At 39.0% G+C, this 144179-nt stretch overlaps 1 protein-coding gene across 2 annotated transcripts; it reads left to right on the top strand.

Annotated features, from left to right (window-relative positions):
• Positions 1-79666: 79666 nt before the first annotated feature.
• LOC136875085 (zinc finger protein 567) lies at positions 79667-141046 on the top strand. Of its 2 annotated transcripts, none has more exons than XM_067148818.2 (6): positions 79667-79754; positions 82853-82979; positions 111297-111377; positions 128944-129024; positions 130170-130252; positions 138748-141046. In XM_067148818.2, the coding sequence occupies exons 2-6, from the start codon at positions 82914-82916 to the stop codon at positions 139610-139612; spliced, it is 1176 nt and encodes a 391-aa protein (XP_067004919.2). In that variant the 5' UTR covers positions 79667-79754; positions 82853-82913; the 3' UTR covers positions 139613-141046. The 2 variants fall into 2 exon arrangements, with proteins under 2 accessions (XP_067004919.2, XP_067004920.2); XM_067148819.2 differs by lacking the exon at positions 79667-79754 and adding an exon at positions 80266-80628.
• The last annotated feature ends 3133 nt before the right edge of the window (positions 141047-144179 follow it).

Genomic DNA, 144179 nt, shown 5'->3' with positions numbered 1-144179 from the left:
ACGTTACTTACACTTACATTATTCTTTATTTTTTCATTTCATTTCAGATAAAATTATATCCATTACCACACAGAACTTTACCATCACGGCCCGGATCTGCCTTTAAATTCTGAAGCATTTAAATTTTATTATACCGTCTAAGGAATGCTTATTAAGTTTCAACAAAACTTTTACCAAGAGATACACATCAAGTGTGCTATTTACAACAAATGATATTTTAAGATTTCATAAGCAAAACTGGTATTTTCCAAGAACATCAACAAGAGAAATATGGACAATTTAACTGTTTTATCTGTCTTAAGACTTGCAATTTTAACAAAATTTCGAAGATCTTATTTTAAATGTCAAAAAATTTGAATGTGTCTTTCCAATCTTAATAATATTTATTTCTGATATATTAATCTTAATTTATTATTAGCTGATGATGTCCCTTAGGGGATGAAATATGTACTAGATATAATAAATGATATATTGTATTGACTAGGCGGACCACTTAATTATAATATTTAAGTTTATCTTGAATATTCATTGATCAATTTCGTTTTCGAGGGGCTAATTTTCATACCATACTCATTGCACCTATTTTCAAGTTCCAAGATATTAGACTGCAGGCTTTCGGCACAATCTGCCATTAAGACCAAGTTGTCAGCATAGGCCAGACTGCTTACTACATTTCCAACTAACTGAATCCCTACCTGCCATTTTATACCTTTAAGCAGATGATCCATGTAAACAACAAACAGCAAAGGTGCAAGATTACAGCCTTGTCTAACCCCTGTAAGTACCCGGAACCAAGAACTCATTCTATCATCAATTTGCACTGAAGCCCAACTGTCAACATAAATGCATTTGATTGATTTCAATAATCTACCCTTAATTCCATAGTCCCCCAGTATAGCGAGCATGTCGTCCCTCGGTACTCTGTCATATGCTTTCTCTAGATCTACGAAACATAAACACAACTGCCTATTCCTCTCGTAGAATTATTCAATTACCTGGCGCATACTGAAAATCTGATCCTGACAGCCTCTCTGTAGTCTGAAACCACACTGGTTTTCATCCAACTTCCTCTCAACGACTGATCGCACCCTCCCTTCCAAGATGCTAGTGAATACTTTGCCAGGTATACTAATTAATGAGACACCTCGATAGTTGTTGCAATCCTTCCCGTTCCCTTGCTTATAGAGGTGCAGTTACTGCTTTTGTCCAATCTGAAGGTAACTTACCAAATCTCCATGCTAATCTTACTACTCTATGAAACGATTTCATCCCTGCCTTCCCACTACACTTCACGATTTCAGGTCTAATTTCATCTATTCCTGCTGCTTTATGGCAACGGAGTTTATTTACCATCCTCTCCAATTCCTCAAGCATAATTTCATCAACATCATTTTCCACCTCCCCATGAGCTTGGCTGTTCACAACACCACCAGGATGATTTCCTTTTACATTGAGAAGATGTTCAAAATATTCCCTCCACCTCTCCAGTGATTCCCTGGGATCCAATATGAGTTCACCCGAATCACTCAAAACAATGTTCATTTCCTTTTTCCCTCCCTTCCTAAGATTTTTATTACTGTCCAGAAAGGTTTCCCTGCTGCATGACCTAGCCTTTTCAGGCTATTGCCAAAATCTTTCCAAGACTTCATTTTGGATTCAACAACTATTTTTTCACTCTGTTTCTTTCTTCTACATACAAATCCCTGTGTGCCTCAGCCCTTGTTTGCAGCCATTTCTGATAAGCCTTCTTTTTACGTTTACAAAGCTGCTCTCACTTCATCATTCCACCAAGATGTTCACCTTCCCCCATCTTTTCATACAGTCGTTCCTAGGCATTCCCTTGCTGTTTCTACTACAGCATTCCTGTATGCAACCCATTCACTTTCTATATCCTGAGCCTGCTTACTGTCCACTGTTCAAAACTTCTCACTAATCATATCCATGTACTTCTGTCTAATTTCCTCATCCTGGAGATTTTCTACCCTTATTTGTTTTCAGACAGATTTCACTTTCTCTACCCTACGCCTAGAGATACTTAGTTCACTACAGATCAGATAGTGGTCTGTATCATCGAAAAATCCGGAGAAAACTCATACATTCCTAACAGATTTCCTGAATTCAAGTCAGTTAAGATATAGTTTATTATGGATCTGGTACTCCTAGCCTCCCATGTGTAGTGATAAATAGCCTTATGATTGAAGAATGTATTCATAACTGCTAAACCCATGGTAGCACAGAAGTCCAGCAAACGCTTCCCATTCCCATTAGCTTCCATATCTTCCCCACATTTACCAATCACCCTTTCGTATCCTTCAGTTCTATCTCCAACTCTCGCATTGAAATCACCCATTAGCACAATTCTATCCTTGCTGTTGACCGTGACCACAATGTCACTCAATGCTTCATAAAACTTGTCAACTACATCCTCATCTGCACCCTCACATGGTGAATACACGGAGGCAATTCTAATCCTAATTCCTCCAATTGACAAATCTACCCACATCATTCATTCATTTACATGCCTAACAGAAACTATGTTGTGTGCAATGGTATTCCTGATAAAGAGCCCTACCCCAAACTCTGCCCTTCCCTTTCTAACACCCGTCAAGTACACTTTATAATCTCCTATCTCTTCCACGTTACCTCCCCTTACCCGAATATCACTTACTCCTAGCACATCCAGATGAATCCTCTTTGCTGACTCAGCCAGTTCTATTTTCTTTCTTCCATAAACCCTATTAATATTGATAACTCCCCATCGATTTCAATTTTGTTCGCCAAGTTGTTTCCAAGGAGTCCCTCGCCTGTCAAATGGGAGTGGGACTCCGTTACTCCCATAGGTCCGGGGCATGCTTAAAATGTTCTGAGCTTGATAAATTCATGAAGCAGGATGCTACCCTACTTGTACATAGTCCAAGTGAGGATCTCTCCTCTAACGTGTTATGGACCACCGGTGAATTGTGTAGTCCCACCCGCCTGAGCACAAGGAGGGCCAAGACCCAGAATATGTCCGAGATGACCACTCCCATTCCATAGCAACTGGTATCCCGACTCTCAGGACCACTTACTAGGCCACTCAGCCGTTGCCCTTGGTTCACGAACTAGGACATGATGACAGTAACCCACACCATGAATGATTATGTCAATGAATTAATTAATCACTCACTATTTTTTTGGTAAAAGAAACCAGTCATATTAAAAACTGTAAATGCACATACTTCCCTTAAAAGTAATTCATTACAATTGTGGTCCAATAGGAGGTTGTCTAGAGTTCAGAACTTGTGAAATACAGTGAGTGCTAAAACATTAATAAAACATTAATAAAATTAAATACTGAAGGGAAGTGTGTTTTCAATACACACAAGTTGCTTTATGTCGCACCGACTCAGATAGGTCTTATGGTGACGATGGGACAGGAAAAGGCTAGGAGTGCAAAGGAATTGGCCATGGCCTTTTCCTTGTGTGAAAATGAGAACTGCGGGAAAACCATCTTCGGGGCTGCCGACAGTGGGGTTTGAACATGCTATCTCCTGAATACTGGATACTGGCTGCACTTAAGCGACTGCAGCTATCGAGCTTGGTTGTTTCAATAATGAACTACAGAAGGAATATACACAATTAAAAATACATCTGAGTTGGACGTTAAATGCAGTAACTATTTATTTAATTTCCATATAGCCAAGGGGGCAATGGGATACATCATGTGAACAGAAGAGAATGGTACATGAAATTGCAACCAGCACAATACTGACAAGTGGTTCCTCAAAGTGGAAGTTTTAGTGTTTAAGATATGAAATTCGCAGCTGCTGAAGAAATGTTTGCTTAACATAGTGTCCATCTCAATCAATCTTCTGAATCTTGTACTACTAAACTTATCCATTGCGCTATTAGACAAACATTTATATGGCCCTACAGTAAAGCTGAGGCAATTTTACTACGTGTTTTAACCACATTTGCAATTTTTGAACTAGAAACGGATTAATAATAAGACAATTCTCTTCAATAATAGCACATGTATAAAAAATCATTGTCCTTCAGGTACTCTGACTCTGATGAGGGAATTCAAGTTACAATCTTTACCTTCAGAAACTTCAGAAACCATCACCACATTTTTGAGTGAATGGAAAATGCTTACTTGAAAGAAAACATCACTCTTTAATCAGATAATACTGACTGCCATTTTCAAGAAGAAACCGCAATAATGTCTTCAGAAAATTCACATGATATTGAAGACATAACATACTTGATGTTGGGTAGAATCCTCATATAATTCATATAATATGTTTTCTGATTCTTGCTGATGTCCTTTTTATTCATACTTAAGGCCCCATTTTACAAATATAATCATTTATGTATGTGTATACTCTGGAACATTTCTTTGATAAGTTATTCCTAACCCTAATTCATCAGCCCAAAAGTGTCCTTTTGAATTCCAACAGTATCTGTACATAATGAAGGTGTAAACCACACAATCTCATTAAGAATACAAGGACAACAGATCAGGATAATCACACTTTGTGGCCACCCTGTACTTTCATTACAACCACGCACTAAATTTTCAAACTACAGTTCAAAGAATAAAGGGTCAAACAATTATAACTTCAGAGGTTGTTTCAATGTTAATGCATTAAAAAATAATAATAATCCCATTTCCTAGGTTGAGATTATTTCATAACATCAGTGGTTCAGGTCTTGGTAAATTGAAATAGGAGGGTAGAATTTGATGTGAATAATGAGCCAATTACTTATGAAATTGGAATTTCTTCAGTGTATACCTGCAACTAAAGAAGATGTATTCAACAGCAAGACATCAACAAATGCTGCTCCAATATTCAGGAATTGTTTGGATAATAATCTGTTATTTATCAAAATTGCTAATATGTTTTTATGTTCAGTTTTATACAAATCTCCATAATCAACAACTTACATGCAACAATGAATATGAAAAGGCCCAATTTAAGAATTCTTATGTCATTTGTCAGTGAGGTGGTGCTTTGATATTATGACCCTGCCAATGATCATCTCAGTCCTGCACTTTACAGCACCAAAAGGAGCAATAAAATATAGTGAAAGAGAGATAGTGGTCTATGCTCGAATTCTGAAACTGTCCCACAGATGAGTGCTAACAATTACAGGTTAAGGACTGTACCATAATCATGGATAATGAGATATGTCACTATTTTAAATAATAGTTTCCAGGCACTAAGAAAATCAATATTTACTAGGACAATTCACGAAAACAAAGCTACAAAGTTATTTTCCAGTATTATCATTACTAATAAATAAATAAATAAATAAATAAATAATGTGCTCTGCACATCAGTCCATGCAGCTTTCCATACCATCTTACCCTGTCCTAGCCATTTCTTCTCTACATAACAACTGTTCCTTACATTTACTACTATCTGTTTATCATACCAACATCATGGCATTCCATAACACCATTAAACTACAGAATCATCTCCTCAACTAACACATTAAGTCCTGCAGATCATGTGATGAGTTCAATAACGTACAAAATGGTAATTGCAGGATCTCTTCTGTTGCTACAGAATACCAATACAGCTGTTCAGTATTTACAGACGGAAAATCAGGTCAGATGATACTACTGCAGTTATGTAATGTTGGAAGCAGTACAGGTCAATGATTATGACATTATCTGGTTTTCAAATATAATGTGGCTTTTTTATTTCAATGGGACACTGAATCGTCACACTTTCCAGATATGTGTCATGTAAATTCCTCATTCTTAATAGGGAATAAAAATGGAAATCCACAGGAATAAAGTATTTGTTCAGGCTACAAAGTAAAGGTGTATGCATCCTTAGAGTACCTTGACACAAATACAATAGCTTGATGTATTGATGTCCCCAATAAAAAATAATTCTGGTAATTTCATGTTCTTACGTTACCACCTGGAAGAGTAAATCTCAGACCACTGGATTGGATGCAGTAATGAGGATGACTAGTGGTGTTTACATAACCTCTTAGGTCACCTGGCATTGCTGACTGTGGGTATTTATTAAAGACATCCTGTAATTAACACCACCAGGAATTATTGTTGTAAGAACACTGACATCGCACGATACTCCAACTCCTCCATTCAGGAATACAGTTAGGGCTCATGACAAGTGCTGCAAGCCATAGTTTGCTCTGGTAGATGAGTATAATTAACCATTATCCCCCCATTGCTCTCTACCTAACATTGGTTTTTAGCAATTCCCACAATTTCTGGATGTTCTGGGTATGTTCTCCAGGATCTTCAAGTCACATAAACTTAACAAAATGGTTCAGAATAAGGTGAATGTATCCCTCCCTTTGGAGCTGGCTGTATATCATCCACATGCAAGTAAAAACATTCACTGTCAAGAAATAAACAAATTGGTTACTGATATCAATAGAAAAGACAAAACTAAAAAGAGAAAAAGCAGAGAAATAAAAAAAACTACAACTTGCAAAAATCACACTGAAAATGTCCATGTTCCACCACACAGCCCCATAATGTAATGACTGCTGGAAGACACACCTATCAACATTGATCATCAAACCTAGTCAATCAGTTGACAAAAATAATTGAATAATCAGCAATTTCCCTGTCACTTTTACCAAATGAAGAAGATGAAGTCCATAGTACTGAATAGATGTCAAACCAGCCCTCAGTTTCAGGCAAAAAAACCTCAATTTGCTCGGATTCAAACCTGAGCTGATGATCAGTGTTGATAGATGTGTCTTCCAGCAGTCATTACATTCTGGGGCTGTGTACATGGACATGGAGGTACCCACACTTCAACCTCTCCCTGTCATTTACACTAGCCCCCAGAGGTCATTAGGAGCCTAGATCTCCTCTGGGGGTGTTGTACAATTCGTCCACATCCACATCCCCCACATTGTCAGCCAGATCTAATTATTTTACAAGTTGCTTTACGCATCACATCAACACAGACAGGTCTTTATGTGACGACGAGGGATGAGAGTGGGAAGCAAGTTTGCTCGGGCCACTAGATATCAATGCAATGGGTGAAGAAGAGTACCGTGAATAGAGTGTGCAAGGCAGAAATTGCACTCAATATTCCAATGTCAACAACTACCCATCATTTCAAATATAAATGAATCGCATCCCAGCTGATCTCATGGTCACTGACAGCAATATGCTACAAAAAGGAGGGGCCTAACCAGACTACCACCCAGATGAAAGAATTCCAGATGTACCTTTTAAAATGTGGGAGAGTTTATGTTGTACAATTTCTTTAAAATAGAGCTGTCAATCAAGAATTACATTCCAATAACTACTAAATAATCCAGAATGATACTTACAAATGATGTACTCGATGGCCCTTCAAGCCAGATTGGTTCCTCCTTGATCTCTACTTTCTCCTCCATTTCATACAGCAATGAGGTATTTATATGAGCTGGAGTATAGAATTACTTCCACTGACTTTCCACTGAAGGAAAAAAAATATTATTATACTACTGGTATAGTTGTTAATGCTATTAGTTTTTGCACGATTGTGAGCGGCAGCAGGGGAACTTAAACAATATAGTGAGATGGACAGCAGACAATGGTATGAATGTAAATGGCATGAAAAGTCAAGTTGCAAGTTTCACCAAGATGAAAAGTCCTCTCAGTTTAAATTATTGCATTGATGGGGAACAATCTAAGAACCTAGTGTTAATATAAGGAATGATCTTCATTGGGTTAATCATAATAACAAGGTTGTTAAGAAAGGTTACAAATCTCTTCACATGGCTATGAGTAGGGCTCGTATTGACATGCTCGATAAAATCTCCAGATATGCTTGAAAACCATGTGTTATATGTTCAATAGATATACTCAGAAAACCCATTATATGCTCCATAGATATGCTCTAAAAACATTATATGCATTTAAATATGCAGAATATGCTCAGAAAACACCATTGTAGAAAAGAAAGTGAAACAAAAACCAATAACATATCTTTATATATGAGCTTTATTTTCTAATTGTATGTATGATACACTGCGATATACTTGGATTCAAGTTTCAAGTATATATATGAGAAGTTTCCTTATAAAAATTACAGTTTAAAAGTTCACTTACAAAATGTTCAGAATTAGGCGGGTCAATGAAGTAGATCTGCATTGGTCTCTACAGCAAGAACTTTTTCTATGTTTTCAGTTTTGAAAGATTTTCTTAAATCAATCAACAAAAGTTTCAATGACGATAATGATCCTTCAACGTCAACTGACACGAAAGATAAATACTTGAATGATGCTGCTTCTTGTGCTGAGTAGTTTGGAAAATCCTCTGATGGTGCACACTCGCCGTGCAGCATCATCTCCAAATCCAACGCTGCACTCCAACCGGGATTTCGAGCCAGCACGAAATCCAACTTTTGTTTCATAGGTTTCCCAGTCTCTCCAGGCCACAAGTCAGCTTCTTGGATGATTCCTTGTATTGTAGTGGCCACTTCAAACCAACTCCATCCCTCGCGATTTCAACTTTCGTATGGCCTCTGGAATGCCGCTCATGTAGGCTTTTATGAAAGTCAAGGACGGCATCAAGCCCTTCATTTTAAAGCAGCCTTAGGTTTTGTGATGTACTTGCTGTCCGCCTCTAACACGTACTGATCACCTGGAAAAAATATAATTAAAAACATTAGCCGAGGAGAATAACTGAGAAAAATTACAAAATTATGCGCTGTATGATAGAGTAAACATACAACGTGTGAAAAGAATGATAGAGAAAACATTAAAAATGAGAAGATTTTAAACATTTCAAATAGTCTTACCTCTTCAATTGCCGTATGATTTTCGGTGTAATAAAAGGCAGTCAAGATCCAAGTTCCTTATCACATCAATATGGACTCGGGATGAAATGGGAGCTCTGGATGCATCCTCTTGAAGGCACAGATGTGAGAAGGAGCCTTGATGAAAACTTTCTCCACTGAAGAAATGACGCTGTTGAAGCTGGACAATTTTTTGCGCAGCTCCTCAGCAACTGTGTGGATTGCATGGGCAAGACAAGTAACATGTAACATCTTTGGGGAGAGAAGCTTGAGGCTCTTCCCAGCAGGGAGGGAGCAGCGTCAGTCACCAATGCGAGTACTTTGTTTACCTCCTCATCTGAAAATGTTGGCCACAGCAAGCCTGAAACAGGAATGCATAAAAGAAAGAGTGAACCATTCAGTAAGTGGGATTCTGACATGTCATACGACTGTAAGAGATATTTAACTATCAGAACTATCAGAGTCTTCACTGAGCATATGCAGAATGCATTGAAATTATAGCCAGACTGCACCTATTCTTCTTACATGTTAAAATTACTTTTAAATTGTTTAAACAAGAATGCAGAATAAGGCAATCATGCATAAATTCATACCTTTTCATTCTCTGAAGAAATGTAATTTTTACATAGCATCGACTCACGAGGCAACTCTCTTCCTGCAAAGTCCTTGAAAAGAGCTCTAATCTCAGCATGTTCGCCCTTGTAGAGGGGTATGTTGGTGCTTAAGAACCCCCGACAAACACTGGATGAGAACTCGTCCAAGTGCTGTTGCTGATTGAACAAAGGTCGTATCAGTGCTCGTTTCTTCGATTTTCTTTTTTTAAATTCTTCGACTTTTGCTGAGTGCCCACTTGTGGCTTGTTGGGAAAATTGAAAACCCTTTGAAATCTTGATCTGAAAATAAATAGGTAGGAAGTGAGAAAATGAATGAACAAAAATAAAGCATTGTGGACTATGAAATTATTTTCAAATATTGCAGTAGAAATACAAGCACCCTCTCAATGATCCAATGAAAAACCAGCAATTCCAAATGTCAATTTCTGCCTCGGAAATGTAAAATCTTGGGATCTAATGGCTCTACAATACAAATTCTTAGATTTCTCTCTACTTACCTAGTAGGTAGGTAGGCATCGTATGCTGCACATACGGCTTACTTGAAATTTCAACTGTTTGACCAGTAACATCTTTAAGAATGTAGATGTGAAAATGTCAATAAGAACTTACCTCTTTTTCGCACATTTTGCAGAAAAGAATTTTCCCGTCAGTAGAAAATGAGTCAGGGTCTTCCTCTGCACGATGTCGGAGTAAAAAAATCGGAGAATCCTTAACCTTAGGCATCATATACTTAGAAATCACAGGAACTCGATAGGTAGCCTATGTATGGATATGATTACTAACTGAGAACTGAGAGTAGACTGCAGAAAATTCACTTGACTGGGTAGGATCTTCCACCACTTCATGAGAAAAGCCACCTAAACAATACTGGTTCCCAAAAAGGGCACACCACTCAAATACCTCACATTGGGGCTTCCAAATCTTATCTGACAACTCACATTCTAATCCGGCAGAGGCCAATTAGGGTGTGTGAATGACCTCACTAAAGGTTAAAAACCTGCAGTTCTATTATTTGCACCAGATAGGCTTTTCAATATATATTTCTGTTTTCGAACCTTAATGATTGTCAGGGTCCAAATTCGGGGGAGGGGGAGTTCCAAGAAAAGCAAACTAACTATTTAAAAGAAAACCACAAGAATATGCATTTATGTGCCGTTTTATACATTTATATGCTCAATAAATTTGACGGTGACAAAGATAGCTTGTAACATTATGAGTTAGAAGTATTTGCAACAGTAGACTTCTTGCTACGTGTGTTCATGTCACCGTCAAATGATTCCACTTTTATATGCTTTTTCAACTAGAATATCTACAAACTCACAATTTACAACATTTGAACATCACTTCAAATTTTGAGATGGTCCATAGTGATCCTATTTGAAACTGTTCTTCAACTTCTATTCACCAACTTCATATCCTCAACGTGTTCTACAACTTCACCATATGCATCTGACTTTCGTCTTTTATCTTCAAGATCATGATTAACTTCGGATCTCTCGACCAACTTTGACTTTTATTCTCTCTTCGTTACTTTGATTATACACGATTTTTCGCCATCGTCTAATTATAAACGCCAGACTATCAACTTTACTTTTATGCAATCTTACTACTTGTTGTATAACAATCTGTTGTTTTATCCATGTACTTATTTTAGCAGCCTTCTAATGTTAATTTTGTTAATACTTCCACTATTATATCTCATCACATTGTATTTTCAAACCATCATTGTTATTTTTAATATTATTTTACTTCAAATCTCTTCAAGATTTTAAAATTCATTACTACATGTTATTTAGACGCTTATTTTTAATTTAAGGTTAAGATTATGGCTGATGATGCCTTCAGGGAAGGCGAAACATGCACCACTATTAGCTAACAAATTTATGTAAATCATCCAAGACGATTTTGTATTGATTACGTGGTCTAATAAATAACTTAATGTTATTATTTCAATCACATACCACTTAGTCGAGCAGCTCTTCTTCTTTCTCTCAATTCTTCCCAACCCAAACATTGCAACATTTTTGTAACGCTACTCTTTTGTCGGAAATCGCCCAGAACAAATCGAGCTGCTTTTCTTTGGATTTCTTCCAGTTCTTGAATCGGATAATCCTGGTGAGGGTCCCATACACTGGACCCATACTCTAGTTGGGGTCTTACCAGAGACTTATATGCACTCTCCTTTACATCCTTACTACAACCCCTAAACACCCTCATAACCATGTGTAGAGATCTGTACCCTTTATTTACAATTCCATTTATGTGATTACCCCAGTGAAGATCTTTCCTTATATTAACATCTAGATACTTACAATGATACCCAAAAGGAACTTTCACCCCATCAACGCAGTAATTAAAACTGAGAGGACTTTTCCTATTTGTGAAACTCACAACCTGACTTTTAGCCCCGTTTATCAACATACCATTGCCTGCTGTCCATCTCACGCCATTTTCGAGGTCACGTTGCAGTTGCTCACAATCTTGTAACTTATTTATCACTCTATAGAGAATAACATCATCCGCAAAAGCCTTACTTCCGATTCCACTCCTTTACTCATATCATTTATATATATAAGAAACCATAAAGATCCGATAACACTGCCCTGAGGAACTCCCCTCTCAACTATTACAGGGTCAGGCAAAGCTTCACCTACTCTAACTCTCTGAGATCTATTTTCCAGAAATATAGCAACCCATTCAGTCACTCTTTTGTCTAGTCCAATTGCACTCATTTTTGCCAGTAGTCTCCCATGATCCACCCTATCAAATGCTTTAGATATGTCAATCGCGATACAGTCCATTTGACCTCCAGAATCCAAGATATCTGCTATATCTTGCTGGAATCCTACAAGTTGAGCTTCGGTGGAATAACCTTTCCTAAAACCGAATTGCCTTCTATCGAACCAGTTATTAATTTCACAAACATGTCTAATATAATCAGAAAGAATGCCGTACATACAATGCATGTCAAACTTACTGGCCTGTAATTTTCAGCTTTATGTCTATCACCCTTTCCTTTATACACAGGGGCTACTATAGCAACTCTCCATTCATCTGGTATACCTCCTTCGACCAAACAATTATCAAATAAGTACTTCAGATATGGTACTACATTCCAACCCATTGTCTTTAGTATATCCCCAGAAATCTGATCAATTCCAGCCACTTTTCTAGTTTTCAACTTTTGTATCTTACTGTAAATGTCATTGTTATCATATGTAAATTTTATTACTTCTTTGGCCTTAGTCTCTTCCTCTATCTCGACATTATCCTCATAACCAACAATCTTTACATACTGCTGACTGAATACTTCTGCCTTTTGAAGATCCTCACATACACACTCCCCTTGTTCATTAATTATTCCTGGAATGTCCTTCTTGGAACCTCTTTCTGCCTTAAAATACCTATACATACCCTTCCATTTTTCAATAAAATTTGTATGACTGCCAATTATGCTTGCCATCATGATATCCTTAGCTGCCTTCTTTGCTAGATTCAATTTTCTAGTAAGTTCCTTAAATTTCTCCTTACTTCCACAGCCATTTCTAACTCTATTGCTTTCCAGTCTGCACCTCCTTCTTAGTCTCTTTATTTCTCTATTATAATAAGGTGGGTCTTTACCATTCCTTACCACCCTTAAAGGTACAAACCTGTTTTCGCATTCCTCAACAATTTCTTTAAACCCATCCCAGAGACTGTTTACATTTTTATTTACCGTTTTCCACCGATCATAGTTACTTTTTAGAAACTGCCTCATACCTGCTTTATCAGCCATATAGTACTGCCTAACAGTCCTACTTTTAAGACCTTCCTTTCTACCGCATTTATTTTTAACTACCACAAAAACAGCTTCATGATCACTAATACCATCTATTACTTCAGTTTCCCTATAGAGCTCATCTGGTTTTATCAGCACCACATCCAGGATATTTTTCCCTCTGGTTGGTTCCATCACTTTCTGAATCAGCTGTCCTTCCCATATTAACTTATTTGCCATTTGTTGGTCATGCTTCCTGTCGTTCGCATTTCCTTCCCAGTTTACATCTGGCAAATTCAGATCTCCCGCTACAATCACATTTCTTTCCATGTCGTTTCCCACATAGCTGACTATCCTATCAAATAATTCCAAATCCGCATCAGTGCTACCCTTTCCCAATCTGTACACTCCAAATATATCAAGTTGCCTATTATCTTTAGAAATGAGCCTTACACCTAGAATTTCATGTGTCTCATCTTTAACTTTTATGTAGCTTACAATTTCTTCTTTCACCAGAATGAAATCTCCCCCTCCCACCTTTCCTATCCTATCTCTACGATACACACTCCAGTGCATTGAGAAAATTTCTGCATCCATTATATCATTTCTCAGCCATGATTCAACTCCTATTTCAATATCTGGTAAATATATATATCTATTAAATTACTTAATTCTATTCCTTTCTTTACAATACTTCTACAGTTCAGCACTAACAATTTTATGTCATCCCTACTTGATTTCCAGTTCCCTGTTCCCTTATCACCGCTCCCTAGGCCATTCCGTTTCCCTGAATGTACCTCCCTATTACCCTTCCAAACAAATTTCCTAACTTATACGTACCACTGCGGTTTAAATGAAGGCCATCCGAGCGCAGATCCCTATCTCCTACCCAACCATTAAGATCTAGAAATTTCACTCCCAGTTTCCCACATACCCACTCCATAGTCTCATTTAAATCCCCAATCACCCTCCAGTCAGTATCCCTCCTACACAGTGTTCCACTAATAACAATCTCCGCTTTCTTAAACTTCACCCGTGCTGCATTTACCAGATCCCACACATCTCCAACTATGTTGGTACTTATATCAGCTTGCCTTACGTTGTTGGTACCAATGTGAAACACTACCACCTTCTCCTTCCCCTCCTCCCTCTCTTCTACTTTCCTCAACATAACATGAAGACCAAGCTGAAATTCAAGAGGACAAATTGAGGTAAATAAGATGAGGAGTAAGGGATAGGAATAAATTATCAAGGAAAATGTCAACAAATTTCAAAGCTTTCTGAAAACATTTAAGAAAAGACTATGTAAACAGCCACCTGAGTGACAAGCCTATATGCAGATCATTGATGACTGATTGGTTGATTGTTATCACTCGAATACAAGCTCACAGCTGCGCAAAACTAACCGCATGGCCAACTCGCTCTGTAAGAATAAGTCTACTAATAATTTAACCTATTGGAACACCATACATTCTTACATTGTTAATTCGATAAGTTAGGCTACATTAACTTACATACATTCGCCCAATACTACACATATGTACTAGTTCAATTTCCCAGATATACACTGCTAGAATTACCATACCATCATAGGAATAATAGTTTTCAATTAAAATAAAATGTGAATTCCTAACTATATTTGTAACTGCAATTATTAAGTAACTTCTCAAATACTGGTAGTTGGTTAGTCCAAAGGATGCCATCAACGAATGCTTGAAAGCCGACTGGCTTGAAGAGAGGTAATTAGAATAAAGTTTAAACACCTTTTGATGCACATGACAATTTTTTAAAATGATTATTTCTTATGTACGGTACCTAATATGTCAACGATAATTCTTTCAATAGATTAGATTAGTATAAATGTTCTTCTTTTCCACTATCTTGTTTTTTGAATAACATTTATAAAATATCCAATGTTGATTTCCAGTACAAGAATATGTTCACAGCTCTATTTCTGATGTGGTACGATACTGAACTCCTTCTTGAAACACAGAAACTGTAATATGGGAGCTGAAAATATCTCCAAATTAATCGAGAGACTGTTTTGATCATGGATTAAATTCACATTGAAGAATTCAAGAAACTACAATACCTTAATAAAGCTAATAGAAAGAATGTAATAATCGGAATAAAACTGCACAAAGTATGGCGATACGTTCCACTAACCCAAGTATAACAGTATCAAACTGCAAACCTTCCACTTCGAAACCGAATCTTTCTTGAACATTTATTATCTGCGCACTTTTTAGTGATAGATTTTTGTACTCGTTGGAAAAGTAAGAAGGGTTCCGTTAATACTGCCAACTGAATGGAAATGAAATCAGAATTGAATCGATAATATGATCGATCGATATGAATTGTATAAACCTTTATTATTTTAAGCAAACAACTGTGTCACACACACAGAATATATAATACTATATAACATTTCCCGTTGCGAAACGTGTTCCTAGCATGAATTCTGTAGTTTGGCTTTGCTGTGTAAACAACAACAGTACGAGTACGTAAAGTGTACGCCAGATGGCGCACAGCGATGATAAGCGATTCTTAGTTTGTGTTTCAAAGGTTGCCAATACGAATCTCGAAGATAACCGAAGTCGAACCCTTAAGCACTAGGGTGTAAATCTATTACTAAAAAGTGCGCAGATAATACATCCTTTAGAGCACTCTTTCTTCATACGAATATAATCTCCATACTAAACACTTAAGATGTTAACAGGAAACAGCCAGTCCATATACCGTATATATGAGTATCAAAAGCATCAATTCAGTGCAAATCAAAGCAGAAACAATGTAAACTAGTTGCTCATGGATGAACTTTTGATATAATGTTCTTGGCACTAAGGTGGTTATTGTATAGTTTTAGCTGTAATTAATTTCGTCCCCATAAGTAACCAAATAAGCAACTAAATTATTAGTAACGGTACAGTATGCGGATATCAACTTGTCACAGAGGTCTGCTACATTCTCTCAATAATTATGCAATTGGACTAGTCCGTATATGATAAAGAATGCCTCCTCTGGTAGTCCAGTATGGGCCATTGGAATATCTATCTATCTATCTATCCATCAATCTATCTTGCCTTGATCTGTGCCCTTGATTTCCAACTTACCTTCATATTATGATCTTTCCTAAAATTAAAACCTTCACTCAAGCTTATTATTCTAGTTATGTAATTCCACATCAACTCACCAATGACATCTCAAGACATACCTCATATTACAAGCAAATACAGTCTCTACTGTATTTGTTACAAGTTATAAGAATACCGGTAATTGTGAAATCCGTATTGAAAGTAATTTATATAAAATGGTATAAATTTATTTTTCTTACACATATTCTATACAATCAATCATAAGATCAAGATTTAATCCTCATCAAAATATGAAATGGTACAATTCACCCCTTTTAAACGGTATCATCAGCCACATCATCACGTCGAAACTGAACCAGGTACCTGTTTAAAATTTAACCTATGACTATTAAAAGAATTGTTAGGAACATTTAAGAATTTAACATTAACATGTAGGCATCATGTAAGGAACTAGATTAGATACCAGAAAATTAACATATTGAAGGCCAAGGCCATAGTCAAATGTAAGATATGACTTAATTAAACTAAATAGTAATAAATGACAGTGATGAATAATGCTCCAAGTTAAAATATTTTATGACTCATATTGAGGAAATACATTCAAACGCAACGCAGTTTTGGTGTAATATTTAATCATATACTATATTCTTTCTTTTTTTTTTTTTTTTTTTTTGCTAGTTGCTTTACGTCGCACCGACACAGATAGGTTTTATGGCGACGATGGGACAGGAAAGGGCTAGGAGTGGAAAGGAAGCGGCCGTGGCCTTATACTACATTCTAGTGTTAGTTCTTATTTCGAAGGAATTAATATAAGTTCCAGTGTTTTTAGCTTGCAACTAGTAGAGGGCTACACACTTACAATACGAGAAGCACACGGTGAAATTTCTGTCAAAATATTTTCACCGCCTTGTCAATATTTTAATTTTTTTGTTACATGTACATGTTTCGAGAGCCACCGCTCTCTTCTTCAGCGGTGCTAAACATTAATTGACCCTTGGACTATGGTACAATGGTATAATATAACAAGTATATACGAATTTTGAAAATTGTTACAACAATTTCTCTTAGTTTCACCTTTCCTATTTACTATGTCATTTGTTGCAGATTTTACTAGATTTTTCCTAAATACTGAAATCTATTAATTTAATCTCTATATATTAATTTATGTTCTTATTTACATCTGAAAGAATAAATACTTCTTCTTGTCTAAATTTAACATTTACTTGCCATTTAGTAGAAGTCCTTAAATAAATCAATTTGTAAAATAATAGATAACATCTATAAAATAGTCCTTATCCTAAATCGTAAAATAATAGATAACAAATATCAATTCGTAAAATAATAAACAACATCTATACAATTAGTTATCCTTTGAAATGTTTCTGCTCTCTTCTTTCTTCTTAAAGTCTGCTATCATTTTCTAGACCTCTCATAAATCAGAATATCTTCTCTTAATCTCGTCCAATTCCTTATATAAATAAACCAAACAAACTAACTTTAGAGACCTTTTGCGAAAAAAGGCGACTACTCAGATGTCTGGAGAAATTATTTAGGCCTACTTACTTCATTCCATCTAATTTATCCACAATTTAAAATGATGTGATATTGGTCTGAACCCAAACATTATGTCCTCCTTCCTTGTTGTCAATCTCCTACTCTGCTACTGGTTACGCGATGACCATCCTGGTCGCTTTTTTACAGTCAAACTCCTTTAAATAATAAATCAACAAACTAATCTTTGGCGACGTGTTTATAAAAGGACGATATCTCAGATAATTAGAGAAAATATATTTACTTACTTCAGCTCGACGGGTTGCCAAAATTTAACCTTGACCGAAGTATTCTTGTACTAGTTTGAATAAACAAACGTGTTCTACTCTCTGCTATCAATGACCTTGTTAGGTTCGCTGCTACCTGTCGTTGTGTTGCCGGTTATGTAATGTAGGGTTTGGAGGGGGCGCGTGCTTGTGACCGGAACTATTTCTTTCGCTCTCTCTTTCTCTCCCTTCTTATATGATTGTATGTCAATCGGTATATCGCATTTTCTTCATTCAGTGGTTCGTTTAGGTTATTTTCATTATCGTTTGTCTGATCAAAATACATATATTTATTTTCTCTAGAGCGTCCATTAATTTTCCTTTCGTTGTCGTGTGCAGTATTTCCATATCTTTGTCTATTTCCATAAATTGTGTTTGTATTCTTCCATGTGTTCTCCCATTGCTGAGAATCTCCCGTGTCTCAACGCATTCACGTGCTCCTTGTATCTCGTCCCCAAACTCCTCCCTGATTGTCCAATGTATTTTTTCCCACAATTTTGGCATTTGATGCAATATACTCCTGACTTATTAAACCTGTCGGATCTATTAACCTTATGCAAATTAAATAAAATTCTCTTATTATTGTTGTTTGTCTTAAACGCCACGCCAATGCCCTTTTTATTAAATATCTTTTTATTCCGTATGAGTGTCTATTATGAAATGTTGTTACCACTACATTCTTCCTTTCTATTTTTTTCTTTTTCCAAGGTATTTCTGTTTATTTATTAATTTGTTCTTTATTTTCTCTACATATTTCTTCGTATATCCATTTCTCTTCGCTATCTCATATATGGTGGTCATCTCTTTTTCGAACGCTTGTCTTTTTAAGGGAAATTTAAGTGCCCTGCTGATCATACTATAAAATGTTGCCTTCTTCTGTTGGCCTGGGTGATTGGAGTCTTTCCTAATAATAGTGCTAGTGGTCGTTTCTTTTCTATAAACCTGATACTCTAATTCTCTACAATTTCTCGTTATTTTGACGTCCAAGTAGTTCAGTGATCCTCCTTCCTCTGATTCCATTGTGAATTTGATATCTTTATCTATTTCGTTCACCCTTCTTAATACTTCTACTGGGCTTAATTCTTTCTCATCTACGATAATGAACACGTCGTCCACAAATCTCAATCATTTAATTAATCCTTTAATTTTCTCAATTATTTTACTTGATTCCACATAGTCCATATAAATATTCGCTAGAATACCCGACGCCTGGGAACCCATAGCCAATCCCTTTTCCTGTTTGTATATTTTGTTGTTGAGTCCGAAATAATTGTTCTCTAATACGTATTCTAACAATTTGATAAATTCTTCGATCGCTATTTTACTTAAAGCGATATGTTCTGTTAAGTTCCTTTTGACAGTATTTATTGTTTTAGATATGGGGATGTTGGAATACATGTTTTTAACATCGAGACTATGTATTGTGTAATTTTCTTTCATTTCAATATACCTTGTTCTATTACAAAAATCGCTTGTATTACTGATTACTGCCTCCGATGTGAATTTAAAGTGTTTTCTTAAGAATACTTGTATAAACTTGGCTAATCCGTACGTTGGACTATTTCTGTAGTTTACTATCGGTCTTATGGGAATGTCTTGTTTATGGATCTTGGGCCTTGACAAGGCGGTGAAAATATTTTTACAGAAATTTGAATATAAGTCAATACGGACCAACATGGTGAAAATAATCAAAGCAGACGGTCGGAGACAGCCAGTATTCTAAAAACCCTTCACACAACAATGTAACATTCCAGCAGAGTTAAAAGTAAGTGTTAACACCACAGTTCGTATGTTTTACTCGTTCATCATCACCTCGTTTCCTTTCATTTCTTTAATTTTGTCAACTTTAAACTTCTTCATTTTATAGAGCTTACATATATCTGACAGCATGATATTTGCAACTTGCATCACAGCTTGATTCCCCCTTTTCCAACAAGCGGATGTCAGATTGTTATAACTAGTGCAAGACACACCAACATCATAAGAATAGAGTACAACGTAGGAAGATGGCCCAATCACTCCATAACAATGCCACTAATTTTAAATAATAGCTTTTTACCAAGAACTGCAACAAAGAAGTAACTTTTACCTCTATAATTTGCAGGCTAAAAACACAGGAACTTATATTAATTCCTTTGAAATAAGAACTAACACAAGAACGTATTAAATGATTAAATATAACCCAAAACCTTCATTGTGTTGGAATGTATTTCCTCATTAAGTGTTATAAAATATTTTAACTTGGAGCATTACTCATCATTGTCATTTAGTACCATTTACTTTAATTAAGTCATATCTTACATTTGACTATGGCCTTGGCCATCAATATGTTAATTCTTCTCATATCTAATCTAGTTTCTTACATTACGCCTACATATTAATGTTAAAATTCTTAAATGTTCCTAACAATTCTTTTGATAGTCATCAATAAAAAATTTAAACAGTACCTGGTTCAGATTCGAGGTGATGATATGGCTGATGATGCCATTTAAAAGGGGCGAAACATGTACCATTTCATATTTTGATGAGGATTAAACCTTAATTTTATGATTGATTGTTTTGAATAGGTGGAAGAAAAATAAATTCTATACTATTTCAAATACATACCGGTACCTCATAGTCAAGCATCTCATCTCCTTACACCCACGTTTTCCTAGCCCAATGTTGGCAACATTTTAGTAACACTGCTCTTTTATCGGAAATCACCCAGAACAAATATTGCTGCTCTCCTTCGAATGTCTTCCTGTTCTTGTTTCAAGTAGTCCTGGTGAGGGTCCCATACACTAGAGTCATACTCTATCTGCAGTCTTACCAGAGACTTATATACCCTCTCCTTTACATCCTTATTACTACAACCCCTAAATACTCTCATAACCATGTGAAAAGATCTGTAATATTTCTTAATAACCTTGTTATTATGATTTACCCAAATAAGATAATTCCTTATTAAAAAAACCTAGACACATACATTGTTCCCCTTGGGGTACTTTTATCCCATCAACACAATTACTAAAACTGAGTGGTCTTTTCCACTTAGTGCAACTTACAACTTGAATTTTCCTCCTATTTATGTTAATACCATTGTCTGCTGTCCATCTCACTACATTGTTTAAGTCCCCCTGCAGCCGCTCACAACCCTGCAACTCATTCACTACTCTATACAGTGTAACATCATCTGCAGATATCCTTATCTGTAATTCCAGATATATGCTCATATCATTTACAGATATACGAAAATATAGGGGTCCAATAATACTGGCCTGTAGGACACCTCTATCATTACAGGATCAGATAATGCTTCACGTACTTTTATTCTCTGAGTCCTATTTTGTAGAAACGTAGCCACATATCAACGATTCTATCAAATGACTTTGATAGATCAATAGCGATACAGTCCATTTGACATCCTGAATCTAAGATATCTGCTATATCTTGCTGGAATCATACAAGTGGAGCTTTACGGAATAATCTTACCCAAACCCAAACTGACTTCCATGAAATCAGTTAGTAATTCAAACACAGTCTATAAAGTAATTAGAAAGAGTGCTTTCCCAGATCTTACAAACTACACATGTCAAGCTGACTGGCCTGTAATTTTCTACTTTATATTTGTTACTCTTCCTTTTTTACACTGGGGCTACTACTGCAACTCTCAATTCATTCGGTAAAGCTCATTAATGCAGACAGTAATCAGGTAAGTATTTCAGGTATGGTACTATATCCCGACCCGCAGCCAAGAATACAGTATATCCACAGAAATCTTGTCAACCCGAGCTGCTATTCTAGACTTCTACTGTTGTATCTTTTTTAAATGTCTTTATTATCATAGGTAAATTTCAGTACAGTGTTTTACCATTATTAGTCACCTCCTCTATCAGAACATTATCTTTATATATTCATCTAACGTTACATATTGATGACTGAATATTTCTGCCTTATGTAAGTGCTCATTAAAGTTCATTGATGATCCCAGGAATGCCCTTCCTTCCTGAAACCTGTTTCTGTCTTCAAGTACCTCCACATGTCCTTATATTGCTCCCTAGAATCCATGTGGCTCCTAATTATGTTCGCCATCATGTTATCCTTAGCCGATTTTTTTGCTGATTTCAAGTTTCTAGTGAGTTCGTTCAGTCTCTCCTTATTCCCGCAACTATTCCTAACTCTATTTCTACTGAGCGAGTTGACCATGCGGTTAGAGGCGCGCGGCTGTGAGCTTGCATCCGGGAGATAGTGGGGTCAAATCCCACTGTCGGCAGCCCTGAAGATGGTTTTCTATGGTTTCCCATTTTCACACCAGGCAAATGCTGGGGCTGTACCTTAATTAAGGCCACGGCCACTTCCTTCCAACTCCTAGGCCTTTCCTATCCCATCGTCGCTATAAGACCTCTGTGTCCGTGCGATGTAAATAAAATAGCAAAAATACTCTATTTCTTTCTAATCTGCACTTCCTTCTTAACCATTTTATTTCCCTGTTATAATATAATGGGTCCTTAATATTCCTTACCACTTTTAGAGGTGCATATCTGTTTTTACACTCTACCATATCTCCTTTAAACTCATCCTATACACCATTTATGTTTTCATTTACCATTTTCCATCGATAATAATTGCTTTTCAAAAATTCCCCCATTCACCTCTTATAAGCCATATGTACCGCCTAATTGTCCTACTTTTGAAACATTTCTTTCTAACACATTTATTTTAGTTCTGACAGAGACAGCTTCATGAACGCTTATACCATCTGTCACTTCAGTTTCCGTATAGAGCTCGTCTGGTTTTATCAAAATCATGTCTAGAATATTTTTCTCCCTAATTGGTTCCATCATTTTCTCTTTCAGCTGTCCTTCCCATAATAATTTGTTCATCATTTGTTGGTCATGCTTCTGTCATTTGCATTCCCTTCTCAGCTAATATTTGGCAAACTCAGATCACCCACTACAATAGCATTCCTCTCTGTAACGTTCCCCACATAGCTGATTATCTTATCAAATAATTCTGCATAAGCCTCAGTGTCAGCCTTGCCAGGTCTGTACACCCCAAAAATATTAAGTTGCCTATTCTCTTTAAAGATGAGTCTTACACCTTGAATTTCATGTTCCTCGTCCTTAACATTTTTGCAGCTCACAGATTTTCTTTTTTTACCAGTCTAAATACTCCCCCTCCTATCGTTTCTAACGTATCTCTATGATAAACACTCCAGTTCCGTGAGAAAATTTCTGCATCCATTATATCACTTCTCAACCATGATTCAATTTCTATTAAAATACCTGGTAAATGTATATCTATCAAATTACTTAATTCTATTCCTTTTTTATCTTTTTACAATATTTCTATCATTTAAAACCAAAAATTTTATATGATTCTTACTTGATTTCATGCTTCATATACTGTCATCATCACTCCGTGGTCTACCCCGTTTCCCTGAATTTACATGCCTATAACTCTTCCTAACAAACCTCCTAACTTGTATGTACCAATGTGGTTCAAGTGAATGCCATTTGAGTGCAGATACCTATCCCCTACCCACCCATTAAGATCTGCACATCTCATTCCCAATATCCCACACACCCATTCCGTAGTCTCATTTAAATCCCCAATTACCCTTCATTTAATCTCCCACCTACATAGTATCCCACTGATAACAATCTCTGCTACCTTATACTTCTTCCGTGCTGCCGTAACCAGATACCAAACATCTCCAAATATCGAAACCGACTTTCAACCTATTAAGTCGTGTTATGTACATTTATTAGATCCCACTGGTGTCTGGTTGGCCATTTTTGTTCTGTACTTAACATCTCTTCAACACGTACTAAATGTTCATAACACTACCTAATAAGTTGAAAGTCGGTTTCGATTACAATGCGGTCGTCAATGTTCAGTATTCATTGACTTGGCCCTCAACGGGCAACTTAAACGCACTCTACAGTGTGATGGTAGTAGTGCCAGACCTGTAGCTCAGATCCTTCCCAACAGAACAAAGATGACCTAGGCCACCATAGCTCAATTGGTAGAGCAACCGACGCGAAATCAGGAGGTTGTGGGTTCGGATCCCCCTGGTGTTTGGTTGGCCATTTTTGTTCTGTACTTAACATCTCTTCAACACGTACTAAATGTACATAACACGACCTAATAAGTTGAAAGTCGGTTTCGATTACAATGCGGTCGTGAAAATTCAATATTAATTGACTTGGCCCTCAACGGGCAACTTAAACGCACTCTACATTGTGATGGTAGTAGTACCAGACCTGCAGCTCAGATCCTTCCCAACATAACAAAGATGACCTAGGCCACCATAGCTCAATTGGCAGAACATCCGACGCGAAATCGGGAGGTTGTGGGTTCGGATCCCACTAGTGTCTGATTGGCCATTTTGGTTCTGTACTTAACATCTCTTCAACACGTACTAAATGTTCATAACACGACCTAATAAGTTGAAAGTTGGTTTCGATTACAATGCGGTCGTGAAAATTCAATATTAATTGACTTGGCCCTCAACGGGCAACTTAAACGCACTCTACAGTGTGATGGTAGTAGTACCAGACCTGCAGCTCAGATCCTTCCCAACATAACAAAGATGACCTAGGCCACCATACCTCAATTGGCAGAGCATCCGACGCGAAATCGGGAGGTTGTGGGTTCGGATCCCACTAGTGTCTGATTGACCATTTTGGTTCTGTACTTAACATCTCTTCAACACGTACTAAATGTGGATAACACGACCTAATAAGTTGAAAGTCGATTTCGATTACAATGCGGTCGTGAAAATTAAATATTAATCTCCAAATATGTTAGCTTCAATTCCTGCTTGCCTTACATTGTTGATACCAACATGGAAAATTACAACCTTTACCTTACCCTTCCATTTTCATTAACCCCTTAAGCAGGGAGCTCTGTGCACACCTCCTCACTGTTGATCAGGTGATCACATAATAAACATTTACAACGGCTATAAAAGGAAACAGTATATTACGAAAAATACAATATCACACATTACAGTCCGGCAGCCATCCTCTCTCTTTTTTTCTTTCAAAAGTCGTTATAACAACAGCCAAACACTCAGAGTAAACGTGACATTCCCCCACCTTTTAATACCAATCAAAACACAATCTTCACAGACAGAAGCGAAAAGGTATTTTAACTCTTCTTTCCTTTGGTATCCAGTAGTGCTCCCGCAGTATGGCGAGTAGAATCTGAACACCAGCATGAGAGGCTCTCTAATGATGTTCTCTGATTATCAGCTCAATAAGAGGGTGATTTTATGGCAATAAAACAGGTGTACGGAAGTCGTATTCATCCTTTCTGTTGGTGATTTTTGTCTTAACCCTGACGAGGCCCATCTGGTCTTTGAAAAGGCACAATGTTTTTTGGTTGTCCCTTTTAGTAAATTTCCCTTCTTGAACAATTTTCACCAGTCGTCTCTCCACCATTGACATTTCAAAACAATCCAATTCAGAAGCAACATCCTGCTCCACGTCCTTTGTCGCATTGTTGATGAACCGCTGCATCCAGGCCACCATTCTGACAATTCTTGCATACTGAGAAAAGAATCTCAAATACCACTGCTTTTCCTGGGAGACAAGCATAGTATTGGTAACAAAGCCTTTTCTTCTTTCTTCATCGACCTCCTTCATTAATTTCTACAATGCGCGATGGCAAACTGTTCTCTTCCAACTTTAACCAAGCGGGTCCCTCCCACCAACGAGAAGAAATCAGCTGCGAAGTAGAGCAACCTCTCGAAGGTAGGTCTGCTGGGTTGTCTGTGCCTGGTAGATGAAGCTAACGCTTAGGATTAGATAATAATCTAATTTCTTTCATTCTGTTAGTGACGAACACTCCTCATGCTTTCTCTCTTCTTATCCAACATAGCGCAGAAGAGTCACTCAAATAGTAGGTACTCCGGGAATGTCCGTCGGATTCAAACTTTCTTTCACAGAAAAGGCGAGACGTGAGCCTATAGTGCAGGCTAATAACTCATGTCTCGGTATTGTTATTTTTTTAGTGGGGCTACCCTTGATTTTGCTGTGACCTGTGCACTTCAAACTCTTTTCCATTGAAAGATCTTAAGAAAATAACGGCTGCACAAGCCATTTGACTGGCATCACAAAATACATGCATACTCCATGATGATTTGTCCTCATTTCGATTTAAATGAAGCATCAAACACCGGCCTGACTGCTGTAGTCGATCCTTCCTTAAAAACTCGTCGGGTGCGGTAAAAAGTACCCAGCATTCTGAGAGCTTTCTTGGCCAACTTCTTCAATTATCCCTCCATCTTGCCAGTCACGGAGCACCTGCTGGTACTTCTCAAAATTTTCTTCTTTGATTAAGCGGTGTATTGCAGAAACCAGTCTTTTTAATGCAACATCCTTATTATGTGACAGTAGTTGCCGATCTTCTTTCCATGGAAGTGCGACTTCATGTCGCCCTTCCGCATCTATCTTAAAATTTTCTTGGAAATGTTTCAGTGTTGCCATTTCAGTCTCCTTCTTCGACAGAGTTTCAGTCGGATCACGAATTCCTATGCTTTCCAAGTCCCATAGTTCACCCAAAGAAGCCGTTCTCATAAACAGAGAGTTCACCATAGACACTGTGTTAGAGTTCTCAGTTGTCTTCCAGAGCTGTCCCATCACTGTCCAACCAAATGTGGTCCTAACAGCAACCAAACCTGACCTCAACTTCATTGTTTCCCTGGTCTATAAACTTTCCACGTTGTCTGCACCAATGAGTAACTCAATTTCCGATGGATCTGGACCATAATCAGAGAGCCAAATTTTCTTTTCTCAGATCTCATACATCCAAGGACCCACTTTTAACCGTGGGATTGTACCACAAATTACCTTTTGTCCCAGTACTTTAATGTTTTGAGAAATAGAATGACGTAGGTTGACAATAGCTATCTCATACAGGCTATGATCGTTTGCACCGATTGAAGCACCCCCAAAAAGCTTGTGTTCAACACTTTCAGTCTTTGATGGAATATATCCCATTTCCACGGCAGTTTTCTCCGATAGATAGGATCTCTGCGAGCCTGTATCCAGCAATGCCCGTACAGTTCTTTCTTTCCCTTCATGATTTAACCTAACTACAAGAGTTTGCAACAGAACTTCCGAAACATCATTGGAATTCCCTTTATTTGCATCTAATTTGGGACACATCATAGCCTCATGTTTATCACTCCACACGAGACATTTTAGTTTCGTAATGCAACTAGCAGCCCTATGTCCCACCTTCAGACAAAAACAAGCTTTATTCTCTGACAACCTTTTATGTTTATCTCTTAAGTTCAATTCCTGAGCCAGATGACACTCTTTGCTGTCATGCGGTTTATTACAGAAGACACACTCCAAACTCTTTCCTTTTCCAGCGAAAAGTACACTAGCAGTAGCTAAACCTTGCTCCTCCCGCTCCCGTTCTTTAATCTTAGCACTCCGCCATTTATAGTCCAAAACCAGCTTGAGCGAATGTAATTCTCTCTTCACTCTCTACTTTACCCTTCATAAAACCAAGTAACGCGGTCAGTTTCTCAACATGTCCATTATGCTGATACGTAATATGAACTCATCATCCTGACACGTAATACTTCCTCAGGCAAGCAAGATTCTACTAACGGAAAGAGCATCGAGCCGTACTTATCTCGAGTAACGCCCATTGACTCTAAAGCTCTCAGCCGTGCTTCTAACTTGTCGTATAAACTAGCAAGTATAGGCTTCTCCCTTGCCTGAGAGGCATTTTTACTGCAAGACTTATGAACTCCCTGACATAGAATTCTGTCAAGAAATCTTCTCTTTAAAACCGACATCTAAGGGATTCTACAGCCCTAGAGTAGTTTTCAGCAGTGGGGGGAAACTGGTAACTAAATCTCTAGCTCGGTTATCAACCTTTGTGGACTGGATCAGGTATTGAAATTTACCTTCATCCTCAATTTCAGAGTCCTCATGGATGCGCCGGAATTGTCCCAAAATTCCAACCAATTCCTAACCTCCCCATCGGATATCACGAGGTCTATCTTTGGTAATTTCAATTGCCTTTTGTTTTTATTCTAAGCTGATATAGTTGATCTACCTGACACTACTTCCAACACGTTGGCATTATTAGCTTGTAACCACAGGGCATATTTTTGTCTTGCATCATCTAAAATGTCTCTAAAACTGTCGATAGATTCGTACCAAGGTCATACTCGTTGGCTCCTTCTCTTTCCAGCAACAAACCTAACACATTTTTGTCCAAGGGTGCCAGTTCCTTTCCTAAACTTTCCAATTTATTTATCAAAGATTGCAATGTGTCTTCATGAATGCCGTCTTGTATTTCTTGACTTAAATTTTGCAAGAGCAAATTGTACGTTGCGTGAAAGTCGCTCTTACCGGCCTCCGAACTTTCGTTAACTTTTCCATTTCAACACAATCTACAAGTATGTATCATGTATTTAATTGTTGGAAAATTATATTTTAATTCTACGATACTTTATGCCAGGGCGTGCTGAGTGCTTTCACACTGAGGTACGGTATCGAGCTGGTTTCTTCCTAATAGCATAGCTTTGGTTTCTGTTCATACAGTAATATACCTAAATACTTTAGGCAGTTTACTCACAATCTCTTTGCAGAATATTTTTTTCTGTATGTGTAAATTGTAGATTTATAATGTTTATACGTAACTTATTTAAATTATTTATAATGGAAGAAAATATAATACTCACAATTTTTTTATTTTGTTGGTTATTGTTTTTGAGGATCCAGTTTATATACCTACAATTCATAAGTGACACACACACACGACTACAGGTAATATTTACAGTATTCACACTCTTCACAGTTTTATGCTGTTCAATAAGATTCACACAGAAGCAGATCATGTTTCATTTCCTGTCCCGGGTTCGTATACTTTTTATGATTCCATTTCGAAATGCGATTGTTTTCTTAGTATGTGATCTTTCCACCCAGCCACCCTTTCCATAACAAGAGGTTTACATCGAATTATACTTTGCCATCACGCGTATAAGCTTTCGAAAATTTCGCTACTAGATGGTCAAATACTGGGTTTGTCTTGCATATTTTGGGAGGAATTTGTCCATTATATGCCTCATTGTCAGAGAATGTAAAAAGATGTGGAGGGAAATATAATAATAATAATAATAATAATAATAATAATAATAATAATAATAATAATAATAATAATAATAATAATAATAATAATAATAATAATAATAATAATAATAATGTTTATGCTTTACGTCTCACTAACTACTTTTATTGTTTTCGGAGAGGCCAAGATGCCGGAATTTAGTCCTACAGGAGTTCTTTTGCATGCCAGTAAATCTGCCGATACTAAGCTGACGTATTTGAGCACCTTCAAGTATCATCGAATCTGCCAAGTTGGGGTCAAGCCGGGCAGCACATCAACCGTCTGAGCCACTCAGCCCACTGAGGAAAAACCTCGTCTGTGTCATTCATCAGCTCATAGCAAATAGGCGTGGTCAACAAGCGATTGCGAGAAATATACTGCCCAAATTTAGGTTTCTGTACAATCCCCTTTGGTAAAAGTATGCCCATAAGAAGCTCTATTTGTCCTTATTTGTCCGGACCCGGTCTTGATTTTGACTCCGTTTTATTATTAATCTGTTTTTTTTTTCAGTGCGATTTTCATCTGGGCAACTTTTTGTCTCCTCTCCCTGTACATCATAACGGAATTTTGGATCAAAGCGGGACCTTCTTTATCCATTTTCAGTCTAAGCTGACGAAAAAGTTGCACTGGTTGGAATAATATCTGTATCATTGTCACTACTGTCACTGTCATGATTGCTACTTGAACACGAGTTGCCTTTTTCGCGGCTGGTGAACATTCCATCTGCTGGGCTCGAACCCTGTACATTCGAGCCTGCAGTATTTGTTCCGAGTAAATTCCCCTTCGGCAGAACTTACTCCAACGACCAGATTGGACATGTTAAACCTTGATTGGTTAATTTCCTTGTCTCAGGGACAATGCGACTCACACAGTAACACGCAGTTTCCCATGCAATACCCACATTATATTATTATTTTTATTGACTTGTAGCCTTTCAAATAATTTGCCAGTTACTTTACAGACAAAATAACTGATTCTTAAAATTCTCATCATCCTTTATTCTGCCCCCCCCCCCCCTCTCGTTTCTGCTTCCGTGCGATGTATTTCTTTTACTAGAAAGTAACAATGCTTGGCCGTACTACACTAAGGCCAGGACGAATAAAAATACCTGGTATGATGACGTGTTTACAGGCACGGCGTGAATGTTTTCCGCCACCTGCAGCGCTGCTGTCGCTACAAAGGCAAGCAGGTACACATTTTGTCGGCTTAAAGCCGAACTGTGTAAATATTTTCCGACCTATTTCAGTAGTCGTAACTGCGCGAAGTACGGTATCTGGAATTAACATTTCGTGAACTGAATAGTGGAAATGTTAAGTATTTGAGGAGGAGAACGTATGTTTAAAAATACTTTCGCATGTGGATATGCCTACAACTCATGTTCCCGGTTTCAACTCGGGTTACCATAAATAGACGAATGACAAATGACCCTTCCTTTCAGCCCAAAAAATCCCACTCGATTGTCCAAAATCACTAGTGCCGTTACAGCCCAGAAGAAAGTTCGGAGCAAGCTGACATTTGATCAGCCACCATTATCCAGTTGGCAAGATGAACCAATAGCTTCTTTGAGCAACTCAGAAATTAGTGTACCGGTAATTCATCACTTTGGTGGATATATTATTAAACATGCAAGCAAAGTGACCGACAGTGCAGCATGAGACGGTGATTTTACGAGCCCTAAGTTGGCCAAAGCAGAGGAAATAAATTATTATTATTATTATTATTATTATTATTATTATTATTATTATTATTATTATTATTATTATTATTATTATTATTATTATTATTATTGTACCGGGAGGTACACCTCAACACCAGACATTTAAATGAAGCGCCTTGAAGAACGCTATCTGCTTTATTAAAAGTTGAAACATCTAGTACAAGAAGTTGGGACGTTGATCAAAAGATGTCACTACTAAATGATGGATTAATATGTTATTTTATAGTTTCCTAAACTGACTGGATTTCTTTGTTTTGGTGTATGACAGGAAGTTCGGACTTTTCTCCATAGATGCCTCAATTAAAGAACTGATCTCATGCACTCTGGTGCAAAGTGGAATAACTAGAGATTTAAATAAGTTTTGTGTTTATAGGTTTTCTCAACTGAATTGACTCAATATTTTTGATACTTCGAGGCATGCAACACTTCCTTCTCATCCCGCCAGCTTTGGTTTTTGACCAATCAGAAATTTTGCGTATTTATTTTTCAGCCAATCATAGGCTTCTTGTAACTTCTCGTCTGTCCAATAAAATGAGAGGGTGTGCCGGATTTAATCGAGAACCTTCTCAAACTTCCTCTCGGGTATAAAAGCTGTCGCTTTTTTAGTTAACTTGTCTTTCTGATCGTCGTCTTACTGAGTGTGTGTGAAGAAGGAGGTGAGGGCCTCAATCTTCTGCAGACAGAACATCAGCAAAGGTAAAGGCCAAAAGTTTTTCCATCTAAATAGTTATCTCCGCAATGTTCCAAACTTTAACTATGTAACAGTCAATTTCTTAAAATGTAAACTGTCTTCCTTGTCATGTAAAATTTCGAGTATGTCCTAAGGACTTAAACTGTAAATCGGGGAGAGAGAATGCGTTACCCTCTCGAATTCCCCTTCAGTTAATCTTGAGGTAACTGCGATTTTGTAACTGCTTTTCTCTTGTAAACTGTAAACTAACTTGTCCATCTAGTCAACTCAGTAGTTTGGCATTAGCCTCTGCATCATCGGGCTGCAAGCCCAAGTAGGGTTTTAACCTTGGTTTTCAAGGAGCGCAAGTTGACGCCCCCATACATTTTTGAGTTTGGGCCAGTAATTTAACCTGTTCTTTTTCACGAAGGCCCATTAGAATGGGTACTAGATACCCTGTGTAAACTAAAAGGTAATTAATATGGTATTGTAAATTGTAAGTTGTGCCTAGAGAGGCCTGAAGTTGTAATAGTATTGAGCAGAGGCGCTCTTATCAGTCGGTAACAGTTAATGGCTGCCTTGAGTAGACCGTAAGAGTTCGGGAGCGCTGTCTCCTTGTAGAGCATGTAATAGTTAATGGCTGCCTTGAGTAGGCCGTAAGAGTTCGGGAACGCTGTAGAGCATGTAATAGTTAATGGCTGCCTTGAGTAGATCGTAAGAGTTCGGGAGCGCTGCCTCCTTGTAGAGCATGTAATAGTTAATGGCTGCCTTGAGTAGGCCGTAAGAGTTCGGGAACGCTGTCTCCTTGTAGAGCATGTAATAGTTAATGGCTGCCTTGAGTAGGCCGTAAGAGTTCGGGAACGCTGCAGAGCATGTAATAGTTAATGGCTGCCTTGAGTAGGCCGTAAGAGTTCGGGAGCGCTGTCTCCTTGTAGAGCATGTAATAGTTAATGGCTGCCTTGAGTAGGCCGTAAGAGTTCGGGAGCGCTGTCTCCTTGTAGAGCATGTAATAGTTAATGGCTGCATTGAGTAGGCCGTAAGAGTTCGGGAACGCTGTAGAGCATGTAATAGTTAATGGCTGCCTTGAGTAGGCCGTAAGAGTTCGGGAGCGCTGTCTCCTTGTAGAGTATGTAATAGTTAATGGCTGCCTTGAGTAGGCCGTAAGAGTTCGGGAGCGCTGTAGAGCATGTAATAGTTAATGGCTGCCTTGAGTAGACCGTAAGAGTTCGGGAGCGCTGTCTCCTTGTAGAGCATGTAATAGTTAATGGCTGCCTTGAGTAGGCCGTAAGAGTTCGGGAACGCTGTCTCCTTGTAGAGCATGTAATAGTTAATGGCTGCCTTGAGTAGGCCGTAAGAGTTCGGGAACGCTGTAGAGCATGTAATAGTTAATGGCTGCCTTGAGTAGGCCGTAAGAGTTCGGGAGCGCTGTCTCCTTGTAGAGCATGTAATAGTTAATGGCTGCCTTGAGTAGGCCGTAAGAGTTCGGGAGCGCTGTCTCCTTGTAGAGCATGTAATAGTTAATGGCTGCCTTGAGTAGGCCGTAAGAGTTCGGGAGCGCTGTCTCCTTGTAGAGCATGTAATAGTTAATGGCTGCATTGAGTAGGCCGTAAGAGTTCGGGAGCGCTGTCTCCTTGTAGAGCATGTAATAGTTAATGGCTGCCTTGAGTAGGCCGTAAGAGTTCGGGAGCGCTGTCTCCTTGTAGAGCATGTAATAGTTAATGGCTGCCTTGAGTAGGCCGTAAGAGTTCGGGAGCGCTGTCTCCTTGTAGAGCATGTAATAGTTAATGGCTGCATTGAGTAGGCCGTAAGAGTTCGGGAACGCTGTAGAGCATGTAATAGTTAATGGCTGCCTTGAGTAGGCCGTAAGAGTTCGGGATCGCTGTCTCCTTGTAGAGCATGTAATAGTTAATGGCTGCCTTGAGTAGGCCGTAAGAGTTCGGGAGCGCTGTCTCCTTATAGAGCATGTAATAGTTAATGGCTGCCTTGAGTAGGCCGTAAGAGTTCGGGAACGCTGTAGAGCATGTAATAGTTAATGGCTGCCTTGAGTAGGCCGTAAGAGTTCGGGAGCGCTGTCTCCTTGTAGAGCATGTAATAGTTAATGGCTGCCTTGAGTAGGCCGTAAGAGTTCGGGAACGCTGTAGAGCATGTAATAGTTAATGGCTGCCTTGAGTAGGCCGTAAGAGTTCGGGAGCGCTGTCTCCTTGTAGAGCATGTAATAGTTAATGGCTGCCTTGAGTAGGCCGTAAGAGTTCGGGAGCGCTGTCTCCTTGTAGAGCATGTAATAGTTAATGGCTGCCTTGAGTAGGCCGTAAGAGTTCGGGAGCGCTGTCTCCTTGTAGAGCATGTAATAGTTAATGGCTGCCTTGAATAGGCCGTAAGAGTTCGGGAACGCTGTAGAGCATGTAATAGTTAATGGCTGCCTTGAGTAGGCCGTAAGAGTTCGGGAGCGCTGTCTCCTTGTAGAGCATGTAATAGTTAATGGCTGCCTTGAGTAGGCCGTAAGAGTTCGGGAGCGCTGTCTCCTTGTAGAGCATGTAATAGTTAATGGCTGCATTGAGTAGGCCGTAAGAGTTCGGGAACGCTGTAGAGCATGTAATAGTTAATGGCTGCCTTGAGTAGGCCGTAAGAGTTCGGGAGCGCTGTCTCCTTGTAGAGCATGTAATAGTTAATGGCTGCCTTGAGTAGGCCGTACGAGTTCGGGAGCGCTGTAGAGCGTGTAATAGTTAATGGCTGCCTTGAGTAGGCCGTAAGAGTTCGGGAGCGCTGTCTACTTGTAGAGCATGTAATAGATATTTGTGTACTATTGAGTGGTGCCTTTGGAAGGCCGTACATTGTTACGTTGGAGCAAAGTGCTCTTGAGAATTGTGTTTTGGGAGATATCTCTCCTTGTCTATCTAACTAAATGCAACATTTGCGATGTTGGAACCTTGTAAATTATGAGCTTTAAGCTCAAGATTGTAAATTACCAATTCTTGGTTTCTCTGTTTTGTACCAAAATTGCTCTGTACCTGAAATCTTGTTCTTTCACCAAGTGAACACTTTTGTTGAATGTAAGAACTGAAAAGAAATATAACCTTTATTTAAAGTTTCAAGTTAATATTTGTCTATCATAGATAGACCCATTCCCACCAGCACTTTCTTTTACCTCTGTGATCTACGAAAATTCGGTAACAATTATTATTATTATTATTATTATTATTATTATTATTATTATTATTATTATTATTATTATTATTATTATTATTAATTATAATTATAATTAATTATTAATAATAATATATGTCCGTCATTTTTCGACCAAGCGGGAAATAATACATCTGCAGTGAAACGGAGTTAATAACAGAACAGGACTGTGATTTCAACGACAAACGTTAGCAATGCAGCGGGGTCGGTTCTGTCTGTCTCCTGTAACGCCTTTGAATAATAACACAGTAAGTTTATTGCAACCAAATGGTCATAATATATACACTTGTACATTAATAATAATATAAAACAAATCCGTGCAAAACTCCATCAGTTATTGACACGATTGTGTCAAGCTCACTTTTTACGAGCACATTCGGTGGCATGGTATATATCACATCGCTGGTCGCAGAAGACACATACGCAGCCTGTTCGCGGCTTGTAAAATCCCAAGGTCCTGCATACCTTATGGTTGATCCCGTGTACGGGAAACCTGGTCACTGTATGTCCCAGATCATATCCACCGCGCGTCAATCCCTGTTTATCATCGCATCAGTTGAGTAAACCACATCCCACATCATATGCCTCTTGGATTTCTGTAGCAATTGCGTATAACTCCTTGACGCTGAAAGTTAAGTATTATGTCTTCAATGAAGTACGCCTCCTTTACAAGAACGTATACTACTCTAGATTATGTATATTAAGAAACACAAAACTCTTTTCAAGAATCTTTTCGAGAGATGTTCCCATATTTTCTCTAGACCATATATGGCTGTTGGAACGACTTACGTATGAAACAGAGCCATGGCTGCCCCAAAGATAGCTGTGAAAGTGTTTAAAATCACGACAGCTTCGTGTAGCTGCGATGACTCTCTTCTTTATGTGTTCCCGTTACTTGTATTGTAATCACTAGATATATGTGTTGGATATTAATTCGTAACTTTTGTCCGTTACATAGGATATAATCATCCTTCGATAATTTATCCTCCCCTTCTGAAAACAATCAATTCTGTTTTGTTCAAATTAAGGTCCATTTCATTTTATTCTGCCCATTCCACGATTAAGTCCATGGCAACTTGTACTTCCTCTTGACTCTCGAACGAAGAGGCCATGTCGTACCCATGTATATATGCGCTAACCTTCCCTGTTTGATTCTCGATTTCTTTGATTGCATCCTGTGTGAAGATCTTAAACAGCAGAAGACTTAATGGGTCGTCCTGTAATACCCCATTCGTCTGCCAGATCCACCTTGATGTGCAGAGATCGTCACTTATTTGAATATCGTTCTCCGAAAATATGTTTGTAACTAGCCTTGTGAGCCACGTACGACCAAAGATTTCCTTCTAGTTCTCTAACAAGTTTCAACCTATCTACTGTTTCAAAAGCTTTGGAGTAGTCAATAAATATTACGTACATTTTGCCTTGCTTTTTCTGGTTGTTTCATGAAGATCTTGCAGGAGATATTCTACTGCCATCAGAGTCGATCTCCCGGATTTGTAAATCCGAACTGTCCACAGGGAGAAGCGCATGTACTACTATTTTCATTGCCTGAGTTATCAGTTTGGTGAGAATCTTAAAAACTGCTGATTCAAGGCCAACTCCACGATATGTTTCCGATTTACTTCTCCTTTCCCTTCGTAGAGCAGCTTAACGACTGATTTTCTCCATGCATTTGGAATGTTTTCTGTTTCCAGACACTTGTTTATCACTTCTAACCACACTGTGTTTAGATAAGGTAGAGATGTCATCAGATATTCGTTGTAGAGACCATCTGTGCCTGCTGCCTTGTTAGGTTTTGCACTTAAGGTCACTTTCCTCTTCTTTTTGAGTGAAACGACTGCATGGCGTAACTTCTCGTCCCATTGTATGTGTTAAGTCCCGTTTACATATTACATTTTCCATGTACACCTCCCAGATCACCGTTGCTAAGTCTGTTGGGAATCTTGGTTGACATGAACGCAATGCTTTGTAAAGGTTTTCGTTAATTTCCTTCATTAGCTTCTGGTATTGTACTTCTATGTAACTGGCTTTCTTTTCCTTCAAAAGAGTTTTGTATGCATTTCTAGCAGATTGATATTCTGCTAGCTGGACGAGAGCCATACTTTGTCTAGCTACTCACATTTTCTCCAAAGTTTTCTGTCTTATTTGGAAGCACTCATTATCGAATCACTCTTTAGCTTTACGGTTACCACTCTACGATTCAGTCGCTTCTTTTATGTAGCCCTCTACGAGAAGTGACGCTTCATCGACCTTTCCTGCTTTGATTTCTTATAACACACGCCACACGCTACGTTTTACTTCAGTTTTCCTGTAGTAAAGGTGAGTTTAAAAATCTCTTCAGTTTCGTTACATTTCTAGCTGTACGGCAGCACACGTTTGTGATAACTGAAATGTGCTTTCTCATCACATCGTGTGAGAAGTGTTGGGGACTGCACCTTTATTCCCTTTACTGGAACTGAATCGATTGCACTTCCTTCGTTGTGGCAGATGTATGTTTGTATTACCCGGTCACTCACTAATGTTAGTCCTACTTCAGTTAAGTATTCCAGAACTAAATCAGCTTTTCTGAATGACTTGTCGAAGGGGCAGTTAAAATCTCCTGATAAAATTACATTGGAGTTATTATTAAAACTATCAAATGCTTTCTGTATGTTGTCTATTATATCTATTGAGCTGCAATCAGATCTAAAATATGCGTAGAAAATGACTCCTATTCTTGTTCTTACGACAACTAAGTCCTTGTCCGTCATTAACACATGGAACGGAGATAAATTTGGTTTGATTAGACAATACACTCCCCCTGATGGTCTTCCTCTGGTATCTTGCTTAGCTGGAGGAAGTATGTTGTAAAGGCCTTGTACATCAATATTCTGTTCTCTAGTTGCAAAAGTCTTAGTACTGAAATATCAAAGTCCCTGAATATGTCACTTGCTGAGTTGCTTAATACTCCTCTTAAACCTTCCACATTCCAGGTTAAGATGCGTATTACATTAATCTCTGGAACTCTGTATCTCCACGGAGCACGAAATGGCCGACAGATTATATTAGAAGGTTAGAAGCTATCTGTATACACTTCACTATTTGGTATCCTTATTTTAAATTCTCTACTTGTTGCTGTTTCGGTGACTTTCGTACAGTCGAGTCTTCCTAATATTCCGTTTTCCCTCAAATATTCTTCTGGGTTAAGCCTGCCGATATACAGCCAATAATTCTTCTCAGTTGCTTTTAGTCTATATTGCTCCTCTCTTGAGCTTCTCGCTTTGTCATTCCTCTCTATTTGAGCTGCTTTCATATCTCTAATGTTGGTAGCAATCTTATTTCCACGATTGTGTTTGGCAACATTCCATTCACTTTCTTGTTTTTCTCGCTCGTCCTCTCTTCTGAGACTAAATAGTTATCAATAGCTTGTTGTCGAGTGTCTTCGTTCGATTGAAGTTCCTGTGTACTACATTTTCCATCGGTTTCTGGTATTGTGTTCACCACAGTTGTCAGTTTCGTTGCCTTAGTTGAATGAGAGTTGTGGGTTCGGATCCCACTGGTGTCCGGCTGGCCATTTTTGTTCTGAACTTAACATCTCTTCAACACGTACTACATGTACGTAACACGACCTAATACGTTGAAAGTCTGTTTCGATCAGTCACATCTTTGTTTTCAATATCTTCTCTTGTCGTATGCTGGTGATATTATCCGTTGTCTTCTTTTTCCACACTAATGTCCAACGGCTTGTTTCTCGTTAGTTCTTTAACTGCCTCTGTCAACATCTCTTTAATCATCTGAGGAAAATTTGTGAAATAGAATCCATTATGCAGTTCAACTTTCTACCTATCACCTCTATTATTTGAACCCTTATATTCTTCGACTCTGTTATTTCAGGATTGCATTAATTGCAGAGACACGTTAGCCTGCAGTTCATTTTTTTGATGATGTCACATTCTCCTCTCGTCGTGCCGGTACATTCCTGGAGCTGCCCCTGTCACATTTCTGACACTCTATGGCATGATCCTCGTATCTGAATACCTTCCTACACATCTCATATTGCTGTTCTTGTATGCTCTCTGCCGCACCAGTTTCTGCACGCTCCTTGTTAATCGGCATTTTGCGCTACTCTTCGCTGCCTCTATAATCTCCAAGGAGACCCTAATAATACGCTCGCTGTTGACATCTTTCCGTAGATTGTGTGCTCCTTGCAAGTATGGCCCTTTCTTTTACTTTCACGTATTCAGATAAATCACTGTTATCATCAACACTGCAGAGAATACCTCTGCTTCACAGTCACTTCGGCAGAATTCCTAATCCTGGGAAAATTAATTGTGGCGTGTTTCACTTATATACTCTTACTATTTCTCACACTTTTCTATCACTTTCACATAATTTAACAAACTCACTCTTGGCCCGCCGCCGTGATTTCAAACTATAACCGTCACTATCGATATTTCACTTTATTTACATAATCACAATGGCTCATAAAGGCATATGATTACGATGGGAGAAAAGTTTTCCATTACTGTAATACGTGTATATGAAAGTATTGTGAATAATTGATCGAACTCTTTCATTGAACTATTGCACAGTTCTCATACATCACATCACGAACTTCAATACATTGTCTATCATAAAGTTAAGATTAAATATACTAAAGACGAGAATTTCACACTTGAATCGTAAATGGAAACACGTCAATCCAATATCAATCCAACATTCACACTTCTATATCACTAATATGCTCCTTGTGCTTCTTGAAATTGTGAAGTATTTTACTTCCACGTATTGACACGAATCACTGCTATTGCCTAACTGCAGAGAATACCTCTGCTTCACACTCGCTTCAGCAGAATACTGAATAATGGCAAAATAACATTTGGTGTGTTTCACTCATGTTCTATTTCTATTTCTCTCACTTTTCTATCACCTTCACTGATCTTAACAAACTCACTCCCGCTTAACTCGCTACAGGACATTTCATCATGTTCGTAATAGATAAGGTGATGTTAAACGAAACTTAATTGAAATTCAAATTGAAGGAAGTTCAAGCGTAGTATGTAACATCGTTGAGAATTTCATAGAGATATAAAAGAGTACGCACGATTTAGAATAAACAAACATCCTACCATAAGGAGATCCTGCAAATAGGTTGTTCAGTGCGCATCTATAATTGAGGCAAATAGTGGCGGAGAAGAAGCTCCTGATCCTCCACCATTGGTAGTACGGCGTGAAGAAATTGTACGTATGTAATATGATGCTTCAGTTAACGCACCTCCTGAAGATATTAATCAAGTTCCACAGCCCATTAATTCGAGTGATAACAGTCGTCAACCTACTTCGGCCTCAGTTGACCATGAAGTATATCCTCAATCACACTATGGACCTTATATGACGTTCCTCGAATCAACTAATAATCCAAACCTTGGCCTTAGGACGTATATATTACGAACATAATATTTGTGTAAAATCTATCTAGCGGAAAGATCGTAATCGTTTACAAGTTGAATTCCAATACGCTGTCCAAGCAAATGACTTCTAAAGTCACCCAATCCTTGCGAACATCAAGGCCAGAGCCTATATTCCCAGTCCTAATGTCTTGCGAGCTGGTAAATTTCGCGGAGTAGATAAGGACCTCTCTGATGCTGAAATTCTTCTCAATCTAAAATCAACTGTGTCCGTCAAATTCACACAAAGACTGAATCGTAAAGTTGTGCACAAAAATCGCACTGAATATCTACCCACGGAATCGATCAAGGTTGTATTCCGTACGCAAAATATCCCCAGCAGGTCTCGTTGCATAATGTGTATTTAGAAGTAGAACCTTTCATTTTTGCCCCTAACATTTGTAAAAATGACCGAGGTACGGTCATACGGATAAAAATTGTAAAGCAACAGTGCCTAGATGTGGACACTGTGCGTGGCAACATTCCACAGCTGAGTGCAAGAAAAACTTTCGCAAATGCACTCACTGTCAAGGGGCGCATTCAACTGGGTATCCCGAACGCCCAGCACAAAAATATCAACTATTTGTGAAAAAGATCATGAGTAACGAAAACCTTACGTCTCCAGAAGCCAATTCTAAAATGTCACCCCCAGTTTTTACTCCACTCAAAACCCACACCTTTTCTCACCCTCACTCGAGAACCTCCAATCTCCCTTGCAGAAAATCCTAGAAAACGGAAATTAACTCAAATCATTATGCAAAATCCTAGATCGACTCCACCTCATGGCTTTGATAAAGAGGGATATCTTCATCTACTCAGAACACCATCCATGCCCCCCGCTAATTCCACGTTCTCATAGCCCAATTCAATCCCCCTACTTAGTGCCAACCTTCAACGTCAGGCGCCAGAGAGTTGCCACACAGCCCCCGCTATTCCTAGCGGGTCATCCTGTGTAACGTCAACGAGACCATCTCCAACATGAAATGCATCAAATCTTACTATTATTTATCCATATGCTGGAGCGATAAACCACAATTTTCTATTAGAATCTACCAGTTACGCGATGGTATACATAATAGTCTTGCTTTCTGTGATAAAACTCACTCAGCGGAACGTCAGGAGCGTTCATCAACAGCATGTATTAAAATTACTTATTACAGGAACCAATCCTCATATTGTTGCAATACAGGAAACCTGTTTTTTTTTTCATTATGACTTTAATATAAAAGGGTACACTATCGAGCGAAGTGATGACCAAGGTTATGGTGGAGTTGCCATATTTATACATAGCAACTTGCCCTATCAAACATTTCATATTAATAATGAAATCCCAAACAATTTCCTCCTGGTTATTATTTATCAAGGGATGTATATCACTAATATTTATTGCCCTCCTGACATTTTCATCACTGAACTACAATGGTCCCTATTCTTTCAGCAATTTGATAATACGTCAAAGATCCTACTACTTGGAGACTACAACAGTCATCGTACCATGTAGGAAGCACTTCTGACACGCTTGAAGGCTCCAACTTACTTAATGCAGCACAACGGCATAATCTATCCATCCTCAGTGACGGTTCCCCTACACGCCTAACGCCCCCCTTCCCCAGTGCTGTAGATCTCACTTTGTGTCGCAATACTGTGGTACCAAATACCAAATGGCACACACTGCCTGATACATACTCCAGCGATCACTTTCCGATTGTCGTTTCTTAGGAACTCGGAAGACCCCATCCATCCCCTATTGATCCTGCACGTGTTAGCAATGTGCGATCACTACAAAATTTTGATGAGAACACATACACCAACTTTCTTACTACCCAACTTATTCGACTACCCGGTCATATGTCAATATATTCTTCCCTTCTCAATATTACGTCTGAGTACATCAATACCTTCCTCCCCGCCGCGTCACTCCCACTGTATACGCCGGTGGGACAAGGAATGTCACCAACGGATACAAACACGTGGTAGTTTGTTTCTACTCTATCGTAATAACTCAAAGCAACACCATTACCTGCAATTAAAACATCATACTGCTTGCTCGAAGCTCGTTTTTAATTCTAAAAGACGAGCGGCATTGTAAACATTTATTTCATCACTCAATACGTACATTCCCGTCTCCCACATTTGGAATGTTGTTCGGGCTCTTACACGCGTCTCACAACATTCCACATACCAACCACCATCCAGCTATAATCTATCCTTATTTCATACCTCCATAACTCCCGATTTTGTGGTTCCTCCATTTGTTTCTCCAAACACCCTTTCCAATTCCCAATTCTCAATCCTACTTTAATCCATCTATTCCCATGAATTAGAATCCTTCTTATCCAAAACCCACAATTCTTCGCCTGGCCACGGTTACATCACTTATATAATGCTCCGCTTATTACATTCACGCGCTAAACAAGTACTTATTGTCTTTTGCAACAATATTCTGATAACCTCCTCCACACCTGTACAATGGAATACATCCTTTTTACTACCCATTCTCAAACCCCACAAACTACCGTCTGAACCTAGTACCTATCGTGGGAAAGTTTTGAGTTCCTGCCTCCGTAAATCATTCCTCAAAATCCTGTTGCAGAAATTCATATACACTTCGGAATATTATAATCTTATCCTTAAAAATCAGTATGCCTTTCTGAAAGGCTAAAGCCCGTCTGATGCCATTAATATTCTCATCATTGATATTTTATTAGTGCGACACCGTAAACAAAGCTCCATCGCTATTTTATTAGATATCCAAGGCGAATACGATTCAGTCCCACTACACCTTCTCTGGAATAAAATCGCTTTACGAGATATCCCACTTAATCTTTTACATATCTGGCAACAATTACTCACATATCGTACCCTCACCATTACATCAGCAAAATACCTCATCTCTAAGCGTAAAAACCTTCACCACTGGTTTACCTCAAGGAGATATTTTCTGTGGCATCCAATTGGCACTTTATGAGAGTGACTTTGAGCAGCTAATTACGCAGCCAGCTCGATTAATGCTTATGCAGATGATTTTGTCATATATTCTTCACATGATAGCATAGACATATGTCGAAATCATTTGTCACATGCGATGAGCAAAGTATTACCCTGGTTAGAATCGAATGGTTTACAACTATCCATCGCTAAGTACTTGGCAATAATTTTTACTCATAAGCGCAGCTATGACCACTCCCCTATTTCCTTTAATGGGTACGCAATACCCATTTGCACGCATCATAAATACCTGGGGTTCATATTAGATCATGAACTCAATTGGAAACAGCACATCCTAAACTTACTTAATAAAGCAAATGTATACCTTGACGTTCTCAAAACAGTTACGCGCCGACATAGGGATGCAGACCCAGTGACGGCTAAGACACTATTCAATCGCATATGGATTATACTGCACCCGTTTCTACCTTAATGCAACTAAAATACACTCCTTATTTGTCTCGGGGATCTTAAAACCACCCCCACAAATGCTCTGCTTGTGGAATCCGTCGAACCCCCGTTATTGATTTGCCGACAAATGTTAGCCCAGAAATAGCTCAATAAAAAATTTACTCTCGCGACTAACGAACTCGTCCCGAAAATAGAATTACTTCATGAATATCATCAAACGCATGCCCCTATAAACGCTCGCGCACCTGCCCTACGTAACAATACATATCACCGTGATTCATTATTGCGAATCCCTAAGCTACCTGCGTACTTCTTTCCACAAGCTAGTCATTCTTTTTCGCCACATATAATTATCCCATCGGATAGTACAAAGTCCGTCTGATATTGAGCTGGTTAAGAAAAAATTGCGAATAACTCTTTCTGAACGAGGAATTGACGTATATAGAGATGGTTAATTAACCCCGCACGGAATTGGAACTGCGTTATTTATATACAATGCTAATGTTACTGCACAGCACCACCTACCGAATAATTTCTCGATTTATTCCGCCGAATTATTCGCAATCTAACAAGCACTTTTATACATTGAAAAGCATGCCTTTACTAAAGTCACCATTTATACAGATGCTTTAAGTGTGCTACAATCGTTACCTTCCTTTACCTTCTCTCCCAATCGGTATTTATGTAATGTTAAGCATTTATTCTACAAACTCGAAAAATCCGAGCTTTTTCTTAGTTTAGAATGGGTCCCAGGGCATGCTGGTATATTTGGCATTGGGCAGACAGATTATGCTGCCACGCGTGCAGCTAGATTTATCCCCCTCCCAATTATCGCAGCAATTCTGCCATCTGATTATTATACTCTCATAAAAGATAGCGCATATCATTCCTGGCAAGATGATCGGCGCAAATCTGCCCGGAACAAAGGACGATTATATTATCACATTCAACCTAGCATCCCTCCCAATCCTTGGTACATGTACGGTTCTTATTCTCATCGTCACATAACAATCATTATACGTTTATGTTTTAATCGTGCTCTCATGCCTCAGTACATATACAGATTCCACGTTACCAATCAGCCTCGCTGCATATGCGGCGATTCAGATTGAGATATTGATCATTTAATCTTTCAATGTCCTGTATATTCTTCCCCGCGCAGAATATTTTCATCCCGCCTTCAACGCTTTAAATACCCTTTTCCGACCAGTGTTTCCTGTTCATTGAATAATCTCAGTCCTGTTATTATTGATACAATCAATCACTTCATTGATGACTGTCAACTGGTTCTCCAAACTTTTGTAACTTACCACATTCGCCTAGCTGAAGGCAAATACAGTAGAGATAATACGCGATACTTACGGATTTCGCCTTGCTAAAATGGAAGACAATTCGACGGTGGCGCTCCTAGTGACTTGACCTGAACAAATCGCGCTAAATTCAAATATCAATGGAAGTGGATAAATAAATTACGTCTAGAAAGAAAGTGTTATTGAGATAACATTTAATAGCTGGACAATTTTCCTCTTAACATGAAGTCTACTAACAGAAAGATAATCTATAAAATCTCAGCTTTAATTTGAGAAGAGGGATAAAAGAAAGAAAAGTGTGAAAATGTGGTCGATAGTGGTGCTTTGAGGAATATTTACGTACAATCAGAGTAAAAATGTAACATACCCTTGGCTGTATTGTCGAGGATTTTTAAAGTAGCTGGCCTGGAAATAATCTGAACAGATCTTATAATTCTTATATAAGCATAACGTCCCTTCTTTCTTGTACACCTTATCCAAATCACTTCTGTGACATTTTAAAACCCATAGATCACACCTACAACAACACATCGGTATTGAAGGTTAACTGCTGCACTATACAATAAAATATGTGTATTACATTTTAAGCCAGTTCAAATATGGGTCGAGCAGGTCAGAAGATTATGAAGTACTATAAAAATCTATGTCACTGGAAGAATATATATGCAAACACAATATTACTTACATGTTCTTGTCACGAGTGAAACGGAAGGAAGACCGTGCATTCCTCTCTATCCCATAGTTACTGCAGCCAAACACAGCAGTTTAAAAATTACTGTAGTGTACTGTACAGTAGTATACGAGTAATATCCTATTTGAATTTAGTGTGCTTATTTTATTATTGTAAAATATTTGTGTAGTACTGATGTAGTAGAGGTATCCGTAGTGACTCTTATTAAATATTGTTGAAATTAGGATAGGCTTAATAGCAGTTTGGAATTGTGTAGTTCTTGTGTATTACTTTCGATATTCAGTAATTAACAGCAGTTTTTTTACTGTTAGGGGTTGTAGGATAAAAAAATAGAGCACGACTAAGTAGTATTGTAGTGTAGTCGTATATTAATTACCTTATTGTTGTGTACTATCCCAGAAAATATATATCCCTCAGTTCATTTATTTTTTTGCAAATAAGTTATTTTATTTTTTAATTTAAAATTTTCCCCCCGTAAAGAATGGCTAAGGAGCGCGAGTGTACTTATTGTGGGTGTGGCGAGGCATTGAGGGGTATGAGGGACGAGTTGGAAAGTTTGAGGGAGATAATTAGGATTCTCACAGAAGACAGGAAGATAGGACTCCCTCAAACAATGTACAGGTTACAGTAGGTGTACAAGAGGGAGGGAAAGGAAAGGGAGGAGTTGTAGAAGACAGGTGGTCTAATGTTCTAAGGGGAAGGAGATTGCAGGCCAAGGGCTCTATTCAGGATCAGAATTCAGGACAGGCGACTGTGCGAAATCGGCACGAGTCACTCCAGGTAGAACAACAGAGGAAAGATGACGGACAGGGAACTGTTGCTGAGATGCGTGGAAGTAGGAGGAAGGGAAAAGGTAGGAAAGGGAAATGTAGAGTAGAGGATAGGAAAAGACAGGTGGAACAGGGTCATGGGAAGGAGAAAAGGGAGGAGGAAGTAGCTTTTGCAGCTATCAGGAAAGATAGGGCTGACCAGGAGGGCAGGGGATCAAATGAGGTGGGTAGGGTTGAGGCTCTGGTCATGGGGGATTCCATCGTTAGACACGTGGGAAAAGTGTGTGGAGGAAAGGGAACCAGGGTAGAATGTTATCCAGGAAATGGTTGAGGCAGATGTTGAGGAAAGTAGAAGAGAGGGAGGAGGGGAATGAGAAGGTGGTAGTGTTTCACGTTGGTACTAACAACGTAAGGCAAGCTGATATAAGTACCAACATAGTTGGAGATATGTGGGATCTGGTAAATGCAGCATGGGTGAAGTTTAAGAAAGCGGAGATTGTTATTAGTGGAATACTGCGTAGGAGGGATACTGACTGGAGGGTGACTGGGATTTAAATGAGACTATGGAGTGGGTATGTGGGAAACTGGGAGTGAAATTTCTAGATCCCAATGGTTGGGTAGGAGATAGGGATCTGCGCTCGGATGGCCTTCATTTAAACCGCAGTGGTACGTATAAGTTAGGAAATTTGTTTGGAAGGGTAATAGGGAGGTACATTCAGGGAAACATGATGGCCTAGGGAGCGGTGATAAGGGAATAGGGAACTGGAAATCAAGTAGGGATGACATAAAATTGTTAGTGCTGAACTGTAGAAGTATTGTAAAGAAAGGAATAGAATTAAGTAATTTAATAGATATATATTTACCAGATATTGTAATAGGAGTTGAATTATGGCTGAGAAATGATATAATGGATGTAGAAATTTTCTCACGGCACTGGAGTGTGTATCCTAGAGATAGGAGAGGAAAGGTGGGAGGGGGAGTTTTCATTCTGGTGAAAGAAGAATTTGTAAGCTACGAAAAAGTTAAAGATGAGACACATGAAATTCTAGGTGTAAGGCTCATTTCTAAAGATAATAGGCAACTTGATATATTTGGAGTGTACAGATCGGGAAAGGGTAGCACTGATGCGAATTCGGAATTATTTGATAGGATAGTCAGCTATGTGGGAAACGACATGGAAAGAAATGTGATTGTAGCAGGAGATCTGAATTTGCCAGATGTGAATTGGGAAGGAAATGCGAACGACAGGAAGCATGACCAACAAATGGCAAATAAGTTAATATGGGAAGGACAGCTGATTCAGAAAGTGATGGAACCAGCCAGAGGGAAAAATATCCTGGATGTGGTGCTGATAAAACCAGATGAGCTCTGTAGGGAAACTGAAGTAATAGATGGTATTAGTGATCATGAAGCTGTTTTTGTGGTAGTTAAAAATAAATGTGATAGAAAGGAATGTCTTAAAAGTAGGACTGTTAGGCAGTACCATATGGCTGACAAAGCAGGTATGAGGCAGTTTCTAAAAAGTAACTGTGATCGGTGGAAAACGGTAAATAAAAATGTAAACAGTCTCTGGGATGGGTTTAAAGAAATTGTTGAGGAATGCAAAAACAGGTTTGTACCTTTAAGAGAGGTAAGGAATGGTAAGGACCCACCTTATTATAATAGAGAAATAAAGAGCCTAAGAAGGAGGTGCAGACTGGAAAGAAATATAGTTAGAATTGGCTGTGGAAGTAAGGAGAAATTGAAGGAACTTACTAGAAAATTGAATCTAGCAAAGAAGGCAGCTAAGGATAACATGATGGCAAGCATAATTGGCAGTCATACAAATTTTATTGAAAAATGGAAGGGTATGTATAGGTATTTTAAGGCAGAAAGAGGTTCCAAGGAGGACATTCCAGGAGTAATTAATGAACAAGGGGAGTGTATATGTGAGGATCTTCAAAAGGCAGAAGTACTCAGTCAGCAGTATGTAAAGATTGTTGGTTACAAGGATAATGTCGAGATAGAGGAAGAGACTAAGGCCAAAGAAGTAATAAAATTTACATATGATAACAATGACATTTACAATAAGATACAAAAGTTGAAAACTAGAAAAGCGGCTGGAATTGATCAGATTTCTGGGGATATACTGAAGACAGTGGGTTGGGATATACTACCATATCTGAAGTACTTATTTGATTATTGTTTGGTCGAAGGAGCTATACCAGATGAATGGAGAGTTGCTATAGTAGCCCCTGTGTATAAAGGAAAGGGTGATAGACATAAAGCTGAAAATTACAGGCCAGTAAGTTTGACATGCATTGTATGTAAGCTTTGGGAAGGCATTCTTTCTGATTATATTAGACATGTTTGTGAAATTAATAACTGGTTCGATAGAAGGCAATTCGGTTTTAGGAAAGGTTATTCCACTGAAGCTCAACTTGTAGGATTCCAGCAAGATATAGCAGATATCTTGGATTCTGGAGGTCAACTGGACTGTATCGCGATTGGCATGTCTAAAGCATTTGATAGGGTGGATCATGGGAGACTACTGGCAAAAATGAGTGCAATTGGACTAGACAAAAGAGTGACTGAATGGGTTGCTATATTTCTAGAAAATAGATCTCAGAGAGTTAGAGTAGGTGAAGCTTTGTCTGACCCTGTAACAGTTGAGAGGGGAGTTCCTCAGGGCAGTGTTATCGGACCTTTATGTTTACTTATATATATAAATGATATGAGTAAAGGAGTGGAATCGGAGGTAAGGCTTTTTGCGGATGATGTTATTCTCTATAGAGTGATAAATAAGTTACAAGTTTGTGAGCAACTGCAACGTGACCTCGAAAATGTTGTGAGATGGACAGCAGGCAATGGTATGTTGATAAACGGGGCTAAAAGTCAGGTTGTGAGTTTCACAAATAGGAAAAGTCCTCTCAGTTTTAATTACTGCGTTGATGGGGCGAAAGTTCCTTTTGGGGATCATTGTAAGTATCTAGGTGTTAATATAAGGAAAGATCTTCACTGGGGTAATCACATAAATGGGATTGTAAATAAAGGGTACAGATCTCTGCACATGGTTATGAGGGTGTTTAGGGGTTGTAGTAAGGATGTAAAGGAGAGTGCATATAAGTCTCTGGTAAGACCCCAACTAGAGTATGGTTCCAGTGTATGGGACCCTCACCAGGATTACCTGATTTAAGAACTGGAAAAAATCCAAAGAAATGCAGCTCGATTTTTCTGGGTGATTTCCGACAAGAGAGTAGCGTTACAAAAATGTTGCAATGTTTGGGTTGGGAAGAATTGAGAGAAAGAAGAATAGCTGCTCGACTAAGTGGTATGTTCCGAGCTGTCAGCGGAGAGATGGCGTGGAATGACATTAGTAGACGAATAGGTTTGAATGGCGTCTATAAAAGTAGGAAAGATCACAATATGAAGATAAAGTTGGAATTCAAGAGGACAAACTGGGGCAAATATTCATTTATAGGAAGGGGAGTTAGGGATTGGAATAACTTACCAAGGGAGATGTTAATAAATTTCCAATTTCTTTGAAATCATTTAGGAAAAGGCTAGGGTGCAACAGATAGGGAATCTGCCACCTGGGCGACTGCCCTAAATGCAGATCAATATGATTGATTGATGATTGAGCACATACCTTTCCCTCATGTTGAGAGGAGATATCAGGGAATGGCACACACTACTATCTATTTATGTCCGCTCACTGAAAACACATAAATAACACCAAAAACTACACACAAAAATACACGTGCTCCTATGAGAGAATCAGTACTGTTCAGGTCTATCCGCTAGAGTGAGCTCCAGTAGCTGTCCCACGATATCTCGCTCACTGTCGCGTATTATCTCTACTGTATTTGCTGAAGGTCATACGCTCATGCTCCCACTAGTGTTTTGTTTTCTGTCCTCATTTTGTTATATTGACGCCTACTTATGAATATACGTCTGTAATCAAGATTCACTACGCAAGTGGCGTTTGTGCTTATCATCCTTAGTGTGGGTGATTTCATAAAATATGTTTTGTGACTGGGCGAAATATAAGAGCCCATAGCCTTCCCGAAGATGGGGAAGAAGAAAACTCCTATGATCAGTATCAACCACAGAACTATAGGTACCTACAGTTCAATGGTATCAACCAAAGAGAATGAGTCAAGCCCGTTGTATAATGTTGTACGGTATGACGTACCCCAGTACTTCTTCCGCCATACACCGTTACCGTGTACTTAAACAGTTGTTAATTAGAAACTGGTAGTAGATCTTCACGGTTGTCGATTGGTAAGCTGAAAATAAATACACGTTCGGTAATTATGGTGCAGTAAATGTTCGAACACTTAGCAGTGCGATTTAGGGAATGCATTGGTGTTGAAAGTTCAGCGCTTTTTCCCCCAAACTAACGATACAGATCTCTTACCTCAAATGAAATGGTGCAGTCTGTTTCTCATTGTGTAGAATATTTATTTTCATTGGTTAACTGGTCGTTACGCATTGTTTGTGCTGTGATTTATACTCCAGTGTTGTTTTACTTTGGTCCTCAAATGTATGTTTACTTTAGCATAGACCAACTTCATACTCGGTATTATTACTACTTTAAGCGATTAGTACCGAGAGTATACATTGTATGGCCCAAGCGTACCGTAATAGTTATCAATTTCCAAACAAGACGTACGTCCGATTCGGTTTCGAAGTGGTAGCTTTGCTCTTAATACTGATTTTTCTCGGTATACTTCAGTTTTACTCCCATCATTATGTTTTATATGCATGTTTCATTTCATTACGTAATGTGATTTTTTTCTGTTTTGCAACCTTTCACTGTGAACCTCAAACCCCCTCCGGGACGATGTGCAGGAATTTTGATTTAACACTGTTTTGGTTGTCTGAATGCCAGTTTCTTGTAGATGTCGACATCGTATTTCATGAGTTGGTGCGTTGCATTCTCACGGTTGTGTACTTGACTTTGTGCCGCAATGTATGAACTAGATGTTCTCGACGCAAACTAATAAATTGAATGTTTCTTTCAGATGTATTAAATATTATTTAGAAAAACTGGAATGTTACACCTATTGTGTTTCAAGCATTATTTCATCGAAGATAGTAATTGTTGTTGCTTGTGTCGTCAGTCCGTGGTCTGCTTTGATGCAGCCTTCCATGCCACCTTATCCTCTGTTAAAATATTCATATCTCTGCAATTACTGTATTCCAAATCTACTGTAATCTGATTTTCATATTCATGTTTTGTTCTACCTCCTACCGTTCTTACCACCTGGACTTCCCTTGAAAACTGACTGAAAAAATCCTGGGTGTGCTAATATGTGTCATACCATTCTATGCGTTCTTCTGATCAATTTTCACCGAATTGTTTTCCTCCTACCAATTTTATTCACTATCTCATCATTTTTGATATTATCTGTCCTTCAGCATTCTTCTGTAACACCGCATCATATGATAGTTAATATCCTTTAACTCTACTGTTTAACCTTGTGTGATGCACATATCAAAATTGTACGATGTTTTCCTTTAGTCATGTAAAGCCACCGAGCACAGAATAACATAGAGATGGCAATGCCTACCACAATGCATTGGCTCGCTGAAGCCGAGTTTTGCGCGCATCGCCATGTTGGTATTACCCGCAGTGTTAGTTAATTCTTATCTGAGTCACGTTAATTCCTATCAGAGTCTGTCATTTTAAAATATTTCTGTAACATTATTTCATTGGTTAACGTATCTAACGCAGTAGAAAAGCGCCTTAGTCATAATTATAAGCACGGGACCCTCCAGAACACTGTTTTAATCGCAGTAACGGTAGTTAAAAATTCGGAAATATGAGCACAAATAGCCTGTTATTATATCAGATAGTATTTAGCTCAAACGAATGCCGATATGCAAGGTGCAGCTAAAAATAATGGAACATTTTCATAAAAACCTATTTTAGAGATACCATATACAGTACACAACCACACATAATATCATACCCAATAAAAATATACACAGTCTGTAGGCCTATAAACAAAATAATACACGGGCAATAATAATGATATCCTGGAAGACCAGTATGAGGTAAATAGGCCTAGATCTACTTGAGCACTAAAACACGTTTCTGCACTTTTATTACAGATAGATTTTCCACAACAGGTACTTCCTGGACTGCTGTAGAGGAGTCTAATGAAGTCATTTCCATAGTCTTTATGTTTTTAAGGACCCTCCTTTCCTGTAAAATAAATTTAAGAAATAGCAGGCTTACTCTATAAATATGTATTTCGACATTTCTCAATCAAATGCTAAAATGAAGAGAAACTAACCTTTGATTGTATTTGTAGGTACTTTGGGAAAGCAGCAAACACAGATGGCACAGTCCATTCCCTCAGACTTACGACACACAATGAAGTACGATCACAATCACGTTCAGTAAAGTGAGCTGAACATATAGTGCTGAAAGGTGTGGGGGACCAATTTTCCCTTCGTATAGCTCTTATCCATTTCTTCTGCCGTTCATTATCTTTAGTAAAACTGTAAATGATAAAGGGGCTTCTTAACCTATACTGCATGTGCAAGTGGAAAACAATTCGGCACTGAATATTCGCGAAAACATATTGCTTACCTTGAAAAGTTATCCCTGGTATTTTCTTTGAAGCTCAGTTTGCACATCCATACGCTACACAAGTCGGCATTTTAAAATCATAACACAAACTTCCTTTATTTACTTCACACGTGGTGCACTGTTCACTTACTTACACTAACTGGTCTCCAATGTTTTGGTACAAACAACATGGCGGCCGCTGGTGTCCACTGACTTCAACTCAGACGGCACATTGCCTTCTCTATGTTATTCTGTGCTCGGTGTGTAAAGCAAAAGTACAGACAATACGCGACACATCCTTGTTAAAATGGGAGACAAGTCGCAAGTGGCGCTCCTAGTGGCTTGACCTGAAAATTCGCGCTAAATTCAAATATCAATGGAAATGTATATACGGAAATGGATAAATAAATGACGTCTAGAAAGAAAGTATTACTAAGATATTAACTTCAAAATTGCTAAAGCAATTCTGGATAAATGAATGAAGAATTGCTTAACAGGGTATTATTTAAAGAGTGAAATTAGACATATAATCAAGATGCGAAATGGACTGCTGTGAAAGGGCTTGATCTTTCATTTATGCCTTACATTTTTAGCTTTAGAATTCCTGCCTGAACGTTCACGGCTAAATTTTTCTTTTTTTCTCATTTAAAAGCATTGTATTATCATATTAAAACACTTGTCAACAAAAATATCGGCTCATTCCTTACACACATGATTCAGTGAATTTACATTTAAGAGCTGGACAGTTTTCCTTTTACCTTGAAGCCTACTAACAGAAAGAAAATCTATAAATTTAACCTCAAAAACATTCAAACTTTCCTTATAAGCAATACTTTTCATAATGCCATTATATTAGGGTAAAGCTAAATTTGCATCATCATGTTGTTTCAACAAAATATGTACATTTCTTAACCCTCCGTTGGTCGGGCTTTATTTCTTAACGCCGCTGGTCGCGGGTGAGCAGAGCGCTTAATATGATTTTTGAGGCCTTTATTGTTATCATTTTTGGTGTTATTGTTTTAATTTTGATACTTGTTTACTCGTTAATTGATTATTTGTTGACAGGCTGAGTACAATATTCATTGAAACAGAATACACATAATTATGCAAACACCATGGCGACGTGCTCTCCTACGGAATAGCAAACTTTACAGCGCAGTACAAAGCCCTCAAATATTTCTCGTATCGCTGCCAATTTATCTACGGATTTCCTTTCATTTCTCGTCTGAGCATCATCAAATCGGAGACAACTCAAAAGTAAATAAAATCTCCGGTATGACATCACTAGACGAAATATTTCTGGAGCTGTCCCATCCGTCGCCCACAAATCTTCAACATTTTGATGAGAGGACTTCATCACACCGGATTAGTAAAATAATCCTATAAGAGCCCTGATTTCATCAATGTTGGTATCCACAGCATCCCTCTCCCGAGAATAATTAGCTCTCGTAATGCGTAAACGAACATTCGTATGAAACACAAGTTTCTCCAACACACTGTCAGGGAAGTAGAGAGCCTACGATTCACGTACTGTCTTCGCATTCTGTGCAGCACGTGTGAAACCTGGTGGATGAATCACGATGTTTCTTTTCTTCCTACGTTTGTTGGGGCAAGGGGGATGAATATTACAGAGTAATGTTGTTACGACCAACATATTGAGGAGCAGGCTCGACTAGCTGACCAGGAATGGCTTCGTCCCCAGAAACATCAGATGCGCTGTCGTGATCGCTGTTGGCGGGTTGCTCTGTATCTGAGTACTCAGAATCCTCATTATTGCCTTCAGCTAAAAGAACTGCTTCATCATCTGACTCCTCTAATAACCAATTACAAATCATGAAATCTTGATTCATGATTTGTAGGCTAATATGATAGGAATAATGTGGAAGTTGGAAAAAATGTTACGCCAATGGTCGCGGGTGAGCGACTCGCTCACTTATAGTGCACTGTGGTCATTAACGATTGCCTGGCTGGTAATGAAAGTCGCGCCACACCCTGCAACATTGTTGGACTTGCTAAGAACATTCCAAAAGTCAGCTGTTGGCGGGTTGCTCTGTATCTGAGTACTCAGAATCCTCATTATTGCCTTCAGCTAAAAGAACTGCTTCATCATCTGACTCCTCTAATAACCAATTACAAATCATGAAATCTTGATTCATGATTTGTAGGCTAATATGATAGGAATAATGTGGAAGTTGGAAAAAATGTTACGCCAATGGTCGCGGGTGAGCGACTCGCTCACTTATAGTGCACTGTGGTCATTAACGATTGCCTGGCTGGTAATGAAAGTCGCGCCACACCCTGCAACATTGTTGGACTTGCTAAGAACATTCCAAAAGTCAGCTACTCGGTCAGTCAAGTCAACTCGTGTCCTCATCCCGAGGTGGTGCAGCTCTTTTCAGGCACACCCCCATTGGAGGTGAGCTGCATGTACCATTTCAACCACATACCAGCCCTCCTGCCATTCTTAAATTTCTGGCAGTACCGGGAATCGAACCCGGGCCCCCGAGGACGGCAGCTAATAACACTAACCGTTACGCTACGGAGGCGGACAGCTACTCGGTGATTAAGAAGTATAGTGTTACTTAGCTTCGCACGGCACATCTTTGAAAAGGAAAGTGAGCTCCGCGCTCACCCCGCGATTAGCGGAGGGTTAAATCACCCATATTTTCTTCAGTGCTTGACAACGCATTACGGCATTCCAAATGGGGTCACTTGGAACACAACCAGCCACACTCATATGCATACGTATTTTCCTGAATTAAATCAAACCCACAGATCACACCTACAACAACACATCGGTATTGAAGGTTAACTACTGCACTATACAATATAATATGCGTATTATATTTTAAGCCAGTTAAAATATGGGTAGAGTAGGTCAGAAGATTATGAAGTACTATAAAAATCTCTTTGTCAGTGGTAGAATATATATGCAAACACAGTATTACATTTTCTTGTCACGAGCGAAACGGAAGAAAGACCGCGCATTCCTCTCTATTCCATAGTTACTGCAGCCAAACACAGCACATACCTTTCCCTCATGTTGAAAGGAGATATCATGGAATGACACACGCTACTATTTATTTATGTCAACTCACTGAAAACGCATAAATAACATCAAAAACTTCACACACAAATACACGTGCTCTTATGACAGAATCAGTAGTTCTCAGGTCAATCCGCTACAGAGAGGTCTAATAGCTGTCCCCCGATATCTCGCTTGGTGTCGCGTATTGTCTCTACTGTATTTGTGTAAAGTCCTCTGTGCGTGGTATATAATCAAAGTATTTGACTTGGTTTTGCCAGAGTGAAGGAAGTGTTTCCCTCAATTTGCCCAGCAAATGCACAATAACTGTACCAGTAATCCACTACATAACTTACTACAACAGTTCCAGATCGATCGATTGGGTTATACGAGTGAAAATGAGAAGCATCCTCTGAGACATATCTCAAAGGAGGATTAAGACAGAAGTCACTGGCGAGATAGATATCGCTATGTAGATGAATAAAGTTTGTTGTCCGCTAACAAGATGTCTCCTTCCGCCACATATGTATCCCTCACACCGTCAACTTACACCACAGTTGTGTGAACATCTTGTGATCCTGCTTGATATTTTACAACTCTTCTATTTCACTACAGTGGCAAAGAATGGGAAGTTGCGGAGGCTTCGTTTCGTTCGATTATGATAATACAAATGTACGGTCTGGACTTCCCAATTTGTGCTTCAGGAAAAACGCCGCACTGGTTCATATAAACCACAAATATTGTAAACTTTTAAATACTAAGTTGGCAGCAGGATGAATCTACAAAAGGTAATAAAAATGAAAACCATGTGAATAGAGTGGTCATTTTGAGTTTTGAAAAATATCCTTGCATCCCATAATCAAGTGTGACTTTTGAAACATATTCTATTGTGCTCTATCCCTGTTGGATCTTGGCCTATGAAGTGACCGCTGCCCAGCACTAACCCTTCAGGTATGGGGAGATGCGTGTTCAGCGCGACAAATTCCTCAGTCATTGTTGTTTGGACCGGGGCGATATCTCGCCTTTAGATAGCTCTTCAGTTGTTCTCGTGTATGCTGATTGGACCTCGAACCAGCCCTTACATTCAGATAAAAATCCCTGACCTGACTGGTAATCGAAACCGAGTCTCCAGGTAAGTGGCAGATTTGCTACCGCTAGACCAGAGTGCCGCCATGACATGAAACAATGAAACAGCTCAGTTGCACTTTGTACGCAGGAAACAGGTAGAGTGAAACGGACAGGCAGCCTATATGGCGTCAGTTCAAATATCTTCATAAGGTAGCTGAGGGCAGCCTATATGTCGTCACTTTAAATATCCTCAAACGGTAGCTGAGGGCAGCCTATATGTCGTCAATTTAAATATCTTCAAACGGTAGCTGAGGGCAGCCTATATGGCGTCAATTTAAATATCTTTAAACGGTAGCTGAGGTCAGCCTATATGGCGTCAGTTTAAATACCTTCAAACGGTAGCTGAGGGCAGCCTATATGGCGTCTGTTTAAATATCTTCAAACGGTAGCTGAGGGCAGCCTATATGGCGTCAGTTTTAACATATTCAAACGGTAGCTGAGGGCAGCCTATATGGCGTCAGTTTAAATATCTTCAAACGGTAGCTGAAGGCAGTCTATATGGCGTCAATTTAAATATCTTCAAACGGTAGCGGAAGGCAACCTATATGGCGTCAGTTTAAATATCTTCAAACGGTAGCTGAGGGCAGCCTATATGGCGTCAGTTTTAACATATTCAAACGGTAGCTGAGGGCAGCCTATATGGCGTCACTTTAAATATATTCAAACGGTAGCTGAAGGCAGTCTATATGGCGTCAATTTAAATATCTTCAAACGGTAGCGGAAGGCAACCTATATGGCGTCACTTTAAATATATTCAAACGGTAGCTGTGGGCAGCCTATATGTGTCAGTTTTAACATATTCAAACGGTAGCTGAGGGCAGCCTATATGGCGTCACTTTAAATATATTCAAACGGTAGCTGAAGGCAGCCTATATGGCGTCAGTTTAAATATCTTCAAACGGCAGCTGAAGGCAGGCTATATGGCGTCAGTTTAAATATGATCAAAGGGTAGCTGAGGGCAGCGTATAAGGCGACAGTTTAAATATCTTCAAACGGTAGCTGAGGGCAGCCTATATGGCGTCAGTTTAAATATCATCAAAGGGTAGCTGAGGGCAGTGTATAAGGCGTTAGTTCAAATATCTTCAAACGGTAGCTAAGGGCAGCCTATATAGCGTCAGTTTACATATCTTCAAACGGTAGCTGAGGGCAGCCTATATGGCATCAGTTATAACATATTCAAACGGTAGCTGAGGGCAGCCTATATGGCATCACGTTAAATATCTTCAAACGGTAGCTGAAGGCAGCCTATATGGCGTCACTTTAAATATCTTCAAACGGTAGCTGAAGGCAACCTATATGGCGTCACTTTAAATATCTTCAAACGGTAGCTGAGGGCATCCTATATGGCGTCACTTTAAATATCTTCAAACGGTAGTTGAGGGCAGTCTACATGACGTCAGTTTATATACCTTCAAACGTGGATGAATTATTATCATTAATTATCTTCTGCCTGACTTATGAGATATTTAAAGGAGAACCGAAGGGTTATAAAGGTGCGGTTGCTACCGCGAGGTCCTTAGCAGAGTCCGGTATTACTTCTACTTAGTTTTGCCATGACTTTCATTTTCAAGTTTGCTAGCTGACCTTCTTTGGTTAACTCTTGTTCTTTTTTGACTCCAACAATGTTAGTTTTCCTAGTCTTCATTCTCACGTTCTTATTGTCCCGTCTCTTCATTCTTCTAAGGGTTAAACCTCTTTCTTTCATTGCTTTTTCTCTTTCTTGTGAATAGAGTTAAGAGAGGCCGGTTGTCCAGTCGCATTTCCTCTTCAAACAATAATTGCTATTACCACCAGAATGATGGCATCAGCAAATTAATGAATGTAAGGGCCAAGAGAGGCTTGAAAATACTCCCCAGGTATCAAACGGAACAAGAGTTGACGTAGGGGATCAGAAACGATAGATGAAATTGTGGAAACGGCTCAAAACGGTTTGTAGACTATGAAGTATATCTGGACAATTATAGCCAAATTAGAAAATGAACGAAAAGAAAATAAGACGGGGTGAGATCCTCTTTGCCTTCTCCTGCCTTTCTCCATCCCCCACCAAACCCCTCTTTGGGTTCCCATAGTGTGGCTCTACTCTGGCTTGCCAGTGTGAGTTTTACAGCAGCACTTTTCAACTGGAGGTGAGCCTCGTAATCATAGTTTTCATTCCGTTTTGACTACAATGTTTATCAGACACATCCGGCGTACAGGGATGGTCTGAGTTAAGCTACGTGTGTTTGACATTTATGTTCCAGCCATCAAGATATATTATGTGTGTGGTGTTTCTATTTTCCTTTTACCACATGAAACCCCATTTATAACAGCGGAATCTTGCAAGGACTATACCTACAATCTAATGTATCTTATTTCCAAGACATCTGGTTGATCCATTTGAGCACCATATAACCTCGTACATGGAAGCTATATGTTATATGGAAAATATGTATAGACAATTTCTTGAACTCACACAAGAAACATTGTAAATTTTTATAGTCTTAAATTTGAATACAGCTACATGAATTTGGATCATGTACCATTGGAGTGTTTGTATTGCATTATTACCATCAATCTGATGACGCACTTTAAAGTGTCAACTTGCCCCTTTAAACTTAATTTAGTAGTTTGTATATGTCTTGTCTAATTATTGTCTCTCAGCTGATGATGGACACGTGACCGAAACTACACAGTTCCAAAACATTAGGGGAACATGTTTTTCAATGTATGCCATGCTCCACAAAACAATACCTCACACCCAGGTCTATTACCAACTAAACCTTTATTCCTTACCATGGAAGTATACAAAGGAACGTCGATGGATTTGCATTCATTTTCAGAAAACGAAAGGAAATTTCCAAATAGGGGCGAAAGCAAACTGATAACAGTCCTCCAGGGTGGATTTTTATCATAGTTGTAGAGCTTCGGTATGGTGTATTGCACCCGTCCACCTCCCGAGTCCCAGACTAGCATTTATCTCAGGGGTGTCGGTTCATTATTTAAGTCATCAAATATAAATATAGCGGCATAAATGAACACGGGAATGAACGGAGCAATTTAAAATTAAAATGGGGAAGGCTCGATTGTAAACTTGAATTTAAGGACTCCATGATAGGACTAGGAAGTGACTGCTAACTTTAAAAAGGACATCATCTAACTACAATAAAAAGATTATGAGAATGGTTTCCTTTGAAATAATTTGCCAGAAGGAGCAGTTTATTACGCCACCCGGCGTACGAAACTTTGATACATTTGGCAACGATATTTAAATTCCCACACATGTTACATAAATAAATCACTTGCTATACCGCAAGTGGTATCAATATGTTGCTGGGTTGCTTCTGAAAGAAATTACAAGTGGAGTATAACTTACGGATCGATTCCATTTGAATCGAACCGTTGTTCAAGGATATAGCTTCCTTTTATCTGGAGCCCGAGCATAACCCATGTTACGGTCGGCTTTTCGATTTAACTAAGATGATGTACCCCGGCTATATACATTTTTCCGAGACCGGTACTCGGACTGGGTAATGTTTCTCGTGAATTACGAAAAATGGATTACACGGACAGTTCCTATCTTACGATGTCCAGCTGATGCCATACCACTGAATTAGCATTTATATTTTATTTACACATGATCTGAGATAAGTGGCCTCAGTAGACTACTGCCACAGATGAGATAACGAGAAGCGGTGGGAAATACCGTGCGGAAACCGTACGATAACGAGGTAACAAATGACTATAATATTTATTATTCTTATTATTCAACATAAGAGTAGAGGGATGTTGTCACCAATTAATTAATTCACTATCATCAGAATATTCATGAAATTATCATCCTTGAAATTATTATTATTATTATTATCATTATTATTATTACTCAACGGTTCGTGGCACTGCCACGTTTGATTAATATCGTCACTATTATGCGGGACGCAAACACAAATGGTTATTACTGTTATTATTATTATTATTATTATATCCCTCTTGAGGTTATTATTATTATTAATGAAATAGGTGACTCAAGATATTATTATTATTCACGTCACTCAAGAGTTTATTATTATTATTAATGAACCGGTCACTTCCGCCAAAATATATTAAGATATCGGTCGCAATTACAAATATTTCACTGATCAACCAACGGCATCATTACTGTTATTATTATGACAATTATTATTAATCTGACCGCGATGATTTAACATCGTCCTAACATTGTTACTATGATTATCGGTTGCATATTATCATTTAGATTCCCGTTTAACATCTTTATCAACGCTCAATTAATTAAGGCGGTCCAATCCTTTATCTGCAATATTTATTATTATTATTATGATCACGACATCATGATTGTCATCACCCGTCATTACAATGATTACAATATACGATCATTTATGTGGAATCTGAACTCTCATTATCCTTAAATCCGTAGTATCTCGACGAATAGCGGTGCAGTCTATTTATTTCGTACATGCTGTCACGGGTTCGAATTCTCCCCGCTACGTAACTCAGTATTTCTCTGTGACACTGCCCGTACATTTTACACTCATTTATATCCTAAGTGTTTCTCGTACGGAATTTATATCCCTTGCTATCTCGATATTCCTTGATTCATTTATTTCTCACAGAATTATCAACTGACTTATTTATTCACTTCTGACATCGTACGACCTTTTATTATCTGACTGCAGATTCTTTAACATTTTTCTATCTCATTTTGATCTACGCCTTAGTTCGTTCTCCACAAATAATCGTAATATTTTGAAATTATATTTACCAAAATTTGACAATCATGGTTTCGTAATATTAGTCCTACGTGTTCCGGCTAATAAATCGCAACTTTAAGACACGACATTTATACGTAAAAATATATTGGACCGTAATTTAAACCACACGTTCATTAACATGTACGGATTATTAGCACCGATCTTAAATTTCAATATTATTAATTTATCAAGTTAAATTACCACACACTTTAATTCCGAATTAAAAACGACATCCCGTCATTAAATGATTTCCGACAAAATCAACACCTGATCACTTAAATTTTATCATTACGCACGGCTCACAAAATTTCGGATATCTCATGAATTATTATTATATCCAATTAATAAAAAAATTCTTCTTAAAAAAGTAGTTTTATTTTATTTATTATTATTAATTTTTAAAAAAAATTAATTTTCGCCTGTTACACGGTAGTCCAGTCTTAATATGTTTAACGCATAACCCCTTTTACAATTTTGATTTATTTTGGCACTAATCAATCCAGATATGATTTACTTGGAAATTGTATTATTATTATCGCTTCTCCCAAATTTAACAACTTCACTTTGAAAATATGAACATACTAATCAACAACAAAACACAACTGGTATGACGAGGCTGGACTTTCCTTCAATGTCATTACATCGCTCGTTAAAATGACAAACAGAAAAACACATATCGGGTCTATTTAACTATAATAACCGAAATCAAATGTAAGGAAAATTATTCTTGACTACAAAGAAATTATGAATGCCTGCATGACTTAACGTACTACCCTATATCTACAAAATTTACATCTCCAACAAACTGAATACATAAAAAGACCCGATTATTTACATTGTTATATTTACTACTGTCCGTGCTACAAATTTAGGATGGGGTCGTTAAGCGACTCATCTTGTTACGGAAGGTAACCAAGTCTAATCAAATTATTCCCATTTTTCCCATCACGATAACATTTCCCAAATATTATTTACATTATGTACTCATCTTAGTTTCTCGGTATTCCATTACAGCTTGGCAGATGAGAGGCTCCTTTCGGCCCCTCTCTGCATTTTACTCCTCCATTCTTGATGGCGTAGTTCCACAAAAGATTTCCTGGCACATTACCATTTTACACTAATACCTTAATTATCACAAAACTTCACCATTGACAACGTTAACACTGAACACTTTAACTTTTATACAACAAATTAATATCCTAGACCCAAAAATTTAATATTTTACACTATTTTAATCTTCGTCCAATTACCGCACAATGGACCTGGACACGTACGACGAGGTGTCAAATTTTACGCCCGTCGCGATTTATGTCGTCCGACGCGATACGCCCGTTTCATACGGCCTTCTTGAAGTGTTCATGATAGCGGTTCGATATTGCAAAGTACAGGCTATTATTCCCTTAAAGTACTGTTCGTCACACAGTCTGTTATTTACGTACTTATTGCGGTGCAATTTATATTACTCTCTTACAGTGCAATTAATTTACTTCACTGATATTTATAACTGACAAGCACTGTCCTACGTTAACTATTTCCAGTTCATGTTGCTTGAGCGCGATCACATTTTCTAAACACTGGCGGATGCTCGCGCCATTAAATGTTGAGTTACTGTACGCCCGTAGAATTCTAAGTTAGCTGCGACCGACGGTTCAACTCCAGAGATTCATTTTCAAGTGTGTTGGCGAGGATCCCTTGTCCCGTATATATGGATGAAGCTTTCCCTCGCGGATTCATTGACGTCATACCCCTTAGGGAGGGGGTGGATTTTTAATATTGGTACTTGCACTCCGAATTGGACGTTAAAATTTTTATCAAATTAATCAACTCCGCTAGCATATTTGCTGGATTAAATATGAACTCCTAACGATCACAGATTTAGGAGATACGGGTGGATTTAGCTCCTCACATTTCGCGCCTTCGGAAGCGTCCCTTACAACGTGGTCTTCGTCCAGCCAATGACATTCAAGCTGTCTGGTTTCCAAGAAATCCAGCCTTCAGTTTATTTAATTTGCCAATAATTATTGATTATTTTTCCATGCGTGACATCTAATAAATTCATTACATCGATCCGTGTACTCACAATAATTTATTACTGATTACTTTTGAAGTTACGAGAATATCTCATCCATCATTCCTTAAGATGGTATCCCTGAGTTCCCTCAAATTTTTACGATTGGCCGGCAAGCGGTCACGTGATTTAAATCTCCACCTGCCCGAACCTAGGCTAGCGAATGTCCTCGCAACCGCTGTAGCTTTCCATGACGTCACGGGATCTCCATCCTGCCAAAAATATCCCAGCGCATTACTCATGTTGCGAGCTTCCTTTGTGTCACCTGTCCCTTTCTCTTTCTGACCAAGACTTATTTGTGGACTTGTATTTCCTTGTTCCCCAACTAATGAGATCCCCTGCTGTGAAGTAGCTAAATGTTGTTGTGTCGAGCTAATCCGTCAGGCTCCAGTCTGTCGTCCTTCCTCGCTCATATTTCGACATTACACAGATGAAATATTTTCAACTACACTTCTGTATTTCAATAAATGTACCATATATTATTTTATCAATCAAATCATGACTGACTACGGGCCTCTGTCACTCGGGTTCATCTTCCTCTTGCCCAGGTAAAAAAAAATCTAGTGAGCATCATGAGATTTTTTTTAATGATGTGTCCATCTCATCACTATCATGATTTGACGTCGGATCCTCTGTTCTGCGACGGCTATTGATTTCATCTCTCAACATCTGGTTCCTGAACCTTAACTCCTCGTTCTGTCTTTCGATTTGATGGATCGTATTTACAAATTCCTGCACGTCGCTGTCTATCTCTCCACACTCTGGACATGGCCTTGCTTCAATTGGTGTATGGATTACTTGGACTTCTTCTTCCCTTCCGTCTTCTTCTTCATCCTCTTCTTCGACAGCACCTTCTTCCGGCTCGTCATCTGCTTCCTCTCGTTCATCCTCTGCTTCCCTTTGGTCTGCTGGCGTGTGGTAAAGCTTTAAATTCGCAGCGTTATAGATGTTCTCTGAACTTCCATCCAAGCTCTGAACTTTGTAAGCATTGTTGTCATAAGTTTGTATAATCTTGAAAGGGCCCACGAACAATTTACAAAACTTGTGGTACACCTTCTGCTCTGGGTTAGATACACTAGGCTTCTTCACTAGAACGAGCTCCCCAACCCTCAACGGACGGTGGAATCGCTTATTCCTCAGCCTTCTCAATCGTCGTTCTGCTTGTGCCTCCAAATGTTCCCGTGTCTTTCTGATACAAATTTCGCTGGATACGCGTGGATCTGCAGGACATGCCACTGCATCGTGCCATGGCCTGGCCGGATATCTATTAAAGTGAACCACTTCCGGTATCTGGCCTGTTGCTTCGTGGATCGTGGTGTTAATACATTTAGTTATAATGGGCACCACGTCAATCCACCGCCAATGTGCCTCGGAACAATAGATCCTGCAAAATTTTGCAATCTCTCGCATGATCCTCTCTGATGGATTCGATTCGGGATGGCGAATCGAACTAAGTACATGCTGAATATCTAGTTGACGTAATAGATGTGCAAACGCAGCAGATGTGAACTGACTACCATGATCAGTAAGGATCTTCTTAGGCTTCCCCATCTGCGGAATGATATGTGAAGTAATTCCTCGTAGTACAGTTTTAGAATTTGCCTTTTGCAGCGGATACAAGGCTACCAATTTAGAGAATACATCTAAACTAACCAGGATGAATTGGTTTCCCCTACGGGCCTTGGGGAGCGGTCCGTACAGGTCCATTGCGAATATCTCGCGGGGTTCAGTAGGTAACAGTGGGCGCGGAGATTGCTTAAGTAAGTACGGATTAGGTTTAATCCTTTGGCAGATGTCGCATGATCGTAGTACATTTCGGACTGTTTGGTTCATTTTGGCCCACACGAATGTCTCTTGGATAGTTGCCAAAACCTTTCCTATACCTCCGTGTCCAATGACCCGCTGTACATGGTTGACTACCGGTACTTGCATTTCAGATGGTATGACTATGCGAAGTTTCGTGTGTTCTTCATCCAAAAACTTATGAAGAACCCCATTCAAATAATGGTAGCTCGCTGATAATTTACTAGCTCTGTCATACTGTGGATTGTCTGGCTGCAATGTTTTGTTAAAGAAGTCTATCATCAAGTTAGTGAACCCATCTCTCTTCTGTATCGCTCCTATGTCCTTCAGATTCCTCAAGACCTCCTGATCCTCTTCTATCAACTCAATTTGGTGGATTACGACTTCCTCCGGGTTTGGATGTCGACTCAATGTGTCTGCCAAAATATTGAGTTTCCCGGGGCAATGTTCGACTGTTAGATCAAATTGCTGGATAAATAATGCCCAACGGCTAACCCTCTTACTTGCCATATTGGTCTTCATAATGAATGTCAGCGCTTTGTGATCGGTACGGATAACAATCTGAAAACCATACACGATCTTCTTCCAATACTGCATAGCGCTCACGATAGACAGCATTTCCAGTTACGTGATAGTGTACTTTACCTCATGCTTCCGCAATTTCCGGCTCATGAAGGCAATATAGGTCTTTATGCTTGGATCATCGGGGTTTTCCTGAAGTAATACGGCTCCTATACCTATGGTCGAGGCGTCTGTTTGAATTATGAATCTGAGGCTGAAATCAGGGTATCCGAGCTTAACATTATGCAGTAATCGTTGCTTGGTCTGAGCGAACGCCTCATCACAAGTATGGTCCCACTTCCATCGATTATTTTTCTTAAGTAGGTCCTGCAATGGTGCTACTACGGTTGTGTAATCAGGGCAATGATCAGCGAAGAATTGACACATTCCAAGGAACTGCCGAACATGTTTTACTTTAGTAGGCTTAGGAAACATCCTAATGGCCTCAATTTTGACTGGGTTTGGTCGCACACCATCTCCATCTACAAGGTGACCAAAAAATAAAACCTCCTTCTGACAAAAATGTGATTTCGATAGGTTGACCTTGAAGTTAGGCCTTCCTAAATCGGTGAGGACTTCATTAATATTTTCCAAGTGTTCCGAAAGTGTTTTTTTAGCTACCAAGATATCATCCACATACATGATAGTCGCCTCTTTGACCTTTGGACTTAGATTGCGGTCAAGAGCTCGAATGAGAACCGAACCCGCGTTCTTGATACCGAACGGGAGCCGATTAAAAACATAAGTCTGTTGATCGAATAAGAATCCCGTCAACAACTTAGATTTAGCTTCCAACAGTATATGATGAAACGATGACGTCAGGTCAAAAGTGGTAAAATATTCCATGTCTTTAAATCTCTTCAGGATCTCTTTAATAGGCGGAGCCTGCTCATACTCTGGGACTAATCTCTCGTTGATAGCCCGTGCATCAAGGCAAATGCGTACTGATCCGTCCGGTTTCCTTACTATCACTAAAGGATTTAAAAATGGCGTCGGTGACTTCGAAATCAATCCACTTGCTTCCATTTCTCTAATAGCTTCGCGGACTTGGGGATAGAATTTCTCGGCAATTGGATATAATTTCTTCTTATACGGGGACCAATCATTTACGTTTAATTCGTATTCAAAATTTTCAATTTTTCCAGGTTTTGAGCCAAACGTGTCGCTATGCTTTGTTAAAATTTTGAATAAATTTTCCTTCCCCTTGGGACCTATTACAGCTGCATTAACTTTATCTGCTATAACTTTCCCACAGTTGACTTCACCTTCCTGCAATTCTGCCGCAAATAGTTTATAATCATCAGAGGTCACATGATCATCCGTCTCACTCATGACACTTTCGTCCGTCCTAAGCGGATTCATGACTTCGGTGTTCCAAATTTCTTCGTGCTCTCCTATCTCCGACTGAGGGTTCATGGTTGTATCCTCAATACCTTCCCTGTGCTTAAACCTGACAGAGTTATCCCCCATATCAATCACAGCCTGGTATTCGGTCATAAAATCAGCCCCTAGGATCAAGTTATAGTTGATTTTATTCATGATAATAAATGCATGAGCAAATTTTGAATTTCCAATTTCGATGTCCAATAATGCCTGGTTCTTACATATGACGGATTTATCCGGGATAATTCCACGAATCTTCAAATTTGAAACTCGGATAATCGGGATGTTTACTTTGGATTGTAGTTCATTTAAAAGAACTTGGGATACTACTGATACGCTGGCGCCTGTATCAATGAGTGATCGAACCCTCACGTGGTTGATCCTAGTATATATCACTGGTAGTCTCTTAATTTCCTTTGAAATTTTGATTTCGGGATCGTCAATTAATTCGTCAGAGGTCACAACCCATGTATCGACCTCTGCGATGATCCATTCTTCATTTCAAATTCGGCGTTCTTTTATCGCCCTGAGCCGCTCTTCAGATTCGAACGTCGGTGCATTCGGGTTCAAGTCGCTGCCCCCTTTCCTTGCTCTTTGGAATTGCAAGCTTTCCGCTCCTGTCGCTTCCTCATCACGGCCTCGATCATGAATCGCCTCCTTCCATTTTCTCTTGTTCAGCTCTTCTATGTACCGCCTAGGCTCTTGATATCTGTCATCCTTCTCCTGACGAGATCCTCCCTGGTAATATCTCGAGTTCCCTTGATTTCTAGATGGATACGGCCTATAATTATTTCTCTGGAATCCACGGTATCCCCTGTCAGCTCGAAAGTTACCTTGGTTGGTTTGCCGGTTGCCTTCCGCAAAATTCCTAGGTCTCGTCCATTGTCGCGGCTTCCACTCCATATTATATGCTCGACGAGGTTCCGGATCAGTACTAGTTCCCTGGTTCTTAGTACTAGTGGTCTTTGGTTCGATTTTCCGTTCGATATTGTTCACCTGTTGGTCCCTGCTCCTAATTTGTCTCGGGTTCGAATGATGCGTTGTGAGGTCTAATTGGCGCAACAAAGCCTCCGCTTGGACAGCCGTCTGGACATTTGACGCTATCATCATTCGTTGGACCTCGAATGGCAATTGCTTTCCAATGGCGCTAATCAATTCTGTTTCGCTCATTGGATTATCAAGCTCCCGTAGCTTGTGAAATTGTGCCACAAAGTAATCCGAGAATTTCGTGGGCGAGGACGTTGAATATCGTCTGGAGTAGACTTCCAGCCTTAACTCCTGCTGTTCCTGAATGCTCCAGAATTTTTGGAGAAAAGCCCGCCGAAATCCTTCAAAGTCTTCAAATGTATACAAGAAAGCCCTGGACCATACAGCTGGTGCTCCGTCTAGGAATTTCTCGACTGTTCGCAGTTGTCGCTCTACTGGTATCTTATTTTCATTTATATAACCGGCGATTTCCCGGATGAAACCTTTCGGGGTGATATGCCCACGGGCATCGAACCTGGGTGGCTTGTCATCAGACATCTTAATGACGTGTACCACCGATGTCGGGATAGCATTCGATGACGTAGAAGACCCATCTCTGTTCTCAAACTTGAAACCGTTTCTTGTCAGCTTGGGATAGGCCCCCTTTCTTATGAATCCCCTGGTTATCATGGGGTTCGTACTCACGGTATTTGAGGTTAAAGTCTTGGCTAGACGCTGACAGTTCCAACATAGCCTTCAAAATCTCCAAGTCTTTTCGGATGTCGTCCATTCCGTCGGGATTACTACTTGACATTTATTTAGTGCCGGAATTTTGCCCATTATACGCCTTGCACTGTTCTAATAAGCGAAATTCCGTGTCGGCAAATGATTGGCCCTGTTCAATTAGGTCTTCCGTCCGCTGGAATAATGCTAAGTTTGCGTCTTCGCACCGTGTTATTCTCTGGCTACGGTCCTCTAAATTTACAGTTATTTCTTCGACTTTGTTTTTGAGTCCTGCTACGAGTACAAGTATACGTGCAGCTTCTCCACGTAACTCGTTTATGCCCTTGTCATGCTTGTCCAAGGTGCCAACTATCTGCGCACATTTTTCTTCGACTTGTCCCCGGATGATGTCATTTTCCTTCCGACATTCACCCCGTACGTCCTCTATTTGTGTTTCCACGTCCTGTCTGTCATTTAATCTTAAAGCGGCGAGTTCTTTGACACTAGCGTTCAACTTCTCCTTAATTTCTGCGCGCTCCTTTTGAGCCTCATCTCTAACGCGGTCAACCTTTTCGTTAATGATATTAATGTATGAATCCATGTGCCCTTTTAATTCATCTTTCGCGAAGTGACATGCTTCCTGGACTTGAGTTAATTGGTCCCTAAGTTCCTGTCCCATCGCTACGCTTGCGGCCTGAACTGCATCTATTTGTGCCTTCAGTTCTGTTTTATTTACCTCACACGCAGCCTGTACTTGGTCGATCTTACTCTCTAGTGAAACACTCGCGGCCTGTACTTTATCTATTTTATTCTCTAATGAAACACTATTAACCTTCATTTGTTCTGCAAGTTCATGTTTAATTGAAACACTATTTGCTCGCAATTCTCGCATCACGTCCTCTAACGTGAGAGCTTTCATCTCTCCCTGTCCATCTACCACTATGTCCTGGGGTCGCTCCCCTCCGTCGTCAGACATTATAACTTTTCTTGAGAAAGCAAAGGGCCGATCGGCCTCTCACCTTGCTGCACACGAAGGAAGGTCTAGGCCCTATCCTATGATATTATACCCCTACACTAATTTTCATTTAACAAAAAAAATTGACTTTTAAACTTGTTTACATTTGCACGTCATTCACTTTGAATGCTGGCTTGCGCCTAAGATTTCACAATAAACTGCTCCAATATAACAACAACAACAACAACAACAACATAATTAAGAACAACGATGAAGTTGGAAATCTCCTGCCCTGAAAAACGTAATATTAATTTATACAATGTCAACCTCTTTTTAAATAATAACTTGAACTGGTGCTCAGTAATATTTTTACCATTTCAAGCCTTCCTACATAACTGTTTATAATATTCATCTCATGTCCAATGACCTTTAAATGGAGTCCTGAATTACCAAAATAATATTAAATTTCATATGGGAAAAAGAGATACATCAAATCTTCGAGCTTATTGAATTTTGAATCATTGCCTAAGTTGAAGAGATTAGCAATGGATTATATTAATAAACTAGTCAAATCTAGCCGCGTTCGAAACTAACCTTAATCTAGCATGATATTACGTTACAAGTGAACACGCAATTGACCGTGATGCGGTCATCAATTAATTAAAATAAAAAATTGAAAATATAAAATTTGAAAAAAGTATAAAAATTTTACAATTGATTAGCAATAATATTGGCCTCTTTATAATGCAATCAAGCTTCCCAGTGGGCACACAGTAAAGACCCACTTTAAACCAGACATATTGCTTCTGGCCCAACTGTAACATGTCCTACAATTGGTCATCATTTTACTGATGTCAACCAACATGACTCGTAGTTCTTCCCTTCATTTGTTAGGCCCTCTCTGCCGTTCTTAAAGCACCACGTTGGGCAAGCCATTTTTTACCCGTCCACCTCCCGAGTCCCAGACTAGCATTTATCTCAGGGGTGTCGGTTCATTATTTAAGTCATCAAATATAAATATTGCGGCATAAATGAACACGGGAATGAACGGAGCAATTTAAAATTAAAATGGGGAAGGCTCGATTGTAAACTTGAATTTAAGGACTCCATGATAGGACTAGGAAGTGACTGCTAACTTTAAAAAGGACATCATCTAACTACAATAAAAAGATTATGAGAATGGTTTCCTTTGAAATAATTTGCCAGAAGGAGCAGTTTATTACGCCACCCGGCGTACGAAACTTTGATACATTTGGCAACGATATTTAAATTCCCACACATGTTACATAAATAAATCACTTGCTATACCGCAAGTGGTATCAATATGTTGCTGGGTTGCTTCTGAAAGAAATTACAAGTGGAGTATAACTTACGGATCGATTCCATTTGAATCGAACCGTTGTTCAAGGATATAGCTTCCTTTTATCTGGAGCCCGAGCATAACCCATGTTACGGTCGGCTTTTCGATTTAACTAAGATGATGTACCCCGGCTATATACATTTTTCCGAGACCGGTACTCGGACTGGGTAATGTTTCTCGTGATTTACGAAAAATGGATTACACGGACAGTTCCTATCTTACGATGTCCAGCTGATGCCATACCACTGAATTAGCATTTATATTTTATTTACACATGATCTGAGATAAGTGGCCTCAGTAGACTACTGCCACAGATGAGATAACGAGAAGCGGTGGGAAATACCGTGCGGAAACCGTACGATAACGAGGTAACAAATGACTATAATATTTATTATTCTTATTATTCAACATAAGAGTAGAGGGATGTTGTCACCAATTAATTAATTCACTATCATCAGAATATTCATGAAATTATCATCCTTGAAATTATTATTATTATTATTATTATTATTATCATTATTATTATTACTCAACGGTTCGTGGCACTGCCACGTTTGATTAATATCGTCACTATTATGCGGGACGCAAACACAAATGGTTATTACTGTTATTATTATTATTATTATTATTATATCCCTCTTGAGGTTATTATTATTATTAATGAAATAGGTGACTCAAGATATTATTATTATTCACGTCACTCAAGAGTTTATTATTATTATTAATGAACCGGTCACTTCCGCCAAAATATATTAAGATATCGGTCGCAATTACAAATATTTCACTGATCAACCAACGGCATCATTACTGTTATTATTATGACAATTATTATTAATCTGACCGCGATGATTTAACATCGTCCTAACATTGTTACTATGATTATCGGTTGCATATTATCATTTAGATTCCCGTTTAACATCTTTATCAACGCTCAATTAATTAAGGCGGTCCAATCCTTTATCTGCAATATTTATTATTATTATTATGATCACGACATCATGATTGTCATCACCCGTCATTACAATGATTACAATATACGATCATTTATGTGGAATCTGAACTCTCATTATCCTTAAATCCGTAGTATCTCGACGAATAGCGGTGCAGTCTATTTATTTCGTACATGCTGTCACGGGTTCGAATTCTCCCCGCTACGTAACTCAGTATTTCTCTGTGACACTGCCCGTACATTTTACACTCATTTATATCCTAAGTGTTTCTCGTACGGAATTTATATCCCTTGCTATCTCGATATTCCTTGATTCATTTATTTCTCACAGAATTATCAACTGACTTATTTATTCACTTCTGACATCGTACGACCTTTTATTATCTGACTGCAGATTCTTTAACATTTTTCTATCTCATTTTGATCTACGCCTTAGTTCGTTCTCCACAAATAATCGTAATATTTTGAAATTATATTTACCAAAATTTGACAATCATGGTTTCGTAATATTAGTCCTACGTGTTCCGGCTAATAAATCGCAACTTTAAGACACGACATTTATACGTAAAAATATATTGGACCGTAATTTAAACCACACGTTCATTAACATGTACGGATTATTAGCACCGATCTTAAATTTCAATATTATTAATTTATCAAGTTAAATTACCACACACTTTAATTCCGAATTAAAAACGACATCCCGTCATTAAATGATTTCCGACAAAATCAACACCTGATCACTTAAATTTTATCATTACGCACGGCTCACAAAATTTCCGATATCTCATGAATTATTATTATATCCAATTTATAAAAAAATTCTTCTTAAAAAAGTAGTTTTATTTTATTTATTATTATTAATTTTTAAAAAAAATTAATTTTCGCCTGTTACACGGTAGTCCACTCTTAATATGTTTAACGCATAACCCCTTTTACAATTTTGATTTATTTTGGCACTAATCAATCCAGATATGATTTACTTGGAAATTGTATTATTATTATCGCTTCTCCCAAATTTAACAACTTCACTTTGAAAATATGAACATACTAATCAACAACAAAACACAACTGGTATGACGAGGCTGGACTTTCCTTCAATGTCATTACATCGCTCGTTAAAATGACAAACAGAAAAACACATATCGGGTCTATTTAACTATAATAACCAAAATCAAATGTAAAGAAAATTATTCTTGACTACAAAGAAATTATGAATGCATGCATGACTTAACGTACTACCCTATATCTACAAAATTTACATCTCCAACAAACTGAATACATAAAAAGACCCGATTATTTACATTGTTATATTTACTACTGTCCGTGCTACAAATTTAGGATGGGGTCGTTAAGCGACTCATCTTGTTACAGAAGGTAACCAAGTCTAATCAAATTATTCCCATTTTTCCCATCACGATAACATTTCCCAAATATTATTTACATTATGTACTCATCTTAGTTTCTCGGTATTCCATTACAGCTTGGCAGATGAGAGGCTCCTTTCGGCCCCTCTCTGCATTTTACTCCTCCATTCTTGATGGCGTAGTTCCACAAAAGATTTCCTGGCACATTACCATTTTACACTAATACCTTAATTATCACAAAACTTCACCATTGACAACGTTAACACTGAACACTTTAACTTTTATACAACAAATTAATATCCTAGACCCAAAAATTTAATATTTTACACTATTTTAATCTTCGTCCAATTACCGCACAATGGACCTGGACACGTACGACGAGGTGTCAAATTTTACGCCCGTCGCGATTTATGTCGTCCGACGCGATACGCCCGTTTCATACGGCCTTCTTGAAGTGTTCATGATAGCGGTTCGATATTGCAAAGTACAGGCTATTATTCCCTTAAAGTACTGTTCGTCACACAGTCTGTTATTTACGTACTTATTGCGGTGCAATTTATATTACTCTCTTACAGTGCAATTAATTTACTTCACTGATATTTATAACTGACAAGCACTGTCCTACGTTAACTATTTCCAGTTCATGTTGCTTGAGCGCGATCACATTTTCTAAACACTGGCGGATGCTCGCGCCATTAAATGTTGAGTTACTGTACGCCCGTAGAATTCTAAGTTAGCTGCGACCGACGGTTCAACTCCAGAGATTCATTTTCAAGTGTGTTGGCGAGGATCCCTTGTCCCGTATATATGGATGAAGCTTTCCCTCGCGAATTCATTGACGTCATACCCCTTAGGGAGGGGGTGGATTTTTAATATTGGTACTTGCACTCCGAATTGGACATTAATATTTTTATCAAATTAATCCACTCCGCTAGCATATTTGCTGGATTAAATATGAACTCCTAACGATCACAGATTTAGGAGATACGGGTGGATTTAGCTCCTCACATTTCGCGCCTTCGGAAGCGTCCCTTACAACGTGGTCTTCGTCCAGCCAATGACATTCAAGCTGTCTGGTTTCCAAGAAATCCAGCCTTCAGTTTATTTAATTTGCCAATAATTATTGATTATTTTTCCATGCGTGACATCTAATAAATTCATTACATCGATCCGTGTACTCACAATAATTTATTACTGATTACTTTTGAAGTTACGAGAATATCTCATCCATCATTCCTTAAGATGGTATCCCTGAGTCTTCCCTCAAATTTTTACGATTGGCCGGCACGCGGTCACGTGATTTAAATCTCCACCTGCCCGAACCTAGGCTAGCGAATGTCCTCGCAACCGCTGTAGCTTTCCATGACGTCACGGGATCTCCGTCCTGCCAAAAATATCCCAGCGCATTACTCATGTTGCGAGCTTCCTTTGTGTCACCTATCCCTTTCTCTTTCTGACCAAGACTTATTTGTGGACTTGTATTTCCTTGTTCGCCAACTAATGAGATCCCCTGCTGTGAAGTAGCTAAATGTTGTTGTGTCGAGCTAATCCGTCAGGCTCCAGTCTGTCGTCCTTCCTCGCTCATATTTCGACATTACACAGATGAAATATTTTCAACTACACTTCTGTATTTCAATAAATGTGCCATATATTATTTTATCAATCAAATCATGACTGACTACGGGCCTCTGTCACTCGGGTTCAGTATGTCCTCCACGAGCATTTATGACATCTTGGCAGCTATGTGGCTTGCTCCGTATAAGTCGACGGAGGTCACGTTGCGGTGTCAGGTCCCATTCTTCAACGAGAGCCTTTTCAAGGCCTTGGAGAATCTGTGGTGGAACAGGACGCCCACAAACACTTCTGTCAAGCCTGTCCAGCACACGCTCGATGGGATTAAGATCAGGACCCACTGCTGGCCACTCTATCTCTTGAATGTCCAGTTCTCGCAAGACAGCTCTGGTAATGCGCGCTACATGAGCCTTGGCATTGTTGTGCATGAGTACGAATTCAGGGCTGACACCGTATGCAGCAACCAACACATGCTGTAACAGTATCTGTTCGATGTACCCCGCAGCGGTAAGATTACCTCGGACGACGGTAAGATCCGTACGCAATAACAAAGTTTTTAAATGAAGATACTTTAAATGTGACGACATTATAATGCATTGAAGAGGTCTATTATAATAAAACTTTGTTATTGCAAATAACAGATTTCGATACGGATTAAAACATGAGATTAGTCACTTGCATAGATCCGTACAGCCATCAATACTGATGCCACCCGACACAAGGTCATGGACGCATGACAACCCCACAGGATGACCGATATCTGACCATCTGTGCATTACGGTGTCCCTCAGCAACTGCCAGAGAACGGCGACAAGACCTCAGGAGGGTCCCTGGAGTCATGGTGTCTGATAATGCAATACAAACACTCCAATGGTACATGATCCACATTCATGTAGCTGGATTCAAATTTAAGACTATAAAAATTTACAAGGTTTCTTGTGCGAGTTCAAGAAATTGTCTGTCTATAAATATTTTCCATATAACATATAGCTTCCTCTTGTCCGTTTTGGTCACCTTCCTGGACAACATTTGGCTTGTACTGCTCACCACGGCATCTCCATACATATTGATATCTATCACGCTGTGTCAGGCAAAATCTGGACTTGTCTGTGAACAACACAGTTGCCATTTGACGTGGGTAAGGGCAAACAGATGACGAGTCGTGCGATGTTGCTGCGTTAAGCGGGGCACTCGAACAGGACGTCTGGGTCGTAACCTCTTCTTTACTGTCTGGTCAGACACCATGACTCCAGGGACCCTCCTGAGGTTCTGTTGCCGTTCTCTGGCAGTTGCTGAAGGACACCGTAATGCACAGACGGTCAAATATCGGTCATCCTGTGGGGTTATCATGCGTCCATGACCTTGTCCAATTCCCCTTGTGAACTGGACTGTCTCAGTGTAGCGATTCCACAAGCGGTGAATAACTAATTGAGAGACATTGAGATCCACAGCAACACGACGATAAGTCCATCCTTCCAGGACCAAAGTGGCGGCCCTTGCGCCTTGAACCTCATTGGATGTGCTGGTTGACGTACAACGTGCAGTAGTCTGTGTACAGTTGCCGGTGGTGCACGTTGAAGAGTGGACGTGTGACTCTCTGTGCTAGTATATTACTCAGTGTGGTGCCAGTAGGTTCGGGTGTTCAGTATTTCGTCCTACTTAGCTTCCTTGGGAGCGGTACGAGGTTTTGTATTATATGTCTTAAATTCTAACTCACTCCCCACATCATGGCGGAGTCGAGTGGGGGACAGAGTATGGAGGAGGAGTCTGTAGAAGTTGATATTCGTGAGTACTCTATGGAAAATACACTTGTGTTAAATGACCCAACCCCATCGGATCGTAACCGTGCTTCCTCTACTAAGGTTGATGTGTATGCTCTTAAACCTGAAACGCAGACATACGATGATACCCATAATGGCCCCTATCTAGTATTTGTGGAGGCCATTGATGTAAGTAAGAAATTGGGCAGTATACATCCCATGGCTTTGGGAAAACTTTTTTATGACCGTAAATTTTCAGGTGTTACTCAAATTGCTCGGCGAGGTCGCCATAGGATTCAAATTGAGTTTCAGACAAGCACAAAAGCTAATAACTTTCTCACCAATCCTATCTTAAAGGAAAAACTTCTTAAAGCGTTTATTCCTTCCGCGTCACTCTATAAGATCGGAGTTATTCGAGGGGTTGATAAAGATTTGTCCGTAGAGGAAATTTGTCAGGTTGCTGAATCGACCGCCCCTATCGTTGGAGCTCAGAGAATGAACCGCCGCTCCGTTCAGGATGGCCGGGTCAGTTATATTCCAACTGGCACCATTAAACTCACATTTCGTAGCCAGACTTTACCTGCCTTCGTCTCCATTTATCGGGTTCGTACCCAGGTCGACCCATTTGTCTTTCAACCGACTATCTGTCGGCGATGCCAACGATATGGCCATACCAGAAAAAACTGTAGGGCTCAACTCCCTCGATGTGCCAATTGCGCACAAGATCATGAAACTACAGTATGTAAGAATCCTACCAGACTTTGTCTCAATTGTTCCGGGGAGCATTCCGTGGGATCTCTACAATGCCCAGAACATAAACGACAACAGGCTATGAAAAAACAGCAGGCTTTGGAAGTTTCTCCTTTATCCTCCGAGTCCTTTTTTACCCCAGTGTCCAATAGATTCAGCCCCCCTTTTGACCCTACAACAATTTCCTCCACTCCAGAAATCTGCGCCGGTTCTACAGAATCAGCAGCCCAGAAAACGTAAATTTACGGCGGTTGTCTCATCCCCCACTCCGAGTCCGGATAGGTCACCAGGGTATGATGTCCAGGGCTATCGTGAACTCCTCAAAATACCTCCCTCGGCTACGACTGCCATATCTCCCACTGCCTCTGTATCCGGGACGAACACTCCCTTTCCTTCCCAGCAGGCTGTGTCGCCTGCGACCGTAAAGCCAGAAACATCCCGGCTTCGAACCCAGTTTCGAAATTAATTCCAGCTATTTCCGATAAACTTGGGGCGTGTGCTAAGGCAGCTGAGCACGATGCCACATGGTCAAAAAGGCTTCTTACTCTACAGGAGGAAGTTGTGGCTCTTTTACGCAACCTCGAATCTTCTATTGCTTCACAGCATAGGTCTACCAGGAATGCCGGTAGTAATGTAACCAAATAACACGTATTCCCTCTGATAATGGTTGTATATCTACCTCATATCCTATTCATTCCCAATTTCGCGGTACCCCAATATAGACGTGTTCGATTCTCGATATCTAACCGTAGTTACCTTATCCATTTCTTTTCTATCTCCCACCCGGTCTAGTAGTTTCGATACCTTTCTTTCTCCCCTCGGTGTTGACCCGATCTGTTTGTGATTAGTAGAAAGTCGCCAAGTATCGCTCGCTTTGGCGTGAAGATTAGTCCCCTTGTGTCCTTGTGTTTTTCCTGTGTAGTCGTGTTGTTTCATTCCTTAATTTCCCACCTTTTTTCCACTTTTGACTTTATTTGTCCACCTCTTCCATACTTTGGTTTCTTTGTTCGGTTACGTGGCTGGGTATACCGCTCTCAAGCGAAGCGCATTAAATAATGTAGACAAGACAAGACAAGACACAGTAGTCTGTGTACCTCACAAGGACACACGGACGCACCGCTATTCACTTTGTTTTGAGAGGTCACCTTACAGTTTAATGCACAGATAGAGTAGCTAAGACGTTCAAAGAAATGTTTCCATTAGGACATATGTAATGTAATATTTCCACAATAAGAATGTATTGAATAGGTGGACCATTATAGTTCATCCTTTCCTTGTAATCGCAAGTCAATACAGCTGATGATTACAGCTTTGTCTTACCCCTGCAAGTACCTTCAACCAGGATTTTGTTTGACCATCGATTCTCATTACAGCGCAACTGTCAACGTGCAGTAAATACCTTTGATTGCTTTTAATAATCTGCTCTTAATCACATAGTTTCCCAGTACGCTGAAAATGTTTTCCAATGGTTTTCTGTTACTTGCGTTCTTACAAAACGTAAATATTACTGCCCATTTAGTGTTCTCGTGGCATTTCTCATACCAACACACAATTAAAATCTGATCCTGAAAGCGTCTCTGTAGTCTGTAACCAAACTGGTTCTCATCCAACATACCCTTTATTACTGATCGCACCTTTCGTTCCAAAATGCCAGTGAAGACATGGCCTGGTTTACTGATTAGTTAGATGCCTTTCCTCTTACTTATAAATAGGCACAATTACTGCTTTTGTCCAATCAGAAGGTAAATTATTAACACTCCATGCTAATGTTATAACTCTATGAAGTCATTTAATCTCTGGCTTCCTACTATATTTCACCATTTCAGGTCAGATTTGATCTAGTCCTACAGGTTTATGACAATGGATCCATGGCTAAATGGCCTTTGGTCACAGGGGTCCCGGGTTCAGTTCCGGGCAGGGTCGGAAATTTTAACCTTAATTGGTTAATTTCGCTGGCATAGGGGCTGGATATATGTGTCGTCTTCATCAAATCAATTTTTGGTGTCAGAATGTGACATGTATAGGTAAACAACTTGAATGATACCGTATGGTCGTCGATCGTTATTTCATAATGGACAGGGAATGTTGTGATCATCATGAATAATCCATGAAAAATTATAATCTGGCGTGTGCTATATTTTGAATCCAAGCGATCAACCGTAGTCATTACGCAGGACATTTTTAGGCATGATCGCTATTAACATACTGTAATATTGTCGTAAATGAACCTCAGTGTGTAATTTATTGCGCAGATATGTTTTATTTGAAGGTGTTCATAAGATGATTAACATGTGTGTAAATTGGAGTCATCTAAGATCATATTTTCACGTCATAAGCGTAGCTTTTGCGAGTAAGATGATAGTATTACCGGTTTCGCATTAATATTGATTTTATCGGTATGCGAGGATGAGGTAGTTTTCGAGAAATAATGTGCTTGAGTATTTGGAAGGTGAATTAAGAATTTATTGAGCACGACGTGCATGTGACAGGTTTGGAATATGATCGTCGAAATAAAGTTAATTATTAATGTGTTGTTTGTTGGAGAATAATTCATCGGGGTTATGCATTAAATGATACGATGCACTCTTCGAAAAGTCTGGGTGATATGTTAAGGAGGTAAGGATTGATGTTCGTCATGCGTATGAATTTCATGGTGGTAATGAGTGATGAGTACTTAGGCATGAATATAATTTTTTTTATAATCTTCTCGAAGAATACTGAAGTTGCTTAACTGATAGTCGTCAAATATGTGATAACCTAGTGTAAGTAAATTACGCGCAGATGTGAAGGGATGAAATAGAATCTTCGATAATAAATGATACCATGTAGATGTGGATCATATCGGAGATGATATGTGTGTTATCGGCACACTTTTTTTTCTGGTTGATTTGTGTACAGGGTAAGGAGGAATGAGGGAACTCTCCCGGTTCCGGTAGTGCTGCCAACTGAATGAAAATTAAATATGAATTAAATCGAGAATATGATCGATCAATATGACGTTTCTAAACCGTTATTATCTTAAGCCAACAACTGTGTTACACACACATTATATAACATTATGTAACTTTTCTCGATGCAAATCTTGCTCCTAGCATGAATTATAGAGTTTGGCTTTGCTGTGTAAACAACAACAGTACTAATACGTAAAGTGTACGCCAGACATCGCACAGCGATGCATAAGCGATTCATAGTTTGTGCTTTAAAGGTTGCCAGTACGAATCTCGAAGATTGCTGAGGTCCACCGATTCAACACTAGGGTGGCTGGGTATACCGCTCCCAAGCGAAGCCCATTAAATTATACGATCAAGACAAGACAAGACAACACTAGGGTGTAAATCTATTCAGAAAAAGTGTGCCGATAATAGATATTATTTTGAGCAGTGTGTAGCTTGATTTCCTACTAAATGATATTCTTCGGGTAGACCACAGAGTTGGTAATTAGCATTGAATGTAGATTTTCAGGATTTTTCATGGAGACTACCAGAGGTTTTTGAATTATAATTATTAGTGTTGACCTTATTTTCAGGAACTTGTTGTCTAGATGCAGCTATTGCAGAATTTCAAAGGAGGCTGTTTTCAAATGTCTTACGTAACCTTAGTAATTTGAGAGGGATCATAACGTAGTCCTATTTCTTGATCATACGTTGGTGTAAGCGACAACGTTGTGAACATGTCATTGGAGCATCCAAATTGTTTTATTAGATTTCACTGAATTAGGTACCTAGTGATTTTAAAAGATAACGGAATACTGAAAAACATTAATTTTTGGGGTCAACGAATGAGTGCCAAAGAACAAGATTTCTCTAATTTCATTTTATTAATCAGAAAATAAATTATGTGAATAATGGATTTGTAACATAAATTAAGCCTTCAGCAACTTGCATGTTGGCTTCTTTTATTTCTTATAATTTAAGGTTAATAACGGAGCCAACATGTTTAAATTATACTACGAAAGTTTGCTATTGTGACATATATTATAACGAACAAAAGTTAGGGACTTTGGATATTTATAATTAATCATTATGTTCAATTTCAACTAGACATCCATTTATGTTACTGTTTCAATTAATTTGTAATTGTGTTTCATGAGATGATATTCATTAAAAGGAATATCCTTCCAAGATAAAAAATTATTCTCCAAATTCTCATTCATAGGCTTAGTTTGGTATCATGGTATGGTATAGTTTTAAGTAATTGTTGAATATGCATTCTTGTACGACAGTCAGATCTCGAAAGTCTAAACGGTGAGATACTGTGACCAAACTCGTCGAACTTGCATGTCCCTTGAGTGGAGTTCCTTGCATCTCCGCATGACACCAGCTGAGGCATAACATCATCAACTTCAACCCTGTATCAGAAATATGTGTAAGGTCAGAGTATGTAAAGTAGGAATTTGGTATCAGTCAGGAAATGGTACAGATGTGAATAGATGGAGGATCTAATAGTGGGTACTGTAGAAATGGGTAGTCAAGCACAGGATAGTGCATAGTGGAGATGTGTATTAAACTAGTCCAAAAATCCTGCAGGGTAGTGCAGGATATGGGGACATGGAGATCTGTATCATACTAGTCTACAGACCTAGGTGGGCCACGGAGAGTGTAGTGGCATTGATACTGTCTTCTCACCAAGGTGCCCATGGTTCTGTCCCAGCCAGTGAATGTGGGATGTATGGAATTAAAGCCTTGACCCTGTGATTTGATTTCTGTGGAAGACGAGCTTTGTGGCTGTGATAAAAATGTTGACAATAATGGGGAACTACTCACCTGCTTGGTTACCGTACTTGGTTGGTCTATAAATGATGAACCTAATAATAATATATTTTCTGTACTTTTTTTTTCAGTAAAGTCAGTGAAAGTAATTTTAGGCTCATTTTCATATAAGGACATCTGTTGCTGCATAAAATGGACCAGAAAATAGAGATCAAGGAGGAACCTATCTGGCTTGACGGCACAGCAAGTATATCCTTTGTAAGTATCATTCCTGATTACTTTATAGTGATCAGAATTTTATTAGTATTCCAAAAGAGTTTCAGATGTATAAGTTATGAAATATTTCATATGGAATAATGTTTGTTCCGTAATAAGGGGCATAAACTCTCCAAATTTTTAAAGCTAATTTGTCAGATGCTTCATTACATGACACATCTAGGTGGTAGTCAGGTAGGTATGCTGTGTGTTGTAAAACTAAGTGGTCATAAGATGTGTGGTGATGGCATGCTTGATGTCATTCATTGTTATTGGAAATGGAGGGTAGTTTTTGACATTAGAACCTTGTATTAATGATATTTCCTCATGGATAGTTTTGAGATCACTGCAGAATTACCTAACACTAGTTATTAACTGAACAGGTCGTATGCTTTAGAGAATGAGTGCCCTCGTCCTGCAGGACCCTGGTAAGATTCCCAGTGACTTTGAGGTATCATTACCTGAAACTAAGTGCTGATTTGGGATCCATTCAATATCATGGACTTCATGTTCTTCATTTGGTAAAACTACTGACAGTGGCATTACAAAAATTTTAACTGGTCTCGCCCTTTTTGCCTGAAATCATGAGTCAGGAGGACTGAATCCACTATTACATTATTGATCATTCTATAATATCTTCTTTGGCAGCAACAGATGTACTGCTAATTTTCTCACTGGCTGCGGTTTGTATTGGTGTGTGTATGGGGGAGTTTTCTAATTATTGATTTTTGCTTGACTAAATTTTATGTTGTTGACGGTGAATTTCTATAACTGGTTTCTCCAATTCATTATACAATGGGCCTGTGTCGTCATGGAGGGAAATTTTTAATTTGATTTTTTCAAGTTTTTAGTTGTTTTTGAGCATTGTCTCATGTTGTATTCCCTCTATTTCCACTCAGTTTATTTTCTCCTGTTTTTATATCAATAATTTTTTTATGAATTTGTTTACTTCATGATTTGAAAGTTTGCACCGGCAGGTGGAAGATATACAGCCATCTCCAAGGTCAGAGCTACATTAACCTAACTCAGAACAATTCTGTTGAGGTTGTGTGATTTATTCTCATGAAAGACAAACAGAATATCCAGCAGTTTTGGAAGCCACCGAAGAACAAAGTTAAGAGGGATCTGTGGGAGGGGGATGATGATTCTTTTTACTCTTCTAGTTGATCAACCTATGGCTTGCTCAGGAAGGTCACAGCTTGTTCGCAATGGTGACGGCACTCCTGGAGAGAGCAGTTGGAATAATTTTTGAAAGTAGTGTTCTTACAATTGTAAGTACCCAGTAGGTTTTTTTTAAGAATGCCTTAAATATGCTCCCACAATACAAAAAGTTATGCAACTGAGAACGATTACGTAAAGACCACCAGGTCGTCCTCAGTACTCAGACTGGTCCAGCGTCCTGAGGGTTACTCATCCAGGTAGCATTACAACTTCTATTCATCGGTAAGATGGAGTCCCAACTTGTTGGTACATTGAAATTATGAACATGCTCCTTGGAAACAACTTGGCAAATGAAATGGAATTTGGTGGGGAGGGTTGTATCGATGCTTCAGGTAATTAAATAAAGCTACAGGAGGAATAGACAGTTATACTTATGCTTCATAGATCTAGAAAAGCCATATGACATACTACCAAGCAAAAAGATGTTCCCCATGCTGGGGCACTCATTCTTCTTCTCCTTCCTATTAAATTTCTGCTTATGCACGTGGTTCAAGTGTAAGATTGTTCTTATAATCATATGGCCTCAAAAGTAACATGACTGTTACTTTGAGAAGGCCAGGCCATTCGAGAGGACACCCTTCTACTAAACACCATTGGAACTTCATTTTCGGTTTCCACTAGGTCACTCACAGTTTACCACACATCCGTCATCTCCCTAACACAGCTTCTCAATTTTATGTCACGGCCCTTCCGACCCATTTTAATGAGGCAAACCAACCAGCCAACATTATGAAATTATAATTCGAGAAAGGGACCGCTAGATTGAGAAGATATTGAGAATGCTGCTGTTTCTAAAGTTTTAAAAAGCATTGATGTTTTTTCCTTGCTACAGGCTTTTTGCTTGCACATTATATCAGGTTTGGTTTCTCAATTTTTTCCGCTCCCACTCCACTCCTAGCCAATTTGATGTTGATGGGTTTCTACAAAGGACAGATTTTCTGCCTGAATTTTCGACAGTGATTTCAACCTGTTTTTGTTATTGTTACAAAAACAATATTGTGTAAACTATGAGGTCCGCAACCTCACCATGTGCACCTATTGTTCATTTCCATGTATCATTTGTTTTCATTTCTTTTCTTCTTAGGTTAAAGCTGTTTTTAGTTTCAATTATTATTTTTGCTTTAACACCTGTTTCACTGAATTTTGTCACAGTGAGTTGTTTTTTTGCTCCACATAATGATGTAAATATTTTATATTTGTGCTAATTTTGTTTCCGTCTAGGCTCTCTTTTGTTTTTTCATTTGTTACCTTTTTTTGGGCATGTTTTAAGTTGTGTTAAGTAAATTATTTCAACCCCCCTCATTTTGGACTGAAGATGGCTCAAATGAGCCGAAACATGTTTGAATTTGTTTACTCCGTCTAATGATGGAATATATGAGGTATTGAATTAGGAGGATACACTCCATTTTCACCCTCGTAAAGCTGTCTGTCTGCTCGTCAATTTCAACATTCCATTTTACTCTAGGCCTACTAGGTGGCAGACTGAGTAAATTGAAATTCTCTTTGGTCTCTATGGCTGTGATTTAATGAATTCTGTTGGGTAAACACCAAATGTGTTACCAGAGATCTTTTACATGCAGGCATCATGTGTCAAATGGACTTTTCTCTGCCCTTTAAAATTCCGACTACCTCTGCCGGGTTTGAACCCGCTATGTTGGGATCTGGAGGCTGACACTCTACCACTGATCCATGGAGGCAGCTAATTGTAAGATTAATGGTAGATTATTAAAAGCGAACCAAGGTCTTTATGTTGGCAATTGGCCTGCAATAAGAATTGATTGTTGAAAGTGTTCTTGGTTCAGCGTACTTACTGAGGTGAGACAAGGCTGTAATCTTTCAACTTTGCTGTTCATAGTTTACATGGTTCATCTGCTGAAAGGTATGAAGTGCCAGGGAGAGAATTCAGTGAGGTGGAATCGTAGTAAGCAGTCTGGCCTGTGCTGACAACTTTGCCTTAATGGCAGATTGTGCTAAAGGCCTGCAGTCTAATATCATGGAACTTTAAAGTAGGTGCAATGAGTATGCTATGAATGTTAGCCTTTCGAAGACTAAATTGATGTGAGTAGAAGGGAATCCAAGAGAATTCAATGTCGGATTGGGGATGCAAAGTTGGAACATGTAGATAATTTCAAATATTTAGGATGTGTGCTTTTCCAGGTTGGTAGTACTGTAAGTGAACTTGGATCAAGGTGCAGTAAAGATAATGCAATGAACTTCCAGTTGCAATCAACAGTATTTTGAAAGAAGGAAGTCAGCTCGTGGAAGAAACTCTTTACGTTAGTCTATTTTCAGGCCAACTTTGCTCTATGGGAGTGAAAGCTGCATGGACTCAGTATATCTTATTCATAAGTTAGAAGTAACAGACATGAAATTAGTGAAAATGATTGCTGGTACAAACATGTGGGAAGAGTTGCAGGAGGATACTTAGAATGGGGAACTAAAGGCTATACCAGACATTATTCAGGACAGATATTTCAGGTTCCCTGTGAGAATCAACATCTATATCAAATAAAGGCTACATTAGGTTTGAACTCGACACATGGCACTGCTTTGGTGATGGGGTCATGTGAGGCAAATAGATGAGGATAGGTTACCTGGTAGTATAATGGACTCTGTTATGGAGGGTAAGAGGAGATGGTTAGACTCAGTTTCTAACAATTTATAGATAAGAGATATAGAACTAAACAAGGCCATAGAACTGGTTAGAAATAGTGTATTATGGTGGCAATTACTAAATTCACAAAGGCTTACAGACTAAGCAATGAAAGCATAACAGCCTATAATGACAATGTATTTTTGTATGCATCTATGTATGTATGTGTCCCTTAACAGGACATTACTTAATGTGCTCATAGATAACAATTTTGCATTAGCATGGTCTGTGTGTGCCACTATTGGCAGCGTGCCCTGAAGTGATATGGAAGATAACTTCATTCTTTATGCAATAAAATACTTTGCCTTTATTAAATGACATACCAGAATGCTAGTATCCTGTTTGTGTCTTGGTTCACCTGAGATCACTTCTGTAATGGTGATAAGCAGCCCCTTTAAGAAAGTGTCTTGCTGTTAGAACAAGCATCAAGTAATGTTCCATCTCATCTAAATTTAGCCGTTTAGAATAATAATAATAAGATCTCAGGACCCAAAGAAAGAAAGTTGTACAGGGAGGAATAGGAGAAATGAAGACCTATACAGAGAGACAGGGAAGATTACAGACACCATACATAAGGGGAGACTGAAGTTTTATCGACACCTTACAAGAATGAACGAGAGTCAACTAAGAAAGAAAATGTTCAACTACATCATCAAATTGAATGCAATACTAAAGGGGCAGAAGAAACAAGAAAAGACATGAAGGAATTTGATATCAGTCCAGAAGGAATCTTCCATAGAGATATGTTTTGAGCTAAAATCGATAAAACCGGGCGAGTTGGCTGTGCGCGTAGAGGCGCGCGGCTGTGAGCTTGCATCCGGGAGATAGTAGGTTCGAATCCCACTATTGGCAGCCCTGAAAATGGTTTTCCGTGGTTTCCCATTTTCACACCAGGCAAATGCTGGGGCTGTCCCTTAATTAAGGCCACGGCTGCTTCCTTCCAACTCCTAGGCCTTTTCTATCCCATCGTCACCATAAGACCTATCTGTGTCAGTGTGACGTAAAGCCCCTAGCAAAAAAAAAATTGATAAATTCAAGGAGTTCCTGGAACATGTGGTGAGAGGAGAGGAGGAGGAAGGCCTAACAGCAAGTGTAGTCCAAAGTAGAGAAAGATGTATTATATTACACTACACCTATCCACAGTGCTCGTGCACTGCAAATGGCACAAATTCTGCTCACATTTAATTGATTTAGTGATACATTTTACCACACTGCCTGCAATACAATCAATGTATTCACTGTACAAAGAAATTGGTGACATAATCATTACCAAATCTGGTAAAGTTAATTTCTTGTGGAATTGTCTGTACAAGATCAGGATTCAACAAAACAGTGTCTTTCAGAGATCATATTAGAATTACAAGCTGGGTTGATCTGACCATTGAGACACTTCCTGTATCCAGCTTTGAATTGTGCAGCATTTTATTTCCCGCTCTGTTCCTCACAAATGAGAAGAAGAATTCCAGGTGATCCTGGCTTAATCTGCATGTGAGGAGGTATTTTATTACCGAATCATCTCACCAGACATACGTTTCTACAAGACCTTGCACACTCAACAGATCAAGAATGATCATTCTTTGCAGATTTTTCTTAGAGTTACAGAGGAGCAAGGACTCTGTTAACCTAATATTTTTAAGATTACTTATGCATTTTATAATATCAAGTCAGATTTTGGCCTTGTTGGAATACCTGTTCTCGACCTTGGCTTGCTTACCATAGGATGGCATGAATTTATTAAACCAAATCCTATATTTAGCAGCTGAATGGTACTTTCACGATCAGAAAAAAATTCAGGACTCAGATCTCTGAAAAATTTTAGTTCATTAGCCACAGAATTACTGAAGGTTTACGGAGCTAAGAAAGTGTTCATCTTCTGTCTCACACATTCTGAAATTTTCTCCTTAATCTATTACCAGTGTGCAGGCCATACACTTCCTGTAAATTTACAGTTTTCTTCAGATATTTCTTCTCAGTTACATTTTTTTGGTCTAGAGCAGTATCATCTCTGACAGCCTGATTTTCAGCTAGCTAATACCTTGCAAGTTTTATAATGTGGGCAGCATCAAGGAAAGCAAGCACCTTCTGCCCAGAGTCTGCTGGATGGGGAAAAAACAGTGGGAGTTCAGTCTGACAAACTTCATTCCAAAAGTGATTATTCCCAATCCAATTACGACTGTTGACTATATATGAGTTTTGTAGCTGCCTCAAGCAGTTTTCTCAAATAATTTTCACAAAATTTCACTTAACTTCTTTGGGCACTCGTCTCACTGGTATTTTCCAGCTCCTATTCAGTGCTGCCACCAGAAAGCCAAAGGCCTCCTTGGTCACTTCATATTCCTCAGTGTCTAAATATCCCTGATGTAATTCAACATAGCCACAAAACTGCATATTGTCCCACACCAACCCCCTCTTAATAGCCATTTCATACACAACAAAGTATCTACAATTTGTTCTGAAATAGCCCTTACTATTTTTTTCTTTTCAATACCCCCGTCTGTAAAACCTGGACTGTCATCAATAGATGTTGTCCAGTGACAAAGATTTTGAGAATATGGTGGTGTGAGAAACTTCCTGAGGTAACAGTAGGGATATTGATGAGGTCTTGGATCACCTCTTGGAAATATCTACCCAAAGTCTTGTGACCTGATCATCAAAATTCTTGTGAAGATCTTCAGTGTATTCTTTTTTTTTTTTTTTTTTTTTGCTAGTTGCTTTACGTCGCACCGACACAGATAGGTCTTATGGTCATGATGGGATAGGGAAGGGCTAGGAGTGGGAAGGAAGCAGCCATGGCCTTAATTAAGGTACAGCCCCAGCATTTGCCTGGAGTGAAAATGGGAAACCACAGAAAACCATCTTCAGGGCTGCCGACAGTGGGGTTCGAACCTACTATCTCCCGAATACTGGATACTGGCCGCACTTAAGCGACTGCAGCTATCGAGCTTGGTCTGTGTATTCTTGCAGATTTAAGAATTCCCTGCTGCTGTTCTTTGTTTGCAGTATCATGACTTCAGGTGTTTTATTTTCCTTATAGCCTGCACCAAATGCTGGTTTTATTTATTAGGGCTGGGACATAGGCTGTAGTTTTGGTCATTGGTTTGGTAATTTTAAAGATAAAATTAATATAATTTTAAAAGAATGTCGCCCAGACCACTACGATTTTGTATTGCACAATGAGTAGGAGCAGCAAGTGATTAGACATTATGTGATAGTCCCCACTTTATATTAATCCCGAACACCACCCGCACTTTTCCCCCAAAATCTTGGGTGTGTGTCGTATTCAAGCCATTCTTTCTCATAAATATTTACTACGTTTACATGGAGTATTGAAGTAGATTTGAATACGGTTACCGTACTCAATATATCACATGTAAATGGGCATTCAGGTCTTATTGTGTTTTAGTTGCGTTTTAGAAAACAGGATCGACTTTTTCTCAGTACGGTTACAATGCCATGTAAACGCGAAACATTAGTTGGGGACTAAGTGAAGTGCGTTTGGCAGCGTTGCCCAGGAGCTTTGTTTCAAAAACGATATATATGCTTGTGTTGGACAGTTAACGAGGACATACAACTGACGCCGTAAAAGATATAATGAGGAAAGGAAAAACCGATCTTGCAATAATTCCCGGTGGACTCACTTCTATTCTACAGCCATTAGATGTGTGCGTGAACCAGCCTTTCAAAACTGCAATGAAACAGTTGTACACCGATTGGATATCTGATTTTGATCACGCGTTAACACCAACTGGACGAGTGAATAGGCCTGAAATGGGACTAATATGCAGCTGGATGAAGACCGCATGGGTGTGCATTCCCAACGATCTAGTGTCCAAAAACTTTAAGAAATGTGGAATTTCAAATTCACTGGACGGAATCTAGGATGAATATTTGTGGAAAGATGCCAGCGATGAAAGTCCCTATGGTGAAACTTAAGATAACAACGGTGAATTGTGAATGTTCTGAGTATCGAACGGATTTTATTTACAACTTTTGTGATGATTTTATTAATTGTAAGCTGTTTGAATTTATACTTGTGGTATATTTGAAGAAAATTAAATAGGTATGTAAGTTATTTGATTGTTGATTTTCTCCGTATTTTGGCGTCTCAAATATAAGGTGCGGGTCTTTTTCGGTGGTGGGTGGTATTCGGGATTATATGGTGTTTAGCAGGATGTTACTCATCAATCACCTCTGATGGGGTTTTGTCGTTATGTTTTCTTGGCAGTGGGAACTCTAATTTGTGTTTGCAAATGTGAGGGAAAATGAAACAGCAATTGGCGGCAATAGCTCCTGGTCACTTGATAAGTGACTGTATTGGGTGGGACACCATTAACATGTGGACACTGAAGATTAGGTCTGTTGGACCTGTTAGGCCAGAAATCTTGCTGTTCCTCTTCATCCTCACAACCCATTGTGTAACTAATTCCTAGGTCTTTAAAAAATCAGAAACATAATGAAATAAATCATTACCACAGCTCCCAGTACTTCCTCTGTGTAAACCTTAATCATCATCATTTTACAGTTCCAGTTTCACAGGTACTGTTGGCAAGTCTCTTTTATTCTGTCTTATTGAGATATGTTCTACTGTTAATGACGTCCTCCAATGTTCTTCCCCGATCTGCAATGTTCACTCAGTGGGTTCTTGTTCTTCCCACCATCTGTTTTCCTGCCATATGTCTCTCCAAGGTAACATATGCTGTCCTTGTTGGCTCCATCCTCATTGGGTGCCCAAACCACCTTAGTCTGGTCATGCTGACCTGATCTAACAATGATGTAACTATCCCAGTTTCCTTCCTAACTGCATCATTCCTTATCCTGTCCAGCTAGGTTTTTTGAGTTGTGGACCTAAGGAACTTCATCTCAGATGTCTAACCTTGATGAGTCTTTCTTAGTGAGGGTGCAGGTATCAATACTATAGGTTATGATTGTTATGAAGTACTGATTGAACATCACCAGCTTTAATTTTGTTGGAACTTTGGGATCCCAGAGGAGAGTTTGTAGTCGCTGGTAAAAGTGAGAGCTCTTCTGCACTCTATTTGCCACCTCCTTTGTGGCTAGTTTATCTTGAGATATTACACTGCCGAGGTATGTAAAGCTTTCCACAATTCCTTGTGGATGGTTCCCTAGCATGATGTTTGCTGGTCGTCCCTCTCTGTTTATTGCCATCATGACTGTTTTGGGTTCGCTTATCATGAGACTGATCTCCTTGAATTTAACCTTCCATTCATTGAGTCTCAACTGTACTTGTTCCTCATTTTTCTCCCCAGATGCTAACATCATCAGGGAAAGCCATCGCATTTCGTTCACGAGAGATTTTCTTGGTGTTCTTCACTATGTCATCCATGAAAGTGATAAACAATAATGGGGATAGTGCACTGCCTTGCTGGACTCTTCTTTTGTCTGAAACCAGGATGAATGCCCGTCAACCAATCAAGCACAGCTGGTACAGTTCTGAGATATATGTTGATTCCCACAGGGAACCTGAAATATTTGTCCCGAATGAATACATTTACAATACGAATGCAGTTGGCCCATTATTGGACATTATGAATTTTCCAACTAACTCTTTTCTGGTTGCCAGCATTTTGCCCCATTGTGCTAAATTTGGTTCATCAGTTGGCAGATAGCACACCCACCAAGACACTTGGCTAGTGCATACCGTGGAGGCCACTGCGTAGGCTAAATGGAGCCACTGGCAGTGCCAATGCACTTAGAGAGACTTTGTCTTATTTCCAACAATTGATGCCTGCCTAACCGTCAGATGAGATAGATGTTGATTCCCATAGGGAACTTGAAATATTTGTCCCGAAAGAGTAAATTTATAATACCAATGTAGTTGGTCCATTATTTGACATTATAAATTTTTCAGCCAACTCATTCCTGGTTGCCAGTGTTTTGCCCTAGTGTACTAAATTGGGCTCATCATTTCGCAAATAGCATCCCCTCCAAGACGCATGGCTAGTGCATACAGTGGAGGCCACTGCTTACTCTACTTGGTGCGACCAGCAATGCCATTGCACTATGAGAGACTTTGTCTCATTTCCAACAATTGATGCCTGCCTGGCCATCAGATGAGATAGATGCTGATTATGATAGGAAACCTGAAGCATTTGTTCTGAATGAATAAATTTATATTACTAATGTAGTTGGTCCATTATTGGGCATTATAAATTTTCCAGCTAACTCATTCCATGTTGCCAGCGTTTCACTCCAGTGTGCTGAATTGGGCTCATCAGGTGGTAAATAGCACACCCACCAAGATGCATGGCTAGTGCATACAGTGGAGGCCACTGTGTAGGCTACTTGGAGCCACTGGCAGTGCCAATGCACTGTGAGAGACTTTGTCTCATTTCCAACAATTGATGCCTGCCTGGTCATCAGATGAGATAGATATTGATTGCCATAAGGAACCTGAAATATTTGTCCTAAATGAGTAAAAGTCTCTTTACTTTTCTATTTATTTTCGCTCAGTCCTAGGATTGATAATTTCCTACCGAGCTAAAATAGCTGCATCATAATCTATAAGCTTCAATTCCGTATTGATTGTAGCTACAACATGAGAATAATAGTGAAGCCTCCACCTTATCAATACATTTATTTATATACTATTAATTACAGTAATCACACTACTGGTTTCGACCCCTCGAGGGTCATTCTCAGCTGTCATAAACAAATATAGTTATTAAAACATCACATGAGAAGGTGTTGCACATACATGAGCATTGACCAATTTGACAGGTCGTCTAAAATAAATTATACATATGTTAAAATGGTAAAATAAGTCCTCTCTTCTTATTTATAAAAAGATTCCGTAATGTAAAAGACATAACACTATAATGTTCTTGTTGATTTGCTAAGTGTAAATTGAGCTTAGCACTATTGTGTATACACTGATATTCTTAAAGTAATCAATATTCTACGCTAAAACTTAAAATTAATTATTAAAAACATTTTGAAATTTTGTTCTTCTGGTGATAATGTTGCTTATTCACGATGTCCTTCTGTTGGTAGTGATCTGGAACTTTCTATGAAGAAATAGGTCGTAGTTTAATGTTCTGTTTGATGCATAGTCTATGTACTATATTCATAGTATATCCTAGATGCTAAGTTAATGGTAATGCATATTCGACTATAAAAATTTTTTGTTTAGTTTGCGACGTGCACCTTAATATGATGTTATATATTATGTCAAGTATCAAATGGTTTACATTTTTAATGTCTTAAATGATAGCATGTGGGCTTCTTTATATATGTTGTAGACTGTGATATCTGTAAGTAGAAATGAAATGTCTAAGAAACGGCATTTAATGGATTTGTAAAGAGTAAAGTTTGTGTGCATAGTACTTACTCTGGATGTTGACACTATGTGCGTTGCACGGTAGCACATCGAGTTCTGTTACGTGTTAGTCTGTGGCTGCTGCTTGCGGCTGTAGAGGGGAAGTTAGGAGGGGTAGGAGGAGGAGCGGCTATTGGGGGAGTAGGATTAGAGTGGGAGGTGTCTTTGGGCGGTTCTTTAATATGTATCGGGTGTTGTTTCTTAACTCTTTTTAGATAATTGCTTTTTAGGAGGGGGATAACTGTGTCAAAAAGAATGTTGGTTTTTTCTGTAATTTCATTTAAGTTAAAATTTGGATTAACGTATTGGTCTAGGTTTATGTAAAATTCTTCCATGATACTGAGTAAGGTGCTCTTGGGGTTGGTACTTAGGATTTGCATGTCATTTTCAATATTTGTAAATTTGTGTTTAAGGTCTTCGATATGTTGTCCTATGGCTGAAAAATGTCTATGTTTTATTGCATTGATGTGTTCGTTATATCTGGAAGTTCCTCCCAGTATGTCCTATGTAACTGGCCTCGCAGTTGTTACATTTCATGCGATAGACTCCTGAATGGTTGTACGGATTTTATTGTTAACAGATTTGGGATTATGTAAGATATTGGCATTGCTGCATGTGGTTTTATAAGCTATTTTTAGGCCTCGTTTTTTAAAGATGTTCGTTATGGGATGTATATAGCTGTTGTTATAGGTGAATAGTACATAGTCCTTTTTGGTTTTTTCAGTTCTGATCAATTTGGATTTGGGTTGATTTTTTATTTTGTATATGATCTCATTGATCATTTCTTTTTTATACCCATTCTGTCTGGCTATTTCATGGATTAAATTAAGTTCTTTATCTAGTTCTTTTTGTTAGTGGTATGTTGTAAGCTCTATATATCATACTATAATATGCAGCTTTCTTGTGTGCGTTAGGGTGGGTAGAGTCTATTTTTATTGTATTAGATGTGTGAGTGGGCTTTCTATGTATTTTGTTTGTTAAATGGTCATCGTGCCTGGTTATAGATATGTCTAGATAGTTTATAGTGAATATAAAATTCACCATGGTAACAGAAAACAATTACACCATAAACTATCTAGACATATCTATAACCAGGCACGATGACCATTTAACATATAAAATATATAGAAAGCCCACTCACACATCTAATACAATAAAAATAGACTCTACCCACCCTAACGCACACAAGAAAGCTGCATATTATGGTATGATATATAGAGCTTACATCATACCACTAACAAAAAAAGAACTAGATAAAGAACTTAATTTAATTCATGAAATAGCCAGACAGAATGGGTATAAAAAAAGAAATTATCAATAAGATCATATACAAAATAAAAAATCAACCCAAATCCAAATTGATCAGAACTGAAAAAAACCAAAAAGAACTATGTACTATTCACCTATAACAACAGCTATATACATCCCATAATGAACATCTTTATAAAACGAGGCCTAAAAATAGCTTATAAAACCACACGCAGCAATGCCAATATCTTACATAATCCCAAATCTGTTCAATAAAAATCGATACAACCACTCAGGAGTCTATCGCATGAAATGTAACGACTGCGAGGCCAGTTACATAGGACATACTGGGAGGAACTTCCAGATACGATATAACGAACATATCAATGCAATAAAACATAGACATTTTTCAGCCATAGGACAACATATCGAAGACCTTAAACACAAATTTACAAATATTGAAAATGACATGCAAATCCTAAGTACCAACCCCAAGAGCACCTTACTCAGTATCATGGAAGAATTTTACATAAACCTAGACCAATACGTTAATCCAAATTTTAACTTAAATGAAATTACAGAAAAAACCAACATTCTTTTTGACGCAGTTATTCCCTTCCTAAAAAGCAATTATCTAAAAAGAGTTAAGAAACAACACCCGATACATATTAAAGAACCGCCCAAAGACACCTCCCACTCTAATCCTACTCCCCCAATAGCCGCTCCTCCTACCCCTCCTAACTTCCCCTCTACAGCCGCAAGCAGCAGCCACAGACTAACACGTAACAGAACTCTATGTGCTACCGTGCAATGCACATAGTGTCAACACCCAGAGTAAGTACTATACACACAAACTTTACTCTTTACAAATCCATTAAACGCCATTTCTTAGACATTTCATTTCTACTCACAGATATAACAGTCTACAACATATAGAAAGAAGCCCACATGCTATCATTTAAGACATTAAAAATGTAAACCATTTGACACTTGACATAATATATAACGTCATATTAAGGTGCACGTCGCAAACTAAACAAAAAATTTTTATAGTCGAATATGCATTACTATTAACTTAGCATCTAGGATATACTATGAATATAGTACATAGACTATGCATCAAACAGAACATTAAACTACGACCTATTTCTTCATAGAAAGTTCCAGATCACTACCAACAGAAGGACATCGTGAATAAGCAACATTATCACCAGAAGAACAAAATTTCAAAATGTTTTTAATAATTAATTTTAAGTTTTAGCATAGAATATTGATTACTTTAAGAATATCAGTGTATACACGATAGTGCTAAGCTCAATTTACACTTAGCAAATCAACAAGAACATTATAGTGTTATGTCTTTTACATTACGGAATCTTTTTATAAATAAGAAGAGAGGACTTATTTTACCATTTTAACATATGTATAATTTATTTTAGACGACCTGTCAAATTGGTCAATGCTCATGTATGTGCAACACCTTCTCATGTGATGTTTTAATAACTATATTTGTATATGACAGCTGAGAATGACCCTCGAGGGGTCGAAACCGGTACTGTGATTACTGTAATTAATAGTATATAAATAAATGTATTGATAAGGAGGAGGCTTCACTATTATTCTCATGTTGGTGATAGCTGCAGTCGCTTAAGTGCGGCCAGTATCCAGTATTCGGGAGATAGTGGGTTCGAACCCCACTGTCGGTAGCCCTGAAGATGGTTTTCCGTGGTTTCCCATTTTCACACCAAGCAAATGCTGGGACTGTACCTTAATTAAGGTTACGGCCGCTTCCTTCCTATTCCTAGTCCTTTCTGTCCCATCGTCACCGTAAGACCAATCTGTGTCAGTGCGACGTAAGGCAAATAGCAAAAGAAGAATATGATAATCTCCTTCTCTTCATGATGTCCACTTACTTCTTCCCATTTCCCAGTCAAACTCAGTACATTGATTGTTACTATTCAAGTGTGTTGTATTATCTGGGGTTGTTGCACAATCGCAAAGCCTGGTCCATCATCAATCTGTAAGCCATCATACCTGCGAAGTCTGGGTGTGGTGTTCTCTACTTTCACTTATTTGTTTCCGTCTGAAGCTCATATAAGTGTGGAAAATGATTGCAGTTACCCTCCAATTGACTTGCTAGGCCTGACGTTAGAGAAGATTTTATGTCAGATTTGTCTCCCTTACCCTTTAGCAGTTTCCTGTTACATCTGCAAGGCAGCAGCTTCCAGTTGAAATTATGCCAGTTCCTACACATTAGCTTCAACAAGCCCCCTAAGGGGAACTCCTCTGCTCATAGCCATTGGTTCTCCCTTAGTTTGTCAGGTTTGGTAACGGCCACAGAACCCTTAGGTAGACAGATGCAGGTAGTACCATCTACTGTCGCGTACAGTAGCAGAATGTTTGTGACTGCACCTGAAATAAACTTTAAAATGTGTTCAATTAGAAACAAGAATTACAAAAGCAGTCTCAATTATAATTCAGTACTATTTACATAAAACAAAATATATCCATGGTTTAGTTACATTGATTAGTGCAGCCTTATGCTGAACATAGGTCTGGCATTGTTGAAGGCGACAATCAAACTTTTCACTTATTAAAACATATGAAGTCCAGTCACCATGCACAGTCTCCCTGTCAGCTGATCATTATTATGTTCTCATGCCTCCATAAAGTGTACTGATATCAGGCATACAGCCCCTCTATATTATTGTAGCTCGGTGTGGTTGAGATGACTTATAGGAATAATTCTTTGTGTGCTTCATGCCATTTAGGGCCTATGTCCTGGATGATTCCTTTCCAAATTTCATATGAGGTGGCCTGCCCTAATCCATCTCAGGTGAGATACTGTGTGCTCAATGCCTGATGTCTTCTGTATTGGTCCAGAACAAGTTTGTCAGTTGTATTTTGAGTCACAGTCTCATCTTTGACTCTGACAATATCAAAGTGACTGAGATAAGAGCGGTGCTAGTAACACCATTCCTAATACAGCCACATCCTGTAGGAAGGGTGTGAAATTGACATTCATATGGTAGGTCTGTGTGTACATTTCAGTGAACATGAGAGACTGGTATGAAACAGCACTAGCAGAGGAAAGCTACGGAAATCTACTAAAACTCTTCAGTAGTATAATTGGATGGTTCGGGCGCCGCCACCGCCACCGGGCTCCCAGAGGCCACCTCCACCACCACCACAGCCAGAGGCCTCCCAGAGGCCTCCTCCACCACCCGCGGGAAATTTGAATTTGTAAACAAAGCCACGTGCTTTTTGACAGCTGTCATCGACAACAACGCATCGTTAACCTCAGTACTGCCATCTTGACGGGCCTAAACCTCAGTAGTACCAATTTAACCTAACTAGCGCGAGGTAAACAAAGCCACGTGTTTTTTGACAGCCACATGCTTTTTGACAGACAACAACGCATCGCTAACCTCAGTACTGCCATCTTGACGGGCCTAAACCTCAGTAGTACCAACTTAACCTCACTAGCGCATGGTAAACAAAGCCACGTGCTTTTTTGACAGCTGTCATCCGCCATCTTTAAACCACAGAGCACTGTGCTGCCCTCTTTATCGTAGTAGATGTAAAATTCGTCACCTGTCATCGGCAGTGCTGCCATCTTGGCGGGCCTAAACCTTAGTGCTACCAACTTAACCTCACTAGCGTGAGATAAACAAATCCACGTGCAGCTGTCATCCGCCATCTTTAATCTATAGAGCACAGTGCTGCCCTCTTTAGCTACTTACCTTTGAAATGTGGTGGTGGATAATTTGAAAAATGCTTTTTGACAGCAGCCATCTTGCATCACAAACCTCAGTGCTGCCCTCTTTAGCTAGATACTTGTGGTGGCAGACAATTCCACGTAACAGCAGCCATCTTTTAGCACAGTGCTGCCCTCTTTGTGGTGGCGGCAAATTCCACGTGCTCTTGTTTGGAAACAAATTCACGTGCTATTTTCTGACAGCTGTCATCCGCCATCTTGCATCACAAACCTCAGTGCTACACTCTTTAGCTAGATACCTTTGAAATGTGGTGGCGGCAAATTCTACATGCTCTTGTTTGGAAACAAACCTATGCGCTTTTTTGACAGCTATCATCCGCTATCTTTAATCCAGAGAGCACCGTGCTGCCCTCTTTAGCTACTTACCTTTTGAAATGTGGTGGCAGCAAATTCTACGTGCTCTTGTTTGGAAAGAAACCCATGTGCTTTTCTGACAGCTGTCATCCGCCATCTTGCATCACAAACCTCAGTGCTACACTCTTTAGCTAGATACCTTTGAAATGTGGTGGCGGCAAATTCTACATGCTCTTGTTTGGAAACAAACCTATGCGCTTTTTTGACAGCTATCATCCGCTATCTTTAATCCAGAGAGCACCGTGCTGCCCTCTTTAGCTACTTACCTTTTGAAATGTGGTGGCAGCAAATTCCACGTGCTCTTGTTTGGAAACAAATCAACATGCTTTTTTGACAGCTGTCAACCGCCATCTTTAATCACCGTGCTGCTCCTCTTTAGCTACTCACCTTTGAAATGTGGTGGCGGTAAATTCCATGTGTTTTACAAACCTATATGCTTTTCTGACAGCTGTCATCCGCCATCTTTAATCCAGAGAGAACAGTGCTGCAATCTTTAGTTTGAAATGTGGTGGCGGCAAATTCCACGTGCTCTTGTTTGGAAACTAATCAACATGCTTTTTTGACAGCTGTCATCCGCCATCTTTAATCACCATGCTGCCCCTCTTTAGCTACTCACCTTTGAAATGTGGTGGCGGTAAATTCCACGTGCTTTACAAACCTATATGCTTTTCTGACAGCTGTCATCCGCCATCTTTAATCCAGAGAGAACAGTGCTGCAATCTTTAGTTGAAATGTGGTGGCGGCAAATTCCACGTGCTCTTGTTTGGAAACAAATCAACATGCTTTTTTTGACAGCTGTCATCCGCCATCTTTAAACTACACAGCACCGTGCCGCACTCTAGCGTTAGCTGTCATCCGCCCAGCAATTCTCTTTCTATATAATAATTTCGTGTGGCTATTTCTAGCCAAGTGCAGTCTAAAAAAATAAATCCTAGTCTTGTTGTATCAGGAAGGGTAACTGGCTAAATCCTGGTCTTTCCGCGTCAGGATGGGCAACCGGCTGTAAAACAATAGTTCGTGATACAGCGATTTAAAATCTAAGAAGTGCATCTAGCTGTAAAACGCCGATTCGCGTGTTAAAAAGAGCATCTAGTTGTAAAACAGGTTCTTAATCCGAGTTCTTTGACGTCAGGAAGGCAACCGGTCGAAAGCAATATTGTATGATGTAAGAGGTTAGATACTGCCAGTTTTGCGTCAGGAAGGGCAACTAGTCGTAAAACAGAATCTCGCGTCAGGAAGGGCAACCGGTTGAAAACAATAGTGTATGATGTAAGAGGCTAGATACTACCAGTTTTGCGTCAGGAAGGGTAACTAGTCTTAAAACATATTCTTGCGATTTAAAATCTTAGGTTTGCGTCAGGAAGGGCATCCGGCTGTAAAACAATAGTTCGTGATACAGCGATTTAAAATCTCATGTTATGGAAGGGGGTACTCGGCTGTAAAAACATATTTTTAATCCCGGTCCTGTTACGTTAGGAACTACATCTAGCTGTAAAACAGGAGCTGCAAACATTTACAGTGTTAAGCTTTAGTAGCATGCTATGGGTTACATTTTGTTCTACCACATAGAACACTATCTTTGAAGTTGTATCGGTGCAGTCATTCAGAGCGAGGTGCGGAATGCATGTGTTGGCTGAAATTGTACGCGCATCTTCCGGCTGTAGTAACCTTGAAACGAGGACACGGTGTGCTGATAAGCCACTTGTAACTCACGGAACGTCGTCTTAGCTGTGTGTAGCATTCAACTAGTGTAAGCTCCTAACATAAAATATTATGATTGTACGGAGAGGTTAAAACACAGTGCCAGCATATAGCCTACCCCTATCGAAAGAGCCTGCACGGTGCAGTTATATAGGCTACTCCTGTTGAAGGAGCCTGTACAAGGTTTAACACCCGCCATCAGCAGCCCTTACTTAATACTGGCTTTTTTGCACGCCCTCGAAACTGCCTAAGAATGCAATATACTACCGTAGGGAGAGGGTAAAACTCGGTGCCGGTACATAGCCTACTCCTACCGAAGAAGCCTGCACACAGCTTAACGCCTCCATCCGACAAATGAATCACCCTCAACACTCTTGTACTCACAATTATTTTCGAAGGAGTCTGCATAAGGTTTAACGTCCTCATCAACAGCCCTTAATGCTAGCTTTTTTGCACACCCCACCTCTTAGATCATACACCATAGTTTTACAACCGGTTACCCTTCCTGACTAGGATTTTGAATCGCAGTATACGCGATAAATTTGTTGTAGCGGGTTTTATAACTAGATGTCCCGGTACCGGCACATAGCCTACTCCTACTGAAGAAGCCTGCACACAGCTTAACGCCTCCATCCGACAAATGAATCACCCTCAACACTCTTCAATCATTCTCGCTACTTCGGAAGATAGCGTGTTCGAACTCCTACTGTTAGAAGCCGTAAAAATAGCAAATGCTAGGCGAGGGGCCTGCGCGATTGTCATAACATGTAATTACATGATCTAGCTAAATGTAGTTTTAGCTCAATACCTTTAAGTGCCTACAGGTAAGGAATACCGCGGATGTAGCTTAGTACCCTCCCGTTTAAGTCCAGAGGTCGAGGATCGCGCGCTAACTTTCTAGGGCTCGATCCGCTGCAGAACTCTTAAATTCTGACACCTCGGCATCAACAGCAGGTTCGATCCCGGCTTAAATATGTCAGCCTGCGGGACTCAGTGTAAGACCTTCAGGAGAGCTCTTGTTGCATAAACATTTAGTTCCGACTGTACTGCAGTTGTCAGCGATTTTCACATCCGCTTGGTAACAAGCAGCATATTGACTCGCTGCAGTCTGCGTGAAGCGCTCACAGTTCTCTGTATGCGTTTATTACGTACACATCTCCCGTCTAAGTACTGTCTGCTGTGAATATTATTCTTCAGCCTTTATCTTAAGGTAAGCTAGAACTGTTAGTTACTGTTTGCAAAGCAACTTCTACGCTAGGTAATAGACATCTACATTCATATATGTTTGTTCTTTTATTTTTTTAGGTACCGTTCGAGTTACAGGCTTGAAAGTACGCATTTTATTCATCCGAGTAACAGTCTGCAGCACGTGCATTTTTAAGGTATGTTTTCGAACTTTGAGTTATTAAGATAGCTAGGTTAGCTGATGTACCCTACACTACATTCATATATGTTTGTTCTTTTATTTTTAGGTACGACCAGAATATTATCATTCGAGTTTCAGTTTCTTCTAAAACATCGTAACTTTAGTCTATTGATAAATAGTCGTTCTCTTCAATCCTCATGCTATAGACGAGGTTAATTTTATAATTTCAAACACACACATAGCTATGTCTGACCTCAACAGGCTGAAACTTGGTTTCTTCTAAAACATCGTAACTTAAGTCTATTGATAAATAGTTATTTTCTTTAATCTGCATGTCATAGAAGAGGATAATCTTATAATTTCAAACTCATAGCAATGTCCGACCTCAATACGTTGAAACTTGGTTTCTTCCGAACATCTTAACTTTAAGCTAATCATAAATAGTTGTTCTCTTCAATCCTCATGCTATAGACGAGGTTAATCTTATAATTTCATACTCACAGCAATGTCCGACCTCTATACGTTGAAACTTGGTTTCTTCCGAACATCGTAACTTTAGTCTATTGATAAATAGTCGTTCTCTTCAATCCTCATGCTATAGACGAGGTTAATTTTATAATTTCAAACACACATAGCTATATCTGACCCCAAACAGGCTGAAACTTGGTTTCTTCTAAAACATTGTAACTTTAGTCTATTGATAAATAGTTATTTTCTTTAATCTGCATGTCATAGAAGAGGTTAATCTTATAATTTCAAACACACACATAGCTATGTCTGCCCTCAACAGGCTGAAACTTGGTTTCTTCTAAAACATCGTAACTTGAGTCTATTGATAAATAGTCGTTCTCTTCAATCCTCATGCTATAGACGATGTTAATTTTATAATTTCAAACACACACATAGCTATGTCTGACCTCAACAGGCTGAAACTTGGTGTCTTCTAAAACATCGTAACTTTAGTCTATTGATAAATAGTTATTTTCTTTAATCTGCATGTCATAGAAGAGGTTAATCTTATAATTTCAAACTCACAGCAATGTCCGACCTCTATACGTTGAAACTTGGTTTCTTCCGAACATCTTAACTTTAAGCTAATCATAAATAGTTGTTCTCTTAAATCCTCATGCTATAGACGAGGTTAATCTTATAATTTCAAACTCACAGCAATGTCCGACCTCTATACATTGAAACTTGGTTTCTTCCGAACATCGTAACTTTAGTCTATTGATAAATAGTCGTTCTCTTCAATCCTCATGCTATAGATGAGGTTAATTTTATAATTTTAAACACACACATAGCTATGTCTGTCCTCAACAGGCTGAAACTTGGTTTCTTCTAAAACATCGTAACTTTAGTCTATTGAAAATAGTCGTTCTCTTCAATCCTCATGCTATAGAAGAGGTTAATTTTATAATTTCAAACACACACATAGCTATGTCTGACCTCAACAAGCTGAAACTTGGTTTCTTCTAAAACATCGTAGCTTTAGTCTATTGATAAATAGTTATTTTCTTTAATCCGCATGCCATAGAAGAGGTTAATCGTATAATTTCAAACTCACAATCATGTCCGACCTCTATAGGTTGAACATCGCAACTTTAGGCTAATCTCTATTGGTTGTTCTCTTTTCAGATGTTCCCCTGCTCGCAGTGCAATGTAACTGTTACAAGACGAGATACCCTTACGCGTCATGTAAAATCGAAACATCGTGAGGCGTCTGATACGTTCACCTGCGAGCAGTGTGAGGCATCGTTTACGAGGGTAGATGCCCTTACGCGACATAAAAAAGTAAAACACCCTAGCATAACATCCGCTTTATGTGATGTTTGTGGGGTGTATTTCGCTAATGTAGAGCAATATCAGGCTCACTTAGCAGAGGTACATCAAATATCTACTTGCCCTCAGGTAGTAGTAGGGAAAAAGCATGCAGCTACTGATGTAGCTGTAGAAAGTACTAGTAGTAAAAAACCTAGGAAAAATGAACTTCAAACTGTTTACTGCGAACACTGTAATACTGATGTACCATCTTCGCATTTTCAGGGACACTTACGGAGTAATGCGCATAAAAATAATGCGTGTAGAAGTGGTAGTAAAGCAAACATCGAAGAAATTAATACAGCATTTAAAAGTAGGATTGCTAGTTACCGAATTCGCACCAGTCAAAAGTTTCAGAGCACTTCAAACTTTTTAAATTGTGTTCAACCGGATGTACAACAGCTTCTTGCTAAATCTTTGTCCAATCATAGTTTATTTAAAGTTAATTTTGAACTTTTCGCCTTGTACATTAAAAGCACAGATGAATCCGAAATAACGGACATTAAATCATTTAATACGAAGAATTTTGTCATAAGTGAGTCGACTAATTTTGGTGATGTACTTAGGGATGTCTCTAACATTATTTCAACTAAGAGCGAGGAATTTCAGGAAAAGGAATCAGGGTGGGCTTTAGTTGAAATAATGTATCTAGAAGTTAACATCAATAAGTACAATCCTATGCGTGGATCTTCGCACATCGAGCTGCCGACATGGATTCAGCAAAAAGAAGCTGTTGTAAACATCCAAAACAATGACGAAGCATGTTTTGCATGGGCGGTGATGTCGGCTTTAAATCCTGTGAAACGGAATGTAGCGAATAGAACATCATCGTATCCACACTATTCAACGCAGCTAAATTTCGATAGTATAGAATTTCCTGTGCAGTTAAAAGATATTAAGCGCTTTGAGGAACTAAATTACATTAGCATTAATGGGTATGGTGTAGAGAAAAAGTCTGTAGTAGGTCCTCTGTATTATACATGTCATAAGAAGAGTACTCATGTTAACTTACTCTATATTGAAAACAGTGAGAATAGCCACTTTTGCTGGATTAAAAATCTGAGTAGACTTGTTGGTAGTCAGTTGTCAAACAGGTGTAACAAAAAGTGGCTATGTGATGGATGCTTGCAGTATTTTAGAACTGAAGATCAGTTAACGAAGCATTCCAAGAATGACTGCAATCATGTACGTACAGAGATACCTACTACAGGCAATAATGTTTTAAAATTTACAAATTTTAACAAGCAGATGTGGGTACCGTTTGTGATTTATGCAGACTTTGAAGCCATCCTCACGCCATGCAACACATGCTTACCTAATCCTGACAACTCTTTCACTAATACTACGCACATGCATGTCCCGTATAGCTTCGTGTATTACATCAAGTGTAGTTACGATAGTATGCTTAACAAGTTAGAGCTGTATCGAGGACATGATGCTGCTAAAGTATTTTTAGAAAGACTTGAAAGTGATGCAGTTCGTCTTGGTCGTATTCTAAATAGTAATATTCCTATGAAGCCACTCACCGAAATACAGTTAAATGATTACGAATGTGCTACAAAGTGTAGCATTTGTGATGGGGAATTTTCTGAAAATGACCCGAAAGTTTTTGATCATGATCATTTAACTGGTTTCTACAGATGTGTCGCTCATTATAGCTGTAATCTTAAGTATAGAGTTCCTAAATTTATTCCTGTAATTTTTCATAACTTATCTGGTTACGACTCTCATTTCATCATTTCACAATTTGGAGCTTCAGATGAAAAAGTAGATATAATCCCTCAGAATAAAGAGCGGTACATTGCGTTTGCAAAGTCTGTAAAAGTAGATGCTGAGCATTCTATAAAACTGAGATTCCTTGACTCGTTTCGCTTTATGGCGAGTAGCCTTGATAAACTTTCTAGTCATTTACAGCCTGAACAATTTACGGAAATTCGACGCGTTTTTCCCGAAGAAGCGCAGTTTAATTTACTTCGGCGTAAGGGTGTTTTTTGTTATGAATATCTTGACTGCTTAGAACGCCTCGAAGAACGTGCCTTACCATCGAAACAATCCTTTTACAGCTCGCTGAATTCAGTGGATATTAGTGATGATGACTATTTACATGCACAACATATCTGGGAGCAGTTCCACATTCAAACGCTAGGTGAATACTCCGATTTATATTTAAAGACAGATGTACTTTTGTTAGCTGATGTTTTTGAAAATTTTCGCTGTGTTTGTAAGAAAACCTACAGCCTTGACCCATGTCAGTATTTTACTGCGCCTGGGTTAAGTTGGGACGCGATGTTAAAATACACGCAGGTGAATTTGGAACTGCTAACCGATATTGATATGGTGCACTTTATAAAATCATCTATTCGAGGCAGTCTAAGTCAGTGCAGCGGGCGGTATTCCAAGGCAAATAATAAGTACATGCCGAGTTTCGATTCTAGTCAGGAATCTCAGTATATCGTTTATCTCGATGCTAATAATCAGTATGGGTGGGCGATGAGTCAGCATCTACCGGTGAGTGGTTTCCGCTGGCTAACGCAGTGCGAAATTGATGCTTTAGAGCTGCACGCCCTAGGCGATGAAGCTGATAAAGGCTATTTCATCGAAGTTGACTTACAGTATCCTAAAGATTTACACACTTCTCATAATGACCTACCATTCTGCCCTGAAAATATGAAGCTCCCGTACATCGCATCAACGACGAAAATGCTAATTTGTGCAATAAATCTAAGTATATCATTCATTACCGAAATTTAAAACAGTGTTTGCAGCATGGTTTGAAGTTATCCAAAATTCATCGCGTACTAGAATTTAATCAGTCACCGTGGCTAAAGCCATATATCGATCTGAACAATAATTTAAGAACGAATGCGGTTAACGAGTTTGAAAAAGATTTCTACAAGCTCATGAATAACAGTGTGTTTGGTATGACTATGGAAAATGTTGACAAACGCGTTGATGTAAAATTGATTACAAACTGGGAGAATATTAAGAAAAGGTATGGTGCTAACTATTTAATAAGTAAACCAAATTTGCACAGCTGCACCATCATACATGAGAATTTAGTTATTATACAGATGAATCGTGTTAAGGTTAAGTATGACAAACCTACCTACGTCGGCTTTGCAGTACTTGAATTGGCTAAAACACTCATGTATGAATTCCATTACGATTATATGGTGAAGAAGTACGCGCATAATGCGCAATTGCTCTACACAGATACCGATTCATTTATTTATCAAATCAAAACTGATGACTATTACAATGATATAAAGCCAGACTTGGGTAGGTTTGATACAAGTAACTATCCTGTAAATAATCAATATCATCTACTGCTAGTGAACAAAAAGGTTCTAGGTAAAATGAAAGATGAATGTGCTGGGAATATTATCGATTCATTTGTAGGTACTAAATCCAAGTCATATTGCATAAAACTCTTAAATGAATTACAAATAAAGAGATTGAAGGGGATTAAAAAGAATGTCGTTCAGAATCAGCTAAGTTTTGAAAACTATAACAATTGCATTAAAAGTAATCCACCTGTTTTGCATAAGCAAATGTCTGTCATTAGAAGCAAGAAGCACCAGTTGTACACTCATTTAATTAGTAAGGTAGCCCTTAATAGCGATGATTGCAAACGGTTTGTCATTCCAAATTCTACCAACACTCTGGCCTGGGGGCATAGTAGTATTGATCAGTACTACTTTACATAAAGCAGATGTGTGTGTAAACATTATGCTAGAGGTGTGTACTTACGTTACGCTGTCTTACATCACAATTCACTGTACATATTGTAGGGAGAGGTATGCTGAGAGCGTAGTACGGCAAGTTTAAACTTGTACATACAAGAATTGCGTCGAGAAGTACGCAAACATCACTAGGGTAAAATGATTCGAGATAAAACTTGTACATACAAGATGTAAATAAATAATGTAGAATTGGCATATACTTTTATTTTAGGTTAGGTATTACCTTCCTCCCGCTCCTTATTTGCAAGATAGAGTTTTTGTTTATTACTCATAGAAGGAAAGCAAGAAAGAAGGTGTTGAGCAGATTCGTAAGTATGTTATTGTCTAGCTCATGTTGAGAAGAGAATTCTTTTTCTTTTTCTAAACAGTGTTTGATTGCAATGCAGTGTTCAACAACATCGAACTATAAACGGTAGTATGTGTTCAAGTCTAAACTTGCAATACTCTTGCTTTTGTAATGCACGTTCGATAGAGATGTAGCTTGGTAGAGGAAGAAGAGCAGTTAGTAAGTGTGTTGAGAAGATATTTTGTTTTTCTTTCTAAACAGTGCTCGATTCTAGTTATACAATGCAGTGTTCAACAACATCGAACACTAGTATGCAGTTCAAGTTGTAATAAGTTTTGAACAGTAGTATGTGTGTGTTCAAGTCTAAACATGCATCACTGTGGGTATGCGAGCGGATGACAGCTAACGAAATTGCTCTGCATGAGGGCAGCACGGTGCTCTGTTCATTAAAGATGGCGGATGACAGCTAACGAAATTTCCGGTTTGTTTCCAAACAAGAGCACGTACAATTTACCACCACCACATTTCAAACGTAAGTAGCTAAAGAGGGGCAGCACGGTGATTAAAGATGGCGGATGACAGCTGTCAAAAAAAGCATGTTGATTTGTTTCCAAACAAGAGCACGTGGAATTTGCCGCCACCACATTTCAACTAAAGATTGCAGCACTGTTCTCTCTGGATTAAAGATGGCGGATGACAGCTGTCAGAAAAGCATATAGGTTTGTAAAGCACGTGGAATTTACCGCCACCACATTTCAAAGGTTAGTAGCTAAAGAGGGGCAGCATGGTGATTAAAGATGGCGGATGACAGCTGTCAAAAAAACATGTTGATTTGTTTCCAAACAAGAGCACGTGGAATTTGCCGCCACCACATTTCAAACTAAAGATTGCAGCACTGTTCTCTCTGGATTAAAGATGGCGGATGACAGCTGTCAGAAAAGCATATAGGTTTGTAAAGCACGTGGAATTTACCGCCACCACATTTCAAAGGTGAGTAGCTAAAGAGGGGCAGCATGGTGATTAAAGATGGCGGTTGACAGCTGTCAAAAAAGCATGTTGATTTGTTTCCAAACAAGAGCACGTGGAATTTGCCGCCACCACATTTCAACTAAAGAGTGCAGCACTTTTCTCACTGGATTAAAGATGGCGGATGACAGCTGTCAGAAAAGCACATGGGTTTGTTTCCAAACAAGAGCACGTAGAATTTGCCGCCACCACATTTCAAAGGTAAGTAGCTAAAGAGGGCAGCACGGTGCTCTCTGGATTAAAGATAGCGGATGATAGCTGTCAAAAAAGCGCATAGGTTTGTTTCCAAACAAGGGCAAGTAGAATTTGCCGCCACCACATTTCAAAGGTATCTAGCTAAAGAGTGTAGCACTGAGGTTTGTGATGCAAGATGGCGGATGACAGCTGTCAGAATATAGCGCGTGAATTTGTTTTCAAACAAGAGCACGTGGAATTTGCCGCCACCACAAAGAGGGCAGCACTGTGCTCAAAGATGGCTGCTGTCACGTGGAATTGTCTGCCACCACAGGTATCTAGCTAAAGAGGGCGGCATTGAGGTTTGCGATGCAAGATGGCTGCTGTCAAAAAGCATTTTTCAAATTATCCGCCACCACATTTCAAAGGTAAGTAGCTAAAGAGGGCAGCACTGTGCTCTATAGATTAAAGATGGCGGATGACAGCTGCACGTGGATTTTGTTTATCTCATGCTAGTGAGGTTAAGTTGGTAGTACTAAGGTTTAGGCCCGCCAAGATGGCAGCACTGCCGATGACAGGTGACGAATTTTACATCTACTACGATAAAGAGGGCAGCACAGTGCTCTGTGGTTTAAAGATGGCGGATGACAGCTGTCCAAAAAACACGTGGCTTTGTTTACCACGCGCTAGTGAGGTTAAGTTGGTACTACTGAGGTTTAGGCCCGTCAAGATGGCAGTACTGAGGTTAGCGATGCGTTGTTGTCTGTCAAAAAGCACGTGGCTGTCAAAAAACACGTGGCTTTGTTTAACTCGCGCTAGTTAGGTTAAATTGGTACTACTGAGGTTTAGGCCCGTCAACATGGCAGTACTGAGGTTAGCGATGCGTTGTTGTCGATGACAGCTGTCAAAAAGCACGTGGCTTTGTTTACAAATTCAAATTTCCCGCGGGTGGTGGAGGAGGCCTCTGGGAGGCCTCTGGCTGTGGTGGTGGTGGAGGAGGCATCTGGGAGGCCTCTGGCTGTGGTGGTGGTGGAGGTGGCCTCTGGGAGCCCGGTGGCGGTGGCGGCGCCTGAACCATCCAATTATACTACTCTCTTCATTTGTTTGGTTTGCCTCGTCAGTGACACATAGCTCTCTGTGGCAGCTGATGGTAGAGCTGTTGAGGATCCTTCCTATCTTCAGTCTTAGCACATCACAGACAACAGGAAATATAGATGATACATATTTTGTGCTGAGCTATATTTGCTGGTTTACCAGATGAAAGATATCAGTGATAAATTGTGAAGTTCCAAATATTTCATAATTGGTTTCTTTATGATGAACAGAATATTTTTTTAGTATGTCTGTACATTTTCCAGTTTTTCTCAGTATTATTTATGAAGCTCTTAATCGCTCCACACTCAGAAATATCCCTGAGTGTTCAAAAAGGACATCTCCATTCTTAGAGGTCTTTTTATTGTCATGTCTTTAAGGATCTTCAACTTTCAGAATTTCTGAAAAACGATAATGAATGAATCATTTACTAGCAAATTATGAATTGTTAAACCTATTCATATGTAACTAAATTTCCTCATATGTTTGAAGAATGTGCCTAATATATATTAACTTTTCCACAGGACAATTACGTACTTACATTGGACAAGATGCATCTGAAAGAAGAAACCAAATCCGAGTTGGCAGAGCTAAGACAAACACAGGTGAACACATTTTTGAAGTAATGTAATATTTTGACGACCTTTTATTTTCTGATTATAAAAATTGTAAGTAATCTGCTGAATAGATTTAAATAAACAGCTTCTCATTTTAAAGGAGAAATATGTTAATTATTGCAGGATTGCCAAGCTTTTGAAATAATATATATATATCTCTGTGTAGTTCAATATTTCATGTTACTCAATGTGGGTGTGGGAGGTGGATGAAGAAAACACCCACGGTATCCCCTCTCTGTCATACAAGGTGACTAAAAGGGGTCCCAGGAGCTCTCAACTTGAGAGCGTGCATTGGCGACCATGGGGCCCTTAGCTGAGTCCTTGCACAACTCCACTTAGTTGTTTTAGGGTCTCACTTTCACTTATCCTGTTCAACCTCCGTTGGTCAACTCATTTTTTATTCCAACCCCGATGGTATTAGGGGATTCAATGTCTAGGGAGTCTTTTATGTTCACACCCTTTATGGCCCTTGTTCTTCTTTGTCTGGCACTTCATTTTTCTTACCGTCAGAACCCTTCGTATCTATTTCTTCTCTCCCTTCTACCCTCTATGGTTGGGAGACACAGACAAAGACTGCACCCGCATCACCTGCCTGTGATTAGAGGTGATTGAAAGGGGCGACGAAGGGATGATGAAATTAGAACTGTGAGATACCATTACCTGCGGAACACCATGGGTTAGTGTTCGTTGTGACTAGTACTACTTTGACAGGTAAACCAATGGTATGCATCACATAGGAACAGTTAATTTATGTAGGAACACGACGATTCTGTGTGTTGTTTGTGATAAGCGTAATCATGTACATTCAACCGGTTGGTTCCACGGTGTTACTTATGAGTAGTACCACTTTGTGACAAACACCATTGGTCTACATTATCTGTTGTTAGTAGTAATGTGTGAGAAACACTACAGGCTTAACTGCCACCCATGATATATAAGGAAAACCATCGGCCTGCGTAACATGTAAGTAAAACCATTATGTGAGGAACACCATGAATTTATGTTGCATATGGGCATTACCATAATGTGTGATACAGCAGATGATATAAAAATATAATAGCAAGACATGTTAAGGACAAAATTCGTAGCAGCATGACATCATTCAGTCAACCGCTCATGAACTTGACCTGAGAGCACAGATCAGAAACATGATTCGCCGCAAAGAGGCCTTGCCCACCCAGTCAAACACATAACATAACATAACATAACATAACATAACATAACATAACATAACATAACAAACATAACTTACATGCTGCATAACACGTATTTATATTGCACATCTAGGCGAATATGAATCCTGTGGTACCGTATCAGCTGTAAACCACAATACAGAACATAAACTTGAGCAAATATGTCAAAAATACAGAGAAATAAAGGATCTCCAATGAAAACAACAAGCAAATTCACCACCTACACAAACAAATCGGATCAATGCCACCTTTCACTCTTTGCAGGAACAAATACACATAAGCAGACATGAAATGAAAGCAAAGACAGTGAAATAAGTCTGCAGCAAAATTTAAAAAATAATACATTAAACAATGGATCTTTCAGTAAACTAGCATAACTGGGGCAAGCCGGGAGGAGGAGAAGTAGGATAAAAATCTCGAGATTGAACTAGTCATATTCATGAATATAAACTTAGAGAGCTATTTAAAATAACTTTTAAATGTTTCATGGTAACTCTGTATGAGATGAAAGCCATCTTGCAGGTCAACGTCTCCATCCTTTCTTCAAACTTATTATTGTCAGTCAACCAGAGATAACTCGAATCAAAGGAAAGCTAGAAAGAAATGCTTCAGCCTCTGTTATATGAAGTGCCATCTGTCTAATCGGCATGAACTACACTCAAGTCTGGCATAGAGAACACTAAGCAGCCATAACACACGGATGTATAATATCATAATGAATATTATATCTGTAAAATACAAAAGCAATGGAGGTAATGAGGTGCAGCATAACATTCTCACCCACCCCTTGGAAAATGAGTCCTTTCCTTGGTGATCAAGCAAGGGGGACTCATTTTACATAAGGTTCAAGGCATACAGCTAAATGCATGCATCCGAGTATAACTAAACTTGTAATAAAGGATAATCTGGACATTTAGGAGAGGTCTTTGTACGCATATGATTTCACAAATATATATGCATCTCGAAGGAATATGCTGGTATGAGCATTCATTCACTAAGGTCAACATAATACCTCAAGGAATAGTGATTTCTCCAGGCAACTATACTGTTGTAGTCCTTTACAATCATGAAAACTTGAATGTGTCAAATTCGGCCTTACTCAGATTCATTTTTTATTTTATTTTGTCAATTTGGAATTGGACTCAGTTTACGTCCCTTTTTTTATAACTTTTCTCTGAAGGAAAGCGAAAAGGTTTCCACACATGAAACAGAAAAGGTCTGAGCGTATTGTTTTCTTGCTACAGGCTTATTCTAATTTCATTCAATAGAATCAAAATGGTATAATAATTCCGGAAAATTAGACTAGTTAAACATCACGGGCTCAGTTTCAACAAGGCCACATGGACGTTGGACAAAACTTCTAGTTTGACTGTTATCATCGCAGAAATTCAGCGATCTTAGTAGGTTCAGACCATCTCTGTTGTGGCTTTCCGCTGACGTGGTCCATACGAGAAATAACTGGGAATCTCTTGATTAGGACCAGGTCTCCAACTCAGAAAGGAACAGGTTTTCTTCCCTTTTATCTTAGAGCAACTTTGTCTCTCGCCTTGATCAGTTGTTCGGAAGCTATTTTCCATTTCTCTTCAACATGCATGTGGTGTGAATGTTCAGAGAGATATTCAGTGTTCCATTTCCCTGTGAGCAGATTATTGTGGATTCTCCCCAAGAACAGTTCAGCGGGAGTTAATCGGCTGGACTCATGGATGGCTGTGTTGAACCCTAGAATAAGGAAAGACAGATGGGAATCCTAACGGGATTGATTATTATGGTGAAAGGCAGACAAGCATGTTTTAAGTTTACGATGAAATCTTTGACGAGATTTTGTTGGGGTCTGTGGGGGCTGAGACGGACACGTTTAATTCCCCAAGAGAAACACATGTTTTAGATATTAGCACAAGTGGAAACAGAAGAATTGTCTGATATTAAAGTCTTGGATGGGCCAAAGATGCCAAACACATGTTTAGTTAACATATCTCTAGTGACATTGGAATTAATCTTACAAACAGGAAACAACCAAATGAACTTGGAGAAACCATCAATGACAAATAATATACCTATGTTCCCCTTATGGGATATTATTAACGGCCCGAAAATGTTGATGAACAATTTCTCCCCAGTGGAGTGAAAGCAGACTTGACCATTTTGAACGGGCTTACATTTTTTACAATCGTCACAAGTCTTAACATGTTCAAAAACATCATCCTTTAAATTTGGCTGGCAATAGATCTTAGCGAATTTATGGAAGGTTTTAAGTTGCCCTAGATGAACACCCAAATGGGAAACATGATGATAATTTAAAATCGTATATCTTCAGGCATGGGGAACGAGTATCTTTGAAGTTTTGTTGTGGGGACTTTTATGATATAACAGACCTTTTTGCATCTCGAAAGATTCCCAATCCTGTTTGTACCTAGAGATTTTATCCATTATACGAACACACTTCCTTTGAAATTCAGCCGGATCTGTAAAGCCAAAGGGGTAATTTTGAAGAGTACAGATGGGAAGGTGAGCGTCGGGACTACATCCGATGCCACAGTCGGGTGTTCGGGTGCTTCTATGTCTTACAAACATACGTGATATACAATCAGCAACAATATTATTCCTGCCTCTCACATGTAACACAGTGCAGTTATCAGAAGATAAGCGACCGAGCTCGATAGCTGCAGTCGCTTAAGTGCGGCCAGTATCCAGTATTCGGGAGATAGGTGGTTCGAACCCCACTGTTGGCAGCTGGGGCAAATGCTGGGGCTGTACCTTAATTAAGGCCACGGCCGCTTCCTTTCCAGTCCTAGCCCTTTCCTATCCCGTGTCGCCATAAGACTTATTTGTGTCAGTGCGACATAAAGCAACTAGCAAAAAAAAAAGAAGATAAGCAAAAAATCCAACAAGTCATCCTCCCCAATTTTTTTATATTAGCGCTCATCCAGGATAGCACTTAACTATCTGTGTGAACCCAAAAATGATGATGTTCTAGGTACGAGTGGAACATTTCAATGCTTAGAACGACAGATAAGCATTCCTTTTTGTACGCAGAATACCTGACATTAGAGTCATGCAACCTCTTACTGAAGTATGCAATAGGTGCCAAACTGTTATTCTCTAACCTCAGATTTAGCACGGCAGATATTGCAATGTCACTGACATCGCATTAAAGAACAAAGTCACTGTTTACATCAGGACTGTGCAACATGGGAGCTTGACAAAGAACATCTTTAAGATTACAATAGGCTTGTTCTTGAGCATCACCTCAACAAAAGTGAGTGTTATTTTAACAGGTTTAACAGAGCTGAAATATCGGAAATATTGTGGATGAATCTGCTAGAGAATCCCAACATGCCAAGGAACCTGCAGACACTCAGAGATTTTTTTTTCGCTAGTTGCTTTACGTCACACCGACACAGATAGGTCTTATGGTGATGATGAGAGAGGAAAGGCCTAGGAGTTGGAAGAAAACGGCTATGGCCTTTATTAAGGTACAGCCCCAGCATTTGCCTGGTGTGAAAATGGGAAAAAATGGAAAACCATCTTCAGGGCTGCCTAGAGTAGGATTGGAGCCCACTGTCTCCCAGATGCAAGCTTACAGCCACGTGCCCCTGACCACACGGCTAACTCGCTGAGATTTTTAGGTCTGGGAATCTCATGAATACTCTTCACTCTCTCTTGATTTATGGAGATGCAAGTGCTGGAGACAATGTGCCCTAAGAATTTGATCCACCTTGAACACAATGATACTTTCTGAGGGTTGACAGTGAACCCGTGTTTCTGCAGTCTAGTGAGGAATACACGAAGATGAGTGACGTGTTCCTCAAATGTGTTAGAAGAAATTACTACATCGTCCAAATGAGCAAATAGACAGGAAATCTTTATCCAAAGACTGAATTGAGTATGCGGCTCAGCATCGGACCACCTACAGAAATGCCCATGTGTGCTTTGTTAAACTGATACATGACAGATGGAGTGGAAAAGGTTGTAAATTCACGGCAAGTAGGATCAGGAGGTATGTGAAAATATGCTGAATTGAAGTCCTAAACCAAATAGAAGTGGTATTTCTCAAAGAACTGTAAAGTGGACTTATTAATGGGAAGAAGAAACTATCTAACACAACATGGCGATTAAGAGATCTATAATCTATCACAAGATGAGATTGGCCGTCTTTCTTGGGGGTTAAGAAATAGGGGCTAAAAGAGGACTTCGAGGGACTGGTAACCCGCCTTTCCAACATCTCATTGATACATTTCCTCATGGCAGCTGAAAGATGAATGTCTGACGAGAGTATGGTCTTTTAATTCGATGCAATAAGAGAACTCTTTAGCGCACCCTTATTTTGCAGTAAGCACATCAGGAAATTCTCCAAGAAGATTTTTCAGTATGAGGACTTGGTTTTTCAGACAGATCAGATCGATCGATAAGGGGATTACAGTTTGATAGAATGCATAATGACTTTTTCTGGAAAGATTTTCAAAAGGAAAACTTCATTGGATCTAAAATGAAAGGCAAAGGATAGACTAATGAAACTGATAGATAACCCAGTGTCTAGCCTTGCATCAGAATCTAGAATGAGAGGAACAGTCAACCTGTGACAACATTGAAATTTCAGTTCTAGGAGAAATTATGAATTTTCATATGAGTTCTGACACACTTTGTAGGACCGGGCGAGTTGGCCGTGCGCGTAGAGGCGCGCGGCTGTGAGCTTGCATCCGGGAGATAGTAGGTTCGAATCCCACTATCGGCAGCCCTGAAGATGGTTTTCCGTGGTTTCCCATTTTCACACCAGGCAAATGCTGGGGCTGTACCTTAATTAAGGCCACGGCCGCTTCCTTCCAACTCCTAGGCCTTTCCCATCCCATCGTCGCCATAAGACCTATCTGTGTCTGTGCGACGTAAAGCCCCTAGAAAAAAAAAACACTTTGTAGGATGTATGCAATGACCATAGGCAAACATGTAATTTTCGGAGCAATCGCAGTCTTGAAGGTACTTATTTATGAAGGAACTACAAAATCCAGTGCCTAGTAGGGTGTATACCAAGTGCAAACCAGAAAGAACTTTGGCCCAAGGTGAGGCTGAAGGAAGTCCACAAATTTTGCGATTTGAACATCACGTTGTGCGAAGTCAGTTTCACTGATTTGCATTGCACCACAGACATATGCTGCGATACACACCAGTCAAGCTGCATTGACTGCACTTTACACGAGACCTAGAGTTGTAATATCTAAAATCATATCCATCCTTCCAACAGTTCCAATACTTGACCGTACTTGCCACCTTACTACGACATACATTCTGACTCAGAAGGGCGTTAGCGGTATGATTTGAGGAACGAGTTGATTCAGAGTGATCAACAGACCTATCAGTTATTGCACACAGGTAGGTGACCTAGCAAAGGAGACAGATTTTGACACAGTACGGCATGCGGCATCAGGAAAAGTGCAATCGTCAGTAGGAGGAGGAGATTCATATAGATTGTTCAGATGATGTAGTGACTCAAATTCACGACTAAGGCTGATTATGTCATCTATGCAATTTATCTCAGACCTCTTTATGAACAACTTGTACCGAGGGGCTAAATTACAGTAGAAAGTGTCGAAGATTTCCGCTTCATGGACACTAACATCATCTGGCACAACCTTCTAACATACATGATGGGAACAAATAGATCTAATGATATCAAGGTACATGCCGCTATGTCTTCAATCTTTAACAAGGACTCCACGACTGAAAGTCTCTTTTCCTCTCCAGAGAATTTTAAGTTCCATTTACGAACTATGTCCAAATCAGGACTGAAATGGGATGGCCTACTTGCAACAGAAAGGGAGATCTGGTCTACAACATTCATATTTGTACCTGGAAAAAGTTCATCGCCGCAATTGTTAACCTCGACATCAGCATCACTGCTATTTGAACCGGATTGAGGGAAGCACAATCATTTGACATTTCATTATTTTTACATGGTTCAACACTGGGTGGACTTTTGGGTATCGTTTCACATTCATTACCCATAGTTCAAATATAAAGTGAGTGGGGCAACATGACGGGATTATCGCAAAACAATAATGGAAACCAAAATAAGAGTATGAAGGTTATGTGAAGGACTTAGCAAAAATACATACACAGAAAGTATGTTGGTTTGAAGTACCGGTACAGGAATCACAAACAATGACATGCAAACGCTGCATGAAAGTAGTCTGGGTTATGAATGAATTCAATCCTTTGATGAAACATTTCGACCGAACCACGCTCTGCATACAATTTATGCTACGTACCTCTTTTGGATACGGTAGGTCGAAACTGGCTAAAAACTGCTAAGAGATAAATCCGGGCCTCTTAGGGCTGGTTGAATAAAATTTAATCTGAGTTCAATCACCTGAAACTGATCTCCAGTCAAGTTGAACTTAGAATTTTGGTTGTATAAACATTAATCCAAGATCATATCTTCTTGATGGAAGATCAAATTTGACTGGTGAATTTTCTCAGATTAACCTGGTTGAACTAAGTTCAGCCGAAGGAATATAATTATTATTTTTGTGAGAAATAAACCTCTTTAGGTGTCTATAACATAATAACAAAGAAAAATAATAAATAGGCCTAAAGTAAAATGGTAAGTAATGCTATTTGTCACTATTTGAACAATAATCCTACTATTAACAAGTTGTTTGTTGTGCACTGAATCGCAGACAGCTTGTGCATTTAAGGAAAACCAACCATGGTGATTTCTGAATATTTCTGCATTATTGCCACTAGGTGATATAATTGGTATATGTGTACAGTCTAGGGCCTATAGGTTATGTTATTTTCAGATTTCAGAATACTCTGATATTTCATCCGAGAATGGAGGGTATGAACTCGTATGTTTCAACATAGTAAGAATTCCTTTTTAGAAGTAAATGATCGACAATTTAAAAATAAGGTTTTGATTAGGAAAACGTGTAGTCAAAGGACTAGAACAAAGATTACATCTACAATTAAGAACAAAAACTAAATGAAATCATGTACTGAATCCAAAGTTCATGATCCTTTTCACACTAAGATTTTATGCAACAGGAAGCTTCCAAAGAGTAATTGGAGATGTATTCGATGTAAATAAAGGAACTGCAAGTAGGACTATACACAAAGTCACTAGAGAGATTGCAGTTCTAAAACCTCAATTCATCAAGATGCCTACTGAGGAGGGTGAAGTAAGAAGGGTAATGCGAGACTTCTATAACATTTGCAACTTTCCTGGAGTTCTAGGTGTAATAGACTGTACACATATACCAATTATATTACGTAGTGGCAATAATGCAGAAATATTCAGAAATCGCCATGGTTGGTTTTCCTTAAATGCACAAGCTGTCTGAGATTCAAAACTTTGTTTCCAAAATATTGTTGCCAGGTGGCCAGGATCTGCACATGACAACAATATTTTTTAGGAATTCTAGAATTCTTGCCCAATTTGAGGCTGGAGAATTTCCACAAGATGTGCTCTTGGAGAGAGTACATACCGCTGTTGTCACTACTGTATTTACTTACACCTACACTTTAAAAAAGCTTACGACTCGATTGACCGTGCCACCCTATTAAATGTACTGATATTCTTTCATTTTTATTTTTAGTTCCAAGTTCAGTATCTTCATTTTCACTGCATTCTCTTCCTCCAAACACTCGAGCCTCCTCTTATAAAAAGTCTTCCTTATGTCTTCTTTCTTCCTCTTTTCACGCAGTGAAGTTGAAGGTCCTGGATTGGAACTACACATGGCCTCTCCATTTTGCTCATCTACTTGAAATTCCTCACCTTCAGTTATCACTAAGAAACTTGAAGGACATTCGAGATCTGAAGTGGTGACTTCCATTTCCTTCACTTCAGTGATAACTTCCACATGGAAGCCAACATCATCGTCGAACTCGCTGATGATGGGATGAATCTACGGCTTAAGTGCAGCAATAACTTTTTTCCCACTCCCGTCTACTGATCGCGCCTGTTTTGTACAACTGTACCTTATCTTCACCATTTGCCTGTTTTGCCCTCTTCTTCATGTTCTCATAACATAATTTGAGACTTCCATTCCCGCTGGGCCACGTTCCTGGAATTGTACTCCAATGTTATTCCTTTCCAAGCTTCCTCCTCAGACTTTGTAGTGGAGCTGTCAGTCTTTTTATTTTCTATAATTTCCTTGTTTTCAAACGCAATATCAATTAACATATCTTTCTCCTCTTTTTTAAAAATTGCAGAACGCGTCTTCTTACTACACTCTTGCTTGTCCATTTTGCAACTTCGTTTATGTATCACAGACAAATGAATGTCAAATGGTGTCAAGAATTGTCGATCGTTTCTATCTAAATTGCAAAGTCATTACAACTCTGTTCGATACAATCGAACTTATGTCTCTTATTTAGCGATGTTTTCAGCTCTGTTTCATCGACCTTAGTTCAACACTGAACTTGGTTCAGTGATCTGAGATTAGTGTTATACAACTCACATGAAGAAAAGAACAAAGTTCATTTCTGATCTTCGATCAAAAATGAACTACAGTTAGCGATTTTTATGCAACCGGCCCTTTGACTAATGAGCAATGTGTAAAAGGCATGTCCCCAAAACAGAGAGACATTAACATAGAGCAGAGGTCAATTTCATTTAATTAAGTTTATTAACATAAAAGTCTGAAGATTAAGATTAAACAAATCAGTGGGGATAAAGGGAGTGGAACACTCATTACACAATACGTAACAATACACCAACCTCAGTAAAAATTATTTGACTTATCAGACTGTTTTCTTTGTACCTGATCCTTAGTATTTCCTTCTTAAAAGCGTGTTGTTGTTTGAGTCACCAGTCCATAGACTGGTTTGATGCAGCACTCCATGCCACCGTATCTTGTGCTAACCTTTTCATTTCTACATAACTATTGCATCCTACATCTGCTCTAATCTGCTTGTCATATTCATACCTTGGTCTACCCCTACAGTTCTTACCACCTACACTTCCTTCAAAAACCAACTGGACAAGTCCTGGGTGTCTTAAGATGTGTCCTATCATTCTATCTCTTCTTCTCATCAAATTTAGCCAAATCGATCTCCTCTCACCAATTCGATTCAGTATCTCTTCATTCGTGATTCGATCTACCCATCTCACCTTCAGCATTCTTCTGTAACACCACATTTCAAAAGCTTCTATTCTCTTTCTTTCTGAGCTAGTTATTGTCCATGTTTCATTACCATACAATGTCACGCTCCACACGAAAGTCTTCAAAAACATCTTTCTAATTCCGATATCAGTATTTGAAGTGAGCAAATTTCTTTTCTTAAGAAAGCTCTTCCTTGCTTGTGCTAGTCTGCATTTTATGTCCTCCTTACTTCTGCCATCGTTAGTTATTTTACTACCCAAGTAACAATATTCATCTACTTCCTTTAAGACTTCATTTCCTAATCTAATATTTCCTGCATCACCTACCTTCGTTCGACTGCACTCCATTACTTTTGTTTTGGACTTATTTATTTTCATCTTGTACTCCTTACCCAAGACTTCACCCATACCATTCAGTAACTTCTCGAGATCTTCTGCAGTCTCAGATAAAATAACAATATCATCGGCAAATCTCAAGGTTTTGATTTCCTCTCCTTGGACTGTGATTCCCTTTCCAAATTCCTCTTTGATTTCCTTTACTGCCTGTTCTATGTAAACATTGAAAAGGAGAGGGGCAAACTGCAGCCTTGCCTCACTCCTTTCTGGATTGCTGCTTCTTTTTCAAAGCCCTCGATTCTTATCACTGCAGATTGATTTTTATACAGATTGTAGATAATTCTTCGTTCTCGGTATCTGATCCCTATCATCTTCAGAATCATAAATAGCTTGGTCCAATCAACATTATCGAATGCCTTTTCTAGATCTACGAATGCCATGTACGTGGGCTTGTCCTTCTTGATTCAATCCTCTAAGATCAGATGTAAAGTCAGGATTGCTACACGTGTTCCTACATTTCTTCTGAAGCCAAATTGATCTTCTCCCAACTTAGCTTCAACTTGTTTTTCCATTCTTCTGTAAATAATACGTGTTACAGTTTTGCAGGCATGACATACTAAACTAATGGTGCGGTATTTTTCACACCTGTCAGCACCGGCTTTCTTGGGAATAGGTATAACAGCATTCTTCCGAAAATCGGATGGGACTTCTCCTGTCTCATACATCTTGCACACTAAATGAAATAACCTTGCCATGCTGGTTTCTTTTAAGGCAGTCAGTAATTCAGAGGGAATGTTATCAATTCCGGGTGCCTTGTTCTTATTGAGGTCACTCACAGCTCTGTCAAACTCTGACCTCAAAATTGGGTCTCCCATTTCATCAACATCAACAGCCTCTTCAAGTTCCAGAACCAAATTATCTACATCTTTACCTTCATACAACTGTTGGATATGCTCCTGTCATCATTCTGCTTTGTCTTCTTTCCCTAGAAGTGGCTTTCCATTTGAGCTCTTAATATTCATACACTTAGATTTCCTTTCTCCAAAGGTTTCCTTGATTTTCCTGTATGCAGCATCTACCTTTCCCAGGACCATACAGCCTTCGACATCCGTGCACTTCTCCTTCAGCCATTCTTCCTTAGCTACCTTGCACTTTCTATCCACGTGATTCTTTAATCGCCTGTATTCTTTTCTGCCCTCTTCATTTCTAGCATACTTGTATTTTCGTCGTTCATCAATCAGGTCTAGTATCTCCTGAGTTATCCACTGATTCTTAGTTGATCTTTTCTTCCTTCCTAACATTTCTTCAGCAGCCCTGCTGACTTCATTTTTCATGACTCTCCACTCTTCCTCTATAGTGTTTCCTTCAGCCTTTTCATTTAGTCCTTGTGCAACATGTTCCTTGAAACAGACCCCCACACTCTTTTCTTTCAACTTGTCTAGGTCCCATCTTTTTGCATTCTTTCTTTTTTTCAATTTCTTCAACTTCAGATGGTATTTCATGACCAACAAGTTGTGGTCAGAGTCCACGTCTGCTCCTGGGAAAGTTTTGCAATCCAACACTTGGTTTCTGAATCTCTGCCTAATCATAATAAAGTCTCTTTGATACCTTCCAGTGTCTCCAGGTCTCGTCCACGTATACAGCCGTCGTTTGTGTTGTTTGAACCAAGTATTGGCAAGGACTAAATTATGATCAGTGCAGAATTCAACCAGTCGACTTCCTCTTTCGTTCCTTTGTCCCAATCCAAATTCTCCTACTGTACTACCTTCTCTTCCTTGGCCTACCACTTCATTCCAGTCTCCCATGACAATTAGATTCTTGTCACCTTTTACATATTGTATTAAATCTTCTATCTCCTCATATATTCTATCGATTTCTTCATCATCCGCTGAACTAGTAGGCATATAGACCTGCACTATTGTGGTGGGCATTGGTTTGGTGTCTATCTTGACGACAATAATTCTTTCACTATGCTGGTCATAGTAGCTTACCCGCTGCCCTATTTTCTTATTCATTGTTAAACCAACTCCTGCATTTCCCCTGTTTGATTTTGTGTTGATAATTCGGTAGTTGCCTGACCAAAAATCTTGTTCTTCCTGCCAATGTACTTCACTTATACCAAATACATCTAATTTTAGCCTATCCATCTCCCTTTTCAGATTCTCTAACCTACCACAACGATTCTAACTTCTAACATTCCACGCTCTGACTCTCAGAAATTCAGTATCCATCTTCCTGATGATTGCCCCCTCTCGTGTAGTCCCCACCCAGAGATCCAAATGGGGGACTATTTTACCTCCGGAATATTTTACCCGGGAGGAAGCCATCATCAGTACATCATTTATACAGAGAGAGCTGTATGTCCTCGGGAGTTAGTTACGGCTGTAGTTTCCTGTTGCTTTCAGCCGTGTAGCAGTATCAACACAGCTAAGCCATGTTGAATATTATTACAAGGCCATATCAGTTAATCATCTAGACTGCCGCCCTTGCAACTACTGAAAGGCTGCTACCCCCCTTTCGATGAACCATTCGTTAGTCTGGTCTCTCAACAGATACCCATCCGATATGGTTGCACCTGCGGCTCGGCTATCTGCATCATTGGGACACGCAAGCCTCCCCACCACGGCAAGGTCACATGGTATGTCTCAAGTATTATTACAATATTATAAGTCCACCTGTTCAATACAATTGTAAGGTCACATGGTTCGCAGAGGAGGTTTAAAAGGGTACCATTTACTATCTGGAGGTGAAAGTATCAGCATTCACACAATAAAATCCAAAAGCTCTCCCGATAACGGCAATGTTTATAAAAAATTATGGCCTCCAACAATCCCCATAGAGATTACATCCTATTAAATCAAAGACACCAGTGTATCAGGACTGGCTGAAAAGTAAACAAATATGGAATACAAGAGGGTAAGAAAGGAGTTGCCATAATTACAGAAACAAATAAACATTGGTCAGAAAGCAAGTAAAATGAGAGCAAAATCCCAAAATAAACATATTAATCGACTAAGGAAGCCAGAAACAATAGTGAGATAACTAGTATCCATTACATACTGAAAATTCTAACCACTACTTACCCGCTCACACCCGGAGAGCAAATGTGCAAAGCAGGGTGTATAAAAATATAATAGCAAGACACATTATGACAAAAATCGTAGCAATGATGAAACCAGCTGCCATACAGCTTGACCTGAGAGCACAGATCAGAGGACTGGCCTACCCAGTCTAAACATATAACATAAAAAACTTGCACGCCACATAACATGTATTTATATTGCACATCTAGGCGAATATGATTCCTACAGTATCAGCGTTAAAATGCAATGCAAAACATAAGCTTGAGCCAAACTTCGAAGATACAGGGAAATAAAAGGTCTGCAATCAAAACAGCAAACAAACGTATCACCTAAAGGAACTAATCAGATCAGTGCCACCTTTCACTTTTTGCAGGAACGAGTACACATAAGCAGACATGAAAAGAAAGGAAGGACAGTGAAATAAGTCTGCAGCAAAATTAGAAAGGAATAATACATTATACAAGGGAACTTTCAACAAAAACGTAGCATAACTAGGGCAAGCCACAATAGGGTAAGTAGGATAGATACCTTGAGACTAAAGTAGACATATTCTTGACTGTAAACATAGAGAGCCTGTTGAAATAACCTTTAAATCTTTCATGGTACCATCTGTACGGGATTAAAGCTATCTCGCATGTCAACATCTCCATCTCTTCTTGAAACTTATTATTGTCAGGCAACCAGAGATAACTCGAATCAAAGGTAAGCTAGAAAGAAATGCTTTGGCAGTCCTCTGTTACATGAGGTGCCATCTGTCTAATTGGGATGAACGACTCTTCAAGTCTGCCATAGAGAATACTAAGCAGCCATAACTGACTGATCTATAATATTGTAATGAATGTGATATCTCTAAAATACAAAAGCAAGAATGGAGTTAATGAGGTTGGATAGAAATTATAATTTTCATTTCGTTCACCTCATATGATTAGGGGTTGATGACCTAGCTGTTAGTCCCCCTTAAACAACAGACACCTTCAGATTTAATGCTAGATAATATATAGCATCTGTTGTTGTTTGAAGCTCCCCCACTGTATGGCAGCTGGTTTCATCATTACTACTGCTACCTATAGCTATCTTCCTTTTTGTATTGTGTCATAGAGCTACAGCCCATTTCTTCGAAATGTAATTCCTTGATGTTCATCTTCTGCCCGATCTTCTTTTGCCTAAACTTTTTTCCTTGAAATACTACTTGTAGCAGACCGTTCTTATAATGTGACCCACATATTCCAACCACTTGATGAGCTCTGGTCAACAGTTCTTTGTTTTGAGCACTTTCCTATTTTTACTGTGCTCAGTGCACACAATCAGTGTCGACTGCCCTGAGGAAGGTTTTCATGTTTTTCTTTTTACTCCTGGCAAATGCTAAAGTTGTACCTTAATTAAGGCCAAGGCTGCTTCCTTTCCACTCTTAGCCCTTTCCTATCCCATCATCGCCATGTAACCTCTCTGTAGAGCAACTTGTAAAAAGAAAGTTCTTGGTTGTATGCTGGGTTTTGTACTTTATGAATTTAAACTATTTAATTACAACTCATACAAAAGAGATACCGTCCTTCAGGCTAATCACCAGCACCATGTGCTGCCCGTTTCCAGTGATGTGGGGGTTGTATTGTATCTATAGCACCACCTTTTGTGTTCATAGTGGTCTAATGCTGTCGAATCTCTGGAACAGTCCTGAAGCGAAGGCCCCAAAGTGGTTCCTTCATCTTAGGAATCATGTGGGTGTCACCAGGGCTTATGTTTGTGGATTATGGTGGATGGAACAACTATTCCCAGCCTCACTCACAAAAAAAAAAAAAATCAGCCTCAGTTTGCTCTGTTCTTACTGTGAGTCTTGTCATGCCAAAAGTGTTGCTGCTTCTTTCGCTAAGCAGGTTGGGTTCCTAAATGAACAGTAATACTTCACATTGACAGTCTTCTGTGGAGTAACATAATGCATTGAGATGACACCACCACAGTTGCACCCAAGAATAACCATAACTTTCGCATGCTGGGGGGTCTGACAAAATTTTGGTGTTTGTGTTGACCCATCCGCTCCAAGTAGTTATGAGCCGTGTTTTATTCTAACCGTTTCTGCATTTCTGTCAAATCACGCTGAACCCATTGTGATGCAATGTTTCTCATCCCCAGGTGTTCCTTCAAATGTGAAGCACAGTTGTATTCCTTAACCCGGAGTCTCAGGCTAGCTCGCAAATCCCATGGCTTCTCCTTCACTGGCACTAATACGACCTGCCTGATGCATGTCTGCTGCATTTTGGCATTACACGTTGAAGGCTTTTACCACCATGCTACTGTCATGTAAGGCGATGCAGATTCCGTGCATGCCTGTTGAAAACCTTAATGACACTGTGATGCTGTACGAACTTGTTTACATTCAATCTTTATCCAACTCCATTGTTCCTGTTTCAAAAACATTGTGACCTTAGGTCCTGAATTTACACAAGGCTCTGTTCCTTGTGCCACTTCACATGTGCATGTTGTTAGAAGGGAGAGTCTATTTGGGATTCCAATTGACTTTTTCATCCTCAAGACACATTGTTGAGTTAATTCCTTGTTCTTTAAAGGAAATTAATCAAATAAACAATTACTGTGACTTCCAGTACTTTCTCTGTGTAAACATTAAATTGGATTTAATTACAAGCAGAAATAACTAACTTCCATTGTAACTCAGTAAGACTTATTTAAAAAGAATGTACCTTTGGTTTAGTTAAACTGATATGTGCAGCAATATGCTAAATAAAGTACTGGCATTCTAGAAGTTGACAGGCTAACTTTTCACTTCTTAAAACATATTAAGTCCAGTCACCATGGACAATCTCCCTCTCAGCTGATCGTGTGTTCTCATGCCACCTCAAAACATGACTGCCTTCATGAGGAGCATTGATGTCAGGCGGCATACAGCCCCTCTATTGTATTCCAGCTCATTGTGGTCCCAATAACCTGTAGGAATAGAAATTTGTATTGTTCATGAGGTTTAGGGCTTGTCCTTGATGATTTCCATTCCAAATTTCATATGAGGTGGCCTGCCGTAATCCATCTCTGGTGAGATAAAGTGTGTTCAATGCCTGATATCTTCTGGATTGGTGCAGAACAAGTTTGACGCTTGAATTTTGTGTCTCGTCCCATCCTTAACTCTGACGATATAAAAGTGACTGAAATATGAGCAGTCCTAGTGTCACTATTCCTAATAAAGCCACATCCTGTAGGAAAGGGTGTGCAATTGGCATTGATGTGGTTGGTCTGTATGTACAGCACTGGTATGTAATAGCACTGTCTGGCTAGGAGAGGAAAACAATGGAAAACTACCTCACTCTTCATTTCCTTAGTTTGCCTTCTCAGTGACACCTAGCTCTCTATGCCAGCTGATGGTAGAGCTGTTGTGGATCCTCCCTGCATTCAGGCTGAGCACTTCACAGACAATAGGAGGTGTGGAGGATACATATTTCGTGCTGAGCTGTATTTTCCAGTACAGGGCGTGAAAGATAACATTGATAAAGTTTAAGTTCTGAATATTTAAGAATTGGATTGTTTATGATAAGCAGAATATTTTTCAGTATGTCTACATTTTCCTGATCATTCAATGTTATTTTAGATGACTTTGTGTTATATAATTCCTCCTCACTTCAAAAATTTACCTGAGCATTCAAACAGGACACTTTCCACTCTTGAAGGTCCCTTTGTTTTCATGATTTTAATGATCCTCAACATGGAAATCTTCTGAAAAACAATAATGAAAATTTGAAGCTCACTCACTTACTACGAAATAATGAATTGTTAAGCCCACTCATATGAAAGTAAATTGCTATTTGAGTCTGAAGGATGTGCCTAAAATATTGACTTTTCCACAGGACAGTTATGAACTTACATCAGATGAGATGCATTTGAAAGGAGAAACAAAACCAGAGTTGGCAGAGCCAGGACAAACACAGGTGAAGACATTTTAAGTAATCTAATATTTTGATGAACTTTCAATTTCTTCATGTAGTTCAAAATTTAATGCTAGGTAATGTATAGCAGATAGTTGTATTCAAAGCCCCTGCATGGCATCTGGCAGCTGGTTTAATCACTGCTACTGCTTCTTTATCCTTTATTAGGCTACAAGTATGGTTATCTTCCTCTTGTCATGTGTCGAAGAGGTGCAACCCATTTCTTTAAAATGTCGATCGAAGATGTACCAGGTTCCTGTTTTGACTAAACTTTTAACTTGAAATATTACTTTTAACAGACTGTTCTTTCAAGGAGTCCTCATAATATGACCCGTATATTCCAGCCACCTTTAAATTGTCTTGATGAACTCAGGTTGACTGTTCTTTGCGTGGAGTACGTCTCTTTTCTCTATTATGCTGCAGCCACAAGATCAGGTGTTTGAACCCCACTGTCAGAAGCCGTGAAGATGGTTTTTCTTGGTTTACAACTTTTACACCAGTCAGTTTCTGGCGCTGTACCTTAATTAAGGACACACGTGATTCTTTCCACTCCTGTTCCTTTCCTATCCCATTGTCTCACTAAGACCTATCTCTGTCGGTGCGACATAAAGCAACTTTTAAAATAACTGAAGATTTATAACATTTACTGTTGTATCCACATCTTGAAAGTTCATATTCTCTTTTCTCTGTATAATTAAATATATAGCACTGTGCAGTATTTAACCAAACTTGGACATGGCAGGCAATAGGTTGAGATTCAGTGTATGTCATCTGTGGGAAGACAGTTGCAAGTCATTTAAGAAGACTAAATAGGATGAACGGGATGACAGGATGTTGTGGGAAGAGAGAAAAAGGGATGTGTGGATTATACTTGTCATTCTAGTTTGTCTTCTTCTATTACTCCCACTTCCAGAGCTGTCCTCTTTATCCTATTATAAAGTTCTTTTTCTTGCTCCTGTTCTTCATATAATTATGATATTACACATGTTGTTCATTTCATTTTAACATCAGGAGAATATATTGATATTTTTATTGTGCAACAATGAAATTTATATTGTCAGGTAGGTCATGATTCTTTATAAACTTTTACTCTAGTTATCTGTTTACTCTATATTTCTTACCTTGCTTTGCATATTTGTTCCTTACAGCCTTCTACGGATATTGAGGATGAAATATGCATAAATGAACCTACAGTTATTCAGCTGGTTGCCTGTCTCAAAGAAGAAAACAAGTAAGTACATTTCAGTGTAATTTGATTTTACGTCGCTAACCCTCGACAATATGGAATTTGCTATTTATGTGTTCAATAGCTCCATCTTCGGGCAAGTGGTCGAATGAAGACCTCGAGGACCCAATATCGAGGACTCAAAGCCAGTACAGGTCCATCCACTGCATTCTTGAATTCTGTCACCTGTACTTCCCTCACATTCCTAATTGGTAACTTCAATTATGGTGTGATAGAAATTCTCACAAAATTAATGTAACTCTACCCATATTATCTAGTGATTATCAGGCCACCTAGATTTCACCACTTGGAAGCTGAGTTAGTAAAATGGTTATCATTTAGACTTTCACGGCCCGTGTAACTATTCATGAGTTCTATTTTTGGCCTTATGCCGTGTAAATAATTATAAACACACTCAACGTTTCAAAAGGAACCTTGCCTTTCTTCATCAGGAGACAAAAGAGAAGAGAAACGACGTATTGATGGTTGCTAGGAGAAAGCAACAAGGAAGCTTCAAATGGTGCCCAAAGATGTAAAGGGGACGCCATTTTAGCCCAATGCTAGAGACAATGAATAGTAGCAGCAAAGCATTACTCTCTAATGGTTCTGATTATAGGTAGCCATGATTCACTGAGGTTGTAACCTGTATCGCGGTTGAAATTATCTGGATGTTTACGTATTTCAACCGCCTCCCTGATAATTCTTGGGTGATATTGCTTTATACGGGCAAGAACATCCACTTTTTGGAACAAGACATCATGACCAGGTGTTAGGGCATGGTCAGCAACAGCTGATTTATCAGGTTGGTTGAGTCTGATACATCTGGTATGTTCTTTGATGCGAGTACACACCATTCTCGAAGTCTGCCCAATATAAACCTTGCCACAAGTACAGGGAACTCTGTAGATACCAGGTTGTTGTAATTTAGGCAAACTATCCTTAGTTGGTCGCAGGAGTTGCCTAATCTTAACTGATGTTCCAAAAACAGTTCATACATGGTACCTACGTAAGATTTTAGCAATACGATCCGTCGTGTTATGTATGTAAGGTAGATAAGCAGTTCCTTTTACATCTTTTTTCTTAACAGACGTCCGATTATGTGCCGATTTCAGAACCCTTGAGATCAAAACTCTGCTGTAACCGTTGCTCTCAAAGGTGGTTCTCAAGGTGTTAATTTCCTCTTGTAGATCTGACGCTTCACAAATCCTCCTGGCCCTGGTAGTCAGAGTTGTAAGGATACCATGTTTCTGGGCAGGGTGATGGTGAGAATCTGCGTGGAGATATCTATTGGTGTGTGTGGGCTTACGATACACGCTGTGTCCTAAAGATCCATCCTCTTTCTTGGTGACGAGAACATCCAAAAATGGTATCTTGCCGTCAGATTCCATTTCCAAGGTAAAACAAATGGAAGGGTGCTGGCGATTAAGGTGATCCAGAAAGTGACCAAGATTGTCTTCACCTTGTGTCCATACGACGAACGTATCATCCACAAATCGCCACCAGATCTTCGGTTTGCAAGGTGCCGACGACAAAGCTTTCTCTTCGAAGTTTTCCATGAAGAAATTGGCCACAACAGGAGAGAGAGGACTTCCCATGGCCACACCATCTGTCTGTTCATAATATTTCCCATTCCATAGAAAGTAGGAGGAGGTCATGCAGTGATAGAAAAGCCTTGCGATCTCTTCCGTAAAAATATCATTAATGAGAGACATAACACCATCAACAGGTACTCTCGTAAACAGAGACACCACGTCAAGACTCACCAAGATATCGCCTGGCTGAAGTGATATAGTTTTTAACTTCTCAATGAAGTGTGTGGAATCCTTAATATATGAAGGGGTGTTACCCAGGTGTGGTTGAAGAAGACTACCTAAATATTTCGAAAGGGCATATGTCGGGGAACCAATCGTACTGACAATAGGCCTAAGAGGAACACCCTCCTTATGTATTTTGGGAAGGCCATACAGTCTCGGAGGAATAGCATCCCCTGGAAGGAGACTCTTTGCTGTATTTTCTGGAATAGAAGATTGCTTGACCAATTTGACGGTCATATTTGAGTAGCGAGTTGTGGGATCACGACTGTTAATCCTATATATAGGATCAGCTAACAAGGACGAGATCTTGTTGTCATATTCATCTTTATCCATCACCACCGTCACGTTACCCTTGTCAGCGGGGAGAACGATTACATCAGAATTGTCCCTTGGATCTTTTAGCGCCCGGATTTCATCTTGTTTTAAGTTGGACTTAGGTGGATGAAAGATGAAATCCGGGCGCTAAAAGATCTAAGGGACAATTCTGATGTAATCGTTCTCCCCGCTGACAAGGGTAACGCGACGGTGGTGATGGATAAAGATGAATATGACAACAAGATCTCGTCCTTGTTAGCTGATCCTATATATAGGATTAACAGTCGTGATCCCACAACTCGCTACTCAAATATGACCGTCAAATTGGTCAAGCAATCTTCTATTCCAGAAAATACAGCAAAGAGTCTCCTTCCAGGGGATGCTATTCCTCCGAGACTGTATGGCCTTCCCAAAATACATAAGGAGGGTGTTCCTCTTAGGCCTATTGTCAGTACGATTGGTTCCCCGACATATGCCCTTTCGAAATATTTAGGTAGTCTTCTTCAACCACACCTGGGTAACACCCCTTCATCTATTAAGGATTCCACACACTTCATTGAGAAGTTAAAAACTATATCACTTCAGCCAGGCGATATCTTGGCGAGTCTCGACGTGGTGTCTCTGTTTACGAGAGTACCTGTTGATGGTGTTATGTCTCTCATTAATGATATTTTTACTGAAGAGATCGCAAGGCTTTTCTATCACTGCATGACCTCCTCCTACTTTCTATGGAATGGGAAATATTATGAACAGACAGATGGTGTGGCCATGGGAAGTCCTCTCTCTCCTGTTGTGGCCAATTTCTTCATGGAAAACTTCGAAGAGAAAGCTTTGTCGTCGGCACCTTGCAAACCGAAGATCTGGTGGCGATTTGTGGATGATACGTTCGTCGTATGGACACAAGGTGAAGACAATCTTGGTCACTTTCTGGATCACCTTAATCGCCAGCACCCTTCCATTTGTTTTACCTTGGAAATGGAATCTGACGGCAAGATACCATTTTTGGATGTTCTCGTCACCAAGAAAGAGGATGGATCTTTAGGACACAGCGTGTATCGTAAGCCCACACACACCAATAGATATCTCCACGCAGATTCTCACCATCACCCTGCCCAGAAACATGGTATCCTTACAACTCTGACTACCAGGGCCAGGAGGATTTGTGAAGCGTCAGATCTACAAGAGGAAATTAACACCTTGAGAACCACCTTTGAGAGCAACGGTTACAGCAGAGTTTTGATCTCAAGGGTTCTGAAATCGGCACATAATCGGACGTCTGTTAAGAAAAATGATGTAAAAGGAACTGCTTACCTACCTTACATACATAACACGACGGATCGTATTGCTAAAATCTTACGTAGGTACCATGTACGAACTGTTTTTGGAACATCAGTTAAGATTAGGCAACTCCTGCGACCAACTAAGGATAGTTTGCCTAAATTACAACAACCTGGTATCTACAGAGTTCCCTGTACTTGTGGCAAGGTTTATATTGGGCAGACTTCGAGAATGGTGTGTACTCGCATCAAAGAACATACCAGATGTATCAGACTCAACCAACCTGATAAATCAGCTGTTGCTGACCATGCCCTAACACCTGGTCATGATGTCTTGTTCCAAGAAGTGGATGTTCTTGCCCGTATAAAGCAATATCGCCCAAGAATTATCAGGGAGGTGGTTGAAATACGTAAACATCCAGATCATTTCAACCGCGATACAGGTTACAACCTCAGTGAATCATGGCTACCTATAATCAGAACCATTAGAGAGTAATGCTTTGCTGCTACTATTCATTGTCTCTAGCATTGGGCTAAAATGGCGTCCCCTTTACTTCTTTGGGCACCATTTGAAGCTTCCTTGTTGCTTTCTCCTAGCAACCATCAATACGTCGTTTCTCTTCTCTTTTGTCTCCTGATGAAGAAAGGCAAGGTTCCTTTTGAAACGTTGAGTGTGTTTATAATTATTTACACGGCATAAGCCCAAAAATAGAACTCATGAATAGTAAAATGGTTATTAATATTACCATCACAATTCTGTTCTCCCTATTGTAATACATGCTCCTGAGGTTGGGGGTATCTGGTTGCCCACAACATTGCTTTTGGCCATTTGTGCAACATAACCGGTCCAGTGAATCAACCTGCCGTTATTTAGACATGTGATTCTGTCTCTTTTCATATCTCTGTACATCTCTGCATTCTTCTATCAAACCACTTCTTTTATTGGTGACACTTCGCAAATATCTCCTTTCAGTGATATCGATTGACTTTGTAATTGGTTCTTGAAAGGACAACTGGATTTCCTCCCAAGAATTATTCCTGTTGATGAAGCATGTTTCACACATTATGGAATTTGTAATTTTCTTAACCCTGAAATCTGGAGTGAAGAATATCCCCATTATCTTCAGTCATGTTCAGCATAGGTTCTCATTGAATGTACAGGAAGAAAGCAGGGACAGAATCATTGGCTATTCATACTCCCACTGCATTTGACAGGCCAACCGTACTTGCAGTTCATGATTGAAATGATGTCAGAGATTCTCAATGACATTCCTCTACATATGCAGAGAGGTATCTTGTACCGTATTTCAGTGGGTGGCATGAAGCATTGAAGTAAATCCCTTTGATTTTTATTTCTTGGTGCCTATTGAGTGGCTCCGACAGTTGAGGTGCTTGCCTTCTAATGCCAACTTGCCAGGATCGATCCCGGCTGAGTTTGGTATTATTTGAATATGTTCAAATACATCGTCACATTGGTAGATTTACTGGCATGTAAACAAAGTCCTGTAGGACTACATTCTGGTACCTCCACATCTCTGAAAACTACTGAAAGTACTTAGTGGGACGGACAGCAAGTATTACAATTATAACAGGGGTACGTCCCAGTCATTAATTCAAACTGCTGCTTTTCTCAGCTATGCTGTCATCTAACTAAAATCACAGAACTTTGTGTTTTCCTACATGTTTGATCTTTTAGGACAAGATGTTCCTAGCATCAATATTTTAATGATTCCAGGTGTTCAGAAACCCCAGCTATCATCAAGAGCATTAGTGTTTTGAAGTTGGGTTACTCAATCACCTTTCAGTTGATCATTGATAATTCTGGAGTTTTCAACACTGTGATTAAATTGATCCACCATAGATATGGTTTGATATCAAAACTTTATCAGCATATCAAATTTAAGTAAAATATTATTGCTTACATTACATTTTTTGACTGCCCACATTTGCAATAATTTAGGAATAGGTTAGGAAAGCAGCAAATAGCAAATCTACCATGTGGGTGACTGCTCTAAATGCATATCAGAATTGATTGATTGATTGATTGATTGATTGATTGATTGATTGATTGATTGATTGATTGATTGATTGATTGATTGATTGATTGATTGATTGATTGATTGATTGATTGATTGATTGATTGATTGATTGATTGATTGATTGATTGATTGATTGATTGATTGATTGATTGATTGATTGATTGATTGATTGATTGATTGATTGATTGATTGATTGATTGATTGATTGATTGATTGATTGATTGATTGATTGATTGATTGATTGATTGATTGATTGATTGATTGATTGATTGATTGATTGATTGATTGATTGATTGATTGATTGATTGATTGATTGATTGATTGATTGATTGATTGATTGATTGATTGATTGATTGATTGAGTGTGTTATTGAGTGTTCCATGTAAGTGACGAGATCTGCTTTGCGAGAAATATGGAGCATGTTAGCAGTGATGATTTTTTTTAGTGATATGAACTAGTTCCCAATACACGTAGTGAAAATATTTTAATAGAAGAGGAACTAGTAAGGCCTTCAGTGGATATTTATAATGACGGTCACAGCAGAGGACTTGCTGTTCAAATTGTGTGGGAATGTAGTGTCACTGCAATTCAAGGTAGTGCATATCCTGGGGCTACTACTTCTGTGATAATGGTGAGTCTTTACAAAGTTATTAAACAACTGAAATCAACTCTGTCCCTCTTAAATTCAACAAATTTCTTAGTTATGAAATTACCCCAAAGGGGTGATCTTCCTGAATGGTCTTGTGTGAATAAGGAAATTAGCAAAACATTAATAATATGAATGGATGGTATGCATATCTGTAACTGGGGTAGAAGTTTATTACTGAGGCAAGTATGTGCAAGTATTAAAGAGTTTTACAGTACCACAGAATATAATTGCACTACCATACTCTTAAAAAATAATTGAAGCCACTGAGAAGAGTACAGAAATCAGTGCCATGAAATTCAGGAAACAAAGCAGGAATGTAAGGAACGTTAAGTTACCCAATTATAACAGCCATTTTTAGGGAGGAAGGGGTTCTGAGATTGATCTTTGAAAACTGGCAAATAGTAGTGAATATGCAGTTAGAATTCAGCACATTGATAGAATCTGATGAGATTGATGTGGTAGGAGTGAAATCATAGATCATGGTTAAGAGAAGGGGTGGTAATAGTGAAGTATTCCACAATGTTATACTGTCATTCACAGAGACTGAGGATAACAGATATTGGGAGATGTTTATTGTAGTGAAGGTAACTTATTGCTAACATGAATGGTTTACTGGTGAAAGGGATGAAATATTAAGGATAATATTAGTTTATCATAATATGAATATGGTGGGAATTATAGCAATATAGAGGCCTAGAAGAGTGGAAAAAGACTTGGAAATATTTGAGAAACTCATAGATGATCCTAATAAAAACAATAATAATAAAATCGTAATAATTGGAGGAGATTTAAACTTGCATGAAGTTGAATGGAATTCAGCTGCAGGTGAGGTTACATAATTTTGGCTCATCCATTATTGGAATATGCAAACAGTGTATGGGATTCTCCCCAGGAATACCTAATAAAAGAAATAGATTATCTACAGAAAAGAGCAGCAAGATTTGTAACAAGGGATTTTAGGCAAAAATGTAATGTATCAGAAAAATTAGATAAACTTTATGTGAAGCCTTAAGTAGGAGAAGAGAGAGAACTAGACTTAAGAAATTACTATACAGGAGAGTAGGTGAGGGATATCTGAGAGATCTTCAGTTTGAAATTAATTATATCAGCTTGCCTGACTACATGTATAAAATTACATGAGGTTCCAGCACAAGTGATTGAGGCAAATTTTCATTGATTTAGAAGGACGTGAAGGTGTGGAACAGCTTGCCAGGGTAAGTGTTTGATTCTTTTCCAAAATCTGTGCTGATATTCAAGAAAATAATAAATTGTAACATAGAAATGAAATTACATATTTGAGCACATCTGACCTGTGCATGTTATGTTAAATAAGGAGTTTGTGTTAGTAAATTAATACCATCCCTTTGTCTATGGAAAATGAACAGCTGTGGTAGGGGACTGCCCATAGGAGTGAAGTACAATGACACATTGAGGGCCCTGGGACTGGTATGGTAGCTCTAAAATCACTTCACGAAATCTGAAATGCGGTCCAGAAATGGCTCTTGTTAAGACACACCAGGTCGTTAAACATGATAGGTAACAAAATAGGAAAAATGTAATATAGTTAAATCATGTAGTTGTTATATAATATTACCTTATATGAGTTCACATACTGTATATGAATTGATTATGTGTAAGTGCAGTAGGTATTATGAGTGGAATTTTGTAAATAATATAAATTTATTAGGAATGAGCCCTGTGTTTAATAGAAAAATTGGTACTGTAAATTGTATACTACTGTATGTTTTGCAATTTTCCCCTTTCTTAATTTAAAAATTAATGCTTGATAATAGTGTATTTTTGTAAATCATTTGCCACTGTGGTAGGCACCTCATTTGCAAATGAAATAATTTAGGTTTGATCTCATTGGACCGCCTTGTGTGAGCATGTAAGTATGTTTTAATGCATGATAGCTGTAAAGTGTGCGGCCACTATTTGAATCAATTGCAGAGATGACAGAGGGAAGGAGAGAGCCCTAGCGAGCGTAGCTGTGTAAATGTGCATCCTGTTCTATGGGTGTGTGTTCTATGTAGGGTTGTATTAATGTGTAGAATAAGCAACTAGGTAATGAATCTTAGGTAGAAGCAACCAGTTAAATATATATTTAACTTCACCCTGCCAACTTGTTACTGTATGAAGTATCAGTTTTCCCATTGGGAATTGCATTCTGTACCATTTCCTACTCTGGGTAAATATTGTGGCCTTGTACAATATTCGAAGGAATGCTATAAAGACAACCTTATTTTTATGTGCATCTTTGTACCTATGGTTGTGTAAGGCTCTTTATATTACTTGTAATGTGAAGAGAATAATTATGGTATCTATATTGAGTTTGCTTTTGGATTCCGTATTTGATCTTGTTCTGTTACTCATGAAAGGTGTTATGTATCAATTTTCTTTATTCTAGGGTTCCACTTGATGCAGCTGATAGTTACTGCAGGATATTGGAAAAAGGAAGTGAACCGGTGAGCGATTTGCCACCTCATAAATTGCTCATGTCCCGCTCTGATAGGAAATTATCGCCTAAATTTCATCTTAGAAAACACCTGCTCAAAAGTACTGAAGAGCTTCCACACTTCTGTAATCAATGTGGTAGAAGGTTTCGCGAAAAAAGCACGCTAAATAATCACCTGGTCACTCATACGGCACTGCGTCCACACGTTTGTCAGGAATGTGGAAAGCGGTTTAATCTGAAGGGCACGCTGAAGGACCACGTCCTGACCCATAGTGCAGATCGTCCGCTGATATGTAATGATTGTGGTAAAGGGTTTCCCGGAAAGAAAGCAATGTCTAAACACGTCGTCACTCATTTCCCTGAGCGTCCTTACCAGTGTAAGAAATGCAATAAAATGTTCCGTGTAAAAGGTACACTTAGAGCGCACATGGTCACCCATGGTGAAGGTTCTTACGAATGTAAGGAATGTGACAAGACATTCCGTGCAAAGGTCGCGCTTGAAACCCACATGTTCAGTCATACTGGAGATCGTCCGTACAAATGTAAGGAGTGTGCTAAAGAATTCCATGTGAAGGCCACGCTTAAAACACATATGATTTCTCATAGTGATGTACGTCCGTACTCCTGTCATGATTGTAGTAGAACTTTTTCTAAAAAGATGACCCTTAAAACACACATGTTGACTCATAGTGCAGAACGACTACTCGAATGTAAGGAATGTGGTAAACGATTTCGTCGTACGAGTTCGCTGAATAGACACATTTTGATTCATGGTGCAGTGCCTCCGCAGGTTTCCAGTGAAGGGCAGGCTTCTTAAAAACCTTCGTACACATACGTGAAAGCGTCCAAACTGACGTCATGACAATGGTAATAAGTTTTCCCATAAGTGTAATCTTAAAAGACAAATTATGACACATACTTCGAGTGTGCTGACATTATTGTAATGATTTAGATATATTGTTTCGTAAGGCGTGACCAATTGATAAACAGCTGGTTACATACACTGGAAGTCACTCACACTTACCTGGATTTGAAAATCCAAACCTGCAAACTTGTGTGAGGAGATATCATTACCCTGCAGAACTTAGGCTTCATAATGTCTCTCATGTAGGAGCTGGTGTTAAGTTTCAGTGCCGTGTTTAACAAGCAAATTGACGGATACTGGAAGTGTAAGTGAAAGTTGAAGTGTAAGTGTTGAAGGAAAGAACATGAGAGTTTTCGTGGGAATGAATACAATGAACACTGGCTTGTTTCCTCCTGATTGTTAGAATAGAGAACTGCAACTGCGTGTTTCATACCGTCACTTTGCAGGTACGGTATGACCAGTTATTACGTAGACTAGTAAATACTGTATGTAATTATTTGCTGTCTAGAAGGCAATACTAAACACGAAACTTACATTGTGTGTGAGGGTTTCAAGTCTTCTTTTGAATCTGTTGGTACTATCTGTTGTTTTCCTTTTCGACAGTAATTGTTGAATCTTCAGTTATTTATATATTTGGGTAAATGGCTGCTTGAAAAAAGAAGCCCGATATTGTTGCTGTCCAGAAAAGCTTTACTCTAGTCGTGATGTCTGGATAGAATATATCTGTTTTAAACTAGGCTAATAACCCTAGTGATCAGACATTTTGTGGTTTGCAAAGAATAATTTCCGCCCTGTTCCAGCACGCACCTCTGGAGTGAGTAATAATTATCTTTATAGTTCCTGACAAAGCGAGATTTACTTCTTTACAGACAGTACGATTGTCTAAAGAAGCTAATGCAGTAAGTTACGTGATGCAGGTTATAGTGGGTGTGTTTCAAACTGCAGACATTCTGTAAACAACAGATTTCATTGTCTAAACGCGATCGGTTATTCAGCTTTCTCGTCGGCTTGTTCATTGAGATGAGAAGAGCTCGTGTTTCTATGACTGTTACCACGTTCTACGAGTTATATAATTTTCGATTATTGTATACTTTGAGAAATGACCTTTATTTGTATTCCAGTGTTAATGAAGTAAAATGACTCAAGATTAAATGTTGGGTAATTTCAGTTTATAACAGACGAATAGTTGGTCAGGAGCACTACAACGTGTCATATAAAATGAACACATTGATTTATATATTACACTAATTTGGAGAGTTGTAACATTTTTGTCTAAGTAATTGTAATTATATTCTTTCAATTCTTTGAATTAATTTCGATTATTTCAGTTTTCGATGTTTCTATTTGATTGAGGTAGGTTATATTTCGTCTTTTTTAATAAATTAGTTATTTAATCCTGTCTGATTGGTAGTATTTCTAGTATCCTAGCCCGTAGATTATTTTCCCTTGAATCTCCTGAGAAGATAAATGCAATACTGAGATCATAGCAGAGAACGGTAAGTATTCATCTCACCGGGGCATAAATCAGAACCCCAGTTGCTGCCAGCTCTTGCAGATAAGCAAAGGATACTGTACCCTTACATATATCAAGGTTGAGATACCTTCTGTAATATTAGCTGAATGCTGGAACTACTTGGTAATCCATCAAGTCAGAAGCAATGGAGATAAATACGAGGGTGAATCAAAAGTAAGTTACCCTAGTTCGCAAGCGGTGGGTCGTGACCGTGGCCAATGTGGAGCACGCTACAGTAACTGCTGACATGTCCGATAGGAAGGTTGGCGTGGTGTGTGCAGAGCGGGCACGTCAACTGAATGTTCATTCCCAATTGGAGGTGCGTGCAACGATCAGATTTCTATGAGCTAAACGGCTTGATTGCTCGGCAATTCTTAGTGAAATCGCTGCTGTATACTGTGATCGTGCAATATCTCGCTCAGGTATTGTAAAGTAGTGTAAGCAATTTGACGCCAGACGCACTGATCTCACGGACGAGTATCGCGAAGGTAGGCCCCCCAGGGGCAGTTCCGTTGGAAATGCTTACCGTGTGCATGGGATCATTAGAGATAATCGGCGCATAACAATGCAGGAAATGCTGAACATATCGTATGGTAGTGTGTCCTCCATTGTCCACCAGTACCTTCTATTTCGTTAACTGTGTCAAGGACGGTTCCCAAGTTCTCACCGGTGTTCACAAGGGACAACGTCTCCAATCATCACTGGCATTTTTGCAGCATTATTCTGTGGAGGGCAACGAGTTTGTGCGGCGAAACATCACGGGGGATGGAACAACCGAATCAAGGAGAACATCGATGGAATGGGTGCAAGGCCAAGGAACAACCTTCAGCAGGAAAGGTAATGGTGACAATGTTATTCGACATGGAGGGTGTGGTGCATGCGGAATTTATTCCGAAAGACACGACAGTAATCTCGGCTTCGTATTATTAAGCGTTGAACCGGTTGCCTAAGGCAATTAATGAAATGCGATGGAAAAACTGAGCGCCGGTGTGATTATGTTACACGATAACGCAACATCCCGCGCGGCCCGCCAAGCGTCCAAAATGTGGCAGCGAGGCATGGGAGTTATGGCAACGCCCTCAATACAGTCCAGAATCAGGCCATGCGATTATCATGTGTTTTGTAAGCTGAAAAGGAATCCCGCTGGACGATGAGAGGGTGAAAGCAGCTGTCTCCGTGTGGATATGCAGTGCTGGAAGTGATTTCTACGCATCCGGAATCAAAATGTTGGTTGACCTTTCCGAGAAATGTTTACAGTCTACGTGGTAATGTGAACTTACATAGCCGTTCTGACTGTGTCTAGGTGGATTCATAAATGGCCATACGTTGGAAGTGTAACCTACTTTTTGATTCGGCCTCGTACAATTCAAGACAAAGTATTAAAATAAAATGAGGCATGAAATCATGGAATCTTAAATGAGTAATACTTATTGATCTACCAATGTACCTTCAAATTATACCCGCCGTCTGGAACAATAATGATTGTAATATGCATATATGGTACTTTCATAAAAATGCATGAGGTAATAATGACCTAATTTTACTTTTTTAAAGTAAAAGTATCAATGAAATAATGATACAGAACGGGAGAATATGGATTTTTAAAATTATTCTTGATTAAATAACATCAATTAAAATATCCTATGCCATATTTGTTAGAATTGCTTGCACTCCTCTAGTAATTTAATAATAAAATGATAAAGGTCCAAACAATGACCGCCCTTTAGATATAAGGCAGACAATTAAATACTGACATGCGTACTACGCCTTTCCCGCGTCCAAGATAGGTAACTTAGAGATATCCCTAAAAGATCTAATGGTTCATTATTTCTATCTTCATAATAATCTAACGGGGGATTCAAACAATACTAATACGCTGTATGAATCTATCATCGGAAATGATGAACGTCCCCGTCTGACGCACAAAGAAATGGCAAGAAAGTGAATAGTTCTACAGCTTAATTAATCTAATCTAATTTGATCTCCGTTACAGAGCAAAACATCAATAACACATATTAACCTTCATGTTATTGATTCAAGAAAATAATAATTACGTAGATGAGAACAGTAACATTGTGAAAATAAAGTTATAATTTAAATAATGTTCCTTCTTCTGATATGTAATGTTCATCTATGCTTATGTAATCTCCATTAATCATGCTATTAGGTACATATATCCCAATTGAAACGGGTTATTTATTATATTCAATGAAGTACTGATAATGAAAAATAATAAATTGCCTCTTGACATGTTAGTTCCCTTTAAACAACAAACATCAACATTATTAACTTTGCTTGGGACATTTTTGTTAATACATGATTGTTACTTTTGGCTTCGTAACATTTCAACAAAGGCTTCTGGAGAAGATAAGTTTCTCACTTAACAGCACAAATCTGCCTCTATTCAAGTTAAAATTATTATATTAACCATCATCATACTGTATATTAATTCATTTTAACGTAGATCGTCATTGGGTATCTATAACAGGGCAATACGATTCTCAAATGTGATCAAATAGATCAGTAAAAGACGTAATATGCGTGTTATTCTAAATATCTTGCCTAGGGAAAATCATTTTTGAAGTCACTGTGTAATTTCTACTGCCAGTTATATTTATTACACAATATATTCATTATTCATGTTACTCTCCGTTATGCCATCAGTATTTGGGAAAAATGGGATTTCAAAATACAAATATTAAGTTAAATATCCAAGTGCGTAATTGATCAACCTTATAAAAGTTTCTTTTGATGACCTTAACGTAAAATAACATTCCATGTATGTATAACCACGTCAACATTAATATAGGATATGCATTCTCAGAAAATGCACTGTTACTGCATAATAAAAATATATATGTTCCTGCTCTGCGTCAATATCCCTTTCCTTACTTTTCAAATAAATAATTTATATCTTATGTTTCGTCGTAGCGTGGTTACATATTCCTTCAACACATTCTTTATTCTCAACATGTAACATCGTTATGTCTTTACATTATATTACTT

Source organism: Anabrus simplex, chromosome 5, assembly GCF_040414725.1.
Source record: "Anabrus simplex isolate iqAnaSimp1 chromosome 5, ASM4041472v1, whole genome shotgun sequence".
Lineage (NCBI taxonomy): Eukaryota > Metazoa > Arthropoda > Insecta > Orthoptera > Tettigoniidae > Anabrus > Anabrus simplex.
The sequence above is the reverse complement of the archived record's forward strand: the minus strand, read 5'-3'. Positions and strand labels throughout refer to the sequence as shown.

Coding starts and splice junctions, on each gene's coding strand:
- LOC136875085 (XM_067148818.2), top strand. CDS start 82,914: ATGGACCAGAAAATAGAGATCAAGGAGGAACCTATCTGGCTTGACGGC. Junction 82,980..111,296: donor GCACAGCAAGTATATCCTTT/GTAAGTATCATT, acceptor ACTTTTCCACAG/GACAATTACGTACTTACATT. Junction 111,378..128,943: donor CAGAGCTAAGACAAACACAG/GTGAACACATTT, acceptor ACTTTTCCACAG/GACAGTTATGAACTTACATC.